At 34.2% G+C, this 143297-nt stretch overlaps 14 protein-coding genes across 28 annotated transcripts in view; 8 read left to right on the plus strand and 6 right to left on the minus strand.

Moving 5' to 3' along the window:
- Positions 1 to 914, plus strand: part of LOC147397553 (7-dehydrocholesterol reductase-like protein) — a 2902-nt gene extending 1988 nt beyond the window's left edge. For both annotated transcript variants that reach the window (XM_086449309.1, XM_086449310.1), the window contains one exon: positions 408 to 914. In XM_086449309.1, coding sequence (XP_086305435.1) covers positions 408 to 658 — 251 coding nt within the window. In that variant the 3' untranslated portion in view covers positions 659 to 914. The remainder of the gene's footprint in view (positions 1 to 407) is intronic.
- Positions 915 to 23391: 22477 nt separating this feature from the next.
- On the plus strand, positions 23392 to 31132 carry LOC147397554 (oxysterol-binding protein-related protein 4C-like). 4 transcript variants are annotated; one of them, XM_086449322.1, is made up of 7 exons: positions 23392 to 23536; positions 25169 to 25328; positions 26188 to 26433; positions 28617 to 28713; positions 29354 to 29645; positions 29838 to 29943; positions 30796 to 31132. In XM_086449322.1, the coding sequence occupies exons 2-7, from the start codon at positions 25290 to 25292 to the stop codon at positions 31048 to 31050; spliced, it is 1035 nt and encodes a 344-aa protein (XP_086305448.1). In that variant the 5' UTR covers positions 23392 to 23536; positions 25169 to 25289; the 3' UTR covers positions 31051 to 31132. The 4 variants fall into 4 exon arrangements, with proteins under 4 accessions (XP_086305448.1, XP_086305447.1, XP_086305450.1 ...); XM_086449321.1 differs by having other exon boundaries at positions 25169 to 25324; XM_086449324.1 differs by lacking the exon at positions 25169 to 25328 and having other exon boundaries at positions 23413 to 23536.
- A 1486-nt stretch (positions 31133 to 32618) lies between these two features.
- On the plus strand, positions 32619 to 38989 carry LOC147397555 (Pentatricopeptide repeat (PPR) superfamily protein). Of its 6 annotated transcripts, none has more exons than XM_086449312.1 (4): positions 32619 to 36023; positions 36384 to 36935; positions 37841 to 38356; positions 38463 to 38989. In XM_086449312.1, exon 1 carries the CDS (start codon positions 32738 to 32740, stop codon positions 35936 to 35938), a length of 3201 nt encoding a protein of 1066 aa, XP_086305438.1. In that variant the 5' UTR covers positions 32619 to 32737; the 3' UTR covers positions 35939 to 36023; positions 36384 to 36935; positions 37841 to 38356; positions 38463 to 38989. The 6 variants fall into 6 exon arrangements, with proteins under 6 accessions (XP_086305438.1, XP_086305437.1, XP_086305440.1 ...); XM_086449311.1 differs by having other exon boundaries at positions 37841 to 38348; XM_086449314.1 differs by having other exon boundaries at positions 37841 to 37992.
- Positions 38990 to 39058: 69 nt separating this feature from the next.
- LOC147397556 (glycosyltransferase BC10-like) lies at positions 39059 to 49099 on the minus strand. 2 transcript variants are annotated; one of them, XM_086449318.1, is made up of 11 exons: positions 48815 to 49097; positions 47228 to 47763; positions 45010 to 45108; positions 44367 to 44467; positions 44196 to 44267; positions 43802 to 43892; positions 41744 to 41824; positions 40181 to 40240; positions 39956 to 40078; positions 39816 to 39854; positions 39059 to 39626 (listed from the first exon to the last, which is right to left on the minus strand). In XM_086449318.1, the coding sequence occupies exons 2-11, from the start codon at positions 47609 to 47611 to the stop codon at positions 39498 to 39500; spliced, it is 1179 nt and encodes a 392-aa protein (XP_086305444.1). In that variant the 5' UTR covers positions 47612 to 47763; positions 48815 to 49097; the 3' UTR covers positions 39059 to 39497. The 2 variants fall into 2 exon arrangements, with proteins under 2 accessions (XP_086305444.1, XP_086305445.1); XM_086449319.1 differs by lacking the exon at positions 45010 to 45108 and having other exon boundaries at positions 48815 to 49099.
- An 8062-nt stretch (positions 49100 to 57161) lies between these two features.
- LOC147397557 (V-type proton ATPase catalytic subunit A-like) lies at positions 57162 to 66438 on the minus strand. Of its 3 annotated transcripts, none has more exons than XM_086449326.1 (14): positions 66355 to 66438; positions 65028 to 65084; positions 64840 to 64911; positions 64620 to 64721; positions 64420 to 64482; positions 63834 to 63967; positions 62696 to 62801; positions 61289 to 61483; positions 60235 to 60321; positions 59990 to 60094; positions 59353 to 59450; positions 59160 to 59238; positions 57686 to 57774; positions 57162 to 57318 (listed from the first exon to the last, which is right to left on the minus strand). In XM_086449326.1, exons 2-14 carry the CDS (start codon positions 65034 to 65036, stop codon positions 57204 to 57206), a joined length of 1254 nt encoding a protein of 417 aa, XP_086305452.1. In that variant the 5' UTR covers positions 65037 to 65084; positions 66355 to 66438; the 3' UTR covers positions 57162 to 57203. The 3 variants fall into 3 exon arrangements, 2 of the variants coding, with proteins under 2 accessions (XP_086305452.1, XP_086305453.1); XR_015180269.1 differs by lacking the exon at positions 66355 to 66438 and adding an exon at positions 57983 to 58105 and having other exon boundaries at positions 57296 to 57318; XM_086449327.1 differs by lacking the exon at positions 66355 to 66438 and having other exon boundaries at positions 63834 to 64043; positions 65028 to 65083.
- LOC147397558 (V-type proton ATPase catalytic subunit A-like) lies at positions 66358 to 72554 on the minus strand. Its single transcript, XM_086449328.1, has 7 exons — positions 72154 to 72554; positions 67353 to 67479; positions 67098 to 67153; positions 66963 to 67011; positions 66728 to 66839; positions 66585 to 66622; positions 66358 to 66456 (listed from the first exon to the last, which is right to left on the minus strand). The coding sequence occupies exons 1-5, from the start codon at positions 72241 to 72243 to the stop codon at positions 66736 to 66738; spliced, it is 426 nt and encodes a 141-aa protein (XP_086305454.1). The 5' UTR covers positions 72244 to 72554; the 3' UTR covers positions 66358 to 66456; positions 66585 to 66622; positions 66728 to 66735.
- A 3063-nt stretch (positions 72555 to 75617) lies between these two features.
- On the minus strand, positions 75618 to 83840 carry LOC147397559 (uncharacterized). Of its 2 annotated transcripts, none has more exons than XM_086449330.1 (15): positions 83600 to 83840; positions 82827 to 82954; positions 82107 to 82175; positions 81919 to 82032; positions 80599 to 80667; positions 80463 to 80519; positions 79399 to 79452; positions 79260 to 79322; positions 79096 to 79158; positions 78521 to 78685; positions 78285 to 78440; positions 77119 to 77199; positions 76953 to 77014; positions 76656 to 76785; positions 75618 to 76070 (listed from the first exon to the last, which is right to left on the minus strand). In XM_086449330.1, exons 1-14 carry the CDS (start codon positions 83760 to 83762, stop codon positions 76704 to 76706), a joined length of 1326 nt encoding a protein of 441 aa, XP_086305456.1. In that variant the 5' UTR covers positions 83763 to 83840; the 3' UTR covers positions 75618 to 76070; positions 76656 to 76703. The 2 variants fall into 2 exon arrangements, with proteins under 2 accessions (XP_086305456.1, XP_086305455.1); XM_086449329.1 differs by having other exon boundaries at positions 82107 to 82178.
- A 1854-nt stretch (positions 83841 to 85694) lies between these two features.
- On the minus strand, positions 85695 to 95041 carry LOC147397560 (putative inactive cadmium/zinc-transporting ATPase HMA3). The gene is made up of 9 exons (XM_086449332.1): positions 94885 to 95041; positions 94095 to 94306; positions 93026 to 93310; positions 90888 to 90985; positions 89490 to 89883; positions 88711 to 89038; positions 88073 to 88275; positions 87536 to 87738; positions 85695 to 87201 (listed from the first exon to the last, which is right to left on the minus strand). The coding sequence occupies exons 2-9, from the start codon at positions 94297 to 94299 to the stop codon at positions 85921 to 85923; spliced, it is 2997 nt and encodes a 998-aa protein (XP_086305458.1). The 5' UTR covers positions 94300 to 94306; positions 94885 to 95041; the 3' UTR covers positions 85695 to 85920.
- A 7120-nt stretch (positions 95042 to 102161) lies between these two features.
- Positions 102162 to 103188, plus strand: LOC147397561 (ABC transporter C family member 10-like; the record flags this gene model as incomplete). Its single annotated transcript, XM_086450208.1, has 4 exons — positions 102162 to 102359; positions 102693 to 102756; positions 102827 to 103065; positions 103159 to 103188. Coding segments are annotated over 4 exons (531 nt in total), but the record flags the coding sequence as incomplete, so codon positions are not given.
- Positions 103189 to 120038: 16850 nt separating this feature from the next.
- LOC147397562 (uncharacterized) lies at positions 120039 to 126315 on the plus strand. The gene is made up of 5 exons (XM_086449335.1): positions 120039 to 120096; positions 121183 to 121437; positions 122723 to 122874; positions 124090 to 124226; positions 125976 to 126315. The coding sequence occupies exons 2-5, from the start codon at positions 121190 to 121192 to the stop codon at positions 126141 to 126143; spliced, it is 705 nt and encodes a 234-aa protein (XP_086305461.1). The 5' UTR covers positions 120039 to 120096; positions 121183 to 121189; the 3' UTR covers positions 126144 to 126315.
- Positions 120090 to 121137, plus strand: LOC147397563 (golgin family A protein). Its single transcript, XM_086449334.1, has one exon. It carries the CDS (start codon positions 120122 to 120124, stop codon positions 121016 to 121018), a length of 897 nt encoding a protein of 298 aa, XP_086305460.1. The 5' UTR covers positions 120090 to 120121; the 3' UTR covers positions 121019 to 121137.
- An 802-nt stretch (positions 126316 to 127117) lies between the features above and the next one.
- Positions 127118 to 131692, plus strand: LOC147397564 (uncharacterized). Its single transcript, XM_086449333.1, has 5 exons — positions 127118 to 127604; positions 127818 to 128563; positions 129906 to 130313; positions 130454 to 130650; positions 130879 to 131692. Exons 2-5 carry the CDS (start codon positions 128146 to 128148, stop codon positions 131122 to 131124), a joined length of 1269 nt encoding a protein of 422 aa, XP_086305459.1. The 5' UTR covers positions 127118 to 127604; positions 127818 to 128145; the 3' UTR covers positions 131125 to 131692.
- Positions 131693 to 134441: 2749 nt separating this feature from the next.
- LOC147397565 (uncharacterized) lies at positions 134442 to 139409 on the plus strand. 2 transcript variants are annotated; one of them, XM_086449338.1, is made up of 5 exons: positions 134442 to 134596; positions 136762 to 137824; positions 138052 to 138116; positions 138256 to 138467; positions 138557 to 139409. In XM_086449338.1, exons 2-5 carry the CDS (start codon positions 136816 to 136818, stop codon positions 139188 to 139190), a joined length of 1920 nt encoding a protein of 639 aa, XP_086305464.1. In that variant the 5' UTR covers positions 134442 to 134596; positions 136762 to 136815; the 3' UTR covers positions 139191 to 139409. The 2 variants fall into 2 exon arrangements, with proteins under 2 accessions (XP_086305464.1, XP_086305465.1); XM_086449339.1 differs by having other exon boundaries at positions 134515 to 134596; positions 136768 to 137824.
- Positions 139410 to 141587: 2178 nt separating this feature from the next.
- Positions 141588 to 143297, minus strand: part of LOC147397566 (ABC1 family protein) — an 18205-nt gene continuing 16495 nt past the window's right edge. The window contains exons 18-19 of the mRNA XM_086449336.1: positions 142783 to 142876; positions 141588 to 142674 (exon numbers count right to left, since the gene is read on the minus strand). Coding sequence (XP_086305462.1) covers positions 141803 to 142674; positions 142783 to 142876 — 966 coding nt within the window. The 3' untranslated portion in view covers positions 141588 to 141802. The remainder of the gene's footprint in view (positions 142675 to 142782; positions 142877 to 143297) is intronic.

Genomic DNA, 143297 nt, shown 5'->3' on the forward strand with positions numbered 1-143297 from the left:
TGGGGCCTTTATTCTAATCCTCTCATTATTATGTGTGTTGCATTGATACGGATATAAATCTTAGAATTTGACACTGGCGGGTTGGATTTGGTGAACCCTAGAGGATATTATTTGATGATTTGACTCTGCGTTTTAACATTGTTGAAGAAATAAATATTTTCAACCAATAACGAGGATTATATACTAGGATGTATTTGAGTTGGTATCAAAAACCTATTGATAAGAGTGTGCATGAATGCAATAACATTGTAATTGTTCGGTAGAAAGTTTTTATTTGCAAAAACATGATTGCTTGTAATCTATGTCATTCAAGGAAGGTAAAAAACCAAAAGGAATCATGAACTGAGTTTTGGGTGTTCTTTTCTCGTTCTGTTTTTTCCCATTATTTAATTTTGGTGGAATTACAGGAATACAAACCAGTTCAACTGAGGAGGATATAAATGATTCCAACAAATTGGATGGGGAAGAACGTGCTGCTTCTTACCATGATCATCTCACACCAGCTGAGAAGCGTTATATTGAGCAGAGGGAGAAGATTGATCACAGAAGGCTGGCAAAGACTTCCAACAAATCACACCGTGACCGGATTCAGGATTTCAATCAGTATCTAGCGAATATGAGTGAACACTACGACATTCCTAAAGTGGGCCCAGGCTGACTCGGGAAACTTACGAGGGTAAGAGTGAAAACTGTACCTGATTTTGAAAAATTCAGTGGACTTGCTGTACTTGTGTTATTTTCAATTTGGTCGGTGTTGGCAACAATTGCTTCTGTTAGTAGCTGTAAGTCTGTGTATGGTGTACCTTCCTGCATTTGTTTGTTAGGATTAGGAATGAATCCAATACTGTTGGTCTTTAACTTCCAGAACTTCGTATGTTGCATGACAAATTATTATGAGTATTTGATCTTGTTCATCCTTTCTCTTTCCTCCCTAGTTGTCATGTGGGTTTCACAAGACCTAGGTCAAGTATTTGATGATTTCAGATCTTATCTCGCCATGGAGGATGATTTTTTATGGTAATAGTTATCAGGTCACCCTTTTGAAGATTAGATTTGCTTTCAATTGTTGTCGAAAATTGGATTTTGGTTTGGGTTTGTGAAAAGTAGTAGGGGTGGCAATGGGTCGGGTCATGTTGAGGTATGGGTATTATGAAAATTTTCCAAACCCAAACCCAAACCCGTTCTGTCCAAGCAATACAAACCCAAATGACATCTCAACCCCTCTTAGTAGCTAAACTCCAAAATTTAAAATTAGATGAGCAATTGTGGAAAAAAAAAATAAATTCAACTATCATTTAAAATTCGTACAACTTTGTGTTTTATATTTACATGGCACCATATGATGTCATGTGCGACAACCTCGTGTTCTTTCTCTTCAATACTTGTATATGAGAGTCAGGCGATCTCATTGATTTCTCATGACATCTTTTCTCTCCCACTTCACACCTCGGAAGGCACCATTCTCATAGAGAAATGCACTTTAACATCTTCTTAACCCAAAATGGAAATGTTCGATGAGAGGAAAAATTCCTTTGTAAGGGTACTTTCTCCAAGCAAATTCGTCACCAAATGATAACGAACTGTATTTCAAATATAAAATGCCAAGAGCAACAACTGGGATTTCCATCAACAAGTGCAAATACATTGAACCAAACATGCCATCTTTAGAAAAAATTATATCAAAAAAATTTTCCTTAGAATTTTAAGGAAATAAATATAATATATTAATTACAAAAGATATGACAACTTATTTATTTTTATTCATATCATACATTGCTAGGTTTCCTTTTATAATTTTTTTCCTTTTCTATTATTTCTTTTCAATACCAAGGTACAACACACACATTACACTTGGGTGGTGTCAATGGGCTCAGGCCGGGCTGGATTATCGCCAATCCCCAATAGCCATTACCCAATCCTATATTGGCGGCCTGTAGCTTAGATTATCCTTATTTTGCATCAGGCCAGGGTCGATTAAGCCCTAACCCAACCTTAACAAGCTCGAATTCTATAAAAATTAAAGTGAATATGGATACATTGTCAGATTACAGTAGGAACATATAAGAAAAACCCTTTTTAACCTTACGGATAAGACAACTCTGAAAACCATACTAGGGGTGCACATTGGATCGGGCCAAACTGAGAATTGAATTGAACTGAACCAAGGCATTTAGGGTTGGATTATATGTATCTTTTAGTTTTTATACAAATATATGCATCTAATTATATGTATTTTAGTTATATAAAACATAATGGCGGGTTGGGTTGGGCACTGTTATGTCTCAATCTGTTTGAATGAACCTGGCCCTATCTGTGCGGGTTCAATATCAAGGTTTAACCCTTCTTTTTTGATGAGGTTGTGCTATATTAGTGGGACTATGGGCCCAATTGATACCCAACATACATTTAACTTTCAGTATGTTTCTTTAAGGAATATCAAGAGCTCCATCAATCCGATTTTCATCAATAAACGAAGCTCTCTCTTTTTCATCTCCTGCCAGATGGTGTTAGATTAAACTCAATTTTACAACATTGAATCTATGATTATATTAATGCAGAAAAAAAAAAAAAACACAAACTCAATTTCTCTAAGGATCGTTGAATCCAATCAAAATAAAAAAAAAATTACACTATTATCAATTTATTAACAATCAAGTTTAGAGCATACCTTTTGATATTGCCTATCGATGAATAATCAAGAGTGCTAGAGATAAAATCATATTAAACCAATTAAGCAAACTCCCTTGAATGTGCAGTTCTTTATCTAGACACACCAAAATCTCAATCACCCTATACCTTAGTTCTTGTGTGGAACAAGGATGCTTGAGAGTCAAAAATCGTCTATTGATGTTTTCAACATTATTGGTGCTATTGATAAGGGAGTATCGTTCTTCTTTTATAAATGAGAGCAAGAGGACCTAAAGTTTCTCTATTATAAGATTTTCTACCCATCAAGGTTACCTTCTAATTCCTTTTAAGAGAATCTTCCCCTTTAAGAAACCTAATAAGATCATGATTCCTTATATCATTGGCCATACATTTTATTTGATGGTTTCCAACTTTCTAAAATAATGAAAAATGTGAGATTCATTGGGCCACGCCAACCATAGGTTTAACATATGCAACAAAAGATGAGACCTTTTTCCTTCTCGCGAACCATCCGAGCGCATATCGCCCAGAGGAGCAAAGCTCATTTTCCTTCCAAGGTAAAGTGACGCATAAAAAAGAGTTGGCCCATGAAAAGTCTGGATTAGATTTTCGGAACTCAACTGAAAGTGGCTCGTAGACATTCCTAGACCTCGTTGTTCTTTCGCCTTTAGAATCTGAATAATATTCGTTACTTGCAACGTCTCTTTGTTGATCCCAGGACCTAAACTCGAAACTCGTTAACTTCAACTTGACCATTAACCACTTTGCTTGCCTAAGAGAAAATAATGCAAAGCGTAGGCATTACTAATTAGAAGTTTAATTAGGGTTTCTCTTTGGTTGAACCCATGGTTTCATTAACTAAGGCCTCTAGTTAACTAGAGGATTGGTAAGGTAAATCTTGAAAGTGGCCGACTAGCCTTACTAAGTTAGTAAGGATTTCACACATGGATGGTTACCGAACACCCAAATTTAAAATTAAAATTCGGTGATGAAAAATAATTTTTTTTAATTTTAAATTCATAAAATTTCATCCTTTACACCCTATGGCATCGAATCATATTTTGGAATTAAAAAAGGTGATGCAATATAGAAATTCCCTTTTTTTATTTATTGTGAGCAAGAGGGAGAGTCTTTTTTATTTTATTTTTTTTAGACACATGTCAACTGGTTGTGGTGCTATGTGAAAAAAAATCACTCCTATTATAAGATGTGGACCCAAAGAACACATATTAAAGTTCATTTAATGAATTTTCAAAAGAGTAATGCTGAGGTGACATTGGGATTTATTGTGATTCTCACATTTCTGACGTGGAAGTGTGCACATAACCATAGATGCTTTTTACTCATATCTTAAGAAAATACACTGAAGGCTATGTATGTATATCCACATCAGAAATGTGAGAATCACAATAAATCCTAATGTCACCCGAAGATTTTCCTTTGCAAAATCCTTTTTAGCATAGAATTATTTTGAGCCGTTCTAAACCTACTCAATTCCAAACGTTGGTACAATGTCAAACTTAGTGTTGGGCGCAGTTCAACACTTTCCAATTATTTTTTCTTGAAATATATTTTGGAGGTGTATTACATGCATCTTAACATGGCCCTACAAAACCCTTATAAATAGAATTTCTTAACAATAGTCATGTCGTGCCGTATCATAAAACAGTTGTACTAGTCATGTCATGTCATATCATAAAAGAGTTGTATTGGAGTGACATCAACGAGAGACACCTTGATGTGGTGGCGCGTGCATATCCATAAAAATCTATAGACATGCGCACCACCACGTCGATGTCTCTTGAGTTCTCCATTGAGGTCACTCCAGCATTAATCATTATAAAAACATGAGAACTATTCAAATGACAATCATGACTTGGGTAAAAACAAAATTATCTTTTGAAATATCAAGTTCATCAATTTGTGAACACATTCTAGTTTCTTAGCGGATATTTTTTTCTTATAGAAAAAGTCAATCCCAATATTTCATAAAATCTTGAATGACCAATCACACAAAGCTTAAGGAGGGTAGTTTTGTAAGAATCCGACTTTTAAGTGGGTCGGCCGCTTCAAATTTTGAAGTAACCCTCCTCGTTACAAGACATGTGATGTTTTGATTTTATTTCACACCCCTACGTTGCCACCAAAATTTGATATACCTCCTTGGAAATGCCACTTGTAATCCAATGAAGTGAGTTTCTTCAAAATTTTGAAGTGGGCTGTCCGTTCCAAAGTTTTTTTTATTTACATTTTGTGATATGGGGACGAACTCAATACACATGAGTTGCTATGATTGGTTTATCCAGATTTTGTATAATCTTGGATTGATTTTTTTATAAGAAATAAGTTTTCGACAATGACAACAAAGGCCTATTTTTTAAAAATATGTATAGAATAGTTCCTACATAAAAAGTGGTGTTGAACGCAATTCAACATTTTCCAATTATTTTTTCTTGAAATCTATTTTGGAGGTGTATTAAATGCTTCTGAACATGATCCTTATAAAACCTTTATACATCAACCATAAATTACATATAAATAGAATTTCTTAACAAGAAGCATGTCATGTCATATCATAAAGGAGTGTTGGAGTGACTTCAGCGGGAGAGACCTTGACGTAATGACGCACGCATATCCGTAGATGCATTTACGGACATGCGCACGCCAACACGTCAAGGTATCTCCTATGTGTCACCTCAAACATTAATCATCATAAAAACATGGGAAATATCCCAATGACAATCAAGATCATCAATTTGTGAACACAAACTAATTTCTCAGCAGATATTTTTTTCTTATAGAAAAAGTCAATCCCAATATTTCACAAAAACTTGAATGATCAATCACATAAAGCCTAATGAGGGTAGTTTTGTAAGAATCCAACCTTGAAGTGGGTAAGCCGTTTCAAATTTTGAAGGAACCAGCTCGGTACAAGACACGTGGTGTTTTGATTTTATTTCACACCCCTACGTTGCTGCCAAATTTTGAAATACCTCCTTGAAAATGTCACTTGTAATCCAATGGAGAGGATTTCTTCAAAATTTTGAAGTGGGCTGCACGCTTCAAAGTTTTTTTTATTTTCGTTTTATAATATGGGGACGAACTCAATACACGCGAGTTGTTATGATTGGTTTGTCCAGGATTTTGTAAAATCTTGGATAGACTTTTTTTTTTTTTTTTTTTTTGAAGAAATTTTTTTTGGACAATGACAATAAAGACCTATTTTTTTTTACAATATGCATTGAAAAGTTCCTACATAAAAAAAAAAAATATATATATATATATATATATATATATATATATATATATATATATATATATATATATATATATATATAGGGTCAGGTTCAAGGCCATATGAGAAATATGTAAAAACTTTCGTTTTTAATAAAATTTTAAAATATGGGTTAGAAATTTTGGATTGAGCTGATTTTTTGTGAGGATGATCTCTATGATGGGAAGATCATCCAAAAAAAAAAAAAAATCAGCCCAATCTGAAACTTCTAACCCCATTAAAAGTGATTTAGAATGTGGATCGTCGATTTTTTACCTATTTTTATCACTAATTTGTAAATCACTTTTGATGGATTTAGAAGTTTCTGATTGAGTTGATTTTTTGTGAGGATGATCTTTTCATCATAGTGACCATCCTTGCAAAAAATCAGCTCAATCCAAAACCTCTAACTCTTATTTTGAAAAACGAAAGTTTTTTCATATGTTTTCTCATATGGCCCTTGAACCGCCCCCATATATATATATATTATATATATATATATATATAGATATATATATATATATAATATATATATATATATATATATATGATTTCTTTATGACATATTTTTTAGAATATTAGTATAAAAGCGATATTTGAGAGCCTTTATTTAAAAAAAAGAAAGAAAAGAGATGGGGTTATATGGAATGAAACACCACCATCCCTACCACCTACATGTCAATGTGGCGCTCAAATACACCATCGGATGTCACATATATGTAGAGAATAGAATTTCATGAACTCCCCCATCCCCAAAAAAAACGAAAAACAGAAAATTCTTAGAGTTCAGTGGCCATCTATTTTGAAACTCAATATCTGATTTCAATAAAAGGTTTTTTATTTTTTATATTAAAGATGAATGAAAAACCATCTAATTAACCATTATCTTTACAAAATTGTCGTCTTACTCTCTGAGACGAAAACAATGATGATGATGATGATCATCAAGTTCATTTTTGAGGTGTAGGTAGCCCAATCTAAATTCTAGAATACTTAGACCCCTTTAAATATATAATATAATATGAATTTGTTAGAATATTTAAATATAGTTTTAAAATTCGAGTCAAATGTTCATCAAATTGAACTAACTCAAACACTTGTAAGTCGACTCAAATGAATCAACTATAAATATATATTAATTATAAGAATATTTAAAACATAATTTTAATATTTAAAATAAATAAAAATAATTATTTTGTTCTCTGAAAAAAATATTATATATAAACAAATAACTCGGCCAAGTTTTTAACTTGACTTGGTGCATATCAAGTTGACTCGAAAAGTTAGTTTCATTGAGTTTGGGATAAAGTCATTGCGAAATCCAATCATTTTGGTGGAGATGTATATAACTCTTTTTATCAACGCTCTATTGGATTTCACAATTACTTTCGGTGGGACCAATTTTCCAAGTCAACTCGAAAACTTAGTAAAAAAAAAAAAACTTGACCCAAATTTACTAGTATTCAAATCATGTCATTAAACTTTACTTTAAGTCGGTAGGTTTTTTACAAGGGTTCATGGATTGGATAGGTCATGTTGATATGAAACTTATAGATCTTCTGAGGTACGTAGACTAGTAGGATCATTCTGTAATACCATAAGTGAATTCCTTTCCTTACTGACATAGAAAGATTTTGAGCTTTACTAAGGGTCGTTTTTCTCTAATGGATTACCACATCAGAAATCCAACACCACAGCTCACTAAGTTTCATCGAAAAACTCACATAAAAAAATAAAATAAAAAAACTTTCAAAAAATAATTTCTTTTTAATTAAATCCAAGGTTTTGAAAATTGATAGCTACCAAACTTCCACATTACTCCCAAACTTAAAAAATGAAATTCAACAGTGAAAAATAAAATTTTTTTTTCATTCAAAATTCATAGAATTTCGTCCTTTACAACTTTGAAGCCTCAGGTCATGTTTTTGGATCCAAGAGGTGAAATCCTTAGTAAGGACCCTTAGTAAGGGTGAAATCCTTACTAACATAGTAAGGTTAGGGGGACTCATAACATAATATGGAAATTACCTGTACTACCCAATAACCTCTTCATTGAAGATATCCTACTCCCATTAGGACACATTTTGAGGTCAACAGACTCATGAATGTCTCGTACAAATACATTTAAAGAAAGAGTCGTGTGGGAGTGACCTCAAGATTGGATCTTATATCGTACGTCTTGACGTGAAAGTGGGTAGGAATCATAGATGTTTTTCCTTATACACTTTCACGTTAGGGTGTGCGATGTGATGAGGTCCAATCTTGAAGTCACTTCAACATTATTCTTAAAGAAAAAAAAAAAATCAGTTTGTTTGGTGATACATCATGAGCTTGTAGCCCATCCCACAGCCTCTTCATAGTGTCAATGCCCAAATCCAACATTATAAATCTCCAGTCAAATTTCATAAGACAGTAATAATAGCTATATATTTAATATAGTTGAACGTTAGACAATCAAAAAGCACCACATATGTTAATAAAGTAAATGTATTAGAGATGAGGGAGGTTGAGATAGATGAGTAATTAAAGACCTAGAAAGATTACTTTAGAAACAAATTCATATAGGATAAGTTTTGATAAGTGATACATTAAGAAAAATTTCATTGAGATAGTTTGGACATGTTCAACAAAAGTCAATTTTAATCTTAGAAGAAATATTCAATCTCAATGTTCTAAATGAGTAAGAATAAAACTCAAAGTACTTGGATAAAGGCTGTGTGGGCAAAAATTAAGATTTATATATGGATCGAATTATTTTAAATTATTCTTCTTTTTTAGATTTTGTAAATTATCTTTAATTAAAAATACTCTAATGATCAAGTCAGAATATAGAGAGATAGAATAAATTTTGGAATAAGACTCTCTAGTTTTTAATTGGATTTTTATGAGGTTTTATACAAAACTTTTATTACTGATGAAAATTTTTATTGGACTTAAATCTTTGGAATAAGGCTCTCTAGTTCATATGGAGAGAGAGAGAGAGAGAGACTAAAAAGATCTTGAATGGAGGTTTAGAATCTAATCATTTTCTATAGTTGATTGGACTCATCAAAGATCACATCATGTGTAATTCAACTGAATATAGAGACAAATAGGTAAATGTGACTTGCTTGTAAGGACATATGGTGAAAATATATTCAACTAATACTTAATGGATCGATCTCGAATTCGATCACTCTTTATTGGATGAGTACCAAATCAACTCCGATCCATTGAGAGCCCTAAATAATGTATCCCTTAGCGAGGTTATAACCAACCATGCTGATGATCCAACCTAATGGGCTGGGCCATCGACAGCCGAATTAAAAGGGTTCGCATCTGATTAGGTATGTGGTGAGGTTATTAATTACCAAGGTGACCATCAGTACTAAGTTCGGTCCCCCTTGAATTTATGGAGGAGCTTATACAAAACTTTACTCAATAAAGACATTGACGTGGCAGTGTGCACAAAATCTTGTAGGTGGTACGATCAATGAGGAGTCCAATTAGATTGACTAGTTAGCGAGGTATATTAATTATCAAACTAATGATATATCCGTTTACTTTAATCTTCACTTAGAGACTAATAAAAATGTTTCAAATGCCCTTGTATTCATTTTTCTTTCGAAAAACTTGTCATCTTCAACCTTTAAGCTGAAATTTGTTATCCCAATTAATCTTCAACCCTAATATTTTATCTCTTTCAAACGTCATGAACATCATAATATTTTTCAGGATGTAGAATATGATGGATTTTGGGTAAAAACATCAAGGTTTATATATATATAAATAAGAGTTTGAAAATGATGCATAGATAAGGTTGGATAGAGAAACATTTTCCTAACTAACTTAGTAATCGAACACTACAACAAAAGAAATGTATATTGTGAGGGATATTTTTGACGTGGATGTGTGCTAGAATAATGTCTTTATTGAGTAAAGTTTTGTATAAGCTCCTCCATCACAGTCATACAATTCAAATTCAAGGGAGAACTTAGTACTGATGGTCACCTTGGTAATTAATAACCTCTCCAACTACCTAATCAGATGCGAACCCTTTAGATTTGGCTGTCAATGGCCCATCCCATTAGGTTGGGGAGCTATATTGATCATCAACATGGTTAGTTATAACCTCACTAAGGGGATATATTAGTTAGGGCTCTCAATGGATCGGAGTTGATTTGGTACTGATCTAATAAAGATCGATCGGATTCAAGATTGATCCAGTAATTATTAGTTGGATCATTTTCAGATTGGATTTTCATTGGATCTCAATATATATTAGAACCAAATCCGATAACAATTAGACCAAATCTGGATTAGGCCAAATCCAATTTTATATATAAAATCTAAATAAACTTCATACATCACAACAAATATATAATATGATTTTATATACTTTCTAACATATTATCGCATGGGATCCTTATCGGATCAGGACATGATTGATCTAGATCCTATCCAATAAGATGTCAGATCAAAACATTATCGAAATCCAAACCCAAAGTTCTTCGATTCGAGTCTGACGTGGATGTGTGCCAGAACCATTGAAATGTATATTGTGAGAGATATTTCTGACATGAATGCATGCGAGAATCATGAATAGAACCCCAATGTATCAACCTCAAATATCCTATTTATAGACTTCCTCAACAATAGGCATGTCATGTCATATCATAAAAACAAGGAAAATACACAAATGACAACCAAGTCAAATTTATCTTTTCAAAATTTCTCACAAATTATTTTAGGAGATGATCTATCGAAGGTGAAGGTTGAAAAATATTAAAAAAGATGATGAAAAATCAAATGGTTCATAATTGGACCACCTTGTCACATCACCCGTCAAACATTTTGATTTACATACCTTCAATCGTTGCTTTTCAGTCATAGCTTATCAGTAACTTTTATCAACTTTTTTATCCAATTAAAGATGAATGAAAAAAGGAAAAATATCAGTACCATACTAAGAATAGAATAAAGTAAAATACTAATAATTATTTGGGGGATTTTCCTAAAAATAAAATTTTCTTAGGATATCTCATATAAATTTGCACATGCCACCTAGTAGTATTATTAAGAATAGTGATAATGTGACTACCCCACATGACAAACTCAATCGACTACCATAACATGACAAGTTCAAGAATCGTAGATTTGCATTTCTTAGGATACATAGTTGCACGTCCCCATCAAAAAGTGTATCTCAAGGGAATCGTGTTTCTCAAGGAGCATAGATCTACGGTTCCAAAACTTATCATGTCAGGTAGTCAGATTATCATGACTCTATTATTAAACCCTTATCCGCTTATTGAAACTGTCTTGGGTGGGGTGGGGTGGGGTGGGAACACAAAAATGTTCCAACCTCCAGGATAAGTAGATTATCCCCTATGCAACTAGCACCCCAAATTGTATTTTAATATAGAATAATAAAGTCGAACAAATAGAACCACTAATAGTCGGATGATATCCATCTAACCAACTCATTCAACCTAAATAAATTGGATGAGGCAAGGCTTTTCTACCCGATTAAGAATTCAGATAATATTATCCGATACCGGTTTACCCAAAAAATTTGTAGGGTTGGATATGAATATACATCATATCTTCTTACCCGTTTATCCGAAGGTAAAACTATAATTTCACATGCTATGCAAAAATGTACGTAAACATTTAACATTTTTATTAAATAATTTTTTTTATTAAAATAAAAATATTTCAAAGGAGAGGATAAATTTTGGGTGACCCAAGAATCGGGTAAGAAATCGGTTATGGTTATCCATCAAAAACTTGGGTAAAAAATTAGTTTTAAGTATTACTCTAAAATTCAGGTAAGGAATCTGGTATGGGTATGGGGGTTTCTATTTGGGTATGGAGTTGGTAGAAGGCTTACTCAACCCATTGCTAGCCCTACCAACAAATACGATTTGAAGATAACATGTTCTTACGTTACCTATTTATCATACGCTGCTGTGTTGCATCCACAGTTTTAGTGTGACTCGTGGTTGTTCCAACACTAGCAAACTCAAGTCGAGGGTTGGGATTATATCTCTAGTTTTGTTAGATTAAAAGTCAGATGATCTTAACCATCATCAATTTTATATATATGGAAAATGTTGAAGTAACATTGAAATTGACATCGGGGGATATTGGTGTGCACAAAACCATAGATGCTTCTCACTCATACCTCAATGGCAAGCATCTATGATTTTGGCACACATCCACATCAGCAATGTCCCGCAATGTTACTCAAAAATGACTCATATATATATATATATATATATATATATGGGTCCCTTTCAGCAACAAACATTTTGGCAAAACATTTTTCAAAACATGGGTTAGAGGTTTTGGAATGGGCTGATTTTTGGTGAGGATGATCTCTACGGTGAGGAGATCATCCTCATAAAAATCAGCCCATTCCAAAACTTCTAGCCCCATGTTAACAGGTTGAAAAATCGTGGACCGTCCATTTTTTGTAAACCATTTTTGATGGGTTAGAAGTGTTGGAATGGGCTGATTTTTGGTGATGATGATCTATTCCCTGTAGAGATCATCCTTACCAAAAATCAGCCCATTCCAAAACCTGTAACCCATATTTTCAAAAATGTTTTGCCAAAATGTTTGTTGCTGAACATTTCCCTATATATATATATATATTATATATATATATATATATATATATGGGAAATGTTCAGCACCCTAAGTTTTACCACACACTTTAACAAACGTTTTTTGTCCTACATAGGTTAGAAGTTTTGGAATGAGCTGATTTTTGGTGAGGATGATCTCTATGATTAGAAGATCATCCTCCCCAAAAATCAGCCCATTCCGAAATATTTAGCCTCATGTTTACACGTTGAAAAATCGTGGACCGTCCATTTTTTGTAAATCAATTTTGATGGGGTTAGAAGTTTTGGAATGAGCTGATTTTTGGTGAGGATGATCTCCTCACCATAGAGATCATCCTCACCAAAAATCAGCTCATTCCGAACTTCTAACCCATGTAAGACAAAACGCGTTTGTTAAAGTGTGTGGTAAAACTAAGGGTGGCGAACGGGACCCTATATATATATATAGGGAAATGTTCAGCACCCTAAGTTTTACCACACTTTAACAAACATTTTTTTGTCCTACATGGGTTAGAAGTTTTGGAATGGGCTGATTTTTGGTGAGGATGATCTCTATGATTAGAAGATCATCCTCCCCAAAAATCAGCCCATTCCGAAATGTTTAGCCCCATGTTTACACGTTGAAAAATCGTGGACCGTCCATTTTTTATAAACCATTTTTGATGGGGTTAGAAATTTTGGAATGAGCTGATTTTTGGTGAGGATGATCTCTATGATTTTTGATGGGGTTAGAAATTTTGGAATGAGCTGATTTTTGGTGAGGATGATTTCTATGATTTTTGATGGGGTTAGAAATTTTGGAATGAGCTGATTTTTGGTGAGGATGATCTCCTCACCATAGAGATCATCCTCACCAAAAATCAACCATTCCAAAACTTCTAACCCATGTAGGATAAAACACGTTTGTTAAAGTGTGTGGTAAAGCTTAGGGTGGTGAACGGGCCCATATATATATATATATATATATTTTATATTGTTGGTTAAAATCATCTTATCAAGCCTACTTTCAAGTCAATGTGTCTTTTACATGGGGTTTGCATGGATTGGAGAGAGCAGTTTGACAAGAAACGTAAAGAGTTTCTGATGTAGACTGGTTGGATCACCATAGTATGGTAATATCTGGACTACCCAATAACCTCTTCAATACAGATCTTGTACTCCTAGAAGTTAATTAGCTACCCAACTCCTATCAAATGGTGGGACACATTTTCAGGGCCACGATTTGTCAATGTCTATTCCACCCGTTTGGGCATCATGAGCTTGTAGCCCATCTTCTACTATGTAAATGCCCAAACCCAATGTTAAAAGTAGGATCATTCTCAAGCGATCGAAGCTTTTAGATCCAATGTTTCTGATATTTAGGAAATTCAATATTACAAACAATGACGTGGAGTGACTCGCAAATATCAAGAACATCATAGGATTTTTGAGTCTTGAGAAGATAATGGACTTCGGGTAAAAAAATCAAGGCTTTTTCAACAATAATTTGAAAATAATAAAAAGACAAGGTTAAACAGGTTAAAAGAAAAGAATCAAGATCCACAAAAATAATGTCTACGTACGTGGTAATATTTTGTTAGTGTTTCAGGACATCAAGGTTCTAAACATGTTGTGAACTTAATCCTATGTGTTCTAAATTCAAACAAAACGTGCCAAATAGACATTGCTTGTTACTATAGAAACGAGATATCGTTCTGAATTGTGAAACAAAAAAAAATTATGCTAAAAGTTAAAGAGCATGGGATTTTACTTAGTAATCGAAAATGAAAGTATTTAGATTTTTTATGAATCAATATATTGGGTTTAATGGCCCGTGTCTCTCTCTAAAAAAGAAGAGATCTTGAATTCAAATCCTTTCATTCATCACTTATTAAGATATATCTAATATGAATTTAATAGAGATATGAGTTGTTTGGATGAAATTTAGAGTGCTGTGGGCGCTAGATTGCTAACGTAGTACTTCATTCGAGGAAAAAAACCCTTGCTAAGCTCAAAATCTCACTGTTAGTAAAGAAAATGTGTCTCATAAACTTCTTCTTAAGAGTCGTCATTTAACATACGGTGCATACGTGGTACGTTTTGGTTGGAAATTAAATGCGTTGGACTACGTGTTGTCATTGTAGAAAAGAGCTTTAATTCTAATAAAAAACGTGCCACGTAAACAATGTTTCTACCTTATACGAAACCTTTCCTATTTTCGAGGTGCATTAAATGCATCTTGCATTGATTTTCTTATATGCAACCTCAGATGGCAGATGAGGTATGTCATGCATGTCGGTTTGTTAACATTGTCCTTAAGGTGTATTAAATACGATTAAATACATCAGGCGTATTTAATCCACACGTTAGGATGCATTAAATACACCTAATTTTATACCCAAAAAGAATTATTTTTCTACGAAAACTACCCTCAAATGCTTATTACCAAGATGTATTTAATGCATCTTAATATATGCCCTTAGGGCACCCGTTAACAGAACCCAAAATTTGAATATAAGATCCCACAAATACAACACAAAATGACCTTATTCTACCTATTAATCAAACGCTAATCTGTTGCATTGAAAGAGTCCCACTTCGAAGTAGTCGCCCTCCTTCAAAATTTTGAAGAAACCCTTCTCATTAGAAGACATGTGACATTTTTTATTTATTTTACACCCTTACATTTTTGCCAATGTTTAGATTACCTCCTTAAAAATGCCACGTGCAATCCAAAGGGGAGGGTTCCTTCAAAATTTTGAAGCGGGATGGCCATTTCAAATATTTTTCCGTATCCAAACAAAGTCAACTTGACATAACAAGTGGATGATCATTTTGGAATCCATCTAGAAGATTTTCTATTTAGAGCAAATGCTAATATTGATTGGCAAGGGCGGAACCAGGATTTTCTTATAGTGGGGGCAAACTATGGTTAGTTGTATAGTGAAGATGAATGTTTTTTGGGAGAAATTAAGAGATTTTTAGTTAGAAGTTGAAGAAAATAATATTTAGGTCATTTCCAATTAATATTTGAGAAGTCCCGGTCAAGAGGCATTGTCATCAACAAAAAATTGAAGAAGTGAGGGAGTGAGGACAAATGGGACATGTAATTAGTTGAAAATATAAGGGTGTCTCAAAATTCTGTGGGGGCAAAAATTGGAGGGAGGTGAGGGTGTAAGGGCAAATGGGGAGAGAGGTGAGGGAATGGGGACAAATGGGACATGTAATTAGTTGAAAATATAGGGGTGTCTCAAAATTCTATGGGGGCAAAAATTGGAGGGTGTGGGGGCAAATGAGGAGAGAGGTGAGGGAGTGGGGACAAATGGGGCATGTAATTAGCTAAAAATATAGGGGTGTCTCAAAGTTCTTTGGGGGCAATTGTCCCCACCAGCTCCTTACTAGCTCCGCTCCTGTTGATTGGGATGTCACTTGCACACCTCACTCCACCTCACTCTGATAATATCTTTCAAGACGTTTGGATGTTTCTTCAAATCAAAATTTGCATTAAAAAAAATTAAATCAAAACAAAGGACCTCTATTCATTGAATTTATCTTGTTTCTCTCTTGTTGTATCACATCACACTTTTCATTTTAAATATTTTCTCGATTTTTAGAGGATGCAATTTCACGTTCAAAGATTACACTATCTGATAAGGGTGTGATTTGATCATATATCATGGGTGCAAGTTGGTCTAGTTCAAACCGAGAACCGAACCAAACTGAGAGCTTTGGATTGGTTTGGTTTGATTTATAATGAATTTCGGCGTAACAAAATAGAGAACCGACCAATTTGGTTCGGTTCTTGGTTTATGCCTTGTAAGAATCGAACCAAATCGAGAATCGAATCCTTATGTTAATAAAACTATAAGTAAATATTATTAATTTATTTAATAAACTATATCCATTTTTTTATGGATAAATTGATTTTTTTTTTTTATAGATAAATTAATGACATTTTTTTTATGGATGAGATTAATGACTTTCTTTAATTGATGAAAAAACTATTGACTTTTGTTTTTTGAATGGATACATCAATGATTTTTTTTATTGATGGATAAATTAATGACTCATTATATGAGATTTAATATTCAAATCTAGTTATTTTTATTTAAAATATATTGATTTAATTAGGTTTTGAAGATATTGAAAATCCATAGAACCGGACTGAACTAAACTGACCTTATCTCGGTTTGGGTTACTTTGGTTCGATGGCAATTTGATTCGGTTCCAGTTCTCATTTAATTGAATCGACCTAGGTCAGTTTGGTTTCGATATTGCCTTAAACCGAACCAAGTTCCACCGCTAATAAATAAATATATATATATATATATATTATATATATATATATATATATATATATATATATATATATATATATATTTTGCTTTCCAAGTCGTAAGATCATTAAAGCGTTAGTTCATATTTCATAATCTTGTCATATTCTTAATTCTAATCCTTATGAATATTATCCATCAATTATATTTTTTTTATATTTTGTGGCAGTCTTAAGCCAATTAATTGGTGTTTGAAATGATCTTATGGCGCTTAGTTAATTTATCAGTAGTAATATGTAATTTCTTCAATGCAGAGCCTGTACTCCAAATAGTTAGTTAGTTATCCTGCTCCTCATCTTCTCGGTTCAACATAAAATGAGGCATATTTTCTGGTCCACCCTCCACAGACTCATGAATGTCTGGGCCACCCTATGTTAGAAATACAAGGGGAAAAAAAAAAAGGAAAATTACTAAAATTAGGACATCTATGCATTTTGGGTATTTCGAGAATATCTATCTAGTGTCGAATCTTGTTTACAGTATTGAGTTCAACACTTTTTATTGTTGGGTTCAACATTTTTATTGTCGAGCCCAATAATTTTAGAATTTACTTAAAAATTAGGATTTATTTAAAAAAATAAAAGAGGATATACCTTTATTTGGACATTTGAATTGATTAAATAGATAAGTCACGGGTAGAGAAATCATTTGTTTTTCAATAACTTAATTGCTAGCTTGAGAGTCGGTGCTATAAATATTTCAAGTAAAATAAAAATGTAGATGAAATAAGATAAAGATCTAATATTATTATTTTTAATTACAACCCGATATGTGTATCTCAAGAAAAGTAGATAGTTCATAATTCAACCATTTTTGTCACATTACCAATCAAGCATTTCGATTATTACAAAACTACAATTTCTTTTCCATGACACGTGAGTAATTTTTATTAATTTTAAGAACATTTTTTTTTTCATTAGTAATGAAATAGGGAGGATAAATACCATATTAAGATTAGAATAAAGTAAGATATAAATAATTATTCTGAAAATTTTCGTAAAAACTAATGATAAAATGAATCGTTAAGACATATGTAGTTGTCATAGTAAGTGCAAAGAACCTTAGATCTTTTTCCTTGTGTATCCCAAAGAAAAAGATCTACTATTTTGTGCGCTTGCCACGTCAACCTCATACGGATTGAATATGTTTTTTTAAAGTCAAATTATCCTAACTCTTTCGATATAGAGTCGTGATAATCTAACTCCCCCCTCTGACATACGTCCCTATCACAGAAGTAGATCATTTGCCTCGGGAAACACAAGAAAAAGATTTATAACTCTACATATCCCAAGGCAAATGATCACGATTTTATGATGAGGGCCGTATGTCAAAGGGGGGCATAAAAAACCATTAGTACTACATTACATGTGCGTTTGCACATGCCACCCACTATAATAGGCTTATTGAAATTGTCTTTAATTGGGTGAAGGCAAATTTGTCTCATTTAGCATACACAAACTCCATGTTCCAACTTCAGACCTTGGAGATGGGAAGATTATCTCCTACGCAACTAAAACACCAATTGTATTTTATTATAAAAAGTCCAACAAATACAATATAAAGATAACATGACCTTACGTCACCTATTTATGCTGCTCGGTTGCATCCACAATCAGGAATTTTCTTATAGTTGGGGCAAACTATGACTAGTTGTATGGTTGAAGAATTTGAAGATAAATGATTTTAGGGAGAAATTGAGGTCTTTAGTTAGAAGTTGAACAAAAGGCATCATTTTCAATTAGTATATGAAAAGGCCTGACCAAGAGGCAATGTCATCAACAACAACAACAAATTGAGAAGGACGGGGTGGGGGGTGGGGGCAATTGCCCCCCACCAACTCCTTACTAGCTCCGCCATTACCCACAGTTTTAGTGTGACAAGTGGGGGTTGGATTCTATCTAGTTTTGTTAGATCAAAAGTCAGATTATCTTAATAATCATCAATTATATATGGGTAGTGTTCAAGGGCAAACTTTTTGGCAAAACATTTTTCAAAACATGGGTTAGAGGTTTTGGAATGGGCTGATTTTTGGTGAGGATGATCTCTACGGTGAGGAGATCATCCTCACCAAAAATCAGCCCATTCCAAAACTTCTAACCCATGTTTACAAGCTGAAAAATCGTGGACCGTCCATTTTTTGTAAACTGTTTTTAATGGGGTTAGAAGTTTTGGAATGGGCTGATTTTTTGTGAGGATGATCTCCTCAAGGTAGAGATCATCCTCACAAAAAATCAGCCCATTCCAAAACCTCTAACTCATATTTTGAAAAATGTTTTGCCAAAAAGTTGGCCATTGAACGCCCCTATATATATATATATGAGAAAACATATGAAAAAACTTTCGTTTTTCAAAATAAGAGTTAGAGGTTTTGGATTGAGCTGATTTTTTGCAAGGATGGTCACTATGATGAAAAGATCATCCTCACAAAAAATCAGCTCAATCAGAAACTTCTAAATCCATCAAAAGTGATTTACAAATTAATGATAAAAATTGGAAAAAAATCGACGGTCCACATTCTAAATCACTTTTAATGGGGTTAGAAGTTTCAGATTGGGCTGATTTTTTTTTGGATGATCTTCCCATCATAAAGATCATCCTCACAAAAAATCAGCTCAATCCAAAATTTCTAACCCATATTTTAAAATTTTATTAAAAACGAAAGTTTTTACATATGTTTTCTCATATGGCCCTTGAACCTGACCCTATATATATATATATACTTCTAAAAAATTGTCTTCAAAACAGATGTTTTATAAACATTGGATTTAACGGGTTTAATGGTTTGGATTAGAGGAGACCGAGAGTGCAATACAACTGTATGTTATAAAAGATTAGAGGTATTTATTTTTACCTCCCTCTCTATTTAATTTTATTTTAAAGGAAATAAATACCTCACTGTACTCACAGTCTCTTCTCTCACAGTCTCACTATCACTTCTCTCTCTCTCTCGGTCAACTCAAACGATTCGAGCTCTCTCGATCTGCACCTTACCAATTCAATTTTGTAGGAAAACTCTCTATTACCAAGTACTAATTCAATGGAACCTTGGAAATTTGGTAAGAAACCTATACTTAAAGATGAGAAATTTGAAAATTCCCCCTCATTTTAGAATACATACAGTACATTAGTGAGGTTGTTTAAAGAATGTTGGAGCAAGAATTCATAATACAACACCCTAGTTTCCTTTCAATAGCATCATCTTATTTTATAACCCCTTCTTTGTTTGTCATGGTTTTCACCACCTTAATTTACCATTAGTTTTTCTAATTACGTGAGTCGATTTGAACATGACTTCGGTTTTATCGAACAAATATTTACAGTAGAATAATACCACCTTTAGCATAAGCTTGCCTCTAATGGTAATATTTCTTCATGTAGTGCAATAAGAACAGGTGATATTATTCCATTTATATACAATAGGAGGATGAGGGGAGAAGAGCTCCAAGGATCAAATATAGAAGAGTTTCAACAACTAGAGAAATCCTTCAAAGCAGGATTGAGCCATGTTCTATAACAGGAGGATAAGGGGCGGTTCTTTGAAGCCAGAGAGAGAGAGAGAGAGAGAGGGGGGGGCTGTTGTCTGTAATTTCAGACCGAGAGAGAGAGAGAGAAGAGACAGTGAGACTGAGAAAAAAGAGACAGTGAGTACAGTGAGATATTTATTTACTTTAAAAAAAATAAAATAAAGAGGGAGGTAAAAATAAATACCTCTAATCTTTTATAACATACAGTTGTATTGCACTCTCGGTCTCCTTTAATCCAAACCATTAAACCCGTTAAATCCAATGTTTATAAAACATCTGTTTTGAAGACGGTTTTTTAGAAGTCCCTCGAACCGCCCCCTATATATATTTCTTTTTTAAATTTTTTTTTAGATTGTTGGTTAAAATTATCTTGTGAAGCTTAGTTCACGTCAATGGGTCTTTTACATGGGTGGTGCGTGGATTGGAGAGAGCAGATTGATAAGAAACGTATTGATTTTCCGATGTAGACAGGTAGGATCACCATAATATGTTATTACCTGGACTACCTAATACCCTCTTCAATACAGATCTTGCACTCCCGTAAGTTACTTAGCTACCCAACTCCCATTCAAACGGTGGAACACATTTTCAGGGTCACCAAATTGTGAATGTCTAGCCCAACCTGTGATTGATAAGATTAAAAATCAGTCTGATTGGTGATCTTTAACTGCTTGGACATCATGAGCTTGTAGCCCATCCAGTGGCCCATCTTAAGATCTATGCTGTAAATGCTCAAATATAATGTATATAAATCATCAACAAAATTTTATAAGACAATAGAAAGATCAATTATATATTTTATAGATTTAAATGTTAGACAATAAAAGATTATCATATTAGTAAATTGATTATAATACGAGGGTAGTTGAGAAAGATACATTTAGGAGTGAAGGGAATAAGCGGTGAGAGTTTATAGGTTGTGCGCCAATACCCAATTTGAGCAGTGGCTCCTCGAGGCCAATCGTGAGGGCGTACCCTCACTTACTTCGTGCATATAATGTTCAAGCATTGCACATGCTCGGGAGAGGGACTCATATGCCTTGGTCCAAGACTTGACTCACCCAATCCCACTGGTTGGATCTGAGCGATAAATTAAGATAAAGATGACTAGGATAATTATAAAATGTACCAATAAATCAATTATAATCCTAATTAGAAGAAATATTTAGGTTGAAGATCTTAAAAGAATAAGCACAAGACATAAAAAAAACTCAAAACTCAAATGAAGATGTTTGTAGGTATGCCAATGAGCCAATCTTTGGCCTAATTTGGTCTAGGTTGGATCGAGTTTGAGTAGTGTAACTAAGCCTGTTTAATTATCAGGACATGTTGGTTAGGCCCGATTCATGTTTAGAGCATGGTTCGGATTTAAGAGCTAAACAGTCCGATCAGATTACTTATATATAAAAGGGAAATTTATTAAAAATAATAATATATTAATATATAATTAGTAAAATATAATAAATTTTATGAATTTATCAAAAAAGTAATAAATCGGCGATTGGACCATCGATTTTCAAGTTGACAAAAATACCCCTATAAAAATAGACGGTCCAACCGTCGATTTTACACGAATTATATACCTCGCCAATCTCATGTTGCCTATATTGGTCATTTAAGAAAAGAAGCTATGAGTCTTTTGTTGGTGAGTTTCCTTTTTTCTTACTTTAGTAAAATCTTGAATTTTAGCTCCACTTTCTTCCTTTTAAAGAATGAAAATTTCAATTGCATCAATAATTTATGGTTTTACTTGCACACTCTTCTTTATTTTAGATAAGTTTATATTTTTATTTTTTCCTCCAAGTTTAAGCATGGATGGAAAAAAAACTTACATATGTTAGTCTTGCAAAGAACCTTATCATTTTGCACCAGACTGTCTGAAGAGAATTTTCATGCCCTAAATATTATGTAAAGACAATCGTTTCATTTGTAATCAAGTTAGATACACTGAATAAAGGTCGCCCATACTATAAATATTTAAAAGAATGTGAGTATTTTATATTTACTAACCAAATTGAGAAGGGGGAGACATCATCAAGTGAATCAATTGATCAATTAAAACTATTCAATATTAACGAGTTTTCTCATCTTTTTGGAGGAACAACGAGAGTGCATCTTTTGAATATGCGGACATGAAGGTGAAAATGGGTTTGATTACACCGTTCAAGAGGTCTTGTGAATAAATAATATAATTTGTAATTTAGGAATTGGTGGTTAGGAAATGGGGAGGAGGGTCCACTTTGTATAGAATGAAAATCAACGTTTCAACAATCAATTTTCATTAAAATTTGGTGTTTAGTAAATGGGGAGTTGGTTGGTATGAAAATTGATAATCAAACAGTCAGTTTTTGTGGTAAAAAGAGTATTTTGATCCATTTAAGTATGTATCACTGAAAACCAATGGTCTGGTCGTTGGTTTCGATCCAACTAACGATTTTGAAAACTAGTGATCGGGCTGGCGTGTTATTACTTTATCGATAATTTTGTGATAATTTTTTTAAATAATTATTAAGTAATTTATTATTATTTTCAAATAAACTTTCTAGTATAAAACAATCAATCAGTCATGCTATGTAGTGGTTTGCAAATTGATTTGAAGTGTGGTTCGTCCTGAATTCAAATATCGTAGTGACTTTAGATAGTTAGAAATTGGTGAGAGAGACTTGAGAGAGAGAGAGAGAGAATTTCTATAATTTCCTCATCTCTTGAGGCATCTTATGACACTAATCTATTTACTCAAGAGTAAAATTTGCTGTGCCAATAGAATTTCTTTAAATTATTTTTTAATTTTAAATGTCGCATTTCGATGGCCGTTCATTTTCAAGACCTTGAATCTATCTATCCCCAAAAAGCCTCTTTTTTTTTATTGGCCCATGTGGACTTCACTATTTTGAAAACTGAGCCTAAGAATATGCCATGTGGCGCGTATGGAAACAGGAGTAGGTTAGTTAAATTATCTCCAGCTGTACAATTACCTTATCTAAATTTATTACATTTCCTATATATATAGAAACCCGATCAATCCTCCCCCATCTGTATCTTTAGAAACTCTCTCTTTCTCTCTCTCTCTCTCCCCGCCATAGTTCACATATATAAAACTAACCAAAACCATCTTTTGATCTCTCCCGAAACACCTTCAGTGGATCTTCATCGTCACTTCAAATGGTACGTTTTCCATCTCCCTCTCTCTCAGCGTTTCATACACAAATCTACTTTTAGAAACCTAATCCTCCAAATCAAACACAGTGGTTTTACTTTCTAGCGAATGGGTTTCTCGATCCATTTTTTTTATTATTTATAAAACCACCTTTTTTATGTTCTGATGTATGAGATCTAAAAAGTATTTCAAAGTGAAAAAAAAAAAGCAGTTTTTCGGTGAAATTTGTTAAGTTGTTAACGTGCGCGGGTTACGCCGTCTCTAACATGTGCTGAGGCGCAAAATTAGGACTCAAGAGCATCTTTCAAGTTTAGTCCCACCGGCCTTAGGCGTATTTTTTTAATTCTCTCTTTCCAAACAGACCCTAACAGGCTCACCACACTATTTTATTATTATAGTTTTATTTACTTTATATATAAAATTATTCTTGTTTGAATACTAAGTTTTCTAATCTCAAACTACGTTTGAGAGTCACCATCAAACGACGGTTAAGATGAGAATAAAAGACAAAGTTTGTTTGGAGAGCTAATTCTGATTTCCTGGGATCAATTGGTATCTTCTAGAGATTCCATTGTGGGGAATCCCAAGGATTATTTTTTCCTTTTCAGCCGTTCGTTTGATGAAGATCCTCAAATATCGTTTCTGGCTAGTCTTTTCTATTCAATGATGAAAGCAATACGCCAAAGATAAGAAAGTGTGTACTTTACTTTTATTGGTTGATTTATACGGCTTTGATATTATCTAAGAGCCGTGCTACACTGACTTTCTACACTGTTTTACTTTACATACAACAATGAATTTTCTCGACTGTATAACGTCATATCTCGAGGAAACATCAGATAGCGTTGTAACTTACTTGTTGGAAGTTACCTTGGCATTTTTTTATTGTTTAGGTTATGTTTGGTATATCTTTTTCAAAGTACTTCTACGACTTTTAAGAAAAAAGAAAAGAAAAAGTTGTAAATCGTGTTTGTAAAAATATTAAAAAAGTAATTTATTAAAAAAAAAAACTCTTAAAAGTAGAAGTTACAATTGAGTGACTTCTACTTTTTAACTTATATGGGGGAAGTAATTTTTCCCACTCCAACGTGTGATCGAAACCCATGGACTGAAAGAAAAAAAAAAAATGCAATTTATAAGATTCTGACTAGCCTTACTAACTTAGTAAGATTCCAATTCTTACTAAGGGTTGTTGAGCTCACCTTTTAGCATCCAAACATGATCAGAGGGACAAAGTTGTAGAGTAGACAATTATATGAATTTTGGAAGAAAAAAATTATTATTTTTTATTGTGTTTTGTGGAGGTTCGATAGCCATCTATTTTCAAAACCTTGAATCAAGACCAAAAGTTGTAAATCATGTTTATTTGAGGTTATATATTGTTACATTAATTGAATCCTTATTATTATATTATAAAAAAGTAGGTGGGGGTGGGGCAATGTAATCTAATAATACATTCTAATTTTAAGGTCTCGGAAAAAAAAAGTTGGTGGGGGTGGGGGTGGGGTAATGTAATCCAATTATACATTCTAATTTAAAGGTCTCGGAAACATTCAATAAATTAGAACAACTCATAGACAATTTGGATTTTAATTCTTGATGATGAAATATATTTTATTTAATGGGTATGAATGGGACAGGGTTTAGAAGAGAATGTGGAGGTGAATGCTGTTCTTACGCCACCATTAATGTTAGATTACGAGTCAGACATCCAATACAGAGCACCAAATATCCTACAACGCATCTTTAGTCTCTTCAAGAATGTGCGGCCAGGATCCGATCTCACATCTTTTCAAGCAAGTACATTACTGTTTCTTTATCTTTCTCATTATTTTTAGAATCAATTTTGTGATGGTTTCATCTTATTTTTTTCCTTCTCCAAGACTTTAATTAATATGGTAGAACTACATGCTTATATGTTGAGTAAGGCTGACATGACTAACTTTGAAAGGTTTTGAAAATGGACAGCCACCAATCCCCTAAATTATTAAAATTAAAATTTCACTATGGAAAGTAAGTTTTTTTTTTTTTTTTTTTATAAATTATTTTTGAAAGTTGTTAAATTTTTGTGATCAACATGCCACATGGCAATGTGGTTCCTTAATATGGAAAGTGTTTGTTTTGAATTTCCTTAGTAAGGAAAATCTTTACTATTATAACGAGAGAAGGTGAATTAGGTATTTCATTACACCAAAATTTGGAAGACTAAAAATGCCCCTACTTTAATATTTAATATCACTATTATCAAGGTCATTTTCGTCAAAAGAAATAGAATTTCAATTCAAGACCTCCTCTAACCTGGTTTTTAGCTTTCTAAAACACAAAATATCCTTTTTAATCTTTTAAATTACCCAAAAATAAAAAAAATACTTTATAATATATTAGATAATAAAATAGAGAGATTCTATTGCCACACTAATTTTAGTAATAACTCCCCAATTTGTGTGCTAATTCTTCATTAATATCATATGTATCAGTCTTACTAAAAGTTGGTGCAACAATAGAATCTCTCAGAAAATATGAATTAGATTGTCTATTAAAAATTTACAAAATATTTTTTTAAAATTAATTATAAAATTTTAAGTCATCTACATGCACGTTTGTGCATTCGACATACTAATGGACAATAATAATGTTTGTATTCTTTGTGGGAATGCAGCTTCCACCTCTGTTCAATTTTCCAAAGTCACAACTTCAGTGTATTGGAGAATCGGTGTATTGCATTGGTGATGATGTTCTGCACAGATGCACCAATGCTAATAATCCGCTAGACAGATTTACGGCTGTTGTTGCATGGAGCATCTCTACAATGCGACCTGTGGTATTCGGTCTCGCTCCATTTAATCCTGTTCTTGGTGAGACCCACCATGTCTCCAGGGGTACCCTCAATGTTCTACTTGAACAGGTAATTTTTACTCTATTTTGCATTTTAAGTGATCATAAATTTAATACAGATCAATGGTCAAGATTTATCTTGCCGATGGCAACTGATTGTCTTTCATGGGACCTACCTTGGATGATAGGATGGTAGTTTTATTTAATGATTCGATCATTCAATAAACGTTGTAGTGTGGAGTCTGACTTGACCCACCATCATGATCAAACTTGGTGTTGTATGCTAAGTCCTGTAGGTTGTTGCGAGCTGACCCTAGGTTGAACCAGGGTATGCCCATGGATGGCTTATGATGCCACGTGGAGGGATTGGGCAAGTGCCCCTCCTTAAAGAGTATGCTAAGTCTTTTACCGGACTCCAGAAGGAAACATCAAAACATGAGGTGCATCATACTGGACTCTTTGGAGGCCCAAGCCTGGCCCAACTTGGCCATGACACTATGGCACGAGTATCCTCTTTGGGTTAAGGGGGTAGGAGAGAAAAGGCAATACATTTGGAGAGGTATTATTGGAAAAAAGGGTAGTAGAAGAAAGGCAATCAAGTTGGAGGGTATTTCTGTTAATAGGATTAGAAGAGGAAAGGCAATAAAATTAGACAACTAAGTTAAAAGTGTGCTCGTGATTAACTCCCAACCTCTCTTTATAAGGGATAAAGAGAGTGAGGTCAACAATCGTGTTTTATTATATAGATATACCTATTTTGACAACCTATATTCAACTCAAGAGCATAAAGGTAAATTAATCAAATGTTCATTTTTGTAAAATGTAATAACATTGGATATATGATTGTTTTCATAAATATTAATAGTACATAGCTGGTTCAGCAATTGTAACAAAATACATAATTGTTTTGTTAGTATACTAGAGTTTGCTTTCAACACAGGCATCCTCTTTAGGGTCAAGGGTGTAAAAGAGGAAAGACAATAATGTTGAAGGGGTTTTTTCTTGGAAAGAGATACAAGAGGAAGAAGGATAACAAAGTTGGGTTGTATTCTTAAAAAGGGAAAGTAAAGAAAAGGCCAGAGTCAGGCTACTCTGACTAATTTACTAAGATTTCAAATCTTATTAAGAGTTGTTGGGCCTACATGGATTATCATATTGGCAATCCAACACCACATCCTTCTAGATTTCATGATAAAACTCAGTTTCAATAAAATAAAATTTGTTTTCAACTTTGATCCAAGGGGTTGAAAATGGATGGCCACTGAACTCCCAAATTTAAAATTTAAATTCAATAGTGAAAACTAATGTTTATTTATTTATTTATTTTTATTTTTTTAATTTTATGCTCGACATCCATTTGGCATTCAATCATGCTTTTGGATGTCACAAGTTGGTTTGGTCAGAAACTCTCCCTTCTAACTTTGTAAGGAAAGTGTTTTTCAAAAGGCATTATAAAGTTGTCTTGATATATGTTTTTTATGGGAGGATAAAGAATGAGACAATGGGAAGACAATCGTCCTGTTTTTTTTTTTTGAACTGAGGTACTCGGGCATCGTAGAGCGTGCGGTCATGTATCTTTCCTTAGTAAGGACAGTGTTTTTCAAAAGGCATTATAAAGTTGTCCTTGAGATATATTTTTTTATGGGAGGATAAAGATTGAGACAAAATGGGGAGACAATCATCCTTGTTATTTTTTGTTTTGAACCAAGGTATTTGGGTGTCTTAGAGTGCCCGACTAATCCTCAGGGCACGTGCAATCCTCTCCCCACACATGCACTAGGTAATTTGTGGGATAAATCCCTCACTGGGTAGCCTCTAAGGGGGGATTCTAACTCGATACCTCTTCTTCCTAAGGCGTAGTCTTGGCCATCTTACCAACCCTTAAATATTTAATTGTTTTCTTTTATTATATATATAGATAGGTGGCAAGTTCTAGCTAGCTTAGTTGGTAAAGTCATTGGATGATGATACCATATACATGGGTTCAATCCCTGTCTACATCAAGTTACTCTTCTCATTAAAAGAAGAAGAAGAGATAGGTGATTTTCATTTGATCCGGCCCAACCATTACGTTTAGAGTTTTGAATTCAAAGATCTAATTAGCACTGGACCGTTCAACCCAATCCATTGTGAGCCTTATTCCCTAGCCGTCTACGTCTGTAGTGGTTCTTTCTTCCTACCAGTTTTGGACTGTTTTTAGTCTCATTATTTTGAAGTGTTGAGCTAGAATTTTAACTAGCCATTTTCATACAGGTATCACATCACCCACCTGTAACGGCCCTTCATGCAACAGATGAGAAGGAGAATGTGGAAATGATTTGGAGTCATCACGTCGTCCCCAAATTCTATGGTATTCCAACATTTTCTTACCTTGAACTAATAACTAAATAAGATGAAACATCTCTGATTAATTATTCAATGTGTCCCTTCTAAAAGATCTTATCAAACCAATGTGTCCCGTCAATTAATGATCTCACATATTAAAAATCAGCCATATCAGATGATCTTAACCTTTTGATATTGGACTTTTTTTCCCTACGTTATTGTACTTGCCTTCAAACATTTGGTTTGGATTGTTAGATCTTCAATTTGGATTATTAAAATCAGAATATAGTCCCCTAATCCGGAATCTCATTTGACTACAACCTTTCTAGAATTGAATTTTTCTTGAATTTTTTTATTTTATATCTCAGTCGATCCTGAGTGATTATGGGAGAATTGTTTTATAATCCAAACCAAACATAACATTGCATTTTTGAATCATATTATGGGCAATAATTGGATTTTAGAATCTGAACCAAACACCCCTATCTGACTTCATTCATGTTTGATCTGGGACATTAATCATGAGGTGGCCCATCAATTGGTAAAAAATAATAGGTTAAATTTAGTTTAAAACAAAGAGAAATTTAGAACAATTATAAAACCATTAATCCAATTCTTATGTGGGAAAATGTTCTCTCTTTTCTTTTCTTTTTTTGTAATTGTAGGGACTTCAATTGAAGCTGTGGTGAATGGGAAGAGGTGGTTGAAGCTCTTGAATCATGGTGAAACTTATGTGATGAACTCTCCAAATCTTTCGATCAGATTATTTCCAAGAACTGTTACCGAATGGGTTGGTAACGTTACAATCCGGTGTGAACAGTCTGGCCTTGAAGCAGAGTTGTGTTATAGAGGTCAGTCTCTTCTTAGGTTCGGAGGATATTCCAGATCCGTGAAGGGAAAGATTTTCAACTCTTCAACATCAGAGACACTTTATGAAATTGACGGGCACTGGGACAGGTATCAATATTCCACAATTTTTACATGCATGCATGTGCACGCACTTTTGTCATGTCTATATATTTTGTAGTAGGTTAATATAATACCACTGTGACTTAAGCTGTACAAAATAGAAATAACAATGCCATACACTTCCATGATTTTGTTACTCTACAAATCAGAATCATTTGGCCAATTTTGTTTCAAATGCAGAACTGTAACACTGAAGGATGTCAAGAAAGGGAAAATTACTACAGTTCTATACAATGCAAAGGATTCCATATCAAGATTGAAAACTCCTGCCATTAAGGATCAAAAGGTACACAACTGCTATTTGAATCCTGTTGTATACTTGTAACCTTTACTGTATGTGGTGATGCACCATAACATACTAAGATTTGTCTAGGTTTAGTTTAATGGGCATAAGACTTGATAGCACATTGGTGGAAAAACTGCATTTGCCCAAGTGCACAAAATTTGGATGAGCACCATCCAAATGTTCATTGAAGTAGAAAAATGCCATGTCTTGAGTATAAATCCAAATAGCTCCTTATATGCGTGTGTTGAAAGAAATTTCTTCTGTAATGCCTCAAGATATGAGGCATGAATGGTCTCTTTTGTTAGTTTGTTGTGGTATTCTGTTAGCTCCAATAATTCTACTCTGATGCTCAAGTCATTTTGTAATCCCATAGTGCATGAGCCTAGATTAGAGACGATTGCATATCTTCACCATCATTTCCCCTCCCTCCCTCCCTTTATAACTAGTTAGAGTTGGTTGGTAGGCACATAGTTGGGCTGCCTTGGTTTGGGCATATCCCATAGTTGTCTTATCTCCCATCCACTAGGGGTCACAACATGTCGGTGTCTGGGCTTGACCGGCCGTCAGGTTGGGTTGGTATGTTGTGTCTGCTATCTCTGAATGCTTGGGATCTGCCAAGGAGTCTTTCTCCATATGTCTAACTTGTAAGTTTCTTAGGCAAATCTCCTCCACCAAGAGTCTTGTCTACAATGCACGTGTTTGTCCATCTTCCCTACCCTTACTTTATTCCACAAAGGGAGCGCTTCTGGGGATGAACACATGCGCGGTTGGATTTGGATTTATTTTTCTACCTTTGCAGTATGTATGCACTTATGAATGGATATGCTTCTTAGCTAAAATTCTGTACATCAGGGACTTTGGACTAGTGAATCAGCTGTGATTTGGAGTGAAGTGATCCAAGGCATATTGAGCAAGGATTGGGACAAAGCAAGAGGAGCAAAGAGAACAATTGAGGAGAAGGAGAGAGAGCTTCGAAGAGAAAGAAAGTTAATTGGGGAGACTTTTGATCCCAAACATTTTACTGTATCTTACACCAAGGAAAGAGGGTGGGAATGCTCTCCCAACCACAAATGGGTTCCACCAGCCCCCATTGTTGCTCCTCACTGATTTAGTGTCAGTATTCCATGTCAATCACACATTGAAAATCAACTGTAGACTGAAGTAAAAATCAATACAATTATTAATCAAATGCATCGAATGGTCCACATTTTGACGGGAGTGTTAAGATTGTTTCATATCAGGAATGTTCTTTATGTACATTCCATATGATATACCTACCCATGGAAATATAAATCATGTCATATCTATAAGCACACCCTAAAAATTAGGAAAAATTAGTTAAAGGACCCAGGCAGAGGGATTTCTTTGATATACTTGGGTTTTCCAACGGCGATTCCAATCATTTCAGACGATTTTTTTTTATCGTGAATGATGTGGAAATGATATATTTTTAGTTTAGAACATTTAGATGTATTTTTATTCATTTTTTTATTTTGAAGATTTATAACAAAAAATGAAGAACAAGACTGAGAATCAAAATTTCCTTACAGTGTCAAGCTCACCAATTTTCATTGTTGAGTTTTACAATTTTAAAAAAAATGTCTAACTCGACAACAAAAATGTTGAACTCAAAAAAAAAAAAAAAAAAAAAATTGATGATCTCAACTCTGGTAAAACCCATCGATTTTCATTTCTTTTATGAGTTTTTCCAACTAATATACATAGAAAGATCGACTAAAAACTTACATAACGACTTGTGTAAATGATTTCAAGCTAAAGGAATTATCCTTGTTCGATTTTCATCCAAAAAAGAAGCAAAAGATTTGAAAGAACTCTAATTTTTTTTAGGTACACCTTCACTTCCTATCCCCACTCACCCCTCGCCTTTTCTTTGCGACGAACCAAGAGAATAACCTAAATGTGTTGATCTCCAGTGGTGTTTATCGGAGATTGAACGGCCAAAAAAAAAATGGTGGAAATACTGGTTCTCATCTCATTCGTTGATTTCTTTGGAGAAGGGAAAGAGGGAAAAAAATTGGTAACAACGTGTGGGCTGCCCTAAACCAATGTAAAGACTTAAATTTTTTTACAAGTTTCAAAACAAATGTAAAGACTTAAATTTTTTTACAAGTTTCAAAAGTTGGGAGAGATTGGTGGGGTGCTTTTAACACAAGCCTAACAATAATTTGGTCAAAAGTTCGGGAGAACGGATTTTTTTTCAAGTTTCAAAAGTTGGGAGAGATTGGTGAGGGTGCTTTTAACACAAGCCTAATAATAATTTAGTCAAAAGATCGGGGAACTGAAAATTCACGGAATACCTTTGACACAAGCCTAGTAATAAGAGTCGTGATAATTAGACTACCCCACATGGCATACTCAATCAACTATTTGATAAGATAAGTTCAAGAATCGTAGTTCTGCGCTCCTCAGGATACATGATTTTCTTGAGATACATTTTTTTATGGGGAAGTGCATCCGTGCATCTGTGTATCCGAGGAGCGCAGATCTATGACTCCCAAACCTGTCATGTCAGGGTAATCGATTGAGTTGCCACGCAGGTAGTCAGATTATCACGATTCTAATAATAATTTGGTGCACGTTGGTCGGGTTATGATTAAAAGTTGGTGTGGCAATAAAAAGCTCTTTTTTTAATTGGTGTGTTAGGAAAAGAAGTCGGTCTGGCAATATAAACTCTCTTCATCAAAGATCAAAGTCGAATGATCCTGTTGGGAACACAACCCAGTAAGCAGCACTGAGAAGACGAATTGCAGAACTACTTCCACTGCCTCTGCCAATGATCTCCGCATTAAAAAACCCAAAGATGATTCTCTCAACCATCTTCACTAAATCTTTCTCTTCTTCATCTTGTTCGTCTCAGTACCTCTCCAAAACCCAATCACTTCAAAACCTTCTCAAGAGTGGTTTCAGCCCAACCCTGAAAACCTTCAACAGATTCCTCTCCTTTCTCTGTAAAACCCACCGATTTGACTCAGTTCTCCACTTCTTTTCTCAAATGAACTCAAACAAAATCACTGGAAACTCTCGCACGCGTACAATCGTTGCACAGGCTCTCATCAAAGCGAATAAATTCGAAGAAGCAGAGAGTTTCATTTCGAAAATGGTGAAAGATGGATTTTTTCCTCAAAAGGGTATCTGGGATTCTCTAATTCAAGGCCTCTGCACTGTAGGAAAGAATCCAGAAAAGGCTCTATATTTATTGCAAGATTGCTTGAGGAATCACGGTATTTTCCCCTCTCATTTTACGTTTTATTTGCTGGTTCACAGCTTTAGCTCTCATGGTGAAATGGGTAGAGCAATTGAAGTCTTGGAAGTGATGACAAGTGAAAATTTTAGATACCCAATTTGTAATTTTGTTTGTAGCTCTGTAATTTCTGGCTTTTGTAAGATCGGAAAACCAGAACTCGCTTTAGGGTTTTATGAGAATGCCAAAAAAATAGGAGCTTTACATCAACCCAATGTTGTAACTTATACAGCTCTTGTATGTGCACTTTGTAAAGAGGGTAGAATTAAGGAAGTTTGTGATTTGGTTTGTAGAATGGAGAAGGAAGGAGTAATACTGGACGCCATTTTTTACAGTAGTTGGATTTGTGGGTATTTTATGGAAGGAATTTTACAGGAAGCATTTCGGAAACATAGATCAATGGTGGAAAGCGGAATAAAGGCAGATTCAGTTAGCTATACAATTCTCATTGATGGATTTTCGAAGGAAGGAAATGTGGAGAAGGCAATTGGGTTTTTAAATGAGATGAGAAAGGATGGATTGGAGCCTAATTTGATTACTTATACTGCGATTATGCGTGGGTTTTGCAAGAAAGAAAAATTGGACGAGGCATTTATTGTGTTTAAGAGGGTGGAAGAGTTGGGGATAAGGGTTGATGAGGTAACATACTCGACCTTAATTGATGGGTTGTGTAGAAAAGGAGATTTTGATCGAGTTTTTTTCTTGCTCAAGGAAATGGATCGAAAGGGGATTAGTGTAGGAACCATTACATACAATACCGTGATTAATGGTTTGTGCAAAGTTGGGAGGATGACCGATGCAGACGAAGTCTCTAATGGTATAGTTGGCGATAATTTTACATATAGTACATTGTTACATGGTTATATCCAAGAACATAATGTTGTTGGGATCTTAGAAACAAAGAGGAGATTGGAAGAATCTGGGGTTCTTATGGATGTTGTTATGTGTAATGTACTTATTAAAGCACTATTGATGGTGGGGGCTTTGGAAGATGCTTACATGATCTTTAATGGGATGCCTGAGATGGGTTTGCTTGCTAATTCTGTTACATTTTGTACAATGATAGATGGTTACTGTAGAGTGGGTTGGATCGATGAGGCGCTCGAGATATTTGATTCATATAGGAAATCTTCTTTCATTTCTAGTGTTGCGTGTTATAACTGTATTATTTGTGGGCTTTGTAGAAATGACATGGCAGATATGGGGATTGATGTATTTATTGAACTCATTGAGAAAGCTCTGGTACCTGATAGAGTTACGTATATGACGTTGATTAAGTTGATTTTTGAGGCAAAGAATGGTGGAGTTTTGGAGTTTCTTCAAAGGATTGAGAAATTAGAGCCTGAGATCTTCGGTGTTATGTGCAATGACACAATTCATTTCTTGTGCAAAAAGGGTTGTTTTGAGGATGCATTCGATGTGTACATGTTGATGAGGAGGAAAGGCTTGGGTGTAAGAAGCAAGTGCTACTATTCAATTCTTAAAGGGCTTATTTCTATTGAAAATATGTTGGTGATCCCAGTTATGTTGAATGCCTATCTCAAAGAGTACGGAATTTTGGAATCTAGGATAACCAAGATACTAGTTCTTTACTTGTGTAAGAAAGATGTGAAAGAAGCCCTTTATTTTCTCGACAAGATGAAGGAAACATGTTTACATGTCACCATTCCGGTTGCAGTTCTTGAAGCGCTTATAAAACAAGGTAGAGTTTTAGATGCACATAAACTCATTGTGGAAGCCGAGGGTAATCAAACTGGTTTTGATGTAGTTGCTTACTCAATTGTGGTTGATGGGCTTTGCAACGAGGGACATTTTAACAAGGCGGTAGAGCTATGTGCTACCATGAGAAAGAAGGGGATTGTTCCAAATATTGTCACTTATAATTCAGTGATAAATGGGTTGTGCCGTGAGGGGTGCCTTATTGAAGCACTTAGGCTTTTCGATTCATTGGAAAAGATCAGTTTGGTTCCCACTGAGATCACGTATGGTGCACTTGTATGTGCTCTTTCTAAAGAAGGATACCTACAAGATTCCAAGCAGTTGTTCGAGAAGATGATTACCAAGGGTCTTACTCCAAATACTCACATTTACAACTCATTAATTGATGGTTATTGCAAGTTTGGGTTACTTGAGGAAGCCTTGAAGATGCTTCTTGTTTTGGAGAAAAGTTGTTTTAAACCAGATGGATTTACTGTCAGCGCTGTAATTAAGGGCTTTTGTCGGAAAGGAGACATGGAAGGGGCACTTGGGTTCTATTTTGAGTACAAAAGAGAAGGGATCGTACCTGATTTCTTTGGTTTCGTTTATTTGATAAACGGACTTTGTGTTAAGGGAAGGATGGAAGAAGCACGGAGCGTTTTGGGAGAGATGCTTCAGATTGAATCTATGACCGAGCTGATAAATAGAGCTGGAAGAAAAATTGAAACAGAATCACTAGCAGGTTTTCTAGTCTTCTTATGCGACCAAGGAAGTATCAAAGAAGCCACCTCTGTCCTTAGTGAAGTTGGATCCATGGCTTTCCCTTCTAAGGGGAGGTCTATTGGATCAACAAAGCTAAAGAAGCTAAATGTTGATGGTGGGTTCGAAAACGTTGATAATTTAACAAGACAATCTCTGTTGGATGACTTCAATGGTTTCTATTCTATAGTTGCATCACTTTGTTCAGAAGGGAAGATAGAAAAGGCGAATGAAGTAACAAAAGAAATGCTCTTGAATGTGCAAAGGGGTCATTAAATAAACTACTACATGAAGGGGTATTGACTCCATCAGGTGCTCCCATGTGCTTCTTGTCTCAAAGTAAAGCTGATTCCACCCGAGGGTATGTACAGTTTACCTTGAACATCTCTGTGATATTTGTCCCCTTCTGGTTCTTGTTCTTTATAAATCTTTTCAATCACCTTGTGGAGTTGAAGGGGTGATGCATTTATTCTAATGTATCCAAAAAGTTTCAACCAAAAATGGTTGAAAACTTGTATAAACTGACCGTAGCTCAACCTTTGTTAAATTTGAATGACTTGATGGACTACTTAGTCAGGACTTGAGCTGATTTAGACCCATGATAGATTTGTTCTTCTTAGTCACAACCACTATTTTGTTGATTTTGAAGCTTTATAAATTTGTTTGTGCCTTGTGAAAGTTGTTTTAGTGTGGCTTTAATCATCCCTTCTTGATTTGACAGATGGGTTTTTTTATGGAGTTGATTGTAGGATGGTCAGAACGCATCATGTTAATAAATTGACGGTAGTAAAGATGAGGATGTTGAGATGGATGTGGAATGACTAGGAAAGATAAAATTAGAAATTGAATGCATTTGGAAAAAATGTAGGAATAGTTCCAATAGGTGATAAACTAAGAGAGAGTCGATTGAGATGGTTTTTGCTTGTTCAGAAGAAATATTGAAGTTGAATTTCCTAAAAGAGCAAGAGGAAGACCCAAAATAATGGGGATGGTGATGGTAAAAGCTTATATGAACTCTCTTACAATTGCAAAGATTTGGCTCTGGACAGAGTGGAATGGAGGAAAATGATTCGTTTAGCCAACCCTAAATCTTTCGATAAGGCTCTGGTGTTGTGTTAATGTTTGGTCCTCAGAGTCACAATCAAGCACTAGGACTTGCAAAGGATAAAGCTACACCCTTGGAGATCTGCCTAACCGTCCCTGCCTTGCAATGTCTGGGGAGAGCCCTGTCCGAGCTTGTCGTTCAGGCCATTGTTGTAGTCAACCTGCAAGGGTAAAGTTCAATCATCTTGCCACATAAAGTTTCTTCACCCCTCTATGAAATTTGAATCTTATAGTTGTTTGAATGGATTTATTATATCCCCTTCTATTTGTGTCGCTTTGAATTTAAATTTTCATGATAAATGACTGATTGCAGGCCTTACATTAGAATCCCTAGGCCAAAATCTGTTGGTTGGAGGACCCAGACCCTCCATTTTAATGATCTTTTATTGGATGATTAGAAATATCTAACCAGGTTGTGAGTCTCTCCATTGGAGCCATTGTTAGCCATTCGGCATACAGCAAAAGTACCATACAGAAAAAGTTTTCACTCTCAAATGAGTGGTAAAAAAATTCTGCCAAGAGAATGGAAATACCAAAAGCTGGCAAAGGATACATTTATCATGTATTTGCTTTCAAAAGATGGCACATTTAAACAGAAGTTAGCATGTGTTTTAGGGGTAGTTTGATCATGTCAAAGTAGGGTACTTCTTGGTTTGGGAGAGCAAAAGTACAGTATGAATGCATGATCAAAGTTAAAAGCGTATATTATGTGATTTATATATTTTAACTGAAGAATAAGAATTTCACCATGTTGTTGAAAGGTTTGTCCATATTAAAATCTTTTCCAAAATATCCTAAATTTTTGTGTGATATGCCGTATAATATGCAAAAAGCTAATCTAATTATGGCTGGGGCCATTGGTAGGTTAAGTCTGAACCCTTACATCAATCACCTGTACACTGCCGATCCCATAGAAACACAATCCACTTGGTTCAATTATGCATTCATTCCATTTCAGCTGGGATCATGTAATTGAATGCATGAACTTGTGTCCAATCGCACACAGAATTCATTATGGATGATAATCTGAGGAAATTATTTAATAAAATATTTGCCCATTTCCTATATTTGCAGGTTGAATTCAAAGTAAAAGAAGGGAGAGGAGCTATCAACATCAATTTATACTCCCACGCCATGCCTTCAGTTTCTCCACCTCATACTCTTGATGTCTTTGGCCTAGTCCTCCAGGATGTTGAAATCAACTGTTTAATGGATTTACTCGGGAGGTATTCCCCTGGATGAGATAACCTTCCTGTCATCATTTCTGTTTAGTTAGATGATCACTATGGGTAGAACACATTGTGTCATTGTTGCTACATTGAGTGCTTTCCACTTGAACCATGTAGCCCCTGAATTCAAACAAGAAGGAATCCTAGGTTGCTTAAATTTGTACACATTTGTTTTTCCGAGCATTCAAACGAGTAAGATATGTGGATGCGTTATTAGTGCCGCCCAATTTAGTAAATTCTTGGAGATTAAGGATTCCTCTTCATTTTGTGTGTGCTCATGAAGTAAAAAGCTGTTGGGTGTCTAATATTTCCTCGTAAAGCGAAGCTAATGACACATTTACCCTCTCCACATGGTTAGAAAGTTTAGTATTATTCAACTTTTGTTGTTGTGGGATTGAGCATCTTAGATTTATCCCTTTAAGTAGAAGCATTCCGCTAAAGACCTTTTGTTTACTTCCCATTTGCAGCAATACAAGGAAAGCCTGAATGTTGTCTTGCTTGAGGAAATCGAAGCAGTTCCCTTACTTACATTCAGCCAGCTTTCTCTCGCCAATATATTGGACATGACTACCTCCTTGAGGCTTGTGCAAGCAGCAAGAAAGGCACGGCAAGGTTTGTCAATTGATATCTATTAGTGAAGGAGCAGTCATTCAGTCAAGATGGCAGTTTGGTGCAGAACTGTTATCCTTATCAAATGGTTTAAAAACATTACTACTTCTCTTTCTTATAGCTTTCTGTGGGTTGATCTGGATTCCCCACAGTAGATTGAGATTACACCTCTGTTTGGTATTTGGATGGTCTAGAGTAGTACAACGTTGGTCCCATTTGAACGGAATTCCATGGCTGCCAAGCTTGCTAATGGAATTGTGAGGGACTCATTTGATAATTTAGGATCATATATGCGCATTGTAATTCCCCCTTTAAGGAGGGACCCATTTGTAGCATTCTTTCATTGTATACTTATTATTGTACATTATGTCTATTTTCATACTGAGCTGGTTTGAGCCCCAACTTAGGGTTTTTCCATCCAGGCAGATATGATCAATTAAATATTAAATAGAAATACAGGAAAAGAAAAATTAATGAGAGAATATGTTTGCAACTTCATGTCTCCTGATTTACAAAATCAATAACCTTAAAATGCATTTAAATAAATGCTCAAAATTTTCTGTTTCAGAAAGTAAAATCACATTAATAGCCCCCTCAAAAAATAAAAAGGACAGAATGAGAGAGAATTGCACCAAGAGGAAGCATCACTGACTAGGCGAACTACGAACAATGTGCTAACCTTCCTCAAAGACTTGGAATCAAGAAACCTCGGTATCAAAGAAACCCTAGCTGCTCTGTCAATCACCCTTCCACCTAAGAACTTGGTTGGGGCATTCGAGCCACATATTAAGTGGCTCTTTTACAGCATTCTAATATATACGAAAAACCGAGGTTGGTGAGAGGGGGGATCGAAAGCTGTAAGTTTGACAAAAGAATGAGTCACAGTAGCCAGCTCAAATCGATGTGTAATTAGAGAAATGCTGCATCAAATTATCCAGAGTTTCAGGGTAGAATTTTCTTGCAAACAAATAACATGGCCGCTTCATCCCATTCCACAGGCAAGACTTCTGCATAACTTCCTTCTGCAGGGTCAAATAAGAATCAAAATTTGAATATTATATTTTTTTATGATTCCCAAGAGTAAAATATAATTTACAAAATACATTAAACAAATGAAATATTAAGAGTATGAACTTTGGATTGGTGAAAATAAATACTTGGCTATATAAAAATAAAGTGAAATCTGAATCAGTGAGATATGATGGAGATACCTTTTCATCACTTGTTACATGCAGACTCTCATCAATAGACTGCAAAAGGAAAAAATAAAAATAAAAAAAAATCAGATCTCATGTACTAATTTATATAGCACACGAAATATGATATGAATTGAAGATAATGGAAAACATACGGTAATGTTCTTGAGGAGCTCATAGGTAACATCTTGAGCCCGATAGGCTTTTGGATGCCACTTCCCTTCAGACCAATCAACATGTGTTACTGACCAATTTGCAATTCCACCAGGGTCAATCATCTGAACATACACAAAATAAAAAAAATTATAGTCGGAAATTGGTGTATGAAAGATGATTTTATGAAGATAACAGTAGGAATAGTTATAGTCTTTTGGGCTGACATAGAAAAGGGTTGGCAAGTAATGTTCATCAGCGTAGCAATTGCGCCCATCCATACCTGGCTGTGAAAAATCAAACAAATTAACATCAGTAATGTTGTTCACATAACTAGGTTCGTAAATCCATACCTTCTAACATCAGATATATTTCCACAACATATTTTATAGAAGTAACTTCTATTTCTTTTAAGTGATACTTAAACAGCAATTTCTTGAGATCAACTTCACACTTTTGGTTCGAGCTGAATCACTTGAATACTTAACCACTAAAACTAAAATGCCCTCTTTATGATGGAAAGGGCTTCATGAGAACATAATTCTGAAAGGGTAATGGTTCATGAATCGTAGATTGGTGAAGATGTTTTCTAATTTTTTTTCCACTTACCAAAAATTATTATATAAAGCGAGTGCATAATATTCTTAACAGTAATCTAAAAATTGACAAAAAAGGAAAAATAGTCTGCACAATATTTTTCCAGCTAGGTGAATTGGCAGCACAATTTGGTCTTTTGATCATACCAAAGAAACTTCCTAAAACACTAGCATGGAATTAATCAATGACCCTACAGATTAAAGATTTATTAAGGTGTACATGGAAAAGTACAAAGAACAGCTAAAAGAGCGGCCGAGGTTTAGTTTGTTTACATCCAGCTTGTTTAAGCTATTTTTTCTTAATGTTTTTGAAACACAAATCAACGTAACCATAAAAATCCCAAGGAAAAAACAATGAACATGTTATCATACCATAAAGAGCCAGGGAAGTAAGTAGTAGTTCATACGTGGTTTTTGCCCAATCTTGTAAGGCAAATAGAAATAAAAACTGAATAAAAAAGAAAACAAGTAAATCTTGTTGAATCTATTTTCTCTTTTTTTCACAAACCAACATCAGCATAAAATTCCAAAAGAACTAAAATGACCATATACGTCATCATCCCATGAAAAGCGATGGGAAAGGAAAAGTTCATGTGTGATTTTACAAACTTTGCAAATCTTAATTGCGCTTTAGGGATAGAACACTGAAATGGTCCATTAGAAGGGAGTCCCAACCAGAGAGATGATACAATCAACTGAAGATAGGGGTAGCAAACGACAAAAACAAAAGCTCATACTCCAAGACTACAGACACAACTACATAACATAGACATGGACATTTGGCAAGGTGTTAAACTCTTCTGTCAAAATGGTTTTCTACATGAATCTGTACACCCAGATCAAGATGAATTGAAGACTTGTTTTTGGTATTTCTTTAATCATTCCATGGAGAAACTTCTAAGCATGTGAATGGAGATAGTTTTCACCAAAAATTAGCCATCAAACCATTTCCTTCTTGTACCAATAGACCCATGTAAGAATATGCCACTTCTATACATAGGTTACAAAAAGGGGTTGACAAAATCCTTGAATTACAATGTGTTTGGTGAAGTGTGTCAGCCAACATGTAATACGGGGAAAAAAACAGAAAATGGAGTCTCCAGTAAATATAACAGAACAGAGAAAGTCAAAGCAAGAAATAACAAAAATGTGCGAGTAAAACTATCATAACCCAAGCCATGAGCACAAATCTACCTTGCAATAAAACTTGAATTTTGTGTAGTAAAGATTGTCAGCCAAAACTATCATAGCATGCTGACGCTTCATTGAGAACCACTGCAACACATATGTGAATTAGAAATGCCACAAAAAATGACTACGGGAGAAACCTTGTAAATGAGCATTCTGCATTTTAATGCCTATAATAAAAAATCATGGATTAAAAAGCTCGTAGCAGCCAAGTGCCAAGTCTCTTTCAATTGGTTAGACCATGGACAAGACAAACTTACACTAAAATTACATAAAAGGACATAATATAAGTGCAAGCACGGAAAAAAAACACGAGTGTCTTATATCACTATCAACAGGAGCAAGGAAATTTTGTAACTCATTTATCTACTTAAACTATGAAAACATGGTATAAAATTTAGCAATAATGGTCAAACTACCAACTTTTATCAACTAAAACATCATGACCATTTAGACTACTGTTAGTGTGTCTAGCTAGATGCCCTGTTCTGAATTACCTAACATACTGTGCTCTCAGCGATACAGCATATATTTTAAAAGGCATGTTTTAAATTTGTTTTACAAAGATCATCACCTCATGTTATGAAGTGCAGGACCACGCACAGGATTTTCTTCAGAAACAATCCCATTCAGATTTTTGGCCATGTAAATTTGATCAATGTAGCACATGCACCACAACCATTCAAAACATCTTTCCTGGGCAAATCTAGTATTTTAGTCTCCATTTTGTGTTTCACATGGATCCATGCATTTAGTCTTATGACGTGATGGAGGCACTCCACGCACATGTCTAATAAACATGTAACTGAAGGGTTATCTAGTTCGTATGAGTACCATGAATCAGACCCCTTCACAACATACAAATTACCCCACAAAAATGCATTGAAAAGGGTTGAAACTAAGGTAGATTGAGGAACCCAGGGTTGAAGTAAAAGCATACATATCTTTGACATGCACGTGTACCCACAGCACCCCTCTCCAGTGGGTGTGGGTATGGGTGAGTCAGGATGCCAAGGTTGTTTACAGCACTGGGTGGGGCCTGGGCAGTAGACCCCCCTGGGGCAACGGTGGAGCTTAAGAGGCAAAATAAATTATTGTTTTAATTTTTTATATCCAGTAAAGGTCATGTAGAAAAAAAACAATAAATAATAATAAATATGGATTTACCAAGATAATACCAACTACCAAACAAGCCAAGAAGTCAATTAACAACTAATACGTAAGCAAGATAAAAACCATCTAACCAACAATATTCAAATGGTTTAATGCCCCCCTCTCAAATATGGCTTTTAATTTGAGATACCCTCCAAGTTAGGTGAATGTCTGAGAGTCCTCCCTAGGTTTTAAAATTGATTAAATACCCCTTAGACCAAGATCTTCTATAATTATTATATAAAAATGCCATTTTAACCCCTTTTAAAACCTTTCTTAAAGCAGGTGGCACCTAGGTGCCTAGACGGTCTAGGTGGCTGATTCTAGGCGTAGGCGCCACCTTTGACAACCCATACTGCTTCATGCCCAAACAGGCACACACACAAAGACATACGTTTGCTCTAAATTATTTTCCTTTGTGCCAACATTTCTGACCATATTTATTTTAATTCAAACTAACATCAAAGAAATGGCTTTTGAGTCTAGCAACCCGCGTGCTCAACATCATTACTCTTACCCGCATCAATGCTTAGTGGGTTTGTGTACTACATTACTCCAAGGAAGTTGATGTCATGGAATGAACCAAACCTAAAATCATGCAAGTGGCTGGCTGATAAAAGACTAGAGACTTGTAGATTTCTAATGTGCTCAAAAGCATGTACATGATTTGGATCAAAGAACAGTGATTATTATCATATGCAATAACAATCCTACAAATGGAAAATGACTAATACCCATCAAGTTTTGTGTATGATTGGTTAGGGAAATGAGAACAAGATTGTGCCCAGAATTTTTTAGGAGAAGAGCATCAGACTTCGTTTAATCTATATTATTTGAAAAAAAAAAAAAAAAAAGGTAGTAAATATGCATAGTAAACTTCTCTTGATTTTCCCTGCTCTCTATGTCAAATACCTGTGCACCCTTCCTGAAATCTTTCTTCTCAACTTCAGGTAACATATGCTCTGAATACCTGCCAGATCCATGTGGACCAGGATCCTCAAAGCTGTGAAAAGAAAAAAGAAAGGAGCTTGCATCAATAAGGAGAAGAAAAGAACTTTCCTATCCAAATGGTCATGTATCAATTATGCAGAAGAAGGAATCCATTATGTATAGGCCATTATCACAAAGAGAGAAAAATAAATAGCAAATCGGAAATAGATGTGCCACTATTTAAATTTGCCTAACCAACTTCGCAATATACTAACAATCATTTTCTTTTCAGTGGGTAATCAAACAGCAAATGCTGGAAGCTGCCAACTAAATTAAACCAAAACATATCCCCTTTCCATATTTAGAGCTTACTTACCAGTCAATAAAACTGATATTTGTATCCATCAGATAGTTGTACACATAATCAAAATCATGTAGTGGTACACAACTGCAATGTGAGAAAAGAATTTAATTACAAACTGATAATAGCACCACCATGAAAGGCAATTCATCAAGGGGAACCAAAAGCATATTATGAGCCAATCACCTGTCAGAAAGCAGGATAAAATGGTGGTTATCTGGATCTTGGAGGGCATTTGCCAGAAGTCTCCTCTCTGCATCAACCATAGAAATTTTCCCCCAGACCACCTGCATGTATTTGTTACATCATTAATGTGTGAATCTGGTAACAATTCGTAAATATGCATAGATTGCCAACTAGCTCGCCACTCCCAAACTGAAGAAGTTCGATTCATGGATGAAATCTATAACTACAGTTGTAGCACAGGTCCTTGATATTACAAAAGCTTGACCTCATTATGCATCTCCATCCTCGGAAATGTTAATGCAGGCAGAAGTGAAACTAAAACCATTAATAAAGATCTTACACATAGAGACAAAATAAATAAATAAACTTAAAACAAAACAAAAAAACGAGTTCTCTTGCTTGGTAGACACATTTTCACAAATTGCTACTGGTGAGTCACTGATTTAAAATATGTTTCTGTTTGCAATAGAATACCAACTGGAAAAGCCTGGCATTTAAGCATGGAAAGATCATATAGGCTTCAGCCTATCTCATGAAGGATGAAGTTTAAGCACCTAATCCACAGTGTAACTCAAACAATTACTTAATGCATCAAAACTTATAGAAAATGTTGATGCAAATTTTAGCAGAAAATTTCATGTACCTTCTCACTGCGAATGTCTCGACCATCAAAATAATGACTCACATGTACTGGTTTTTCCCTAGATGCATGCACATAAACAGAAAATCTGTCATCATGGCCCTGCCAGAACAGATGAAACATGCATATAAAGTTAAATTTTAGAATGGAATGGATCAGCAAAGCAACAACTTTTATCCAAACTGAAAACAGTCAAATTCTGTGTCTTGTAAGTCAGAGCTTTAAAGTTCAAAGGAACATCTACATTTCTATCACAAAGTACATTTAACATCATCTTCCAATCTCCTGCATGCAATATGCTGGCTGGTTTTTAAATGATAAGTAACAATGCAAGTTATTAGTAAGAACTCTGTGATGAGTTCTGAAGTTGTAATATAATTATGCAGCACAGACAGATCCATATGAAGAAATACCGCATAACCTAACTTGTATCTTTCCAAGCCAGACCGTAGCTAAATATCAATACTGCAAATCATGTTTTCCTCCTAAGTCTTGAAAATTTTAATTCATCAGGCCCACCGCATGAAATGGCTCACACTTTCAGTTAACTGCCTAAGCTCCACAAATACGAGGGCATAGATATCCATTAGATTTCATGTATGCCTCTCCCCCATGTACACAAAGCTATGTTGCGATGATACGTGTACAGGTATTTGAATCCAACATGGGTAATAAAATTCAAATTGCTAAAATCAACCAGACCAAACCACGTGTGAGCTGTTCAACAAATACAAACCCCCTTTTTAGACTGTAGAAACAGCACCAGAAAACCTGCAATGGGATGTACTATCAGACTAAAAGAACCTTTTAATGGGCCAAACTATGGGCCTTTGCTGAAGTTTCGAGCGGTTCGATGTCTTGGGAATTGGGATTATGGGTTTAGGCAAGCATTTAATGATAGGGATATGCAGGAGTAGGATAAATTGATTGAGGTCATGACTATTGTTTATTTACGCCCAGAGTAGAGTGATAGTTGGATATGAGAGGGGTCCAAGAAGGGGATGTTTTTTGTGCATTCTCTCTATTGGCCTTTGCATCTCCTGGATATTGCTATTTGGGGCCGAAAGTGCCTTCGAAGATTGCATTATTAAAGAGGATTGCAGTGTTAGATAAACTCCAAACGACGGATTTGTCAATTAAAGGTTTCTGTGTGGAAAATTGTGTTATATGTGTAAAAGGGATGGGGAGTCCATTACACATCTTCTTCTGCATTATCTGTTTGCTTGTGAGGTGTGAGGGCATTTCTTGGAGTTGTTTTGTATCTTATGTTGTTTCCCTAAGTTTGTGAGGCCCCTGTTTGAATCTTGGGCATTTTTGGGTTTGGATTTTGTTTGGTCCAAGAAGATCCCTTGGTATATTCTCCTGTTTCCAGCGTGTTGGGGGCATTTGGAAAGAGAGAAATCGACAGATCTTTGAGGAGAACACAGTTCATGCGGTTTTGTTGTCTATAATGGGCTTTTTATTCTTTTGGTGTAAGATTTTTAAGGAGTGCAGGGGAGTTTTCTTTGAGGATTTTATGGGTAGGTGGGGTTGGATTTGTACATTGGACCCCCTATAAGTCTTGATCTCGTTCATTGTATCTCCTTTGTTGGTCATCTCGACCACCATAATAGAATTTGCATTTAACTATCAAAAAAACTATGGGCCAGATGGATGCCATATCAGGCGTTAGAATCTTTCGAAAGTGAGCTGGACCATGTGCTACAAAAAAAAACCAGGATTTTGTATGAATCATTGACCTGGAAAGAAGGTATGTCCTCAATGAAGGCTGGAATTCGCATTCATTTTTCAGTGTACAGCTCCTGCATCACTTTGTGATCAGTTCAACTATGTGCACTAGCCCGCACAAGGTGCTTGCAGTTTCTTATCTAGGATGGAAAATGACCAACTTCTGTTTGAATGCAATATAATACTTATAATGGAGGGGATTCTCAAAGCTTGTATTGTGGCCTGAAGATAATTAGTAAAGACCAAAATCTCTCTGTTTTTAAGTTTGATATAACATATTCTAGGGTGTTCAATATAGGAATTCCAATTCAATATATCAGAAAACACAGAGTTTACAGAACCAAAATATGAAAGAGTACAACTATGTAGAAAAAGGTTACAAAAATACAAGAACTGAAAAGAAAGAATAAAAATAATACAAAAAAGAAGGTTATCAACATTTTGTGCAAAAGTAACGAACAAAAGCATTAATAATCAAGAAAGAAAATCTTACATGGAAGAATTTAGCCCACAATTTTTCAAAAGGTAATGTGCCCGGAGTCAAGAACATGAAAGCAATTTTGGGGTTCTTTGATGGAAGAAGAGGTGTCTGTAAAATGTCCCTAATGACAACACGAGCTATGATCTCATCATCAGTAAATTCTCTCTCAGGAGCAGGTGGAAGCCACTCAGAAAAAGATTTACAACCACCCGAAGAAAAGATATAACAGGCCGCATAGTGTCGGGGTGGATACACATAAGCGGCAATCAGAAACACGCTCACCAAAGAAACCAAGACAATTATCCACATCGGTCTCTTTAAGGGAGGGCGGTGGCGAGGTGCCGCCATGATCGGCAAATCCCCAATGCCTAGCCGCCACGCCTGAGATGTTTTCATTTAGAATAACCACATCACAATTCACAACAGTAACTTAACACATCTTCCTTCTTTTTTGAGGTCTCAGTTCCTAGGGAAATTATATAGGACGGATAGCTTGTTAGCAGCTACAACTTCTACCACAAATATTCAATCGGCTGACACCCCTGAAACTGTAAAACCGAAAACAAATCAAATCAATTAGCTGTGTCAAGCTGTTAAATTTTCCCTTTCAAAGGCATAAAACAGTCAAATTACTGAAAAGGGTTTCATCAAATTACACATCCAAAAGCAAAATCACATTAGTGTTGGCTTGAAGATGAAGAACAGTAGAGAAACCAGGAAAACCAACACATTTTCAACACTCAATTGTCAACCTTCAAGAAAATCCTTGAAAAATTTACAAAAAATTGCAAAGAGTTGGGGCCTCTGTGGATTTGCCTTTGTTACAAAGAAAAGAAAAGAAAGAGATGTAGTTTTTGCCCAAAAGATTTTAAAATATCTTTTGGCAGGTAAAATGGCGATGCTAACAGGCCCTTACTCTTATTTTGAGACAACTGAGCACTAAAATACTTGATTTCCTATCATATTGTAAATCCAACAAAATACATCAACAACAAGCAAGATAAACCATTGCAGCAGAAAACAAAAGCAACTCCAATTAATAAAAAATGGCAAACCAAAAGGCCAAAACAAATTAAATACCTAAACTTCAGATTCTTCAGCAACCAGATTCACATAATGTGAAACAAATCCCAACAAAATAAAAGCTACCCGCAAATCAAATGTTCAAAACGAAAAAGAAAATCAAATCAAATCCACCGTCAATTGTTTAAGCTACCAAACCAAGCCCGTCAAATCCAATTCTCCAGCAAAATTTCGAACGCTTCACACAATTCCATTGTTAACCAAACCTTTTTTTAACGCTTCTTTTTTAAAAGACATTTCCAGATCAGAAACTGAAAATTCCGAGTCCAACATATTAAAATCAAACCTAACAGCATTGAAATCCAATTAAAACCTGACAAATCAAGCATTTCCATCACTTATCCAGCTCAGATTCATCATAAAACCAATCCAAACTCCAAAAGATTCGATTTCTAACACATAGCTAATCGATCGAAGAACAAAATTGATAGAAAACCAAAATAATTCACAGTTTCAACGGATCAAGTCTTCAAATTCATTCAGAAAACGAGAATAGATGAGAATGAGAAGCAATACCTTTGAAACGGAGCTGAATGAGTTAGAAGAGATCTCTGTCTCTCGAACTCGAATCTCGCATTTGAAGATCGAGAGAGAGAGACTTCGATTGCTGGTTTTTGAGATCTAGGGCACAAAAAAAGACGAGAGACAGAGGGAGAGGGAGAGGGAGAGGGAGAGAGAGAATAAAATAAATATTTTAGAGAAAATTTCAGGCTAAAAACGGAGTTTTTCTTTCGTTGGTCGATTGGCTCTCTCTCTCTCTCTCTCTCTCTCACTGTCGAAGCAGTCTTCGCTTACTTCCAAACAAGTGCATTTCTGCCGGCGAAATATTTCTAAATTTTTTCCACGTAAACAATTCTAAATTGTTTACGTTTTGAGACAAAATTTTGCCTACGCTAGCACTTCACAATTCGTACCCTGTTAAGACGGGCTTCGATTATCCAAGTGGATTGCCACGTCACATCTATACTCTACCATGGAGAACAGTTGAACTAACACTAATTTCAAAACGCCACGTGGCACACCTTTGTGACTCAGTTTGGTGGACACACGCCTAAAAGGTAACCTAATTTTTTATTTGTGATTATTTGATTGAGCAATTTTCATTATGTGATTGGAACCCGATCATGAAGTTATGATGTTGATGATTGAATTCGATGGTTGAAAATCACTAATCATGCTGATTTTAGTGTGTCAGTCCACCACTTTAAAACAATTTGATTGTTGATTTCTAACCATTGATGGAGCCATTATTCGTCAGAATTTGGAACCCGAACCCCAATACATAGACCCATCCACAAAAAAGGGTGGATAGGGTGTTATAAAAGGACTAAAGGGATGGTCCCATTTCATCGGGTGTTATAAAAGTTAAAAAAGTTGGTCCCATTCTACACTCCAGCTCAAGTTTCCATTAGAGAAATCCTTGTCTTTGCAGGGATTGTAGTTTGTTGTGTCTCTCTAGAGTCTAGAATGTGGTTTGTAAAATATTAATAATCGTTCTATTTACGGAAAGGTCTCATTTTTACTTGTGGCCTTTTCATTTTCTTTTAGCCCCCGCTCAGGCAAATTTAGATTAAATTAGGAGGGTAGGTTGAAATTCCCGGAATACCCTTCAATTCAAAAAATAAAATAAAAAACAAATGTGAGTCAATTATGGAGCTAATAAATAAATACAAGAGAGGATGATTCCAACTGAAATACGGATGTTTGGTTACAAGTTTCAATTTGTGCGGCATACTAGCATTGTTATAAACAAAATTGTAGATTGGCACCATCGCGGTGTATCAATAGGAACTAAGATTCATCGTCTCATGTCTAAATTTCAAAGTGGGTAATCAATATTACCAAAACCATGAACATTCATTCTTTAACAAAACTTTTGATTCTTATTGGTTCCAATTTTTGACCCTAAGTTCGATCTAAGGTTTTGCTATGTATTTTTTTAAATGGGTGTCCATCCATAGACACCATTAATCACAATTTAAAATTATCTAAGAATTAGTGAAATCCTAGACGTCATCCCTATCATTATGTCAAAGATTAGACCATTGATGGTCCTCGAGATTCATACTACACAAATCTCAAAGACCCTTTATTCTTACATTACATGGCTCATGTAAATAAAGATCAAATGATCGATGGATTCAACAGATGAGATAGCATAGACAGATATTACTCTAAACACCTCTTACATACAATCAAATTCTGTTATTGATAGATTTTGTCTATGAGGGCTCATCCAACAAATTAGGTCAATTTTTAGCTTGAAAAGCTTTCCTATGTCAGACCCAGACTCCATCACATGTGGCTTGTATTACGAGCAAAACGAGCTGAAAGAGAACAATATTATTATAATCAGAGGGTATTTTCGTCATTTTAATTGATCTTAGTGAAGTGATATTACGAAGATAACCTTTATACCTTAATCTGAAACGAAGACCCGTCCGAAGTTTCGGGGAAAACGTAAATGTCTGGGGCACGACGTGTAGCAGAAAAGTCCAGACAAATTTTTTAATGAAAACCCATAAATGCCCCTTTACTACTTTAAAATTTCTCAAAAGGTAAATATCATGTGGTGATAAGCTCACTTAGATTGGTGGTGCTCCCTACTTCGGGTTCAAGTACCCTGATCTTAGCCGTTGAATATAACCCTACATATTATCAGAACCGTTCACATCCTGTCAAGTTTGGCTGCTCTCTGTAAAATGAATGAAACACACGTTTACATCAGATAGCGACCCTCTTATACAAACACAACCATTGACCACTAAAAAAGTCAACAAATTTATCTTAGAGAGAATTACCGGGCAGGCCTATCTATTGTAAATTTATTACAAAAACTCCTTACTTCATCACGTTTGTTAACGAACAAGCCTTACTTTATGAATCAAACTAGCATGACTAACTTAAGAAGATTTTAAATCTTACTAAGGGATGTTGGGCCCACATGGATTATCAAATTGGCAATCCAACAACACATCCTATTAGATTTCATTTTTACGAAAAAAACCTAGATTCAATAGAAAAAAAAAAAAAAAAAAAACCTTTTTGAGCTTGATTGAATGAAGGTATTCAAAATGAATGGCTACGAACTCTCAAATTTAAAATTAAAATTCAAAAGTAAAAATTAATTAATTCTTTTTTTTTTTCAAATTTCTTAGAATTTTATACTTTTCTAACTATGTGGTAGGAATGTACAAATTACCCAGTACTCGAAACCAAATAAAAAATTGGAATTGAACCGGGCCGAATCCAAATTATACAAAACTTAGAATCAAGGCTCGAACCAAGAATTGGAATTGAAACCGAACCGATTAAAACCCAAAAAATTCAAAAACATCTAAAATATTTTTCCCCCACCCCATCTTCTATCATTATAGTTATACAATTGGCAACAAAGTATCTATTTTGTAGTAATAAATAGTTGTCGATCAAAATAAATTTTCTTTTGTTCAATAGAGAACAAAGTAACTATATATTGCAGTTACCAAATAGAAAAAAAAAATCTTCATATTTTATATTACGTATAATAGGCAACAAAATAATTATTTTATAATAATAAATAACTACCAATCAAATAATTTGTTTCTATCTTTATGTTCTATATTATCCAATAGGCAACAACACAATAACCGTTTTTCTTTCTATATATATGATTTGTACAATTAAAAAAAAATAACTATTTATTGTAATAAATAGTTACCAAATGGAGAAAAAAAATATTCTATCTTTATATTTTATAAAATTGCCACCAAACAAAATAACTATTTTATGGTAATAATATATTTTAAAATATAAATTATTGTAAATCATGTATATAATGTTTTATTAAAAAAAATCAAAATTTTAAAAATAAAATAAAATAATAGGTTTATTACCCGCACCTAACCCGGAACCAAGGTTGAACCCGAAAAATCGGTTAAGTTTGGTTTTGAGCCCTACCTTTGGAAACAAAACCCAAAACCAAAATTGTGGGTTCAATTTCGGTTTCAACTGTACTCGGTCCAAACACGAAAATTCAGTCTGGTTCTACCCAAATGTACATCCCTACTCCGTGGATTTAGATCATGTTTTTTAATGCCAAAAATTGATGTGATTATAGGATTCAGTCCAAGGTATGTTAAGTAACAAATTAACCGTGTCAATTTAAATTTTATGTTGTATATCCCCACTCCAAGGTTTGCTGGGTAACAAACTTGGTAAAGTAAGGTTTGGTAGGTAACAAATTTGATCAAGTAAGATTATCTTAGAGTTGTCAGGACTTCAAGGGAGTTTTGTAATAAAAAGGAAACAATTAGGGGTTTCTTTCTTAAAGGACCCTAATGGAGGGATTTCTTTCCAATTAGTCATTGCGTTTTGGGTGATCGCTTGATAGTCCATTTAGTAAACCTTTTGTTTCTCAATGGTCCATCAACCTCATCTCAGATTATAATGTTTTTGAAATATTCAAACTATCCCTTTTTTTTCTTCACATACTTAGATTTTTCAACAATGATTCCAATCATTTTCGACGATTTGTTTTTATCAGGATTGACGAATGAAAATGATATGTTTCTAATTTTGAACATTCATATGCATGTTTTAATTTATTTCAACGATTTATAATAATAAAAAAAATGAAGAACAAAATTGAGATTCAAAAAAATAATAATAATAAAACATCAAGTTCATTACTTTGTATTTATTATCGAGTTCAACATTTTTATTGTTGAGCTTAACAATTTTACTTAGTGTTTGGCTCGTCAATTTTTATTTATTGTGAATCTCACCAGTTTTATTTATTGTTGATCTCAATTGTTTTATTTACTGTCAAGCTCACTACTTTTTATTGGCAAGCTCAACAGTTCTTATTGTTGAGTTCCACAATTTTTTTAAAAATATCAAACTTAACAATAAAAAGTGGTGAGGTAAAAGCCACATTTTTTAGTTTTTCGAGTTTTTCCAACTAAAATATATGGAATGATCTACTAAAAACTTGACATAACGAAGTGTGTAGTTGATTTCAAACCAAAAGAACCATCCTTGATAGATTTTCATCCAAAAAACAAAGTAAACTTTAAAAGATAAAAATAAAAAATAAACCTCTAACTTCTTACATACATCTAAAAAAATACTTGCAAAAACCCATAAAAATGACTTCTTCTTCCTCTGCAAATTCTTACTATCAGAATGGAGTCTATGAAACTCGATTAAGATGTCAAAAATCCAATTTCTTTGGACAAAAATGGTGAGCTCAGATGGTTAAAGTAGTTTCAACATTTTAATTGTGAGAAATGTGTGGAATGGGGTTTAGGAACTAATTAGAAATAAAAGTTTTACTAAATGGACAATTAAGAGAAGTCCTAAAACCTAGGGACTAATTAGAAAGAAATCCCTACGCTAAGGTCCTTTAAGTAATTTTCTCATTTATTTAGTACATTACTCTATGAAATCATTAATACTATTACATCATATATTTATATATTTGTATAACGTTCACGATATAAATGAAATGGGTTACCTATATTATTCTCGATATGTAAGTTCTAACTTGAACCTGTGATGGTGAAGTTGCATTGTGATTCATCGATTTGAGCTATGGGTTTGAACTCAGGTTCCATTACCCCGAAGAGTGGCGATGGATTGGTTGAATCAAGTTAAGGGCATTTTGAAAATTTACCCAACTCAAATTTGACCTATTCAATAATCATGTTAAAATCTTAGGTAGGAATTGAACTGTTTATTACTAAATAAAAATAGGCAATATGACTTGATCCGACCCATGTGACCTGTCTAATTAACAAGTTGGGTTCTATGATGTTTAGTTTGACACCCATAATCCATGAACACGACACAATTACAATCCGAAAACAAATATGATTGTGACCTGAACACGAACACAAATTCAATTATGACCTGAACATGTTTTACACACAATTCAAAGTACATGATCACATGTCTTAAGCTATATGTATTATTTATTTATTATAAAGCAATCATGTTGTTAAGTTAATACTATATATTAGTTGGCTAAGTTGAGGACATCTGCCCCTCCCTGCAAATTAATGCAACTCCACACGGCTCCTCCTTTTGTTCAATTATTCCAAATCACCATTACTTCTTGGTTCTCCGTCAAGCTGACTATTGAGATGTTAGGGATTCCTAAGAAAAATGTATCTCTAAGAAAATCATACTAATCTCTAGAAAAAATAATTATTGATCCTTAAGAACAAAAAAAATTTCTTAGTAAAGAAAAATTTACATAAGACATTCAAATCGTACATAAATCACCTCGAGATTGTCTCATGAGTTAAAAAATTTACTAAGGATTGATTATCGAAATGCTTGAATCCGATGGTTAAAAATAATCAATCAAGCTATTTTGTCAGGCAAATGAGACAAACCAAACTCTTGGGATTATCATAACTACAATCTAGAATAAGATAATATATGTCATTATGTAAATAAAATCAGAATAAATTTCTACAAAAATAAACTTATAATAGGTATTATTATTAATAAATAGAACTTTATTGTGGTGGTAGATGAGAAATGAAGACAAACTTGAACGAGTCCACACAATCAACTCGGAGTTTAGACCTAGATACATCATATAAACTCATTCAAACCTAATTTGTGTCCTCTTGTTTGTTTTAGAGACTTGACTTTAGAACCTCGGTTTGACTTTTCGAAGATATAACTTCCCCATATATAGACTGGATCCGGAGACAAGGATTTGACAAATCAAATAGACTGAAAAGCTTTACATTTTTGAACCGCAACCGTATGGTCACATGACGCGTGGCCATTTGATTGGTTGTATTTAGTAGCAATTTAATATTATATAACTTCGGTCAAAAGTTAACAGGGATGACTTGTAAACTGATTTATCTTTTATTTTGGGTTTTAGACGTTTATTAGATTTATTTTAAAACTACTAATATATTACGACCTTGAGAAGAATTTACAAATCAAGCTCATGACCTCTTATTTTGTGGATATTCATGTGGGGTGGTTGTGTTTGAAATTAGTGATTCTCTATATGCACACAAAATTATGAGGAAACACTATTATTTTACTTCAGAGATTTTGGACTTTAACATCATTTTTCATTATCATACACCAATCCTGTAATTAAAATAAATGGGTAAATATATATATATATTATATATATATATAGAATTGGATTCATAACCTAAGTCCTAAACCTAGTTTTGTCTTATATGATTTAAAAATTTCGGAATGAACTGATATTTTGTGAGGATGATGAAAAGTTGATTACAAATTATTGGTCTACAATTTTTCAACTTGTAAATTAGGGTTAGAAATTTCATAATTTTTTGTGAGAATAATCGCCTCACCATAGAGACCATCTTCACAAAAAAATCAGCTCATTCCAAAACTTTTACCCATATAAGACAAAACACTTGGTCTTGAACTTTGACAACGAAACGCTACCCATATATATATTCAAGGGACATGTGTAAAAACAATCGTTTTTCAAAATATGGGTTAGAAGTTTCAAATTGAACTAATTTTTTGTAAGGATGATCTCTACGATGAGAAGATCATTTTCACAAAAAATCAGCCTAATTTGAAACTTCTAAATCCATCAGAAGTAATTTACAAATTATTGATAAAAAATCAATAGTCCACATTTTAAATTACTTTTGATGGAGTTAGAAGGTTCAGATTGGACTGATTTTTTGTGAGGATTTTTTCATCATAGAGATCATCATCACAAAAATCAACTCAATCTGAAACTTCTAACTCATATTTTGAAAAATGTTTATTCTTTACTTATGTCCCTTGAATGCTTCCCTGTATTATATTATATTATAAATATATTATATAATATATATATATAATATATATATATATATATATAGGGTGGCATTTAAAGACCCTAAAAAGAGCCAAACATTTTTTTTCAATGTATGGGTTAGAAATTTCGGGATGGACTAATTTTTTGTCCGGATGATCTCCTTGATGTAGAAATCGTACTTACAAAAAATCAACTCATTCCAAAACTTCTAACCCCATCAAAAGTGGACAGTCAACGATTTTTCAATTTGTAAACTAGGGCTAGAAATTTTGAAATTAACTGATTTTTGGTGAGGATGATCTCTTCATCAGAGATTATCCTTACAAAAAATCAACCCATTTTGAAACTTCTAACCCCTATTTTGAAAAATGTTTGGCTCTCTTTAAGACATCCGCACACTTCCCCTATATACATATAATTTTAACTCTCTTTTTCAAACCCTAAAACAAGGGGGAGAGCAAGAGAGACCATGGGCTATAGGTAGGTGTAGAGTAAAAGAGAGGGAGAGGTGGATGGAAGATTTGGAAGAAGAAAGTAAGTCGTGAAGAAAAATCCCTAAAGAAGACTTTAAGAGAGAGGGAGCACATAAAAATGACTATTTCTTTCAAGAAAAAAGGGACTCTATCGGTATTAATTAAGAAGAAGAAAGGGTAACATATTTCAAGAGATTTTGAATAATCTTTATCAGACTTGAAGAAAACGAGATCCAAGATCTTATTGTTATTCTAAATTCCAATAAATAACCCATAACACCCCCCCCCCCCCCCCCCCCCGGTTCAGTCTCTTATTAATTGATAAGAAGAAAAAGTAATCCATTTCCAAAATAACAATACCCCCCCCCCCCCCCCCCCCCGGTTTCAGTCTCTTATTAATTGATAAAGAAGAAAAAGTAATCCCCGGTTCAGCCTCTTAACAGATGTAGAACTGAAAGATGAGAGAACCCTTACCCACCTACCAAAGAACAACCCAACTTACACAAATGGCTAAACCATCACACCAAAAAAGTTAAATTGAAGCGGGCATGCCAGTATGATGTGGTTCCCCAGCCAATAGAGAAACTCAGATTTGAAGCCTCATCTAGAACAGGCAAAGTTCAGATCTTGATCATCGAGATTCATCTTCTAGGTTTCGGAATCCAGTAGTGAGATCTTCATGGAGCTTAGCAAACTTTGCCACCAGAGTGGCCTCTCCTTCTGCTGGATCCTCGAATTTCTGAGACCTGTAATGTAATATAATCACAGGAATTTGCAATTAAAATACGCTTTCGTACCCAAGACAAAGATAACTAGGGCAACTCGTCCCAGTCTTAGAGACAACTTGGTAAGAGAGTGGATCTGAATCATCAATCACATCAACTCATCCCCGATCTTAGGTGACTCGTCCAATATTATGAAAATATCAGCCAGAGTACATAAAAACTCAGCCAAGTCAACCTGGTTGGATGTTTTCATATATACAATAATCAATTTTTAATTATTTAAATGTTTGTAATTATTATAAAGATAAGAATTTTTCACTGAGCATCTACTAATCCACTTTATAATAGAGAAAAATAATAATTATATGCATTATACACTGTTACTTACACTAAGCGGTAGAAGTGATCTCCCAGCCGGTGCTTGATGTGGCTGTAAGTTATCTTCTGTCCATCCATATTGGCTCCCCGCTCCACCGCCTGCGAGTTCAATCTCGTTAGAAGTGTGAAAGAATTACTTACAGATTTGAACTTTAGTATGACATATTTTATCAGTAAATAAATTTTATTAGAGATAACTATTTTTTAACACAATCATGAGTGAGCATCTCACGAGGTATTCGATAATGAATAAGGAGGTGATACACATTCCCGTACTACAAAGAATACACCTATTTGGAATGGCTACCTCCTTTGCTTTTAAGTGGTCAATTGTCGATACCGTGTCAAGCATGGCCCTCCACATGAAGAAAGCAACTTTTGGTGGACACTGCTAATTGGGGTTTCAGGATGCACTTCACCATTGTTTGTCCTGCCCAAATGATGGTGAAGTGTGCTTAATTACCCCCAAATTCTTACGAGTATAGATTCAAAGCAACTTTTAACAAAAATAACTATCTACATGTCCACATTGTAGCAAATATATAGAGAGAGCAATGCTTTCAAACGTGAAGGCATGGGGAGAGGTGCGCTTCAGCGGCTGGCCTATAGTGTGAAGCATCAACCTCCTGAGCACTTGTTTTCAAATGAAAACTAAAAAATAATAAGTACTGGAATAAGTTACGTAAATGTAGAATTTTAGAAAACAATTATGGCAAAGAAATAAACGAAAAGTTTTATCCTATGGGTTAATCGAGATTCGATTATCATTTTACTAATGGTGAAAAAGGATTCATGTTGGACAAACCAATACTTGGGAAAGGTGCAGTTGGCAAAAATAATGATGTAAGAGCTACGAAGACCATAAAAGGAACAGACGCGATAAACTGACTTGAAATTCACTCGCTTGACATGGCATGTGCATAGAACCATAGATATTTTTCTTCGGGATACACAACGAATAAGATATATGTTTTTGTGCACATGCCACGTCAAGTGAGTGAATTTCGAGTCAGTTTATCATTAGTCAAAAAAGAAAAGAAAATTAACCTTTTAAGCTACTACAAAATGTCACCACTAGCATATGCAAGCAAAGTGCCCAACTATGACATGAAATATTAAAAAGGTGTAAAAAGCATTGGGCATCTGTCCTCTGAAAGCCGCAGTGGATGAGCCACATACCTCGAGAGCTTTTATGCCCCTTTAAATACAACATAGGGCTTTTATGAGGATGGTCCAGCCTCCTAAAATACTGATATAGAGTATATAGGTTTGTCAAAATCCAATTTCACCGCATGGAGTATTTAAAACTCTAATCTACTATATGGTTCAGGATATACAGCTTGGGGCTTATATTTGGACCCTTTTCTCTCTCAAAACAAGATTTATTTAGGATTAAAAGAAAATATAATATCGTGGTTAATAGAAAAGATTACAAATGAAATGTTAAAAGAACTATAGAAAGTAGAAGATATAAAAGGCACCACCTGATTTGCCAAATTATAGAAATGGATAATGTTGCGCATCATCCAGACAGACTTGTAGAATGGGCAAAATTTATCATATCTGACATGATCAAGCAACATAAATTCATAAGAAAAACACACTCTATGGCTATAAACCAAAAAAGATGTGAAATTCACCAGAAATGTCATATAACAATAAAAATGATAAACTTACGGAGTAAATGCATTCTGAGCCAGATAGTCTTCCCTCAGAAGCTTTGCAGTCTCTAGTGTGATCTTATCTGTTTCTGCTAAAGCATCTTTTCCTACAAGCTGCAATATTAAAAACAGACGTGTGCCCATCAATGGTGAGGGTATTTTAAAGAACCGAACCAAATAATATTATATTATTTGGTAGATTAAAAGAAAAAGACTATGATGAAAAATCCTCCCCAGCCAGCGAGTTACACTTGACACAAAGGCAGGGGGATCGTGATTCGTGAGTTGTCCATCCACTGAGCAGCAATCACATATGATAGCTTGCCAGTTAAGACTTACCATTAATAGGGATAATCCTAACAATCTAACCTTATAACATTTTTTCCTGCTTGTCGGTCATTTTTTCTTAATATATGTAATTGGATGATTTAGAATGTTTGATCCAAAGGATCTCCTAAGTGAGACCCATCATAAATGGGTAACAAACCTGCAATGTCACACATCGGCACAAGTAGGGAGGATGGCCCTTCTTCCTATATCCTCAAATACTGACCCAAGTATCCCTCGAACAAAAGTTGGATAATGGGCAGTAGGCAAAGAATAACAAAATTTATGACAGAAAATTTAAAGCAAAAAAAAAAAAAAAAACATACTTGGACGATTTCATTCAGGTCATCTTCTCTCTGCAGTACTTCACGAGCTTTCGTCCTAATGTTAATAAAATCTGGATCAAATCGTTCATAGAAAGCCTCTAAGGCCTGGAAATGCAAGAAGTTATGTGAGGAACAAACTTACAAACCAATCAACAACAAAGAAATTTCTTATTAAATGTGAAAAGTTGAGGGAAAAATGAATCTAGAGTGTGCAATATATGGGAAAACATTTCAAGAAAGCACACCGTTGAGTACTTCGAATAAGAAATGAGCCAGTTTACAGATGGGAAATGTTTTCTCTGAGCAAGTTTTTTGTCCAGACCCCAGAAGACCTGCAAGAAATGATTAAATAAGGTAAGCTGAAGTCCAACTTCCAGAAAAGAACATCTAGAACTTGCACATGAACAATTTTGTCACTGCAGAAGAAGATGAATCAAGGAACATAATAACCTATCCTCTTATTCTAAACATCACACATGAATACACCTAGTGGGTTGAACCAGGACATGAAGGGAAAGTTCAGATTTGGTAGTGGGTATGGATCCTCAAAAGACCTTCAGAATGGTTCAGGTACATTGAGTTTGTCTCCTATATTTGTTGGCTGGATCTAGATTACTGATTGGATGTGGATCTTGGGCCATTCTACCAGTTTCCTAACAGACCTGTTGAAAGACGTGTAAGATTAAACATGGAGTCAACCTGCAATCAATAAATGGTTGGTCCGACCAAGAATTTTTCTAGGTTGAAAATTTACCAATCAATTGAAACCTAACCATTGAACATGCAGCCTTCATCTAAAATGTTCAAAAGCTATTCTTAGCATTCAAAAGAATGCAACAGGTCAAATGACTAGGGACTAGAGTATCTGATTGAATCAATTTCTGGACTAAACGACCATTTTTACCAATACCAACCAATTGGTGGTTCTGATTTAGTGTGTCGAGCAGTCAGGTTTAATCTGGAACCATTATATCAAGAACTGATCAGATACTAACAATGTGTAAAAGATGGATCCAGATCAGACCAAATTCATAAGGTTTGCAGGTGATGGTCCTGGATAAAGAATGAATACCATGTGTAGCAAGGTAAATGGATCCAATCCAATGATTTTATCCATCCCAACGGGACCCACACACGAACAATCACCCAATTCTCAATCATCGAGGACATGTGCTACCTTTTCAGAACAGGAGATGGGATGACTTCTTCCTATCCCCCATCCCGACTTGAGTAGCGTTGCAAATGAGAGAGATACATAGGGAGTAGGGACTATGATGAAAAATGGGAGGTTATTGTTACCTGGACAATACTGAGGGTTGCAGACGTTACAGGATCAGAGAAATCTCCTCCCGGAGGAGAAACTGCACCAACAATTGTGACACTACCGGTACGTTCAGGGCTACCAAGGCATTTAACTTTACCAGCACGCTCATAGAAAGAGGCCAACCGTGCTGCCAGGTATGCAGGATAACCACTATCTGCTGGCATTTCAGCCTGAATAAGAAATTATGTGCAACCACGAGAGAGAATAAAACCACCAAATACATTTGATAATATGATGAACTCAGAAATTATGCAGTTGATCATAAAAGAAAAGTATATGCAAAACCGCATCTCTATAAACCAAGTTAAGCTGTGAGAAAGAGTTTTTAGAAAGAAAAGAAAAAGAAAAACAAGAATAGATAACTCTTTACAATCCAGTCTATCATCCGGTTAGAAGTGAGCCTGTTCCATTTTATTCTGTTAATTTATTCCACCTAACTGTTCCTGTACACTCTTTTGAACTAGTCTGTCCCCAATCCCATCTCCTAGTTAACTATTAATGTTTATATTGCACTTCATCCTTCATATTTCATTCGTTTATCAAAGAGGCAGTTCAAAAATAATTCTCTTTTGATCACTGCTTAAGAAACCAGCCGTCTAATTTTAAATGACATGCCCTTTTTCTTTGTTTAGTTGAAACAGAATTCCAATAGTTTATGATAAAAACAAAATGAAAGGACTAGAGGAGATATAAACACAAGGAAAAAAGAATTATAAAATCCAAAATAAAAAGTAAAAAAATCTACACCAACCACGCTTCTCTGCCAAACAATTGGCTACATCAACTTTTCCAGTAAGAGAGAATGATTATCCATCCTCTAATTTATCAGGGGGAAAAAGCTATCCTCTAGATAGCACCTGATGTGCTCCAAAAAATTACTCAAACATCATGGTAGACAACTCAATTTTCCCCCCTGATAAGTTGTGAAGACACCATTAGATGCCCAAGAAAAGATTTTAAAATAAATGATCTACCAGGAAGAATGTTTCATCCCTTAGAAGGGTGTTAAACCATTGCAACATTTTGGTGATTGCTTGCTATCATTCCTCTATTGTTGGAACAAGTTAGCACAAATAAATCACGAGAGTTCAATGAACAACAATGTGCAACTAATGTAGCACCTTCAACATACTATATTCCTGCATTGTCACGAGGAGCATGAAAGATGTATATATCTACATAAAGAGATACAAATTAACAAAAATCAAAATGATAAGTTGACAAAGAGTAGTCGTAGCGATGAAGATAGAAATAGAAAAACAATTTGCACTGATACTATAGAATAAAGAAGTATGCCATATCACACATAAGGGGCTGTATATTTTCCAAAAACAAAAAATTGCCATGCTGCACCATATAGAAAAGCAAAGAGAGGTAATTACCAGACGCCCTGATATTTCTCGCAATGCTTCTGCCCAACGAGATGTTGAATCAGCCATCATACTGACATTGTAACCCATGTCTCGGAAATATTCAGCTATTGTGATGCCTGGAAACGCAATACTCGCATCAGTAGCTGGCAGTATAATTAGCTATGCGTAATAGAACTGAATGTTAGGCAGTCAAGAAACATCATGCTCACCGATTGATATCAGCAGTGATAATGATGTTGAGATAATTAGCGAAAGAAGATTTGATAACTCTTGAATTAACATGATATGGCTTTGAATGGAACTAAATGGAGGAACAATATTGGTTTAGCCAACCCCATATTTTTGGGAGAAAACACTTGATGATGATAAGTTAATATATGCCTATATATTAAGCATAGATGTGGATCCCCCCAAGATGAAAAACAATGGGTTGAGGAATTAAGTTCATGAGCTTCTTTTTAGGATCTAGGCCAGGATCGTTTTTGCAAAATTCTGCCACTTAGATGAACCCTTTTGTATCCTGAGAATTAACTTAATAATTCAAGCCCTAAATGGATTTTATGAAGTTTGCATCTTTCGAATTTTGAAAAATACTTATCCAAAAAATTCAAATAAAAACAATAATACAAAGGTCCAGGAAAGATGCAGATGGAACAATCTTAAGATTTCCATGAGTTCGATACTCTTACATAACTTGACAAGTCTTTCCTGGTCAAGTTAGTCATTGATCAAGTCAGAAGACAAAGTTACCAAGTCTCTTAAAACAAACCACAGTCATGTCACTCAATCATAAATTCTAAACTATCAAAATGCCTTCGGATGAGATTTTATTTTATTTATTTATTTATTTATTTTAATCTTCCATATGAAATAACAATACAAGTACCATGGGCATGACCTTTTAAAGGACAAAATATCTAAACTAATCTTCATTATCAAAGCCGTATTCCAAAAATTTAGGTTTGGCAGTACAAATCGTATTTCCTCCATTCAACAACGTTTAAAGCGATGTCTTTAGTTAATTCAAATATGACAAAATGATAAATAACAGAAGCAAATCCAATCAATAAAAAATGAAGTGCATCGCATGGCTATACTTCATCAGACGATTTGATAAGCCACATGGTGAGAAGGAACAAGATAGCTCCCTGTATAAATGGAGGCCTCCCGAGCAGCCACTGGCATGTTCGAAGTATTAGCGACAAGTGTAGTACGCTTCATGACCGATTCTTCACGACCATCAGGCAATGTCATTGTCAATTGAGGAAAATCCATAAGAACCTGAATAATTAAGTGATCAATAGTCACCATCTCCAATATTAAAATACCTTGCCCATGTAATAAGGACATGGGATGTCTGCATCATTGTCCAACACAAGTAAATGGTGTCTCAGAATTTTTTCTTCAAATAAAAATAAGGAAAGACATGTATAAAAAGCTAAAGAAAACGTTATATTCACCATAACTTAATAAGGGCAGGTTTTTATCAAACCACTGTTGCTTTTAAGAAACTAATAAATTGACATATGGAGGACAGATTACACCAACCCTCTTTTAGAAATCATTTTTTAGATAAAAAATTAAAGTACAGGATGACACTGCTGTAAGTTGTAGATGTATGTTAGGGTATATCCATAAGTCAATACATGACCAACATGGCAGAAATCCTGAAAGTGTTGTGTCCTTGTTATATAATTTCTAACAGATGAATAAAAGCACAAATTAACACAGACCTCTGCCATTTCGTTTCCTCTTTCTCCACAACCAACATAAACCACGGTATCAGAATTAGAGTACTGCATACAAACACAAAAATTATTCATGATAACTCCAACAGAAATAAAGTTCCAAGATATTAAGTCTCTATAGGAAACCCTATGTAAACTACTTATCAGAAATAAAAAATTCCAAGGTAAACTAGCAACAAATTTACCTTAGAAAGAGCTTGACTAATAACTGTTTTTCCACAACCAAACGCTCCAGGTATAGCACAAGTCCCTCCAAGAACTGAAGGGAAAAGGGCATCAAGAACACGCTACAGAAATCACAGAACAAAACCATCAGGAAAGAACAATTCTTAATGAAGCATACATGAAATTCATAAAAAACAAAAAAAAATTTTAATAAGGCAATGCATTGAGTATGTATGCCACCTGCCCAGTTAGGAGAGGTGTATCAGCGGCAAGCTTTGATGCAACAGGCCTAGGTGTACGGACAGGCCAAGTCTGCAAAAGGATTAAGTGCAAACTAATTTCAGAGATATTTTGCAGTATCTAAAAACAAGCATGTGATGCAAGACAAAAATTCCAAATGACAACCAGAATGTAACAAAGCTAATAACCTGAAGCATGGAAAATTGTTTCTTGACACCTTGGAACTCAAGTTCGAGCACAGTGTCCTGCATACACGCAAAACAGGTCAACCATAGTTGATGATAAAGAACCTTCATATGTTGTAGTGGTCAAATATTACAAGGGTTCATTAAAACTTTCAGAAGGGACTGGGAGACATGCGGAGATAAGAATATAGGAAATGCAAAGGAAAAAAAAAATCAGACAAATTGGCACTAATTATAAATAACGTACCAATTTTAGTATCAGAAATATGCCCCCACATCAATGCACAAGTAATATGGGATGTAAAAGTAATAAAGCAAAGTCTAATAAGCAAATGCCGTAAACTACTACTAAATGTAAATCTATAAACATTCTCTTCAACAATCTCAAAACATATAAAAGACTGCCATCACAACTCACAAATATTTATACTGAGATTGTGTGGCTTCGATGCTAGTTACAAGCCCAAGGGACAAAGCCAAAAAAAGGTTTTTAGACACTTGATCTTAATGATGCTCTCAAAGGCTTCGAAACTTATTAAACATTTACTATTATAGTGAGAGAAGGCAGGGGTTGATGACACCAAAATTTTCTTCCAAAAATGCCCCATTAATACATTTATAACTTTCTAATTGTTAGGATCTTTTTTATTAAAACAACGAATAAAAATGCAAATGCATGACTCATATATCACATTAGTTATTTCGGCGGGTCAGTATAGCATTGAAACATTGTATGGTAGCTGCTTCTTCACCGTTCAAGCAACAGTTTTGTATCAATCGTCTTTCTTGTTGGTGTCTTATCTACTTAGGAGCTGTCTTACTAGCAGCTATCCTTGCTTCAAACTGACTTAATAGGGCTGGCTAGAGGAGCTTACAAAAACATCCTTTTAATCTTCAATTATATAATGAGCTAAGGCTTTGATACAAAGTTAATTTGTTGAAATCTTTACTATTATAGGAAGAGAAGGTGGGGTAAAGGTTGTTGAAACCGAAATTTTCTACCAAAGTTGCCCCCACAATACATTTAAACCTGCTAAGTGCTATCTATTAGGGTCGTTTTGGTAAAAACAAATAAAATTGCAAAAGCATGACTCTCATGACCACGATAGTTAATTTTAAAAATTACAAAAATATCAATTTTAATAATCAATATTATATTGAGATAAGGTATGATAACAGAGTTAATTGTTGAAATTATAAAAATACCCCTGCAATATATTAATTATAAACTATGATATAAAAGTAGATTATCTAACAAAAAAATTTCATACAAGTACATTTACACATGCTACCCAATAGTGTATACATATGGATGAGGAGAGAGAGAGACCTTCAATGACTATTGACCAGCTGGGGCAACGTATGTGATCTTTCCCATAGAACCGGGAGGAAGCGCAACATGGTGTTGCATCAAACTGTTCTCAAAGACAGTCTGCATCACAAAGTAATTCAAGAATGAACATGGATGCAACTTAGAAATATGCAGTTTAATGCCACCATATGTTTTCATAAGCAACCTCCAAAATTTCTGCACAATAAGTTTAATGTTATCAAACTTACAGCATACAAGTCTCCACCAGTTAGAAGATCTCCCTCTCCTGTAACCAGAAAGAAAGTTCAATGAAACAGTAACAAACTACCATCACACTAAAAGTTACCAAAAATTGTAAACAACAATAACTGATTGTATGTCTAAAGACTACCTAATTTTTTAGGTTGGAACTCCCACAGGATATCTTTGTCGAGGGCAGGGACAGAAACACCACGAGGGATATAGACATCGCCGGAGAATTTTGCAATTGTTTTCAGAGGCCTCTGCATTAAACCAGGAAAAAAGCCAATCATACTTAATAATAGAAGCGCCCAAATCACAACCAAATTGAACAATATTGATTCAATAAATTTACTAGCATTGGAATTCTGAACAAACCTGGATACCATCAAAACTGTTTCCCAAAATTCCAGGCCCCAACTCCACCGAAAGAGGCTGCAATGATAATGGGAAAATTGTAAAATGAATCAAATAAAATGCTCAATCAGTAACAAAGGCAAAAGAGAAACATTCATAAATACCTTGTGTGTGCGTAGAACAGGGTCGTTCACTGTCAACCCAGCCGTTTCTTCGTAAACTGAGATATAAAAAAAGAAGCAATTTTTGTTCGTTAAATTTCAGTTTCCTTTGATTCCAACTCAAAGATTATATAAATGTTATACAAATTCAAGAGAACACAAATTAAGGGAACACAAGGTTTACAAAAGACTTCACAAAAACAAAGGGAAAGCACTAAACAGTAGGGAAAGGTCATTGGAAAGATCTTAATTAAATACCTTGGATGGTAGCAGAATCTCCTTCCAATCGAATAATTTCCCCAATAAGGTTGTCATGACCAACACGTACAAGTTCATACATAGCAGCCCCTGCCATTCCATCTGCAACAACAACTGGGCCCGATACCTGTCAAATGATATGGAAAATGAGGGAGAGAAGAAGAATCTGCCCAACTCAGCAATTTTAGGAACACATTATCTTTTGGATTACAACCAATATTTTAAATCTCAGCTTTGCATTCAATTTAAGTCCCAGATGATATTGAAATTCAGTTTCTGAATTTCAAAATCTCCATGTACAATACGGGACATTCTGCATAGCCATGGTTTGTTAGTCAAAATTTTCAAGAAAATGTAGGTGTAGCTCCAATATGCGATAAACTAAGAAAAAGTCGGCTGAGATGGTTTGGGCATGTTCAATGAAAGTTGATTTTACATCCCCGGTTAGAAGAAATATTCAAGGTGAAGGTCCTAAAAATGGGAGAGAAAGAGCAAAGGAACGTGGATGGAGACAATGGAAGTAGATATGAACTCTCTCTCAATAACAAAGGACTTGTCTTTGGACAAAGTGGAACGGAGGAACATGACTCGTTTAGACGACCTCAAATCTTTGGGATAAGGCTCTGTTGCTGTTGTTGTACATATTTCTTGTGGCATTCAGTGTACATGTTCTAAAATGGAATTTCCTTGAACAAGAGGTAGAAAACCTTAACCACATATGTTTTCATGTCGTTCTTCTGAGATAAATCCAATCAAGTATTAAGTCTATCAAGTATCTAGAGTTAGAAAATTTTTGTTTGTTGGATTTCTATGAAAGCATTCCATTGCTTCTTTCTATACATTTTCGATAAAACCATATGAGAAAATTCTGTTTTTCTTCATTATGAAGAGAAACCAGGATAGAAGTTCCACAAAAAAAAAGGTGGAATAAGAGATGAAAAATGAATAATGATTCTCTGGCGCCCCTATGATATACGCCCCATCACAGAACTGTAGATCATTTGCCTCATGATACGCAGAATTATAAATCTTTTCTTGTGGAAAAGAAAAAGATCAAAGAGAGGAAATGATATATTACTCGGAGAGAGGGGAACATTGGGTAGAGCTTTTTATCACTTTTTATGAGCTTTAATGGAGTTCATATAGCTTTGCCATTTTTTCAAAGCTCCAATGGGATTTAGAGACTTAAAATTTTGGGCAATGATACCACAACACCATTATATTATGAATAAACACCGAAAGTGATTTTATTCCATGGTGTGATTTTACAATAAATCCCTCATTATGTTTATTCACAACATAGTCAAAAAAAATTTATGCCATTTTTTTAGGAGCTCCAATAGGATTTAGAATTTTTAGCCATTTTTTACAAGTTCAGTGAGATATGGTGTAATGTTTAAAATAAATATATAAAAAAAAAAAAAAAATTGTTGACCAAGTCAACTACGGTTGACTGGGTCAACCATTATTGACTCAAGTCAAGTCAACTATTGTTGACTCAAATCAAGTCAATTATTGTTGACTAGTCAAATAACTTTGACTAAGATCTTTTTAAGAAATTCTAAAAGAAGAATTAGAATTTTTGTAATATCTAGATATTTTTTTTGAAAATATCAAATAAGATATTAGCTGATTTTTTGTGTGTTGTTTCATTTTCTTTACACAAAGAAAGAAGAGAAAAGTAAGAAGAAAAAAACAAAGAAGAGAAAAGAAAGAAGGAAGAGAAAGAAAAGAAGGAAAGGAAAAGAAAGAAGGTAGGCTCTTACAACTCTTTATAATAGTTTTAGTAATTTAACAAAATATATATATATTGCTGATTTTATAGTTGTAAAAAAAAAGAATTTGTTTTATTTTTAAAACAATTCTGATTTAATAATTTTAAAGCTAAAGTTGTTTTGTAAATTTTTTTAACAATATGCATATACATTATACATGTTTTATACGTAATTATATATGCTAAAAACAAAATACAGCAACTATGAAAGTTGCTGTTTTTGTATTAAATTGACAACATATATGCTAGATAGGATATAAAAAAAATGGTTGCTTTATACATACGTTATACGTGTTTTATACGTATTTATACGTGTTAAATATAAAATACAGCAACTATGAAAGTTGTTGTTTTTATCTAATATTTTACTATGTATACTTTAATTGAATGCTCAAAATATTTGTTACTTTATATGTATTTTATACGTACTTTATACGTATTTTTGTACTTGTCAAGAAGAAAATACAACAACTATATAAGTTGCTGTTTTTACATACAATACATATATTTTGTTCACAATTTTTTATAAACATACATGATTTTTGAATAAGTTAAACTGGTGGACAGTTTACTTTAATCATTTTATTGATGGATTTCCAATATATGTTTCTAATTAAAAAGTTGGGTAGAAAAGTAATTTATTAAAATAAATATGAGAACAAGTTCTCAATTGAATGTCATGCTTTTAAAATACCCAGTTAGTAAGATGCTTCGGCGTATGCCGTATAAGACATGAAAATCAGAGAAAAGATGAAGTAATACTTCATAAACTGTGTAAGACACGAAAGAAAGAAAAAGAAAAGAAAAATGAAACTGTACATTTAAGAGTGGACTGGGTATTTAAAACACGTGTATGTTTTACTTTTATTACGTTTTGAAAAGAAAATAAATACTTATACGTAGTATTTTAGTGATTTATTAAAGAGATTGTGAAAACCTATAAAGAATAACATGTGGTGACATTTTCGGAATAATGTGTTATTCTAGGATAACAGTTGCGTTGTTTGAGTTCTTATGTATTATGGGATGCATAAGAACACAACATCACAACAGGAATCTGGGAATTTCTTTTCTATCTTTAATAGAGAACAAGATGTAGATAGTTGTATGATTGATAGAGAATATCGAGGATCACACGCACGCCAGATTGGCATAGATGAAGATGGCTAGTTAATGATCATTAATAATCTAGAATAGTCAAGAAAGAATGACCTACTTGATTTGGCTCGTTTCTTAAGGTCTTGGTCAACGGCCAACCTGAGCCGGAAAACAGTTACCCAAATTATGGCAAAGGCTGACCATAGAATCAGGAACTAACGGTGGGGTTCCACACTGGTGAAGTAATGGAATAATCGTATTTTGACTGAGATGTTCACATCAGTCGTGACCCTCAACTCTCTATTATAGCACTCTATTATTTGATGTTATATTATGAACAATTGTTTCGTCAAATTTTAAGTGTTTCAATTTCCTACTAGACTTTATGATATCAGTGTTCAATTATTTTCACTTATGTGTTGAATATCAAATATGCATGATTTATGAATTCTTAGAATGTTTAAACTGCATATAGGATGCTGTTATTTAGAATTGTAAGATTCCCCTATTGGGTAACTCCCCTGTTACTCACCCCTACGACATCACAAATTTCAGGCGCACCTGGTTTAGGTGATCCTTCCGAGGAGGCTCAGTGTCAGGGCCTTATAGATGATCAGTCCAAGCTTCCAGAAGTGGAGCATGGGTATTACTAGTAATGGGACTTAAATTAGAGTTAGGTTTAAGTCTTTAGCTGTCGTTTTTGTTATGTAATTATGAACATCATATTATGTCATTACTGTTTTATGTATATATGTTAAGTGTTCTGATGTTTGAAGATACGTATCTGTTCTGTTGAGTAATGATCAGATATGACATATAGTTATATTATTTGTCGTTTACGTTTATGTATTGATTATCGTGATATGGGTTTTATATCATGCCTCGGGATTCAACTTGGGAATCATGGGGATATGGGTTGAGTTTTTGGGGCGTGACATATGGGAACAAGGAATCTCAAGTAAGAGAGATGCAGTTGGGTAGAGTTTTGAAAGGCATTTGAGAATATTGAGTTTGAGTAGGATTTCGATTTCCCTTCCCATACTTATAACTCATTGGGACCCACCTTTTCCATTTGTAGTCCAAAAACATGTGAGACAAACATGTCTGAGCTGAATTACATTGTTGACTCTAACGTTGGATAATCAAACATGACCCTTTGAGTAGAGGTGCAAAGAGATTATACACAAGCACATGCATGCTCAAGCCACCCCAAGCCTGGTCTAACTCGAATGAGAACATGGGCGTGGACCGCTAGTTCTATTGGAATGTGGGTTGTGCTCTAATGACCCATCTTTTTTGCCAAAAATACATTTTTCTTTACAAAATATTTTTTTTATATCCCTTTTAAGTGGTGGACCACATTGTTAATGGTATACACACTAAAGCCATTAAGGGTTCTGTAGCAACCTATCCCAAACCTGACATTCTAGGAAAGGTACCTTTTGGAATTCTTTGTTATGTACTCTTGTTCTGATTTCTCTTTACAGATTCACAGCTACAAAATCTATAAACAATGTTACAGACTTATAGGGAACTAACTTCTCTTGTTTTCTCCTCCTTTAATTGCCACCATTTTAAAATACAATCACACTAGAGCTTATAACTTATTTGGGGCTTATTATGTTATGATCAGAACCTTACTCGATTCTTTTGCAACATAGTTCCGTAGTAATTTTGTTCAATCCGAATTACTATAAATTATCAGGGCAAGGATGATCAATCTGACAAAAACTCAGATTTTTATAAAACAAAATAATCCAAATCTTTCCAAGAACATCAAAATCATTGTAAACTCAATTTCAGTAACAAAATAACAGTGGCAAGTAGAAATTGGAACTACGATAACATCAAAAGAATCAAATACACAGAAAATAAGCATCCAATTTTCGAACACTAATCTTTTAAAAAAAATGATTAAAAATAGATTACCTTGCGAACGTAACCGTACTCGCTTTCCTTCTCCGAATCCTCAAATGTCGTCATTCGAACTCCATTAATTGACGGCATTTTCGTGGACATATCCAATCCGATTCAGAGATAGCGATGGAGAAGATCCGAAACCTGAATTCGAAGATCTTAAGAGATGAATCGAACGGGATATAGTGGAAACCTTAGGGCTTCAAACAATCTCCAGAGAGAGAGAGTTGGCGCTTCGACAGCAGCTAAAAACAAGGATCCAAAGCCGGGCTGACCAGAATAAAAATGTCGAAGATGTGTACAGTTTCCAGCCATTTTTAGTACTTCTTTTACTGAATTGCCCCTATATTTGTTGAAAATTATTTAACAATACCACCACCACATTGGTTCAATTTTGTGAAGAAAATGAGAAAATTTTGGCTCTCGTGCAAACATCTTAAGCTAAATAACAAATATGAGATTTTTTTTTCTTCAGATTTAATCTTTTACGGTTAAACATTATTCAAAAAGATAAATCACTTATCAATTTTCTTTCAAAAAAATTACCTCATTTTGCACGAAACACTTTCATTCGTGAACTAAACTCAATGACTAATGATAATTTGATGCTATTTTTTTCGACGCCCCCATGCTCTTCCTAACCTGGCAATTTCAGAATCATAAGTCTTTTTATTGTGTATCCTGAAGTGAAGGATCTACAATTTTATAATGGGGGCGTACCAAGAGCGTCTGAAAAGGGAGTGTCAGAATATCATGACTCAAACTCAATTGCAAACTAACCAATGCATTGAGTGCAGTGGTCAAGGCATCTCTCTAAAAATGGAGAGAGGGTCTTGAGTTCAAGTCCACTCATTGACCACTCACATGGTTTTATCCTTGTTCACCTGATATGTATGGTTTGTGGGGATTTAAACGAGATATGGTGCACTAAGAGGTCAATTGCCTTGTCCTGCTAGTCAGATCTACGAGTCTGGAAATCTTGTAAAAAAAAAATCAATTGCATACTAACAACAATTTCATTACTTGATAACCCCAACGGCAAATTAATTTGTTTTAAGTGGAATGGATTTAAGATTTTATAATCTATTTTTTTAATCATAACGTAGTGAATCGTTCCATGAACTGGTTTAGTTCAAACCAGTTTGTAGTTCGATTCCTTTCAAATGAACTGGGTATCCTTGATTCGACCCCAAAATTGGGATCTTATAAATGCCCCCACCTTTCCATTTTAACTTAAAATAATTAAAAACCATTTTGATTAAAAATCAAGAAAATTGCAATTGATTGAAAGTGTGTTAATTATAAAAATATTATTTTTACTATGTAATATTCAAAAAATCTTCCATCAATAATTTAAATTATAAATAAATCATTTTAATACATGTGTATTTGCACATGCCACCTTTTAGTTTACTATAATAAGAAAAGGCAAAGTCGGAGTTTGTCTCACAATAATAAGATTTAAAATGCCAAAGCCTAATCATCATCAAGTTTTTTTTTTTTGGTTTTTTTGGTTTTTCAAAACAAATAAATGCTTTAGTTTAATTTTTTATATATAAATTATGCTATCTTTTCAAAACTAATTAGGAATGTAGATATGGATACTTTGGTCACTCTAGGAAACAATTAATCAATAATAAACGTTAAGGATACTATGGTAAAATTACAACGATAGTGAAGTATAATATAAATGTTTTACGTGGCACAATCTCAGTGCCCTTCAAAATTATATACATTTCATAATAATTAATTCTTTGGTATTGGTAGAAACGTGAAAGCCTTTAAAGCCCTTCAAGTCGTCACCAATCACTCAATGGCTCCCCACGTAACCCCTGCTCGTGTTTGGATTTAAAAAGAATCGTCGTCGGAACGGTACACTTTCAGAAGGGGTGGGTCAATTTGCACACATCAAATTGACTTATTTCATTTATTTGCTTGTTATACTCATTTTAACTTTAAAATATCTCTTTGCACATATCTAATAATTTTTTTTTGACCTCCACTCTCCAATAATTATTATACACATTTAAAGGTATCGAATAATTTTTTTTACTTTTTTTTTTTTTTACATTTTGAAAGATTTAAATGAGAATTTTAAACTTTGATCTTACTTTGTAATGTTTGATATAAATTTTTGTTTGATAAATACCTATTGAATCTATTTAATAATATTCTATAGGTAGTTACTAAATTTATTAAAACAAATTCGATTTGAATTTATCGAATAGAACTGTAAAAATATCTTTGAATTCTTCAATTTGAAATCATTATTTTAAGGTTTTAATAATAATTTTCCATCCGTCCTGACTATTAAATATTAATATAAAAAAATAAAAAATAAAAAAGATAACTTGAAAAAAAAACCTAAAACTTAATCTCTATTAGTTCAACCTCTCACCAAACTTAGAAAGAGAAGAATATAAAAAAGAAAGTTGATTTTTGTTCAATGGATGGCCATGTAAGCTAAAACAAATGGATAAAATGATAATTTACTTTGTTTTTTATAACAGAAATCACTTAAGTGAGTGCATTGAACCATTTTGACGTGTGCAAATAGACCCACCCTTTACAAAACCATCTGATTTTATGTCTTATTCAATTCAATCGGTCGGATTTAAATTTATTTAGAGATTAAGATTTATCACAAGTACCTTCTTTTATTTTTTTATTTTGTTACAAAATCTGGTAAACCTACTGGAGCCACTAGCTCGGCCGAGTCTTTAAAATTATATACATAATAAAACGCTCATGGATCAAATCCAGTCAGATCTGATATAATAATAGCTGGTTGGGGTCTGAAATTGATTCCAAAATTCCTTGGATCAGATCTTCATAAAGCAATCCAGAAGAACAAAGGAATATCGAGAATAAAATAAACCCTAGCTTTCAAAAGCAGCACTTCACTAACGAGTGCTGAGAATAATAAATAAAAATAAAATAGAAAGATTCTATTACCACACCAACTGTGGCTAATGCCACCCCAAAGAATTAGAACACATCAAGGGTGGCGTTTGCAAAAGTTGGGATGGCAATAGAAGCTCTCTATAATATATTACTCATCTTGACAGGTTATGAGGTATCCAAACAAACAATCTCAATCGAGATGGGTGTGGTATCCCAGCAAAACATTCCAAATTGGAGACTATTTGTTTCCAGTTGTTGGACCACCGGACCAATCTGCAACTAATCATAACTATTGGGATTGACAACATGAATCTTCTTTTGATATCCTACAGCCATGTATCTGTAATATCTACAAACCATTATTCGGCAATCCTGCACAAAAGGGTCCCTCATCGTGCCATCACTGATCTTTCCTGTACCCACTTGTTGACAAATCCCTTTTCTCCCCAAAACTCTATTATAGTATGCAATAGAGCTAAAAATAATTTGCCAATCCAAACATATCCAGCTAAAATGGGGACCCAAAGAGCAGTAGCACCAGTGCAATACTGCAACAGCTCTTTGTGGGAAAATTATCTTTAGAAATCTTAAATTCCAATATTTTATTAAACATAATCCATGGAATCTTAAATGAGCCAAGCAACAGAACATAACCAGGATTCTAAATGGAGACACTAACATATATCTTAAGAAGGCAGGAGAGCCTTGGAAAAACTACACATCAAACTCAAAAACTGAAGTCTAGTGAACAAAGAGAAACTAGGCATGTCATCTCAATAGTAACATGGGAAGGACAAAAAGGAAGAGAGAAGATAAAAACACCACCAAAAACACAACCTAAATAATACCTGAAATTTTTATACTACTGGGTATAGTTTTTTTTTTTTTTTTTTCTTACTAAGGGTTCGAAGCATTTTTCACAAAAAGGGGAGTTGACTTCAAACGCATCTGAGTTTGTTGAGCAAGAAGGGATGTTGTGGCTCCATAACTTACACAGCTTTCAACGTGAGCAGCGACAATCTCCTCTGCCAAAACAGGATGGAAAACTGGTTTTGAGTATTTAAGTTCTGCTAAATCATTTGAGAATCAGAGAATGCAATGGACAAAGTATGAAATAGCAGATTTGAAATTTTGAGATTCTAAAATATCGGGAATTAGTTTCAGCAATACAAGGTCAGTGGAATTTTTTATGATCCTGTAAATTATAAGACCATTCACTTGTCCTTTCCAACAGTCTTCAACCTTCCCTGAGGGGATAGGGAAAGAGTAAAGACCTTGGGTTGTCACATCATAAAGCTGTTCCCAAAACATGATTCAAGAATCCATTCAACTGTTCAAGGAACTTTTTGATGACTACATCTTTAAATGGATTCCTTATTTTGTGATCTTGGGATATTAGTTGGCCTTGTGAGGGTTTGTAACTGGCTTACGATGTGTTTGTTATGTCTGCTTTAAGGGTTGGTGTTCATTTGGATGGTCTTCTTGACTGTCTGGCAGCCTCCCTTCATGTTTGTAGTTGTTTTCATTTCTTCTTAAGGAAATATTTTAATCTATCCCAACAAAGTGAAAAAAAATAGAAAGGAAAAAAAAAAAAAGACCATAAGGCATACCTTGAATTTAACATGCCAAAACATTGAATCCAAGTACCTCGTGGTACTCTATTTGTCAGAATGGCCCCGCTTAGTCCTTCGGCGTGAGGGATTTGTATGGGCATTTCGTGTAGGTTTCTTTGCCTTTTTACTGCAAAGGACATAGAAAAGGAAAATATTTTAACTTCTGCAAAGGTGGCATAATCCAAAGTGGAACAACAAAAATTTAAATTGAAACATTGAACCACTTATAAAGAAAAGTGAAATTTGGACTCTTCTAAGTACTAAGTAAGAAATGCTTATTGAAGCAAAACTAACCAGAAAATCGCTGACCACAGTCTGGGCAAAAAGAGTATGGGTAAAGCTAACAAAGCAGAGGCCTACAACAATTGAAATACGAATAAAGTCAGATATTGAAGGTCAAACTAAATAGATGGATTAACTATGGTAAAAAGTTCCCCATTTAATACTCATAGATACATACCGCAAACCACACCAACTCTTTAGTTGCAAGAGTTCTTGTTAACTCATGCTTGTTCAGAGTTTCCTGGACTGTTGCTTGGACCTAAACAATGTAAAAAAGAAATAAAATAAAATACTTTGAGATATAGCAAGGCCAGATGCGTATTAACACAATCTGGGAAGAAAGAAGGAAACAACAAAAAATCCCACAACCCATGAATCAAAAACTCTCAATATTAACTGATAAAAAAGATGACGAGAATTTCTATAGAAAATTCCTGTAACAGTAGCGGTTTAAATGCTTCCTCAAACCCTACAATGAAAACTTGAACAATGCTCTTCAAATCTCTGTACGTATTATGAATTTTCTGGAGTTATTACAAACGTTTAGATAAGAGGATTGGATGATAGGAATTCCATTTACAAACTGAAATAAGATTTGTAAGAGTGGAATTAGACATGGTATATCCTGAATTTTAAGGCCACTTGAAAACAAAGTTTGGTGCTAAATGATTGATGCAATAGGTAGGATAAAAGTGTTGCGTAAATGTCTTGTATTCTGATGGGGAGTTTTACATGTTTTTTTGGTAACTCTTGGATACATAAATAGAGATCTCTAGGGCTGTATAACGTATGAGAAAATAGTGATTGTTCTTGTTTTGTTCCGTGGACATAGGCACACTGTCGAACACGTGAATCCTTGTGTTTTGTGCGATTGAGTTATCTTTGCTATTTCGATTTTTCCACCAAAAGGTTAAATGAATCCCTTTTTTGGGAAGTATATGTAACTTTATTTTGAGGAACTGTTGATTAGCCTAGATGCTGTTTCCATTGAAAGTGATAGGTTAGATAAGAGACTCCAGCTGAAGGACTATTTCCCTAGTGTTCCTTAAGGTTCTTTGAGGGATACTCAAGACCACTAATTGGGTCATAATCCCAAGATTATTGGAAGCAACAACCCACCTCTTGTGCAAGCTCTCCATTGGAAACTTTGACTAAAATGTTAAAAAAAATTGTAAGTTGCATACATTTAACAATTTTTTTCATCATTAGAATGCATGTTCCCAAATATTTGTAAAATGTACAGAAAGGAGGAAGCTATCACCAATGCCTCCATACATGGTTGTTTATTTTTAGAGAGAAAAAGAAGAAAATGCAAATAATAGTCACAAGAAAACCAAGTTATACCTGATGATGGTACTGTGTTGCAGTTTTAAGAAACTTTCTGTAAGCATGAACTCCTTTTTTTGTATAGGGCTTCAATGCAACTCGTGTTTTATTGACATGAGGTTTTGCAATGGTTGCAACATGATCAATGTATGGTTTGGTGAACTTCTTGGCTTCCTGTCACAACATGAACCAGCCGCATTAGAGGTTTGATGTGCAGCACAATGAATAAACAAGGGCAAGCATGATGAAAATACCTGAAAGTAAGGATCTGCCAATTCTTGGGCTTTGATGAAGTGTGGTTTTATGGTGCTCTTGGATGACTCGTAAACCTCAACAGTTTTAGTTGTAATTGATTGCATATGTGGTTCAACATAGGTTGTAAACGACAACCATTTTTCCTTTATCGCAGGGATCCATTTCTTTACATAGAAGAATGGAGTATCAGAAGATAGTTCATCCAATTCAAACATGAACTATACAAATCAAGTTCCCAACAGATGACATGAACAGTTGAAACACAAAAAATAGTATGTGGAAGAAATTTAATCATAGGAACTGTGTCACTAATATAATAATTCATATTATTATTATATATAAAAAAAAGCGAGAAAGTCAAATAGCCATAGAAGAGGAGGAAAAGGTTTAGCAACTAAGACTACAACTCTCTCTCAAATCCCTCTCTATTAAATATGCTAGCAATAAAGAGAACCAAAATGTTATATTGGTATCTAACATCACCCAATAATCAGAGATTATGCATACAAAGTTATTTAAAGAAAATGTACCACAAAGGCTGTCAACACAGTATAGGAGAATTGGCAAAACTCACAGATTTAACTGTTTCCACATGGGGTTCAGCCCACTTCTGAGCTTGGGCTTTTTTCTCTGAGGCCTGACACAAATTTAAAATGTGAAAGTCAGTTTATATGGAAAACTAGATTAATCTGACCACGTAATTATTTATTGAAGTACTCTCATATTAAACTAGAGTACCTTTTGAATTGTGACATCCAACACAGGTTTCCCATGTTCATTCCAGTGTGTTGCTATAAAGGACTGCATATTGAAAACATAAACAATTACAAAGAAGAGGTCTTGTCAAATACTGCCATCTAAGGCAAAGATATTTTACCTGACAATGAACTAAATGTGTAGCAAACCAAGGTGGAAGCCATGCTCCATGGACCTAATCAGAGGTAACAAATACCATATTATTATTATTATTATTATTATTTTGATAAGTAACAAATACCATGTTATTATTAGTCTTGCATCCAATACTTATTATGAGAAATGTCACTCAATGTATAAATTACACTGAATGCACAGAAAAAAAGAAGTATACACATTATAGGCTAAATGAGCACATGTAAACATTATCTGAAAATACGAATCAGAATTCTAAAATGTAAGCAGTTGAAAACATAAGAGCACATTATAGGGCAACAAACCACTAGACATGAAATGAAGGATCAACCAACAAATTCTCCTTAGACGCTGCAGTACTAGAGCACTTGTAATCACACGGCACTCCACACATAATATTTAACAAAAAACAGAATAACTGGCAACACTATTTTCTCTAGCACTTAAACTGGCTCAGAACTTGTTACTCTGGCCTAAACTTTCCCCAGTAACATACAAATCTGGAAGCAAGTTACAACCTAAGGAAGTGGCTGGTATCGTGCACTCATTCAGAAGAGCCAATAAACATTATTTCATACAAAAAAATATTGCCTGGAAAAGGTAAAACCAAGATTCGCAGTAATCTTCAAATTTTAAAATATGGTCACATGTGCTCAAACAGCAACAAGTAGGTGTTAAATTTCAATTTCACTATATATTTCGGTTAGCTTGAATATTAAAATGATGAAGTATTATAGAACTAATAGAAACAAAATTAAATATGCTTTAAAATTCAAGGAACTTCAGCAGAGTGTTATTGACAAATATTTCTAATAGACAAACTATCACAAGACTTGAGAAATCAACAATGATAAACTGATTAGTCTTATCCATAACAAATGCTTCCCCTAGAATCTGTCCAATCATGTGCTTTTTCACTTTCTATAGGAACAAGGAATTATAAATTCTATAGATAACAAATTAGAACCATCAAAATAATCCACACTGCAATATTGTAGTCAAAAGAAAACCATCTTTGCAAACTAAAGTAGTGTCATCTCATGTTTTTACCTTGGTCAACTCTGTAATCTTTGAAGTGGCTTCTAATTTTGCCTTCACCATCTCTTCCTAAAAGAGAATAAATAAATAAAAAGTTACTACATATTGCAACCTAATAGCTCTATTAGACATCAAATCACTAACATACCTCTGCAACTTGAAGAGCACGTTCTGTTTTACGAATTCTGGTTTTTTGTTCATCATTAATCTTTTGAAGCTGTAAAAGGAACCAAAAGGGATAAATAGAAAGTGGAGCAACATCTCTCTAACAATGTAAACATGTTCCCAAGATAACATCACTCAACCTAGTGTTTGAAAAAAAAAACAAGTGAAACCATCTCGTACATGGACATATAAGTGAGCGTACCAGTCCTAAGATGCTACATTCCATTTTTATATAGAAGATATTGGAGTATGTAACATAGACGGGGACACGTGTATTAGTGTCAAACATTGATAAAAAGTACTAGAGGCCCACAAACTCGACTCCAATGAAAGTAACAAAGAAGAGAATGTTAGAATACATGAGTGGTTAGAATGACAAAGACAACCACAAATGAGACCGTTCAAGAAAATTTAGGAATACCCCCCCCCCCCCCCCCCGCCTTAACTAGGAGATAAAATTAAGTCAAGTCATTTGAGATGGTTGGCACGTGTCTAAATAAGATTGATTACGACACAAGTAAGAAGGACTTTAGTGCAAGTCAAAAAATCTAAAATGGCAAAAGTAAGGCCTAAAATGAGATGGATAGAAGTAAAATATAAGATGATGCATAGTTGCATACCCTACCTAAAGATATTCCCCAAAATCGAATGGAATGGTGAAACGGCCCAAGATCCAGAACCTATTAACCAATGACGACTACTAAAGGTGTAACCAATAAAGCAGAAGATGCATGAATTTGCAAGTCCTTCAAGTTCTTGATTGTGTCTCCAAGGACCCAAGCTATATACAACAACAACAAAGCTTCATCCTAGGATTTGGAGTCGACTAAATAAATCACATTCCTCAATTCCACTCGATCCAGAACCAAGTCTCCTGTTACTGTGAGTTTATATTTGCTTTCATTATCTCCCTCTACGTTCTTCTGGGTCTTCTTCTCACTTTTTTGAACCTTGAACTTGAGTATCTATTCTAACTAGGCCTGTATTTGACCTTTGTTTTACATGTTCACACCATTTTAGTTGATTGTCTCAGTTTATTGCCTATTAGAGCTACTCCTACTTTTTCCTGAGTGCATTTATTTCTAATTATATCTTTCCTAGTCTTTCGACTCTTCCATCTCATGATAGCACGATGCTCATAATGCAGGTCTATGGGTCTGTAACTGCTTCATTGAGGATGATTAGCAACAAAGTTAAGTCCAAAATGTAGTTTCCCTCGTGATAGAAAGGTCTCAAGCATGAAATGATGATAGAAAATATTCAATATCTCTTAGTTGACGATCAAGTGATACAAAGTACTTACATTTTGTAGCTTCAAATTCAATTCCTGCATTTTCTTCTCAGCTTCACTTGCACGGGCCTCCAGGGCATCTTTCTTCTTATTTTGTGCTTCTATTTCTTTTCTAAGTTTCTCAACCTGTCAGAAGATTACATCAAGATAATGCACTGATTTTCTGAAAGTATTTAAAGTCCTCTCCCCTTATAACTGACCTGTTTTTCAAGTTCACGTGCTCGTGCATGTGCTTTCCCCACCTGCTCCTCAGCATCTACTGTCCCTTTCTTCTAAAAGTGGAGCAACCAATTTTTTCAACAGAAAAAAAAAACCTTTTTCAATGACTAGTCAAGAGATCATAAGCTAAAAAAAAGGCGAAGAAAATTTTAGGTCTACTTGACAATGATCAAGATATTTGAAGTAAACTGATGAAAAACTCTATTTCCTTTTTGAAAAAAATTCAATTTTGGTCACTGAATCCATATCATAGTATCATGTGTTGTTCATGCTTACTAAACAAATAGAACTATGAGCACATTCTTTGGGCCGAGCGACCCTAAGAATGTCTGACCCACCCTCGGTGAACACCCAAAGCAAATCAACCTACTATATCATTCCCTGCCTTTGGATTAAAGCATTTTTTCCATCATGGATTTAGAACCCAAGCTTTTACACGTAGAACCCATTGCTTATTGTGGTCTCACCAAGATGTAGACCAGACATTCATGGTTTCATCATACCAAAAGGTATGCCCCATGTCAACATTGTGCGACCCACAACCAGAACATATACTCATAAACATTTTTTTAGTAAGAATTCATGACAAACATCAACATTTACTACTCCTGTTAATCTGTAAGCATAAACAATATTTCTTAAGGAGGATAAGTAACAATGGAAGTTATAAATCACTGTTCCATTCAATTATAGAACCTTACCTGGATCGTTTCTATCTCATTCTTTAATGATGTGATGCTATTAGACTTCTCTTCCATGGCATTTTTCATCCATGCTATGCTCTCATCCTTGCTTTTCAATTCTTGGGTCTTCTCCTCAATGCTTGATTCTTAAACAGAGAGTTGGAAAAATAGAACCCGTCATTCTAACCAATCAACCAAAAAACCAAAAGGGCCATTGGGTAAATAAACTAAACTCTGTACATTGTAAAACACATAAAAGCCAGAATCCAAACAGTTCCTTGGTTTGTAGCAGGAAGGATCTGTTTGGATTGCCAATCTGCAAAAATAAATAACTACATAGAGCTATTTAGAACAAAAGACCAATTCAAAGCAATGATCTTGATTTCTCTGTTAATCAGTTTCTATTGAAACAGTCTCTAAAATCACAAGATACCATCACAACGAGCGTCAAAACAATTTCTTTAGATTGACATTGTTGAGCTAGGAAAAACTTCTATGCAGAAAAAAAATCTTAAAGTAATCCAAAAAGTCCTGATTTTGGCGATTTTAATGAAGAAAAACATACGAAACCTACCTAAAACAAGCAAAATTTAACTGAAAATTAACAAAACTTCAATCAAAACTATCTTTGTTATCAAAAGCCTAATAGTTTCAACTTCAGAAATCTCCGCGGAGGTCGAGACCAACTACAGCAAACCAATCAACAAAAACAAACGACAAAGATCTCCAAAAAAAAAATAATAATCACCAAAATCAATAAATCGAAGACATGTAGAGAATTTGAACAAAACCTAGAACAGATAGCTTCGACTTGAGTTGCTCAAATTCGATCTTCAATGAAGAATCAGAACCACCCGGTGCAATAATTTCATCTTCAATCGCCGAATCTGCCCTAATTCCCTTAAAAATTAGGGCTAGAAAGATCGATAAGATCAATAACTTCGCAGTCGCCATGAGGGAGAGAGCGATAGGGATCTTAGATTTCTCTTCAGTTCTTCGTCGAAGTAGTTGGGGCGAACAAAACGAAGAAAATAAAATAGGAAATTTTTTCGGTTTTTATTTACAGATTTTAGAGGTGGAGCTTGAATTTGTTGACACGTGTCAGTTTCCAGGTTGAATACTCGTACAAAGGCGAGTCCGTGACCGATAATTGGCGGTTTCCAGACGAAAGCGCGAGTCAAAATATTTACAACTTTTCTGTCTATTCTTCGGCACGTGTGGTACGCATACCAAGACAGGGCAAGTCGTTGTACTCCCGGATATAGATTAGCAAACCAACTCCTGATCTTCATTCCTGAGGATTTTCTCATTGGGTGCTTAGAATTTTCCACGTGGGCAGTCCAAAAAGCTCAGTAAATGGGCCTAACATTCATGGTAGGTGGGACCCAAAGTGAATGATATACTAATGGCGTGCAATGGAGACATGGAGTTGGTTTACAACTCAACTACAGAGAGTAAGGGATCTCATTCAACAAAAAGGTCGATTAGTCCACGTCATGTAGAAGATATAATCTTGACCCTACGATCTGTTGACTTCTTCCATAGACTTTATACAATCTGAACTGTAGAATTGGTGGGCCCATATATCAAAATCTAACAAAAGATCAGCTCGATCAGAATATTCTAGCCGTCAAAACATTAGGTACCTTATATTATAGATTGGAGTTGAGCGGTCTATCAAATTTGATGGGTTGGGTCCATAAATTATAAACTTTCGATTACAATTATTTATGATTGAAGGCCCCGTACTGCACCAGACCTACCACATTTATTTCTATTATTATCAATGAAAGGTGGGTGGGATTTTTTTCAAAAAATTCAAACAAGGCCCACAAAAAGAAAATGTAATCTTACACATCGAAATTGATATAATGTTCCAATCATCACCATTCATTATTGATCAAATACCTTTGTGTTGTTCATCACGTGGCAAACCCCAAGTCTTTGATGATCTATTTAAGTATATTTTCATGAAGACGACTTGGTTTTTGATCCATTTGTTATGTGATGAACATCATACGTTGATTCCTTCAAGTATACTTATTATGTTCTTCTTAGCCATTATCTTATCTTTTCTTTTTTTAATACAAATTTTCCTTAGCTCCTATAGGCGAGAAATTAAGAGAAAGTTGGCTAAGATGATTTGGACACGTTCAATGACAATTACAACCCTAATTATAAGGAATATTTAACTTGAAAATCTTAAAAAGATCAAGAGGATGCCACAAAAGAATATGAATTTAGTTAGTGAAAATGTATATGAACTCTTACTCTCAATGACAGAAGATTTGACTTTGGACAAATAATGAAATGGAGGAATAAGATTCATTTAGTAGACCCCAACTCTAGGATGAGACCATGTTTTCATCGTCGTCGTCGTTGTTATTGTCGTTGCCATTATAGACAAGGCAAAGCCATTTCTTTAATTATAAGTAACATTGTCAGTGGTTGGACTGAGATAGACTATATCCAGAAATCTCTACTCAAGAAATTTATATTTGTTTATGTTTATAATTCTTGAGACTGCTTCATCAACTGTATTGCACACAAAAAAAATGGCATTTAAATTCAACAAAGTTGCTCCCCTTGGCTTCCATTTTCAATGATTTTAGATTCACAAACACTAAGTTTATGACAATCCCAATGTTTTGTGTCTCTTACATAAAATGTTTCATACTTGGTCTGTGACATATATAGGGTGCACTCACCCATGGTGAGTTGAGTGGAATTAGAGCATTTTATGATGCTCTTTTGTGTCGTTGACAACATTGGCAAAAGTTCACTTTTTTTCCTCCCTAATCCTTTACTATTCGCTGTCCAAGGGTTTCCACTATCCTTGATTTTTTTTGGCCTAGAAATGGGATTTTGACATATTAAAGAAAATTAAGCTAAAAGTTTATATGTGTTTTATTGGTATAATTTTCATTTCAGTCGGCAATACTCTCTTTGAAACATTGCGATTACACTTGCAAACAAAATTTCCTAATTTACTAAAGGAAAAATACACACGCACATTCCCTCAAAGTACAAAGCTTAAACCACGCGAAAGGTCTTGAAGGTGGTGTTAAGGTTTGCAAGGCTTGACTGCACCATAATTTTGCCTCCAAATCTGTCAAACCGACATCTGCTCAGTGATGATTTCTGATAAGCCACCAACACCACCCCCGAGGCATCCGTGCAATCCTCCACATTCCTTCCTAAAACTCTCGCAACACCCACCAATCTCTCTCGTCTCTAAACTTCCACATACATGAATAGATTTTGATTCCTTGTCGCTTCTGCCCGTCATGCAATTAGTCCTTTCGTGACATGTGTCATCGAAACCCATAGGTTGCCCCTTGCACCCAACATGGGCATCTCCATTTTGCAAGCAACCGGTTGTAGGCTTGATCTGGACATGATGGTGGTGGTGATCGTGATCATGTTCGTGGTGGTGGTGTGTCTTGCTTAACTCGTCTTGCTTGCTTGATTCCAATCGTTCACTGGCATGGTTTGTGCCGCGGGTAACAGATAATGAGTGGTCACATGTAGCATGGGTAGCGTGTCGGTCTGATTTTTCTGAACAATTGAGATGATTGCTCATCCCACACCGCACTCCATCTCCATCTGCAATCTTACTTATCTGTATCACATGTGAGTCCATATTGTGGGCAATCGAAGTGTGATCATTGTGGTTATGATGTGTGAACTCTTTTATTCCTAAGCAATCATTGTGCATACTAATCGAATTCCCACAGCCATCTTTCTCACATGAACTAGAATGAACAGATTGACATTTGTTTCTTGAATCACACATTTGTTCTTCCTCATGTTGATATGTGTTTCGTGTGTCACCATGTGCACAACATTTTTGTTGAACTGTATCTTTCAATCGACAATCATCGTTCTCGTGTGGGACATGCTTGCAACCACCACACGAACTATGTCCGCTGTGTGGCGCACAGTTAGTTTTCTGACGTCTTCTATGTTCATTGGTGCCACGTAGAAGGAGCATACTATTAAATATCACTAGCAAACATGTACCGACATCAGCCAAAATTGCTGCCCACACCAACGGGTGACCCCAAAAGGCTAATGTAAGGATAGCAGTCTTAGTAAGAATCGATAACCCCACATTTTGCACTATTTTCCAGTGTGTCTCCCTAGCAAGACGGATAGCTTGGGGTATCTTTCTAATGTCGTTCGACATGAGTGTTATGTGCCCTGTCTCAGTTGCCAATGCAGAACCTGAGATTCCCATAGAGATACCAATGTCAGCAGTAGCTAATGCTGGTGCATCGTTCACACCATCGCCAATCATTGCCGTCGGTCCATTTTTCTTAAGGTCGTTGATGATTCTCACCTTCTCTTCAGGTAGGAGTTCTGCATGGACTACCTCTATAGCATGCGCTAGCTGTAGATGTAAAGCAAAATATTAGTATCTTTTTATATTTCTTAACAAAAATCCTTCTATTTTATAAAATTTAGTCAATGTTTCTAGATTCTGATTTTGAATTGTCGGAATCAGGTTATGGAATTTGATTTCTAGAATCCAAAATTTTGTTCTCGAAATTTGAGACTATTGTGATACAATGTATAGTATACCCAAGTGGAAAAAAAAAAGTCATTCTAGTGAAAAACACTAGAATTGAAAATTGGGTTTTGACTTATTTATGCTACTAGCTGATTTTTGTTTCTGATTAATTGAAAATTGATTTTGTTGAGAAATGGGGGGTTAGTTGTTGCACCTGATCTTGTGCCCGCATTGCGGCCACATTGCTATCTCCAGTAAGCATAATGGTTTTAATTCCCAAATGTTTCAATTCATTGATGGCCTCAGCGACCCCAGATCGACAAGTATCGGCGAGGCTGAATATTCCGATTGGAGTTGCTCCTGAGAATATATATCCAATTGTCGATCCTCCCTCAGTTTCTCCTTCAAGTGTGGGAACTGAAATTTTCAAGACTACTTATTAGAATTCAAAAAAGAGCTTAAATTCCATCAAAATCACAAAAAATAATGCAAATTAAGCTAGCTATGTTCTAGACTATATTAATGGCAGGATGTTTTCTTAAAAAATTATTTTCTTGAGAAAATGTATTTAGTTGGGCAAAGTTAAACAAATGTTATTTAGTTTTGTGAATCAGAAATTATTTCCCATTTTCTCTAGAAAATGATTTTTCTGTGAAAACACATATAATGATGGACATACAAGTCACATTTTCCTGGTAAAACCATTTTCCCATAAACAACAAAAATTAAAGGAGTTGAGAACCATTTTTACCTGTTTCACAACCAGCTCTCATCGCGATTTTCTTATTTCCAATGAAAATGTTTTTTCCATCAATTTCTCCATAAATACCTTCTCCTGGAAAATCTTTAAATTCCTTGACATTTTCTGGCTTTGGTTCAATGAAATTTAGATGTCCATAGTCAATAAGTGCAGCAGCCATTGGGTGACTCGATTTACTCTCGATGCTCGAAATCCTTCAATATTTTTAACTTTTTAATATCAATAAAAATAAATATAAAAAATTATATATTTAATAACAAAATTTAATTGACTAAAATGCTCAATTACTTTGAAGTAGCCTTGCAATATTTATACTAAAAACTCCTAATTATCAAATGTTCTAAGCCAAAGGTTAGTAATCACCAATAAGACTGATTTTTTTCTTTTTTCTAATTCGCTGGTCTACTAAAAGAGTGGGTCAGACATTTTGTCGACATGCCCTCGAAAAATATTCTTAATTTTAAAAATGCCACGATTTTAACTCGACTTTATAGTGCCATTTAACGTATTTATACGATTTCTCCAAACCCATGGAATTTTGGCCCACTCTTTTATAGATCTAGCTTGATTGGTGATGTGAAATTATAGCATTTGGAATAAAATTAAAATAATAATAATAATTGATTTACCAATAGAGCAATGTGTCCAGACTAATATCGCAACGGAGTGATCGAAAATCCATCACCAAGAATTCTCCTCTGGTTATCGTCCCCGTCTTGTCGAAAGCCATGATCTTAATTTTAGCTAGAATTTCAAGGAAATCTCCACCCTTGATCAAGATCCCAGTTGTCGCTGCCTTGGTAAACGCGCAGAAAACTGCAATGGGCGTGGAGAGGACAAGTGCACATGGACATGCACTTACCAGTATAACCAAAGCTAAGTGACCCCAACGCTTTATGTCATGGGTTCCTATTGCAGCAGGAACGGCCACAAATGCGGCGGATGTTATAACCACGGCTGCAAAATTATCTAAGAGTATTAGTTATGAAAGATTGTAATAAAGTGTATTGTGATACATCAAATCATATCTAAAATACGACCAATCACTCTGAAATTAAAATTAGATCAAATATTGGTTATCATGTTTTTTTTTTTCCTTATATAAATCCTCTTAATGAAAATTCATGAAATCAAATTATTTTCATCATCAAATCCCCTATTTTTTACATTTATGAATCACCAAATTTTATTATATATCAAATCCCACATTGAAAAATAAGAAAGTGTTTAATTTTTTTATTTTTTCGTGTGAAAAAAAGGATAATAAAACGACGTTTTTTGTTATAAATGACAAAATCGTGTTTTTTAATCATCAGAAATGCAAGTCGCTTTTTAAACGCGTTAAAAAAAAGCGTTGTTTTTTGTTACTATGGGACTAGATTATAAATTAATTTTGAAGATAACTAACCTGGTGTATAATACTTGGCACACCTGTCTATGAACCTTTGTGTTTTGGATTTGTTGTTTTGGGCCTCTTCAACAAGCTTTGCCATTTTAGCTACCACACAGTCTTCAGCTAGAGCTGTGGTTTTTACACTAATGTAACCATTAACGTTTATGGTCCCAGCCCACACATTAGATTGATTCTGTTTAGTGACTGGGAAGGATTCTCCAGTTAAAGTCTTCTCATCGATTTCACACTTTCCTTCGACGACAATTCCATCGATTGGGATTACTTCTCCTGCCTTAACTGCAAGGATTGTGCTCACATTAACGTCTTTGGCATCGATGACTTGTCCAGTTTCGGCTAAGACTGCCTTTTGAGGGACCACGCTCATCAATGATGACATGACCGCATTTGCCTATAAAATGATAGTTTCGATCATGATGATTATTAGAATAAATGACGAAGAAAATTCGGAGAAGGTTTTGATTATTAAAAATAAGAATCACAATTTCAAAATTGATCATTTGGTGACAATGTAAAGGCATCTTGTGCATAAAAAGAGCCATGAGTGGGGATTTAAGCAACTTCTGCTTTTGGTCCATTTTTTTAATTTTGTATTTTATGTATAAAAAAAAGTCGTGATGGTAAATCGTACATGGTTGACGTGGCAAGGGCGCAAAATCATAGATCTTTTTCTTTGGGATACACAAGAAAAAAGATTTGCAGTCCTGTGTGCTTGCCACATCAGCTACGTACAGACCACGTATGAGTTACCGTGTGCATTCATCATTATTAAAAAAAAAAAAAAATAGCTTGACCAATAGTTTATGGGGAGCATTTTGCAAACAACCTTAGGGGGATGATCTCTATCTAAAACTTCTAATTAACCCCATCAAAAGTGATTTACAAAGTTGAAGAATTGTGGATTTTATCGTTAACTTGTAAATCACTTTTGGTGGGGTTAGAAGTTTCATATCAGGATGATCTCCTCACCATAGAGATATTCCTCACAAAAAAATAGTCCAATCCGAAACTTTTAAGCCATATAGAACAAATTTTAGCTCCCAACATTGTCCCCCTAAGATTGTTTGCCAAACGCCACCCATAGTTTGGGGCCATTATATTTGAATGGTTTCAACAATGATTTCTAGCCGTTTGGATTTAAGCAATCTTTGTACTTGGATTTACTGGTTATTAATCACCAATCAAGCTGATTTTTTTCATTTTAGGACTAGCAAAAGGGATGGCATCATGGTGTGTTTGAATTGGATGGTTATGGGGACTGATCCAAAGGTATTGGATTGGGTTCTTATTCGGGTCAGGACGCAATCGAATGATTGTTGAATCTAGTCATTGGGTTATGAAATCGAATCATCATTGGATCAAAACTGATCGGATTTTGAGAGAGAGAGAGAGAACCTTGTGACTTGCTCTTGATTCAAGCCATTCAGCAATGGTGAATAAGAAGACTATTACCCCAGCCTCAGTATAATCTTTTAAAGCTATTGTTCCTCCAACTGCAAAGCAAATATCATCAAATACAATTAACACTCAAAGATAAAGACAGCCACTTCCATGATCTTTAGTTTATAGAAAATGAATTTTAAAAATGGAGTAGTTGGATTATGGGACCCATCTATTGGTGGGTTCCACATAATAGATAAGCTATTTTAGAAATAAAAAATAAAAAAATAAACTCTATAAGATTAATATTCACCATCTAACCTGCCTTTTTTTTTTTTTTGTCAATCATTATCTAACCATCCAATTTAATTTGACTATTTTTCATCAAAATCACTAATCAAACTGATTTAAGTGTTTGGATCCATCAAATAAAGAGAAGTTAAGAGTAGCTATCAAAGAAATTCATTCATATCAAGTGGCTATATATGTTCATGCTACATTAATGAACCCCACAATCCACGTTGAATTTTGAATCATGTTAACTTAAGCAATCCAAAGGCGTGTTGCTTACGATTCCGCAAAATATGTCTTCATCATCTCACATCCATTGTTAGTGTACGAAAAAAATAAAAAAATCGCATCAGTTGGTATCAGAGCTTGTAAAATAAATGAAAGGAATTAGAAGGGATGCTCATCTTGGAGAGAAATTTTCTTCGAAGTGATTTACCAAAGTGGGTGAATTTTTTGACCAAAAAAATAAGGTGAAGTCAGTACAATGATCATATAAGGGTTCTACCCATTTTGACAAAAATAAATAAATACCAAAATGGACATATAATTTTTTTGATAAATATTTTAAAAGCATGTCTAGTCTAGTAATTTCAAAATCATATGTGCACCATCTTTGTACTTTCCTCCTTTCTTTTATATTTCTCTCCCCTTTTCTCTGGTTGATGATGATTAGGAGGTTTAGTTGAAAGAGTTGTGCTGTGGTTATTTTATTATTTTGCTCCAAATGATTTCGATTTATTATAACTCGAAAATTAAACTAAGCAAGAAAAGTAGTATTTTTTATTCTTATTTTTGACAAAGTTGAAGAAAATGAAAAAGGCAGGGAAACGATTACGTTCGACAAATGAAATAATGGAGTGTTGGAGTCTACAATGACTCCAAACATAATCTGGACATCCATCTTATTATACTGTTTTCGTTTAATAAACATCAGTTTCACATAAATTGATGTAACATTAACCTAATGGCATGTTAATAGTGTTCTATCTAATAAGATTAGATAGCTTTTTTTGCTTTACTAATTATAAAAGAAGTGTTGGAAATTCTCTATGTTAAGCTAAATGAAATTAAACATTTCTACCATGAAATGCTATTGAAATTTGTACTGAACAAACATGCTTTGTGGTGGATATAATTTTCTTCCTTCTTAAAATAATTTCAGTTATTTTGATGGATTTATTTAAATTTTAGATATTTCATTACAAATTAAGCAAACTGTGAAGTTATCAAAACTTAATTCAGATTACAACCCAAAAGAACTCAGATCAATGGAATGGAGGAACACTACGTGAAAAAGGGGTAAATCCAACGTCAAGGTTCGTCAAATTTGACTAAATTTGACAGACCTTGGCATCGAATTTACCCATTTTTTCACGTAATGGAACATGATTCATTTAGTCCACCTTGAATCGTATTATATAGAAATTTAAATGTAACTAAGAAAATTGTTGAATGGTCTAAACTTAATCGTAATTAAGATCCAAAGTAAAAGTAAATTAGATTGAGACAGTGAAAGCACATATGAAATGGTAAAGTCTTATCTCAACTTTTTATCGAGATCCTTTTTTCAAAGCAAACTCACCATGGGTTCAAACCCCACTTACCCTAATTGCCTATATTATACAAAACAATGCTCAATGTATCCCTGTGATGGAATTATGAAATCACTCTAAAACAGAATACTTGACTTTGGACAAAGACTAAATAAACATAATTTATTTAACCGGCCTCAAATCTTTGAGATAAAACATTGTTATTTTGTTGTTGTAGAAATTTAAATATAATTTTGTAAATTGTGAATTAATGGTCAAATTTTTTAAAGTACTGAAATTGTACAAGATGATAATGCGAAGTACACTTACTTGCTATCAAAACAAGAATGTTGATGTCGAGTGTGAAGTTTTGAATTGCAGCTTTGCTTCTAAATAAGATCGGAGGAAGACCAACCATGACTGCGGCTAAAGCGAACCATTTTGTGATTTCGGCCAGAAGTAACAATTTTACGGCGTGGAAAAGATATTTTAAAAATGATATTGAAAGTAATAAACCACAAGCCATTGTATATGGACTTGGCCATTTTTTCCCATATTTTTCTTCCCCATATACTCGAACATTCGCTTCCAGCCTTGCTTGATTAAGCGCCTTAACTGTAAATGATGCCAATAAAAATGGAAATTAAGTACTTCAAAATAATTTTAAACAAAAATAAAATTAAAAATGGCCATAAATCATGATGCAAATAAATAAATAATAAGATTATGTTAGAAAAGGGTGTCAAATTGTTAATATGTATGTAATTATGGTTAATTCCGGGTATATGAAAAATGGTATGTTATGGTAAATAAATAAATAAAAACCATTGTGAGTATTTATGTAAATCTGAAAAGGTATTATGGTAATTTCCTTCTCAAACCCTTTTCAGGGTATGATGGTAAATAAAATGTTAAAAAAAAAAAAAACAATTTATTGAAAAAATCATTTTGAGAAAATGGATTTTCTTGAAGATTGCACCTGGGAAAATGTCAAAAGAGAGATATAGAGAGAGATTTTTTTTTTTTTTTTGGTGCTGGGGTAATCTTAGTAGTTTAACATAAGGATTTTCCCCCGATGAGAAAATAATTTTCTTGGAGATCAGCTTAGGAAATATTTTGTTAAGATGGAAAATTAATTTCCTCAAAAAATATTTTTCCCACAAAATTCCTCAATCATACACAAGTGGCATTTTCGAGAAAAAATATATTTTCCACCTTATCATGCATACAGACTGGAAAAGTATGATTTCTAGGCTAGATTATGGGTCTAAAGTGGGCAACGTTCTCAATGCTCTAGCAAACAGAACAGTATCTATTCTACAATGAAGGGTCTTTTATAAAAATCTAAGGGTGGCTTCTCAAATTTCTTACAACTATGATATCATGGAACACGTTTTACCAATTTGAATCTGTGAGATGAGGAGATCATCATGGATGACGATGACCGTTCTTGATGGGACGATGACGTTGACGTCTTGGATTCCATCAAGTGGCTTCAGTATCCTCTCAATCAGTGGGACCTCAGATGAACAGCAAATACCCAATACATCAAAGTAGCTTTTTTTGAACTTTTTTGCTTCCTTGCTTTTTTCTATACCAGCCATTTTCAACCTGTAACCATATAAAAATCAACAAAATTTGAAATATGGTAAGCAAATTATAGTATTATACAAATTCGCCTTAGAATTAAATTTCTACAATTAGTCTAAATGTCCAATAATCTAATAACTCTTTGCAGCCCTTCGATGGTCCTCACGATTACGTCATGAGAAGTAAGATGATCAGCCAATAAATATGTGTTAGAGAGAGAGAGAGAGAGAGATGAATGTTTTAACAAGAATGAGAGATTATTGATTTATAATTTAAAAAAATACAAAACAAATTGAAGAAATAGAGATTACTGAATTAATTGTAACTCGGAGAAGAAGAAGAAAAGAGACAGAGAGATGATTTATTCATCTTTTGCTCTATTTGAACAAAACCCATTAAAGGAAACATAACTCGAAATTAATCTTGTAATTATCATAAAGAAGAGAAGAGTAGAGGAGAGAGAGAGAGAAAAATTGTTCATCTTTTGCTCTATTTGAACAAAACACATTAAAAAAAAAAACACAACGCAACATTAATCTTGTAATTCTCATATAAAGAAGTAGAAGAAGAAGAAGAAGAAGAAGTTGAGGAAGGTTTACTCTAATAATTAATTAAGAGTGACCTTCCTTGGATGCAGGAAGGTTTTGAGCTTCAAATATGATCCCGATCTAGCGAAGCAGTTGTGAAAGCTCAACGATGGAGGCCTTAAGAGGAGTTTAAGAAGGCAATGCAAGTGGGATTGAGAGAAGATATAAGAAGAAGAATGGTATAAAATAGAAGAATTACTTTGTAAGATATTTTTTTTCTCTATCGTGGGAATAATCGATCACCTTTTGTCTCTTGGATGGATGTATAAAGAATGAGTCATGCTGGGGTGACACAAACCGAGGCAAGAAAGTGGTAAAATGATGTGGTGTCGTGTATATTACCATAGATGCTTTTTTATGAGATACGAGAAAAAAGCATCTACGGTTATGTACGTGCCAGCACATCATTTTTTTTTTCACCTTTGTGTCATTCCAGCATTTTTCATAAAGAATTAGTATGAAAGAGAAATAATAGGAGACAGAATGGAATCCAACCAAACAAAAATAAAAGCAATTTATCATTTATGTCGATCCAACGGTAAAAAAAATGCAATTTTGATTATCTTGCTTGAAGGTATTTTGGAATTTTGGTTTTTTCATCAAGGAATCAATAACTTTGTTGATGTGGTTGACAGATTTTACAAAAGTAAATTAATTGACCAGTAATCAAAGGTTGTCTCAGTAATTTTATAAAGTACATTGAATTTAACTGTAATTCACCTTATTTCCAAGGGGTAGCATTAAAACATATATATATATATATTTCATGGAAAGAATATGCATTAAGCTGCGTATCGTATCAGCTAATGCACCCCCAGCCATCACACTTTAATAGTGTGACGATGGTTTTTTGGGTTTCGGGGACTACCTAACTCCTAAATTACCAATCAAAATAAATAAATAATAAATAGTAATTTTGATATGGCCCTCTACATTTTGATTAATATAAGAGATATCCCACTGATTTCAAATTGATGATATGCCCCATTTGACTTTGGTTTTGTCCGATAAATTAAATAAAATGACCCAAATATCCTCATGTTTAACTTTAAATACTTGAGAAAATTTGTCATCTTCAAAATTAATATTCAAAATCTCTAGATTTTTCTTTCAAAAATCCATCATTTTCAATTTTTTATTGAGAGTTATTCTTAACTATCCTTCTTTCTCTTCAATCCATCATTTTTAATCTGGTTCTAACATTTTGCACAAACCTTTTTTTTATATATATAACAAAAATCAGTTATTATCTTCTTTTACCCTAATGATCTCATCTCATTCTTTAGGTATGTATGTTGAAATGGGAACAATTTCAAGGTGAGGATAAGAGATTTCGTTTTCTACTTCCCCAAAATTTCATCTCCGTTCATGAGTTATGTAGGTTGAAGTAGGTAGAATTTTTAGGTTGAAGATGATGGTAAAAAGTTTTGTTTTCTATTTCACTGAAAATTCATGTCGTTCTTGAGATCTATATATTGAAGTAGGTAGTAATTTCAGGTTGAAGACAATTGGTTGGGGGGATAAAATAAAGGGATTTTCTATTGTAGGTTGAAGATGAGGGCAAATAAATCATTTACTTTACTATTTGATAAAGAGTTGTGCTGGGGTGACACAGGATTTAATATGATTCTCACAATTCTGGCGTGGAGTTGCATACATAATCGTAGATGATTTTTACTCATATCACGAGGAAACACATCTATGATTATGTGCACATCCCACGTCAGACTTGTGAGAATTGCAGTAAATACCCGGTGTCATTACAGCATTTTCCTTTGATAAAAGACCTAGGTCAAGAGGGGGTATGTCGAAGTCATCAGTTTGAAAACACAGGGGGCATCCCTAATATTGATCAAAACGTAGGGTGCATGTCTAAACATGTCAATGATGTGTAAGTGAAACCATTTCATACAAGAGGTGTGAACGTTAGCTCCAGATAAATATTTTAACGGCTGAGCGTCTAATCGTTTCTCACGTGAGTCGACTCCTCTGTAACGGCCGTAGTTGCAACGGTTAGTTGTCGTCTTCTGGGTCCCACTTATATACTGCCGTTTCGTCACGCGTTCTCTCTCTCTCTCTCTTAGGCCCAAGCCCACGTCTTCTCCTTAGTTTTCTTCAATAAAAGCTTCTTATAAGTTTTCTTAAGAAAATACACTCCTTTACGTAGATATTTATGGATGACTTTTTTCTTAAAAAAAATTTCATTGAAAAACTTTTATAGAAAAAAGTATGGTGTTAGTATACATTAGGGGTGCAAATTAATTCGGTTCAAACCGAGAACCGAACCAAACCGTAGAATTTGGATTGGTTTGGTTCGGTTTAATATTATTTCGGTTCGGTTTCGGATCTGAAAAATGAAGAACCGACGAATTCGGTTCGGTTCTCGATTTAAACAATATAAAAAACCGACCCAACCCGAAAACCGAATAAATATTTATTTAAAATAAAAAATTAAATATATAATTAGTTTTTAAATTTAAAAAAAAAACTTAAAAACCTACCTGTGCGGCTGCTCCCTTCCCTTCCTTCTGCTCTCTCTCTCTCTCGGCTATTCAGTTGCAGCGTTTGTGCTGCCGACGGTCGCACCTCCCTCCGTCATTTTCAGTTTAACTCCGGTGGTCATCCCTCCCTTCCTCCCCTTGTCTCTCTCTGTCTCTCTCTTGGCATTGTGTGCGACACAGCGACAGTGCACATAGCTGTGAGCTGCATCTCAACTCCGGCAGCCGGCGGTGGATCGCTCTTTCTCTCTCTCGTCCTGAGGTACGTTTATCTCTCTCTCTCTCTCCATAAATTTTAGCCCACAATCTCATGAAGATTAGTTACATTTTGGATTTGATTTTGGTTTTAAATCACAAGATCTCTTAGTCTTAGATTGTTATTTCAAGATATAAACCAGACCCTCTCATAGATCTTGGTTTTAACCATCAGAGATTTTGATTTTAAAACATCGAGTATTTTACCCATTTCCAATTTCACGCTCAAAACACCTTATTTTGTTCGAAATTTCAAATGTAACAAGAAATAACGAAAATTGTCAAATTTCCAAATAGGAAAAATGAATCCAATATTTGAGTAACTTTTGGAACGAAAACTAATGAAATTAATAAGAAGAGACCTGAAAATCGGAAGAATATGGAGTCGATCCTTACTTGGTTTGCACCTCGACTTCCGAATGTTCCATCAAAACTAGATCAGAAATTTAAAAAAAAAATTATATATATATAGGGTCAGGTTCAAGGGCCAAATGAGAAAACATATGTAAAAACTTTCGTTTTTAATACAATTTTAAAATATGGTTTAGAAATTTTGGATTGAGCTGATTTTTTGTGACGATGATCTCTATGATGGGAAGATCATCAAAAAAAAATAAATCAGCCCAATCTGAAACTTCTAACCCCATTAAAAGTGATATAGAATGTGGACCGTCGATTTTTTACCAATTTTTATCACTAATTTGTAAATCACTTTTGATGGATTTAGAAGATTCTAATTGAGCAGATTTTTTGTGAGGATGATCTTTTCATCATAGTGACCATCCTTGCAAAAAATCAGCTCAATCCAAAACCTCTAACTCTTATTTTGAAAAACGAAAGTTTTTTCATATGTTTTCTCATATGGCCCTTGAACCGGCCCCCACATATATATATATATATATATATATATATATAAAAGGTCCCATTCAGCAACAAACATTTTGACAAACATTTTGGCAAAACATTTTTCAAAACATGGGTTAGAGGTTTTAGAATGGGCTGATTTTTGGTGAGGATGATCTCTATGGTGAGGAGATCATCCTCACAAAAAATCAGCCCATTCCAAAACTATAGCAAACAATACGCTCAAAATTGTATCTTGAGAGCATTTAATTGGAACATTAATTCATGTTGAATGTTTTTTTACTTAATTATTTTAAATATTTTGATGTATATTGAGACTTAATTGATTTTTTTTTTTGTCAGATGTCAAATATGGGAGACAAAGACACTATCAATGCCAATATTGAACCAGTTATTGATTCTACTCCTTCTGCTCCTTCTGTTCCTTCTGCTACTACCGGCACTGTTGTTTCAAAACCTAAGGTAAGCTCAACTCGCAAGCCTTATAAACCAAAATCTGATGTTTGGGATCATTTTACTAAAATGAAAAATGATAATGGGGGGAAGTCAGAAAGAGCCAAATGTAATTATTGTGGTTCAGATTACGGGTGTTCAAGTGTTAATGGGACTAGTACATTAAGGAAACATTTAACTAAATGTCCCAAGTATCCTTATCGTGATGAGAAGAGGCAAAAAATCCTATCATTCCAAACAATAGGACACGAAGGAGATAGTAGCCTTACTTCTTGAAAATTTGACCAAGAGTTATGTAGGGATGCCCTTACAAGAATGATAATCACTGATGAGTTGCCTTTTAAGTTTGTGGAACGCGAAGGTTTTCAATATTTTTTAAGCGTATTGCAACCTAAATTCCATTTAGTGTCTCGCACCACTATAGCAAAAGATTGCTTACAATTGTATGCAAATGAAAAGAAGAAGTTGAAGAATTTTTTGAATACTTCTGTCCATAGAGTCTCTCTTACTACGGATTTGTGGACTTCTTTACAAAACATTTCATACATGTGTCTCACTGCACATTTCATTGATAAAAATTGGAAACTACATAAAAGGATACTTAATTTTTGTGTAGTTACTAGTCATAGAGGTGAGGCAATTGGTAAAGCAGTTGAGTTATGTTTACTTCAATGGGGCATAGAGAATGTGTGTACTATCACGGTTGATAACGCAAGTTCTAACGACGTTGCAATTGGTTATTTGAAAAAAAAGTTGAACAAAAGGGGTGGTTGCATTCTACAAGGTGAATTTTTGCATATGAGGTGTTGTGCACATATTTTGAATTTGATAGTAAAAGAAGGGATTAGTGATGTGCATGATTCTATTAGTAGAATTCGCGGGGCTGTGAAATATGTGAGGAGTTCTCCGTCAAGAGCTCAACAATTTAAGAAATGTGTTGACCAAGAGAGAATTACATGTAAGTGTTCTTTAGTCCTTGATGTTCCAACTAGGTGGAATTCAACATATCTTATGTTGGATACCGCTATAAAATTTCAAAAAGCATTTGAACGGTTGGAAGAACAAGAACCACAATTTGAGAAAGAAGTTAGAGGAGGGCTTCCCACTGAAGGTGATTGGAATTATGCTCGAGTCTTGGCTAAGTTTTTACAAACTTTTTATGATGCATCTAAACGAATGTCGGGTTCTCTTTATGTCACTGCTAATTCTTATTTTCATGAAGTTTGTGCCATTGAAAATACTATTTCTGATTGGTCTAAGAGTCTTGATCCTTTCTTGAGTTCTATGGCAGTGAAGATGAAGGATAAATTTGATAGGTATTGGGGGAGTCTTGACAAGGTAAACAAGATGTTGTTGGTTGCTGTGGTATTAGATCCTCGTTATAAGTTGAGATATGTAAAATTTTGTTACTCAAAAGTTTATCCACTTATAAAGGTTGAGGAGTTGATTAGAACAATAAGGGGAACAATAACCAAATTTTTCAGCATTATCAGTTTCTTGACTCAACTTCAGCTGTTTCTTTAAATGATTTTACTCAAACTTTAAATGAGATGGAAGTTGATCAACTAACTGGTGAAGGTACTGTTCAAGTCAAGTCACTTCAATCTGAGTTTCTGAAGCACTTGGAAGAAGAAGAAAGTGTGGATTGCAAATCAGAAGTAGACAGATACTTAGAAGAAAGTGTTGAGAAGCAAGACATAAATTTTAATATTTTGGATTGGTGGAAAATTAATTGTTCTAAGTATCGCATACTCTCCATGGTGGCACGAGATTTGTTAGCTATTCCGGTTTCCACTGTTGCTTCCGAAAGTGCTTTTAGCACTGGGGGTCGTGTATTAGATCAATTTCGTAGTTCTCTAACCCCGAAATTGGTGGAATGTTTAATTTGTGGGCAAGATTGGTTACGTGCTTCACCAATTTCAATTGATGTTGAAGAAAGGTTAGAAGAACTTGAAGAAATTGAGTCAGGTAACTTTTAATTTTTATATGATTTTATTTTATTTGTGAAGTTCTTTAATTTCTATTTTCTATTTGATAACAATTTATTTTATTTTCTACTTTTACAGCTATTACAGATGATTCTGAGCTTCTTGATTGAATTACAAATGCCTCTTCATTCGTATTTTTAGGTAAATTGTTATTCCATAAATTATTACAATAGAATAATTTTTTTAAATATTCGACTTTATATATATAACAATAGTGTTTTTTTTTTTGTTAGACTTATTGATTGGAGCATGGAGGAAGATGGAGAATGGTTAATTTTTTTTGTGCTTTACTTTTTTGATTATGTATGGTTTCTAATAGAACTAGGGTGTTATTGTAAGGAAAGATTGATTTATTTAAGACAAATTGTATGAATGTGTTGGTGACTTGGTGTGATATTTGGATTTTAGACATTTTAATATTTAGATTTGGATTTTGGACATTTTAATAGTTGATATACAAATTGTATGCCTTTCCTTGACTTGCAATATGAAAAATCTGACTTTCATTTAAAGACATCCCCGAAGGTGAGGAGAACATAGGATGTAAGACTCTTTGGTTCTGAATCTCTATTTGCTGACAATCTTACTCATGGGCTAGCCAACCTATTGGGTTCATGGTAATTACTTTTCATATCACAATTTAAGAATGTTTCTACAAATATATTGGGTTCGTGGTAATTCCTTTCATAAATTCTGAATGTATGTAGATGGTTGATACACATAAACATGCTGACATGGTGCCTCGGTGTTTCCCATTGTCTATGTAAAGTGGTGCTGCCCATGGAGGGAAGACCCTTTTCATGGCATCGCGGTTGAGTAGCCAAGGTGAGATTTTAATAGAAATTTTGTATTTGTTTATCTAAGAAGTTGTTGCATTTGGTATTTTAAGATGTGGGAGAATCAGATTTATGAATGAATGTATGAATGGTGTATACTCCTTTCACTTAAACATGAGCATCAGATTTTATGTTTTATTCCTCTCTTTAAATCTGAGCAGATTTTATGCTTAATTACATCATATTTTAAATCTTTTTATTTGTATTATTAATATGTGAACTAATGCACAATTATACAATGGCTGTAAACATTGACTTGAATTTATTTCCTTCTGCATCAGGAAGAACAAACCTATATAGATATGGTTATGGTTTTGATCTTTGTTATGTTGCTAAGATTGCTTGAGATAGTGAAAGTTTATAAGAACTCATTTTAAATGACATAAGACGTGGATTTAGACAAAATTTTGTTTCGCCTTGTAGAGCCTGCAGGGGGAAAAATTATTATAGATGACCTTGACATCTCAACAATCGGACTTCATGATCTGAGGTCTCGTTTTGGAATCATACCTCAAGATCCTACTCTTTTCAATGGAACTGTGAGATACAATCTGGATCCGTTATCCCAACATACTGACCACGAAATATGGGAGGTATTATTCAGTTTTATGCTTTGTGCTTAATATTAGGAAGTTATAATTGCTCATAAACCGCCAATGTTAATGGTCTTGCGAGTTCTTGTCCCGTGATCCAGCATCGTAATAGTTGAACTTTTGCTTAGATTATTGACCTATCCATGGTCTTGAATCCTGCTTGACCAACAGTCTGAGTTAAATGAGATGTGATTCCAACAGTTTGATTCATGAGATGTGTTCACTTGCACATTTGAACATGGACATCTTTGCATTTTATTTATTAAAATATAAATTGCCATGAACGCCAGTTGTAGTAGATAACTAATACAGTTTCTTATGCTTGTTTGGTAGGTTCTTGGGAAATGTCAGCTTCAAGAAGCTGTACAAGAGAAAGAAGAGGGTTTGGATGCTTTGGGTAAGACTTTAAGTTTGTGGTGTTGCTTTTGTTTTGAGTAGTAGTCCCAAAAAACAACTTGATATTGCAGTTGTAGAAGATGGATCCAATTGGAGCATGGGACAGCGACAATTATTTTGTTTGGGCCGTGCTCTTTTGAGGAGAAGCAGAATATTGGTGCTGGATGAAGCGACGGCATCCATCGACAATGCAACAGATTCGATTCTCCAAAAAACCATAAGGACAGAATTCGCAGATTGCACTGTGATCACAGTGGCCCACAAAATACCAACAGTGATGGACTGCACAATGGTGCTTCCACCAGTGATGGTGAGTTTCATTGCATATGGTTGTGGACCAAACTGGCTGAATGTCTGGGCAGAAGTTTGAAAGTCTCGAATATATGTTTCATTTGTTTTTCAGGAAAATTGGTGGAGTACAATGAGCCGATGAAGTTGATAAGAGAGAAGGAAACATCAAAATTTTGTTTTATTCTTGGTTATCCCATGGTTTGAAAAATTGGGATTCATACTACCCACAGTCCAGTTGGGTTAAATGTTTCAGCCATGTACATGTACTGGTTCAACTTTTGAGAATGTTCCTGTATTTCATTTCACTCAACTTGAGAGAAATGTTGCCACGTAAATGATACATATATGCACTTCATTATGATTTGAGTGCTCAAGCAATGTACCATGTCTTTTGGCTTACATATTATGAATTTTTTTATGTGATTAAATCTTGATGTATCAATTCAGGCTACCTAGAAAAAATGTATTCAATTCAGCATCATTTTGTTTGAATAATATGATAGTTTTTTAAAGGGAAAGTTTCCTTTTTGAACTTGATATTCTTACTCTTGAAAGTGAAAATCTCAGGGAAACATCAAATTGGAAAAAAAAAAAATTTAATTAACAACCCGTGGAACCGAACCGAATTAAGGTCGGTTCGGTTCGGTTCGGTTCTATGTCAATTCGGTTCGATTCTGGGTTCAATATTATGGAACCGACCTTGGTCGGTTCGGTTCTAATTTTGCTCAAAACCGAACCAACCCGAACCGAGTTGCACCCCTAGTATACATTTTATGCTTTATTTTGAGCAAATCTTGAAATGGATGATTACCTAGCACTAATAAGGAGACTTACAGAAAGAAATGCATGGGGCTTAGGCCTATAGCTCAATTGGTTTGACACATTGCAAATCAACATTCAAGTCATAGGTTCAAGTCTCGCTTACTCATAAAAAGAAGAAAAAAAGAGTAATTTATGTATGAAATATTAAATATGATGTTTGAGATATAACATCTATTAAAAAGATAATGTTTTGATTGGTGGGATGTCAGTTTGAACGATTATTTCATGTCTCTCTCTTAACTCCCGACACCCCCAAACTCTTAGATTCCAACGGGGGCAATGAATCTTATGGTGGGAAATTAGTTAGATTTTTCCATATAAAGATTTAAAGTTTCTAATATGACTCTTGAGGTTATTAAATTCGACTCAAATCTTTTGTTTTATATCGAGATCGAATCAAATCTTTTTACAATCAGCCACAACAAGTATATGAAGAATACAACTTAAAAGATTTAGCATTAGTTGTACAACAATTTTCAACCTATCAACCCTTCTTGTTCATCCCTATTTGGTATCAACAATGGAAATCTACTTCTACTCAAACACACTTTAAAAGCCTTAAACATGTGTTAGAAAAACAAGAAGAAAACTTGAGTTATTGCCTAAAATTAGATTGCCGAATTGGCAAAAAAATAAAATATATATAAAAACTTCTGTTTTTTTAAATTATAAAATGAGTAAAATATCCTTCATATCTCATTTTAATTCACATATCTATTTTTCTTTCTCATTTCCTTCCTCTCTTTCATCAGAGTGTGTGCAATTTTGGAGACCCACCGACACCACACATCCCCCATTGGTCCACATGTATTGAAAGGCATCATAAAATTAGGAAAATACTCATATTATGCATGTTAAGATGTCTTTTAATACACGTGAACTAATGAGCATATGTGGTCTTCGTGTCTTGGACACTCTTGGTACAATCTCCAAAATGTCGATATCCAAAATTCCACTCCATCTACTTTAGCAAATAAACCTTCATCCGAGTCCCCATTATAGCAATAAATCTTTATTAAATTCACTAATGTGACAATAAAGTATTGGGTGACTTAGACATGCCCCCCCTACATTTTGCTGAATATTAGAGATAATCCTCTTATATTTTGAAATTGATGACATGCATCCTTTGACCTTAGTCTTCTAAATATACTAAGGGAAAAAGACTCAAATGCCCTTATCTTCAACTTCTAGTCAAAAACCTAAATTTTTCTTCTTAAAATCAATCTTCAATTTCTCCAACCTCTATGGTGTATCTACTCAAACTTAATCTTCAATTCATCATTTCCACCTTGAACTAATCATTTACATAAAACCCTAGATTTTTCAATTCAAAATCTCATCATTTTCAATTTTTCCAAAAAAAAAAATTTCTTCCCAAATCAAGTCATCTTCAACTTCTAGGTAATTTTAATCTATTTAACCTTATTTTTATCTATCATTTTCTACCTTGCCTTATTTTTAGAAAATCTTAGATTTTTCAATCCAAAATTTCATCATTTTATACTTCCTAAAAAGTTCTATCTTTGAGATTTGAAGTAGATAAAACCTTAAGATAGTTGATGAGATTTTAAATAACCCTAAAGTATTTCAGAACTTTTAAACCTTTTGAAAACTTTTGCTCTTTATATAGAAATTTTGATCAAGCCTTGCATTGAAATCCAAAACCTACTTTGTTTTCTAATTCGGTGTTCTATCCTATATTCATTTTTAGAAAATTAATACAAAAACAAAAGACTAAAAATGGTTGAATTCAACTTGAAAGCTTTCTAAAGTTCACTAATTGAATGGTACGAATTGAAATATAATATTTCACAAACTACCATGCAAACAGAGGAGGGTCTCTCTATGACTTTATAGCCAAAAGCAAAAGTTCATGAATCAAACAACAACTAATGCAACAAAACCACCATTTTAAACTCCACCACCACTAACCAACCAAGATACTTCAAGGCCCACCACTATTGATAAAACAAAGAGTCTTAAAGAGTACTCCCCACTAACTTTACCTTACATGACTCTACATGAATGCAATAGCCTACACTATTAAAGAATCAATGGGACATGTTGAGATATTATTACATAGGTTGCTATTGTAAATTCTACCTACAACCGTTTGATGTGATGATATATTTGTCAATCATTTGATCGATAGCTTACATTTGATGGGCCATTTTAAAAATAAATAAATATCTATGATTGCATGGGAAAATCGACAAAAAAAAAATTGATTTTCAAGTTTTTCATGATCAAGTGGGGAAATATTCTCCAATCAAATTCCCCTCTGAAAATGATTTTCTCATCAAGGTGGGACAATCCTAATGTTATTCTCTCACGATTAGTCCTACCAACTCCAAAACTAACATGGGCACCTATTTTATGAGAAAATTCATTTTCTAAATAACTATATTTTAATATATATTAAAATCATACACACACTATATATGCAGGTTGGGTTAAACTTAATTAACTTTTATATTTAGTAGTCCAATTGTAGATATATTTTCTCCAATCATTAGAAATGGTGTCACTCTCTCTTAACAATTAATTATTAATCAAACTTCTTAAACTAATCACAAGCAACAAAACATCTGAATCAAGAAAAAATTCATTGGTGCTTCTTTTACTTATCGAATACTTTAACATTAACAGCCACTTTGGGTACTTTCTTAGGTTTGAATTTTTTTTTATTTTTTTTTTCATTTAGTGGGAAAGTAGGGATAAGAGGTGGACCTATGGAAGATTTCTTTAAAGAAAAATAATAATTACAATCAAGAATATTTACACCCATCAACATCTCGTCAATGATTTTCTTCAGATTATTAGGGCAACGAGAAAATAAGAGCAGTTACTAAAGATATAAGGGTAATTTTGGCATAACCCTCGAGGGTTTGATTAATAACATTTAATTATTGCCCTTTGACCATGATCTTTTACAAGAGACTAATAAAATACTTGCCTTTTTTACTGTTGCCAAAATCCATTGATTTTTGTTCCAAAAGGACTTCATCTACCTTGGATTTTGGTAATAAGATTGTGGGTTGTTCTTAATCTTAACTACTTAATTTCCCTATTATTTACGTCCTTAAAATCAAGAGTCGTGATAATCTAACTTACCCATGTGGCATACTCAATCGACACCCCTGACGTGATAGGTTTGGGAACCTTAGATCTACTCTCCTTGGGATACAAAACTTCCCGTCAGGGGTGTCAATTGACTATGTCACGGGGGTAAGTCAAATTATCACAATTCTAAAATCAATAAGGAAATTTTTCTTTTTACCTCGATGAACTTTCCTAGTAAATCAAGTGACGAAGATGATAATTTCAGGAAAAAAAATCAAGAATTTGGTATATGTTTGACATGGACATTTGGCTAAAGGTTGAAGATAAGGATATTTTGATCATTTTCAATTAATCTCTCATATAATATTGCACATTGAGGGGTGTACTATCAATTTGAAAACATTGGGTATTTCAAATATTCAACAAATTACGAGGAGTACTATGTTAAAATTTCCCTTAGCATAAAGATGCCTTCTCAGAGGATTTTCAATATTACTTGAACTATACCATTTGGATCATAGAAATCCAAAACTCAGACAACTCAATTAAAATATTTTAATTTATTAAATATTCTTTTAAAAAATAATATTTTAAAATTTTGGAGTTATCTTGAATTGAATTAGTTCAAAATTCAACATCTTCAACCCAAATTCAATAAAGATAATCTAAGGTTTTGAAGTAATATTCTTTTATTTATTTATTTATTTATTTATGGGTATGCAAGACTTGAACCTACAACCTCAATGTTGTTTTGCAATGTGTCAAACCAATTGAACTATGGGTCTAAGCGTTGAAGTAATATTCTTAAACGACTGTAAACTTAAAAAAACCTCACAATAATAACAACAACAAAACCTTTTCTCTAAGATTTGAGAATGGATAAATGAATCTTGTTATGTCCAAAGTCAATTGTAATTGAGAGTAAATTCATATATCCTTTCATTATCTCCATCCAAGTTCTATGAAAGAAGTTAGTAATCAGTTTCTCCTCTGTCAACTTCTCCAACCCTAAAATCCTAATTTCCTTTATTAATTTCACTATCTCAATAGAACTGATTATTAGATACAAATGTACAAAATCCAAAATAAAAAAATACAAAAATAATAACTCATTATTACTTGAAATTACTCATATATCATTTGAAATTGGGTATAGGTATACTTTATATACCTATCAATCTTTGCTCTAGCATGATTTCCCAACACCAAAATATACTACCAAAAAGTGGTTTGTGGTGCAAAAGATCCTCTCTTTTTTTTTCTTTCCCTTTTGACTCTCTAAAGCACTAAATGTTCCAATATCACCACCATAAAAATAAAAAAAGCCAACCACATTGCATGAGATCTCTTACCAATATCATGTTGGAGAGAACAAATTAAGGGATTCTACTACACACTCCACTAACCCAACTTACATACTAGTAGTCAAAACAACAATAAAGCCTGGTTACAACTGACTCATCTTTAATGCGTACGTGGGACCCATCCTTCTTTAATGAAAGTAGTCTAAAACTAATGGTAGGACCCACATTTATATTACCTTTAAGGGGGGAAAATTAATGGTTTCGGTGGGACCCAATGCTTTGATTAGTGAATTATATGTATTCGTACGTCAAATATGCAAATATTAAAGTGGGGATACGTACGGGACAGAATTAACATGAGCCATGCAACGAGATAAGAGTACACTCAGCTGCATTTTAGCTATGGGCATCAGTGCCATGTGTCCTGTCATAAGACACCACCAACTCTGCCTTGAAAAGTCGATACTGAATTAGTGGACACTTGTCATCATAAGATAATGACACGTGTTATTCAAAAATGAAGAGTTTAGGTGCCCCTATCCCCTACTTGGACACTAAAAACCCCCCAAACCACCCCTCCCCCCCCCCCCCCCCCCTTCGAAAGCATTTTAGGATTTTACATCGACGAGGAGAATCATAAAATTCTTAAGGGATTGATATAAATTTTTTATGATCGATTACTGGTCAAAATCTTTAAAGTTTAAAGAATATCCTTCCATCTCAACCATTTGTTCGTGAAGAGCATCAGGTGAAATTTGGGGCTAACACCAGGGGGTGTTGGCTTAGTGGCAAGCCTAGTCTTGATAAATTTTCCAAGAAGGGTAAGTCAAGGGTTCGAAATCCCATGAAGCTATGAATTCCTTGAGACCATCTTCTAAGGTTCGGTTGGCCCTCAATTAAATTAATTAAGCGTAAAAATTTCCAAGGGGGCGGTGCATGTGATCATGGGATTAGTCCTACCCGAAGGGTGGGGATAACTACGATAAGCAAAAAATGAAAAAAAGATAAAGTTTGGGATTAGTATTTACCTTTAAATCTGGCTAAGTAAAATTTGATTTTTTTGTTTTTTAACTTTCCATCAAAAGTAGGAGTCCAAGTCGATTTCTTGCTTTTAAAATTTATTTAAATACGGAGAAATTCAAGCTATTACTTTTTTAAATATAAAAAAAATATATATGAATATGCTTATTTGTTTTTAATTAGTGATTAAAATAAAATTTTGAGTATATGATTTTAATGACTAAAAGGTCCCTTAAAACACTTTGAAAGAATTATAAAATGTTATAAAATTTTAGTTTTCAAAGCTTGGAGATCGTAAACTCATGGAAAAGGAACTCATATGTTCACATATAATTTCGAAATATGTAAATAAGTAATCCACTTGTCAGAATAAAAGACTTGTCCTCAAAATATATTGTATGTCCATAAGATGAAATTCCAATTGCAACCATCTAAGGGTTGGTTAGATGGCCAAGACTACACCTTGGGAAGTAGAGATTTTTAGTTCAAATCTACTGGTAGGGGTCACCGTAAATAATAAGTGCGGTGGAGATTGCATGTGCTTTGAGCATTAATCAGGTGTTTTAAGAGGTTTGGATACCTCGATTTTCAAAAAAAAAAAAAAAAAAAACCGTTGTTGGATTTTGCATTCATACCGTTCAGACTATGTGAGAAAGTACAAGTTCATTTCCAAGAGTCCATCGATTTCAACCCATTTTACAAAAGAACACATGTCCTATCATTGGACTATTATTTAGACAATATCTCTCGTAGACATAATTTGTTGTATTCTTTAACATAAAATGTATGATGTCTAATGTCTTCAATGATAGATTTTGACTCCAACTCATTATAGGAAGTGCTTCTGGTGGATCTATAAACAAAGAGTTGTGATGAATGCACGCTATTTTTAGTGCATGATTGATACACAGCCACATAATCATAGATATTTTTCTGGGATACATAGGAAAAAGATATGTGGTTCTATGCCCTTGACACGCAAGCACCAAAAATCGTGTGCATTCATCATTATTCATAAACAAATACTTAACTTGATTGGTGGCTAATTATAGAAAGTGATTATAAAAAATAAAATAAAAAAATTCTTAGGGTATAAAAACAACAAATTCAAATTTTTTCGACGACGTGTCGACCTCAGCGCGCTTTTCATAGTTTTTCTCATCCGTTGGGCTCGCATCATAACGTGTTTCCGTCAAACGGAAACGGGGCAGAAAGTGAGATGGAAAGTTAACCTTATGATGTGACGGTGGGAGTGGGCTTATGGGTTTGATCCACGTGTCTCGCAATTCAAGACATTATTGGTGGGTTCCTGAATCGATTCGCAATTGGTGATAGTTGTATCCAATTAGGGTAAGTGAGGTGACCCTATGACACCATTTATGTTGCCAATTACTTTACAATACAAATTGGTGGAGAGGGACGTGGAGATTTTATTGCATGTGCTAGGGGCACAGAGTATCGTCCACCACAGTTGACATTAAATGCCACGTGGCACACAATTGTCCAGATACATGAACTACCCAACAAAAAAAAATATCTGTTTGATTGATCATTTACATAATGGGTCAAATATTTATCATCTTAAGTTTCGATTTTATCAAATAGGGATCCGAAGGATTTAAGTTATCAATCAAACATTTAGTTGATCATAGAGCTAGGTTTTTCTTATTGGATCTCAATGTTGGGATCCAAATTCTATTCAATCGGATCCAAAAAGGATGAAATCGGATTCGATAAATAAATTTTATATTTTAAAATAAAGTATATAACACAATTTCTCGCATTATATTGAGTCTAGACCTATAATCAATCACATACATTATTAAATCGAATCTTGATTGGTACCCAAATACAAAGTTAATGGATCGACAAATCAGATATTGGATTCGATCTGTTCTATAGACAGCCCTAGCGCGCATGGTGCTGAAAGTAAATCAGGATATGTGTACTCAAGTACAGGACCGATACTCCTGACAATAATTTTAAGATTACATTGTCTGCTTAATGGTATCCACCAATTTTTATTTTTATTTTTAGATGTATTAATTCCATGTATTTTCAATTAATTTTCTTGATTATTAACTTTCTCTTTTCGATTGAAGATAATTTCTGAGTTACCTTGTTTAAAAATGTGCGATTGGATATTAAATACAGGTTTTCCTAAATAAGGATTGATTTAAACTCGATTGGACTAAAGCTTTTTTTTTTTTTTTCATATCAAATGAGACTTTTATATTTGAAAATTTGAACGCTAAGTGGAGGATATCCACAATAATATTATCCCAAAGATTGAGATGGAAACTTCCTCTGAAGGATTTTCAAGAAAAATATATTTCTAAAATGGTTGGCGGAAGTTATAAAGTATAACTCCCGCCAACTAAATGTTGTGCCCTAATTTTCTTTAAAGATTAAAAAAGAAAAAAGATGCTTCAAGAAGTTATATTATGCAAATAAGGGAGTCAATGAAATCTAATGCTTATCCTTATTCTCCTAATTGAGACATCACTTACGAAAATGTTCTTCTCATTGAGAATATGGATTGATTCCAAGGACAATTCTATGGATTTGAATCAAATGTTCTTAATTTGACTTGAATTGGGGCTGTGATCTTTGATCCAATCCAATTCTTAATTCCTATGATAGTTTATGTTAAAGGTAAGGATTAATTTGATCATATTTATAGGCATCTAAATCATATATTATTTCACAAGCGTGAGTAGGGTGAACTCTACATGCCTTACCAACTTAATTAAGTTGACACGTTTGGGGATGATGAGATATGAATCAAATTAGATGGGTTTAACTTAAATTCAAATTCAAATTCAAAAGAGATGAGATACTATTTCAAGAATCGTCCTACTTCTTGTCGAACATTCACAATTTTATTGATCTCTTTTTATTTTTAAAACAATTATCATGCGAGATATATATATATATTATGAAGATAATTAAGAACAATAATACATGGAATAAGCCAAGAAGATCAAGCATATTTGACTCATAAAGACATTGGGAGCTTTTATTTTATTCTCTAAGCTAATATGTAACTTTTTTATTGTGTGACTATTTAAATAGTATAATTTGTTTTTTTTTAAGGATAAGCTTTATGGTTTAGTACTGTTTTTTTTTCCTTTATTCTTTTAGTAGGCCAAGTTGATGTATACCTCTTTGGATTTTTCTATGGTCTAATTTGGACATCAACAACCAATGTGATGGTACCATGTGGGCTGAGACATAGAGGCTACTATGGTAACTTCAATTCCTTCTTCAAAAATATTAATCATCTGAGTTTTCTGTTCATATAGCATATTATAAAAGAATGAGATTCCATTGATTTGAAAAATAACAAATGATCTTGATCATATAAACACAAAATCAAATTATTGAAAATTATCCTTGAGATACATATCATCTAGATAAGTACCTGGTTGGGATCGTGTGTAACTTCCTGTCTCAACAGACCCCAACCCTTCATAAAATGGGTAAAAAAGAATCTTTGACTCTTGAAAGAGAGATTCTATTGCCACACTAATTTTTATTAAGTGCCAATCCAATATAATCAACAAAGAATTACCACACATCTTGGGGTGGCGTTAGTGATAGTTCATGTGTAAAAATAAGCTCTCTTTTTAAGTTACTGCTGTGATCGATGAACATCTTTGAATCTTTTGGGTCATTAGGGACATATTAAAGACAGAAAATGAGGTTCACTTACCCCCCCGCCCCCACGGAATATTCTTGGACTATAATCTCTTTCTCAAAAATAGTGAATCGTCCATGCATGTAGTTACTGCTGAACTACGTTAAATTTTGTTGTGTTATGTTTCTATTCTTTCTTTTATCGCCGCCTTGGATATAAAAAATTCAAATTTTAAAAAATTAAAAAATTATCTAGAATAATAATTTCATATATATATTGATAGTACAAGGACTTTCTTAAAAGAAGAGGTCAAAATGATTAATGTTCAAATTATTGTTGATATAACACAAAAATACATATTATTTTGAGATTTATACATATAAAGGGAAAATATTTTAAATAATTATTGGTATTAATATCATAAATACTGAACATGTTGTAAGTGTTGACAGAACTATCACATGTGTCAAAGTTCTGTCAACACTCAGAGAATTAATGATTTGTCAATACCATGTAATAGTTAGGTTAACATTTGTTATACTTTCAATATTTAAGATAATACTCACCTGGGGTTAGTTGAGATGGTTGTGTCTTCGAGTCTCTATATGCCCTTCCACATAAAGTGACTACTTACATGCTGTAACACGCGACATGGTGGGATGGTGTGTGTGGCCCTAGGTAGACTAGTCTCATCTAAGGTGGGGATATTCCATGGGCTACCAAAAAAATATATTTAAGATGATATCAATAATTATTTGAGAAATTTTCCTATTTATAATTTATTTAATTGATTAGAAAGAATCACTCATCCACATCACTGATGGGACTATAAACCAATTTTTAGTTTTGTTCCATAGAAGAGAACCAGCTTAATTACTTAAGTCTAGCATTCCATCCATGGTTTAAAAACATGAATCCATGTATTATTGATAATTAGTCTATATAACTTATAAATGGTACATAATATCATGTTTATCTAAATCTTTGGATCTTATGTAAAAAGGTCCCCATCAATAGACCTTGCCTGTTGACATATCAGTAGGCTCGTTTTTTCTTTAATTATCAAGGTTCATTTTATTTAAAATTTTAGTCATTTAATTCGTTTCTGATGTTCTTGTTTAGTCGATTTAAAACACTTTTTTTCTAATCTTTTACTTAAGAAATTTCGACTATCAGTATACTTCTATTCTTCTTGTGAGAGCACACAACATCGTCGAGTTCGAAGTTACGTTTCAATTATAGTATTTTCTTGGAAACGTGAGTTATTTTATTATGAAGAAAGAATGTCTATAGATTGTGGTATCGTAAAAAAGGCGAATTTCGTTTTAGGACAATGCTTTGTACATGCCTTAATCATTAATTTTAGGTAATATTTTCCTATTACATTTAATTTGAAAATCAAGAATTATTTCAAACTTCTCTCTCTCTCTTTCCATAATAAATCAGTACTCAAGAGAATAACAGGGCCACATGTGTAGAATAACAGGGCCACATGTGTAGTTTGGAGATGGAGAGAGAGACCTTAGGGTGGAGATGAATCAGAGTGACAATTCTCAATAGAAGATGAGAGAACAGGTTTGAGGCCTTGAGTTTTGCTGGTCGGAGAATTTTTATGGAAATTGATTTTCCCACAAATCACTCAATCATATAATTTCAATCTTATGATAAAATCATTTTTCCATTAATTTTCCCATGCAATTATTCGCACCCACAAAAATTTACACAGTCCAAATATTGGCTTTTCCTAGCTTGAACACCATGGGCTATCATTAGTAAGGGTGCTGGATCCAAGCCCATATCTCTAGGCCAGGATAGGTCAGCCTACTTCTAGCCACTAAGCCAGAAATTTTTTTCCAGGCCCACTGTAGGAAATTTTCGAAGGGCGACTATCTGTACGCCCATTAATTAATGAATGTTTGGCCTATTATCAAGTACACCTATAAACAGAAAATAGACCCAGAGAGAAAAAAAACAAATAAGGGTGGGGTTACCAAAATGGTCAAGATGAGGCCCAAGTTATGGCCCAGCTATGTTTTCAGATATTTATCCAAAGAGTTACTATCCATTTTTGTATTTATTTATTTTTACCAAAATAGTACCTCACATGTGCAATTTTACCTTTTCATCCTTTTTTGTGAGCCTAAAATAAAAACCATGTATTTTTACAAAATTATGGACATGTCATATTATGAAGGTAAATTCAGTTGGTTTCTAGTAAAAATAAATAAACACCAAAATGGATATTTGACATTTTTGATGAATATTAAAATAAAAAATAAAAAATCAGCAGTTATGTAAACCACCCAGAGAAATTAAAAAAAAAAAAAAAAAGGTTCAGGTATGAGTTGGGTTGGGTTGCTAAACCCCTCAGCCTGAGCCCAACAAAAGTTTGGTGTTAGTTGAAATCCTATACTAAGCCCAACCGAGTTTAGATTTAATGGACCGATTGGCCTAAAGTGAGGTAATGAAACTCATGGACCCTTCAAGTTTATGCTAATCTGATTGATAAGATGAGATCTTGGCCATCAGATCAAAGCTAAAAATTTGGATGTCTAGAAATAGTTGTTGACATGTTTGATTAACCAAATCAAACAAACACGTTTCACGAAATCTAACATTACAGTTCGGAATCATGCGTAGTTTGGTTGGATCAACACTAGATACGTACTCGCATTAAAGAGTGATTTTTTGCTCACAGCACTGTGATAAATTTGTTCACCAAACCACAGCCGTTTGACATGTGGCTTAAAAAGACAAAATAATAATGAGAGAAAAATTTTCTCTCTTACCTACAATGAAAAAAAGAAAATTTCCTGATTACATTTAAAAAACATGATCTGGTGCCATGAGGTCGATATTGTAATTCACGTGGACTCAATTACCATTTTTTTAAAATTGAAATCTTTAAGAATTTTTTTTTTGGCAAATGATGTATAGGCATAGGGCTGGCAATGGGTCGGATAATACCCGTCTACTAGACTCATCCTATCCGAATAAATCGGATATGGGCAAGGTTTTTCTACCCGATTGAGAATTTGGGTAATATTACTCGAAATCCATTTACTCAAAAGTTTTGTAGGGTTAGATATGAATATACATCATATCCTACCCGATTACCTGACAACAAAAGTATAATTTCAAATTTTATATAGAAATATATGTAAATAATTAATTTTTTATTATATAATTTTTATATTAAAATAAAATTTAAAAAAATCAGATAAAATGGTAAAAATTTGAGTGACCCAAAAATCGATTAAGAAATTTGGTATGGTTATCCACCTAAAACTTGAATAAAATTTTGGATTTGAGTATTATCTTAAAATTCAGGTTAAAAATCGGGTATGGATGTGTATATTTCAATCCGGGTATCATATCGGTAGAAGTCTTACCCGACCTGGTGCTAGCTCTAATGGGTAAGAGAGAGAAATTTTTTATTTATAGATTTTGACTTTGTCATGTCTTAGGACTGTGGTGCTGTGACTTGTGAGCAAAAAGATCACTCATATTAGTGTTATGATTCTTAAATTGGAATTGAGATTTGTTGTTTTCAAAGTTATGTGTTGAGCTGATGAATCAATGGCATGATGTCATATGTATTAAATGAGCAAAAGTGATTGGTCACAAAGATAAAAATCCGAGAGAAAATTTGGGAGTAATTTTAATGCTTTATTTTTTTAGGGATAATTATCAAAAAAATACAAAAAAATAAAGTATTTATGAAAACAAATCGAATTTTTAAAATATTTTTAAAAAGATACAAAACCGGTCTTTTAAAGACCGGTTTTTCTCTCTCCTCAAAATTTCTCAATACACTCTCTCTCCTCTAATATTAAAAAAAAAAAAATGAAAAAACCGGTCTTTAAAAGACCGGTTTTTCTCTCTCCTCAAAATTTCTCAATACACTCTCTCTCCTCTAATATTTAAAAAAAAAAATGAAAAAACCGGTCTTTAAAAGACCGATTTTTCTCTCTCCTCATTAATCTCTCACCATTTCTCTCTCTTCAATTTTTTTAAAACAACAAACTAATTTTTTTTTTTAAGTTTTTCTCTCTCTTCATTTATTTCTCACTCTTTTCTCTCTCCTTAAAATAAAAAACAAATTTATTTTTAAAATTTTTTCTCTCTCTTCATTCATTTATTTCACCCATTCTCTCTCCTATTATTAAAAAAAAAAACAATTTTTTTTTTTAATTTTCTCTCTATTCATTCATTTCTCTCACCCTTCCTCTCTCCTATTATTTAAAAAAAAAATGAAAAAACCGGTCTTTAAAAGACCGATTTTTCTCTCTCCTCATTAATCTCTCACCATTTCTCTCTCTTCAATTATTTTAAAACAACAAACTAATTTTTTTTTTTAAGTTTTTCTCTCTCTTCATTTATTTCTCACTCTTTTCTCTCTCCTTAAAATAAAAAACAAATTTATTTTTTAAAATTTTTTCTCTCTCTTCATTCATTTATTTCACCCATTTCTCTCTCCTATTATTTAAAAAAAAACAATTTTTTTTTTAATTTTCTCTCTATTCATTCATTTCTCTCACCCTTCCTCTCTCCTATTATTTAAAAAAAAATCGAATTTTTTTAAAAAAATTTTCTCTCTCTTCATTCATTTCTCTCACCCCTTTCTCTTTCCTATTATTTAAAAAAAAAACAAATTTTTTTTAAATTTTTTTTCTCTCTCTTCATTCATTTCTCTCACCTATGTTATTTAAAAAAAAACAATTTTTTTTAATATTTTAAAAAAGAGATAAGTAAAGAGAGAGAAAATAATTTAAAAAAAAATCGTTTTTTTAAAATAATAGGAGAGAGAAATGGGTGAAATAAATGAATGAAGAGAGAAAAAATTTTAAAAATAAATTCGTTTTTTATTTAAGGAGAGAGAAAAGAGTGAGAAATAAATGAAGAGAGAGAAAAACTTAAAAAAAAAAAAATTAGTTTGTTTTTTTTTAAATAATTGAAGAGAGAGAAATGGTGAGAGATTAATGAGGAGAGAGAAAAATCGGTCTTTTAAAGACCGGTTTTTTCATTTTTTTTTTTTAAATATTAGAGGAGAGAGAGTGTATTGAGAAATTTTGAGGAGAGAGAAAAACCGGTCTTTTAAAGACCGGTTTTGTATCTTTTTAAAAATTTCTTAAAAATTCGATTTGTTTTCATAAATACTTTTTTTTTTTGTATTTTTTTGATAATTATCCCATTTTTTTAAGTACATATGTGGTTGTGAAATTGATTCACCAGCTTAGCAAATAACTTTCAAAAAGCCAATCTTTGTTGTCCTAATTGGACAAGTAGATCTCATGGAACATGTTAATAATCCAAGTTTTAAGCTTGAGTGTTGACATTCTACCTAGAAAGTCTTCACTCGGCTAACGTGTTATGGACATGGAACCATAGATTTGTTTCCTCGACTTTGTGTATCCCGAGGAAATATGTGTCCGTAACACGTCAACTGAGTATTAATCGCGTGAAGACTTTCTAATTAGAAAATCATTATTCTTTAAACTTTGATGGGACGACCAAGATCATATTGTCTCAATCAGATTGGCATGCGTTTGAAGGTTCAATGATTTACGCTATAGCTTTTTGAGAAAAAAAAAAAAAAACCACTCTACATTAAATCCTCTTGAAAAATAGAATGGTTTTACGTACGGGAGTTTAATTTGTGTGCTCTAGGAATGGGATGGCTAAACACTATAGCTGTTATCAACACCATGTGGCACACTCAATCGTATTCATTGACATATTTAGGGCTTAAAATTGTATGGGTTTGTTTTGAAATTCGAATCCGAAGTTAACGGGTTTGATTTCATCAAGTATATTTTAATTAAAATATGATTCAGATATGGGATGATGTCCCTTGACCCAAGTTGAATCCAGGTGAGATTTGGTTCCATCCCTATATCCGTCAAGATCCGAACAATATATTACTTTGCAAGATATATTATTATATATAAATATATATATTATGATATATTTTAAAATAAGTGAGTATTTGAGGATTCAGATATCGTTTTAGCTAGTACAAGGATTAAGATCCAGATAAAAAATTCGGATATGGATATGGACACACTCATATCCGACTCGTATTCGATTAAAAAATTCGTTCAGATTGATGAGGAGCATACACCCCATGTTTAGGTGAGTATCTGAGATACCCCTAGTGTTTACAAGCTGACAACATGCTTTACCAAGACCTAAGTCTACTTAAATATATTAATGAAAAATAACTTAAATGCCCTCATTTTCAACATGCATGCAAAAAGTCGTTGAGTTTTCTTTTCAAAAACCACTTATCTTTAATCTCTTCTATAAAATATTTTACCTTCATATACTATCTCGAAATTCTATCTACTTCACAATCTTTGAAACTCAAGAGCATGATGGTATTTTTGTAAATATGAAAGACAATAGAATCTCCGATAGGAAAATCAAGGATTCCCCAAAGGTGGTTAAGGCAAGGTTAAAAATGAAGTTGAATAAATTAAAATTAATTAATCATATTGGTCGTAAAGCTTGACAAAGCTTGCAATTATATTTAGCTCTAGACAAGCTGAAGCTCTGTGATATGCAAGGAAAGTGATTAACAAGATTAAAGAGATCTCAAATCTATTTGATGAAATTAGAATCTCCTTTGATTTCAGGGAGACAAATAGAGCAACGAATCTCTTAACTTCTTAATTTTCATTTATTCGTAACTCTATTTTGTTTTCCCACGAATTCTTTAACCAGTTGTGTGATATTATTGATGAGCATGCCTTGGGCAAGTCTTATGTAAGAATGTTACTTGGTCGTGTTTTCCTGTGTAGTTGGGGGTCTGCTAAATACCCTGATTACCTTTAATATAAAAAAAAAAAAAAGACTTTTGAGAGAAAATTTAATGAATTTTTATTAGAGGGCAAAGATGAGATCATCTAGGTCATTTGAGAGAAGACTGAGGTCAGTTTGAAAACATAAGTCATTTCAGATATTCAACCAGACGTGGATGTCTGTCTAAAAGTCATCCGAAAACATTAAAAAAAAAAAAAAAAATACTACGTGGCATCCAAAGAGATCAGAAGTTGGGAAACTAATCAACTACCTGAGGTACATGAGCTAGATTCTAAAGTATTTATTTCGTTTATCGAAAACGCTTCTCCCCCCATACCACAAGTTGGCTGCCCTCTTTTGCAAACTCTTCAGGAAGCCTTTCGTCTTTTCTCAGGTACTCTCTTTCTCTCTCTCTCTCGATGACTTTGTTTCTCGGATTCCCTTTAAATTCATCTATTCTTTCCTCTCAATCTCCATCTCAATCTCCAACCCTTCTCTCCTTCTTCAATCCAATTTCATCTCGATCATCCATTCGAATAAAACCCATCTCTGCAACATCAATCCCTGCAAGAGATCGAATCATAGATTTTGGGAAACACAGAGGAAATATGCTCGGAACTCTCCCTTCGAAGTACCTCAAATGGGTATCGAAAAATCTCAGAGCTCGTGATTTCGAGGACTGGGCAATACTTGCAGATGAAGTTCTTCGAGACCCAGTTTACAGAGACCGATTGGAGTGGGAATTTGCTGAGAAAATCTTGAATGGAGATGGTTCTTCAGGAAATACAGAGAACCCTGTTTCGGATCTTCTCGAGATCAGCGAGAGGTTTGGTTGGGATAACGAAGACAAGCTCGCTTGGAGCAGAATTGATTTCTCTCTTATTGGGACTACCAAGGGTGGTCGTATACCGAGAAGAGTTTCTTCTAGGGTTTCTCAGATCGAAAACAGGGATTCTTTGAGTACAGATTCCAGGAGTTTTACATCAAATTACAGTCGAGAGAGAAAATTAGGGTTTTTGAGTGGAGGGTCTTCTGGGGTTTCTGTTGAAGCAGAAGAAATGACTAGCATTAGAGGGAGAAGGGAAGGGAGGAGAGAGAGACAGAGATTGAAGAGAGGTTTTCAAGTGCAGAAGGTGAGGTTGGAAGTTGGAGGGAACAAGAAGAAAGATAGAGATTACGATAACGTTGACAATGATGATGATGATAATCTTCATGATCAATATCAAAATTTGACGACGATGAAGAAACCTTCCAATCCATTTCCTGGACGTGAAGCCTTCTTTAAAAAAGTGCTTAATAACAGAAGAGTTTTGTAGTTTTTGTAGAATTCTAAATTGATGTTCATGGACTCCCAATTAGCTCAAAATCAAATATTGACCCTTTAATGTTTAAAGGGGAAAAAATAATAATAATCTGATTTTTGTGTTTGTGGGCATTGTAATGTGTATGAATTTTCTGATGTTGGACTCTTGGTTTGTAGAAATCTAATGTCGAAGGATACCGATACAATAGCTTTTGTTGATCAAGCATTTGGGAAGCTCCCGGATCATCTCTTGATAGAGATCTTCATCCGGGTTCCTATCTCGGATTGGGCTCATATATGCTGCGTTAAGAAGCAATGGGCCCATCTATTTCGAGGAGAGTGCTTGTGGCAGAGTGCACTTATCAGGACATGGCCTTCGGCTGACAAGGGAAAACGATGGCCGGGCCCTATTCCACGAGGCTTGAGTAGGAGGTGAAGATTTAAACCTCTTTTATTTATGAATTTATTGTATCTTTCGTGATTGTAGCTTAAGCTTGAAATATTCACCATTATGAGTGGTACTTTGTTGCAGAGTCTTGTGCTGCTTGATGGCGGTTGATCATATTTGTTTTTTCATTGAAATAAATAAAATTATCAATGGGCACAAAACTAATGGACTTTAGTGTTCTTTTCTGTAGTTTTGGTGCCTTAAATTATTGTAATTTTATCTAATCTACCAATATAAGTTAATGCCATTATTTCTAAAGGGAGAAGATAAACAATGTTGTGATGGGGTATGTTGGCATCAAATTAAATCAGGAGATGAGTTTAGGGCCCGATGTTTTGACTTTGAAGGGAATGAGTTTCTTGATCAATGGGCTTAGACCTAGAGCTCAGATGGCTGACAGGTTGCAATGCAAGTTTGAGGTAAAAAGAAAAAAAAAAGTGTTTCTTGATTGATCAGATTGTTGACAAGAAGAGGTAACATTAAGCCTCAGTTTTCTTAAGGCCACTGTACTCTTTACACCCAACTAAATCATGAAGATTATTTCTAACACCACATCTATAGGTCTTTAAAAGTGTTAAAGGAGGCATCAAAAATAAATTGAAGCTCAAAATGCTAAAAAATATTTAGTCACAGTTAAATGAAAAGGGACTACTCCAATCCCAAAATGTTGATGATGATCCCGTGCTAAAGGTCCACTTTGGTCATCTTTAGCTAGAAAATTAGATCCTAGAGATTATCGTGAACTGGCAACCATGTTATTTTATTCTCAAGGCTCTTGGTTTAGAAATGTGATTAGTCAAAATGATACATATTGTTTGATTTACCTTGAATTATGTTCAATGAAAAAAGTTCTCTTCGGTAGAAAACAAGTGAGACACACAATATGAAGAAGTTCTACCTTGGGAAAGGGTGTGTTGACTTTTGAAGGAGTGTGGATGTTCTCAACTAATAGTAGTATCTTTATCACGGCTATTATCTTTGTTAAATTATTTGATATAATATTCAGAAGTTATGATAATTATCCACGTACTGTGCATTTTAAAAATGCTAGCAAATAATCGATTTGAAGTTAGTGTTATAGTACACATTATTACATAGTAACTACATACATAGAGCCATACTCTTCTTGGGAGAAAAAACACGATTGGATGTATTTTCGGGAAATCTGTTATGTGCAGTTTTCTTTCTTGCGTATTCATTTATTGGTTCTGTTGATGGGGCAAATTTGTCTGTAATTACTTCGTCTTATGGTTTCATGTTATATTTCAGGAGATATGCAGCTTTTTATGTCAGTAAACATATCTTTGCATTTGATGGAGAGATAGACGAGATTGTAGGCCATACTTATTTGTTTCTAAAGGAGCAGCTTGAGCTTTCAACCATGCCACCTCCTTCTGGGATACTTCATGGAACCATAATTGGTGTGGTCTCAATCTTTGCCTCATTTCTTTTGCTTGCATAACATGCCTTATGTTGCTCAGATCCTTGCACCTATAAAGGACACCTTGTCTCAACTTTTTATTTGGTTCACTTGGGAAAAATGAAGAAAAAGGAGATAAATTAACCAAACGTGCCTCCTTGATTGCCTAAGCAGCTTTTGGCATGAAGCACAGTTACATATTCTAATTTTGGGTCCTGTTTTAATAGCTGTTTTTGCACCAAAAGAGTTTGTGTTATACCAGAGTCATTTTTCTAACCAAAAAGGACTTCTTTCCACATTGAAAGTCAGACAGACTAAATAAGCAACAATTCTCTATTCCCATCCCTTCCCACCTATGTCTCTCATCAATAAGGGTGGGGACTAATTAAGGGAAGGAAAAAAAGCATTTTGCATTAATAACAATTCAAATATTTTCAAAGAAGTTTTATAGTAACAATTCTTTTCTTTTTCACCATAATGAAGTTTTTCATAAAATTTGCTATCCAACAGGTTCTTAGTGTTGAGTCATATTCACCTCTCCTAGTTTTAGCCTTTGATCTTCTAACCTAAAATTGTCCAAAGCACTTTAGATGTATTTGCATTTTTTCATTCTTCATTTTATTTAAGTATTTATTATACTTTTCAATACAGTGGTAATAAATTTGGGTCTAGTGGTAAAAGAACATAAACAACACAGTGTCACCCTTAACAAGGGTAGAGTCATGCTCCTGATGGGCTGCTTACACCTACTTAACCAAAATGTTGCCTGGGTTACCGCCTCCCTACGTAAAACCATGAACGAGATATGCCACCCATTTAAAATTGCAAATCCATGTTCTCTGCAGATAATATAATGATCTTCTAGATAAGGTCGCTCATTGTTAGCTTATCGGAACATGTTTTCGAGGTGCCCACTTCTCTCTGTAACGTTTGCTAAAATTTCTGTATCTTGGTTTAATGTTAAAGAAACACAAGATTCATGTTGGGATTGCGCTCCTAAATTTTTGTGAGCATCCAGGTGGGATTAAATTTGGATTGGGTCCTATTAATATGTGAGTTTAAGCAACATTGGCGGTGTACATTGGAATGTTTGCTTAAAAAAATGATTTTTCAAAAAATAATGGCATCATGTAATAATTATTATTTCTTGATCTAAAGCTAGAATATCTTCATTTTCTCTGAGTAGCTAAGAGCACCTTTTGGTTCTATTGAGCAGATCAGTTCATTGCTTGTGGCAAATCTAGGGATAAAGCCCATGAACTCGCGTCACAGATCTGGGTAGCTGTTATTGACAATTTGGAGGAAAACGAACACACATTTCTTCTACTTAAACGTCTAGTGCAGGAAGGAGACGTAAGTAGCAATTCAGGAGTCCCATGTTATATATATATATATATAGGATTAGGATCCGTATACACGTAAAGCTACTCATATATATATATATATAAATGGGTCACGTTCAATGGCAAACTTTTTGGCAAAACATTTTTCAAAACATGAGTTAGAAGTTTTGGAATGGGCTGATTTTTGGTGAGGATGATCTCTATGGTGAGGAGATCATCATCACCAAAAATCAGCCCATTCCAAAACTTCTAACCCCATCAAAAACAGTTTACAAAAAATGGACGGTCCACAATTTTTCAACTTGTAAACATGGGTTAGAAGTTTTGGAATGGGCTGATTTTTGGTGATGATGATCTCCTCACCGTAGAGATCATCCTCACCAAAAATCAGCCCATTCCAAAACTTCTAACTCATGTTTTGAAAAATGTTTTGCCAAAAAGTTTGCCATTGAACGTGACCCTATATATATAGGGAAATGTTCAACACCCTAAGCTTTACCCTACACTTTAACAAACGTGTTTTGTCCTACATGAGTTAGAAGTTTTGGAATGGGTTGATTTTTGGTGAGGATGATCTCTATGATTAAAAGATCATCCTCACCAAAAATCAGCCCATTATGAAATTTTTAGCCCCATGTTTACAAGTTGAAAAATCGTGGACCATCCATTTTTTGTAAATCATTTTTGATGGGGTTAGAAGTTTTGGAATGAGCTGATTTTTGGTGAGGATGATCTCCTCACCATAGAGATCATCCTCACCAAAAATCAGCCCATTCCAAAATTTCTAACCCATGTAAGACAAAACACGTTTGTTAAAGTGTAGGGTAAAGCTTAGGGTGGGGAACGGGACCCATATATATATATATATGGGAAATGTTCAGCAACAAACATTTTGGCAAAACATGGGTTAGAGGTTTTTGGAATGGGCTGATTTTTGGTGAGGAGGATCTCTACGGTGAGGAGATCATCATCACCAAAAATCAGCCCATTCCAAAACTTCTAACCCCATCAAAAATGATTTACAAAAAATGGACGGTCCACGATTTTTCGACTTGTAAACTGGGGCAAGAAGTTTTGGAATGGGCTGATTTTTGGTGAGGATGATCTCCTCACCGTAGAGATCATCCTCACCAAAAATTAGCCCATTCCAAAACCTCTGACCCGTGTTTTGAAAAATGTTTTGCCAAAATGTTTGTTGCTGAACGGGACCCTATATATATAGGGAAATATTCGGCACCAAACATTTTGGCAAAACATTTTTCAAAACATGGGCTAGAAGTTTTGGAATGGGCTGATTTTTGGTGAGGATGATCACCTCATTATAGAGATCATCCTCACAAAAAATCAGCTCATTCCAAAGCTTGTAACCCATGTTCTGAAAAGTGTGTGGCACCATATAGGGGCTGCTGAACCGCTCCCTATATATATATATATATATATATATATATATTTTTTTTTTTTTCTTTTCAAATTCCAGAATAATGGAAATACTATCTTAAACACAAACTTTGATTTCAGATGTTTCATGTTGTGTCAAACACACTGACAAGCAAATATGATTAAAAAAAAGAAAAAGAAACAAAGCCAAAGCGTATTATAGACCAACTATACATTTGACGAGCTTGTGAGGGCTCAACTCATCAACCACCTGTTTCAGGAGTTTTGTTATCACCAAATAAAAGAAAAAGAAAGGAAAAAAGAAGACGACACAACCGTATTACTCAATTACAGGAACAATGCTCCATCTTTATATGTGCAGGTTTTCCTTCCATACCCATACTCAAGATCATACAAAGTCCAATGGAGAGTGTTTGAGAAGCTCTTCACTGACTTCCGTGACTGTTTCAATAGGGTGGACTACTATGATGTATTGATGTGTGCCAAGAACAAGTTTCAGCATATACCATCTTCTTGGTTAGGTTATTAGTAAACACATAATTGACCATCCTAGATGTAAATTTGTTGTTTGTCTAGACAGAACTGCCATTCCTCTCAATGGCGGTTCATCATGGTTTCAAGAACTCTGTAGCTAAATAACTGTAAACTTGTGATTTCTCAATATTTACAAGCTTCAGTAGCAGATCTGGACCATTGGATTACATGTGTAGATCATTGATATAATGTGTTGGCCCATTCTTATAATCGTCGTAATGTCCCCATAATGTAATATCAAATATATGTATATATAATATTTTTATCCTTATTGTTTTTCAATTACACAATCGTAATTCTGAAAGTTTTTCAAAATTCTAATAGAATTTGGATCACCACTACCCGGAATGAGGCTTGCCACCATTTCTTTTAACAATAAACTATTTCTCTTTTAAAAATGTATTAGTTTTAAAGAAGATAAATTTTTATTTTAAAAAAAAATTCATTAATTGTAACAAATTATATCTAAGTTAATAATTTTGTATGCAATATGTTTATTTTTGAAAGAAAAAAGGTTTTATAATGATTTGAAATACTTTTTTTTTTCTCATTCAAGAATCCGATCCGAATTGGGATCGGAATAGGAATAAAAAAAAAGAAAATATGATGGTTATGATTCTAAGGGCTTAAGAACTGAATTGGAATCGACCCATTGACAGGGGATTAAAAAAAGAGACCTACTAATGCCACCCCAATTCCTATATAAATCAGAATTGACATTAGTTGGTGTGACAATATCAACTCTCGTAAAAAGACATGTGAACGAGCTACAATTATTTACGTTGCAAGATAACGCTCGCGTAAATGGTTGCAAATGATTGCGTAATGTAATTGTTTACGGCCTAACACAGAAGGTCGAAAAAATATTCAAAGTTTTGTCGCCATGGTTTCCTGTTTCAGTTCAGTCGTACCGATACTTCTGAGTTCTGACAATATTCTCTGTACGTCCCGCTAATTTTCCAGGGTTTCTCGCGCTTGGAATAGAGAGAAACACTAAATTAAAATTAAAAAAAATATTTCAAAAAGATTAAAAATCTCGCTTTTCTGAAAAAATGAAAAGTAATCAAGCATTAATCATCTTTCCTATTTCTAGCATTTCGAGTTTATTGTCTTTCACTTTGTTATTTTTTTCTAGAAATCCCTCTTTTAGGGTTTTCAAAAGTTATTTTACTGTTCATGAGATTTTTAGGGTTCCTGTAAAATTCACATTTTCTTCGTGTACCGAAGATCTGCTCGATTTCATGCAGTTAAAGGTTGCTGAAAATTTTAGAAATTTAATATTTCTTTCGAAGGACTTGGTGATCTTTGAAGAAGGAGAAACGTAGCGAAAGATTGTATTTTGCTGAGAAAACGCTTCGAGCAATCACGAAATGGTGACTCTGAGAAGGATCGAAGCGATCTGCCAAACTTTCTGAAAGTTTAGATTTTTTTTAGTGTATCTCAGGATACAGCGAAGGTTTCTTTGATTTCTTGCAGTTTCAGTTAAATTTAGATTTCTGACGGTGGAAATGATGATTGCAAGGGAAAATAGATTTTCTGAATTTTAGATATTTTTTCTACATTGTCCAGAAAATGTGTTGTTTGATTTTTCTAGAGTTTTGAAGTAAAATCGTTTTGCAGATAGTTTGAGCTTCTTAGAGTTACTGAAATCGGTATTTCTTCCGTACAGAAGGTTTATCTTCATGGATGGTGGATTTGAAGTTGTTTTGAGCTTTCTAAAGTTTCAGGAATCTCAGATCGCTACTGAAAAGCCAGATTTCTAGGTTTTTTTTTTTTGTGCTTTCTTATAGTTGCGAAGTCTTTTAGATTTCGAGGAAAGGTTGTATTATTCCTCGTATAAGAAAGTTATTCAATTTCTATTAAGAGAAGAAACCTTTTTTCTACTGTAGATTGGAGTAGAATCTCTGAACAAACTCATTTAACGAACGTTTGAACAAAAAAAATCTGATTTTGTTTTTGTGCGCAAGGAAAAGCTTGTTTGGACATAATTAACAAAGATGGATTTACTCAGAGCAAAAAGATTCAGAAAAGCTCGTAAACCAAACCCGGAGAATGAATTGGAGGATAAGCCGGTTCCACCACCAGAGGAATTGAATATTGAGAATGGGGAAGATTTGACTAAATCAACCAAGGTCAATCCTCCTGGAGAAATTGAGGAGGATGACGATGATTTTATAATGAATGAGGTGAAAAGGCGTTTGAAAGAGTTGAGAAGGAACACTTTTATGGTTTTGATACCCGAAGAGTCATGCCCAGAGGGGGAAGAAGAAGAGGAAACAAGTTCAAGTGAATGGAGAGGTGGGGAGGTGGAAGATCATCATCGCCCTTGGTGTGGGTTCTATGAGATGTACGACAAGTATTGTGAGCGGATGCTGTTCTTTGATCGGATGAGTGCTCAGCAGTTGCAAGAAGAAGGTAAAACTTCAATAAATATATTTTACATCATTTGATTTACGTCAATTATACAGTCGAGGCTCCCAATTTTTCATCAATGTTAAATTCAATTCCTTTGTAATGTAACATAGTTGGCGACAACTTGTCAGTATCCAACTTTTTTAGCTGCCAGATTTGTTGACATTGATGTGTGATGTTCTTGTATTTCTATTATGATCTTGAGCACATGGTTAGGTTCAAATCCTATAGAACCCTTGTTGAGAAGCAGGTAAAACTTCAATTAATATATTTTACATCGTTTTATTTATGTCAATTATGTAGTCGAGACTCCCAATTTTTCATCAATGTTAAATTCCATTCCTTCGTAATGTAACATGGTTGCCGACACCTTGTCAGTTTCCAACTTTTTTAGCTGCCAAATTTGTTGACATTGATGTGTTATGTTCTTATATTTCTATTATGATCTCGAGAACATGGTTAGGTTCAAATCTTATTCAACCCACTTTCATTTTGACAACTAACCACCTTAATTGCCTAGTAAAAAGAAAGGTAGGTATTTGGTAACTTGATGTGTTTAGTCACATACATTGAGAGTTGCATTCACGGAGGTGAATCAATCTTAGAACACCGACGATTTATCGGAGTTCATGGAAAACTGATGCAGTTATCTTGTACTGTTTGGGCTTTAATGAGTCAATGTAACCGAAATTTCTGGAATCAACTGTGAGTGTGTAAGCAAAACGTTAAAACTGAGACTTTGAGTGTGCAATTCAAGAGCCCATTGAGTATGTGTGAAGTCAGCCATAAGAGATTGAGCTCGACAATGCTCGATACTAGAATGACAAGCTTGGTACTAGATGTGTTGTGAGTTCACTCAGCTCACGTCAGAGTCTGATTCAATCAATTTGACTTTTGGGTTTAAAATCTTGGTTTCTATATTGCTTCTTGAATTCACTTGTTTCGGTTTCATTATGTTATTGAATACATGCAGACTTGTGAAATTTGATCAACTGTGTATTTGAATCACTTGGTTCTCAGATTTGCTCCATTTGTGTTGTGTTGTTCAAATTTATCTATCTCATTACTCCAGTCATTTATGTATGTGCTTTTGAATCTAAACATGTGCTACCTATTTAATTTGGAGGGCACAGACTTTTGTGATGCATAACTCTCTCTTTTGAACTTCGATTCCAGAATATTTGGCAGTTTCTCTTGCAGTTTTTGAGGTCGAGAATGGTCTATTAACAACCCATCTTTAATTGTTATGGTTGCCATAATTTGCACTATTTCCCATTTAACGTTTTTTCCATGTTAAAGTACATTTGGAGTCCCCATACCTACTCAAAATTTTGTTACATCACAGGCTCCCGAATCCCATCAAACCCATCACCACGATCTGCATCTAAGAAGCTTGCATCCACCCTTCGCAGCCTCTCTCTGAAGAAGCGAGAGGAACCTCAAGATGAGGGTGAGCTCCTGCAGCAGCATCAGCAGGATGACCCATACCAAGATCTTGAAACTTCATATGTAGCACATATTTGCTTAACGTGGGAAGCACTTCACTGCCAATACGTGCAACTAAGCCAGGAAATATCATTCCACCCTGAGAATCCTACCTGTTACAGCCATGCTGCTCAACAGTATCAACAATTCCAGGTTTTGTTACAGAGGTTCATTGAAAATGAGCCCTTTGAACAGGGTCTCAGAGTGGAAATTTATGCTCGAACAAGAAGATCTTTTCCCAATTTGCTTCAGGTTCCAAATATTAAAGGTAAACTTCATTACAGGTAGAATCATATAGATGAATGATTCTTTTCTAGAGATCTGGAAAATTTTTCTTAGTGATAAAAAGATAAATTGAGTATTTGTATATTGTAAAGTGATCTGTTTTGTACACTTTTCCATGTTCAGACAAGAAAGAAATGGAAGAAGAGTCGGATTCACCTGTCCTTGCCTCTGACCTTAGTAAAATTATTGAGGGCTCAATCTTGAGTTTCCATCTTTTCTTGAAGATGGACAAGAAAAAATCAGGTAGTGTTCTTAATATATTTGGAGGACAAAATCATATTTCAAGCCCTCTTCATCAAATTCAATCTTCTCTTGAAAAGGTATGCCCTAATTATTACTAAACTCTATCAAGTTATCTCAAGAATTTAGTTTCATGTGTATATAGCTCATCATTCATGGATTAACTGCTTGAGCTAATTGATTACTCAATTCTCGCGTCATGTCCAAGGCTTCTGTTGTAGGTTTTTGTTTGCTCAATATGGTTTTTGTATCAGTTTCCATCAACTAAGTCATATTTTATGGCTTCTGTTGTAATCTTTGAACCTCAGAAAGAGACGAAATTGAAGGAGCTGTTTAAAAAGAAGAAGGGATCGAAAAAGAAGTCCTGGCCTTCGACGATGGAGGAAGTTGAAATGTTGTTTGGACTCATCGACATCAAAGTTGTGTCAAGAGCTCTGAGGATGGTGAGGATCAGTAAGGAGCAGTTACTTTGGTGTGAAAACAAGCTTAGCAAACTGGATTTATCAGAAAACAAGCTTATTAGAGATGGATCACCAATCCTATTCCCTTCTTAATGGTAGGATCCGAATTATCTTCCGGGCATGGGGAGTTTGTCATCTTGGATGATATAAATGCAGATATATGCTTTTAGCTACAAACATAAATATGTAGTAGATTTATCATCGATCGTGGTTCTTGCTAGTGGAACAGTGGTCACTGCAGAACAAACTGGTCATTCTAATTAGGAGATTTTGTAGTGGAGCAGTAGTCACTGCAGAACAAACTGGTCATCCTAATTAGGAGATTTTGTGGCATGTTTTTTTTAAAGCCATTAAACGAACCCTTTGTGGCATGTTTTTTTTAAAGCCATTAAACGAACCCTTTTGTAGACTATGTGATTGCTTATCTACATTTTGTTTCTCAAAAACATCCCACGGCCTCCTTATCATTGATGCTACAACATGGAAACAACTTCAAATAATCTGATTTCTGAGTATTGGTTCCAAGATTCACATTGGCTACAAGGATTCCATTTTTTGGGGTTCAAGGCGACTTGATGCTTGTTTCATGTGTGATTTTCAGTAACAAGTTGCGTATCATGCTTCAATCGGGGAGACGAGAGGGTGGCACGAGTTGTGCCAACGGTGGCAAATGACACTTAAAGGCTGATTTAAGTTACTTGTATTCGCAGACAAGGTTTGGTATCACTAGGGGTGTCAATGGATAGTCGAAAATCCGAATCCGATTTGAATTTGAAAAATTGGATATTATTCAAAAATTTCGAATATTGGATTCGAATTCAGATGGTTTTATATATTCAAATTCTTATCGGATTTGGATATTAACATTTTGAATTTGATAATATCCGATTTGAAATAATATATAATATATATTATTTTATTTGATTAATTTTTTATATAAATAATCTAATATATGATAACTTTTTTTTTTTTTTAATAATGAAAAATCAACAGGTTAAGGAAAAATTATGATTTTTTTTTATATACAAATTATTCGAATTCTAATAGGATATTATCCAATATCCTATAAGATAATCGGATTTGCATTCGAATTTAGATATCAGATAAAAATTTTAGATTCGAATTCGAATATTATTGTGTCCAAACCAATAAGCTTCGGTTGACAGCCCTAGGTATTAGTGTCATAGTTGCAACTTGCAAGTGTTGAGAAAAAGATCATTGTCTTTCCTTAAGAGAAAACTTTGAATCCGCACGGCAAAATAAGATAAGAAATTCTAAGGAGTTTAAAAAGAAAAAAAAATTATAATAAATCTTACCCAATATTGTGAATTTATTTAAAATAGTTTTTATTTTTTTGGACAATTGTAAAGGAAGTTAGAAACTAATGCAAACAAATGGGTAACCTGAAAATGTTAAAACATTGGATGAATTTAGCCCTCTGACCCTAAAACAGCACAAAAAGTAGCCAGAGAAGAATAACCAGAAATGGTGAAAAATTTAAATTCAAATTGAAATTTGACAAACCCTACCCTCTCTCTTCCACCGACACACAAATAGCTAGATAGGAATAACTAGAAATAGTAAAATTGATATTGAAATTTGACAACCCCAAACCCACCAACTTTTTTTTCTACAACATGTCTATTGAGAAAATTATACATCACACCCCCAAGTAAGAATAAAGGGGCATCAACTTTCTCCAACTCTTCTAATATTTCTGTGAGAGTTTCTAAGAAAATCTAATAGCTTGACAACACTACTAGAAAGAAAGAGAGAAGAAGTGGGTCCAATTTTTTGCTGATGATCCTAGTCAATTAGTTCTATCACTGTTAAGCCATGGGACCCATGAATTCACCCCAAATGCAAGGCTTCCAACAATTTCTGGTGAATACCACTTGCATGCCAAATGCACTCGACATCGTTGCGATCGAAAATCAAAATACCCTACTAACCTCATATGATAATTTCTCGTTCTTGTAGTTTGTTATCGACGCAAACCCCAACAAAAGTGTAATAAAGAAAGATGAAGAGGTGGGGGTGTTTCTTATTATTGAGTGTAGTTTTGAATATAATTGGTACCATAATTAAAGAGAATAAGAAGAAAAAGGTTAGAGAGAATAAAAAGAAAAGAAAGGTAAAACATGATGGGAATCTATTCTCATTTTGAAGTTTATAGGCAATCCAATAACATCAACACCTATTCTCCCATCTCCTTTTTCTTTTATGTCCTCTCCTTTTATCTAATAAGGTACTTGGAAAAGAAATGAGACTGGCATCCTAAAAAGAACAAGGAATGACTATCTGGATTATTAGATTTGAAAAAAAAAATCGGTGTGTCAATGTAAGCAACAAACAACAATATGGAGACTAATTTTTGATTAATCCATTAATTGTGGATTTAATTTGTTGGTCCTTCATTCTACATTTGAAAAAAAAAAAATTCAAATAATCAATTATGGGTCGAGATCATGGTTTTAAATCTCGTTATTTTGACTTGTCTCGTTCATTAACGGGACCCAGTTGTCTTGAACGAGTCATCTCATCTCAGTCAAGGACAAGTTATTCATCCTCAAAATTTAAAACCTTCAGATTTTCATCTCAGATCAGCCATCTTCAATATCTTTGAAATAAAAAAATTTAAACCTTCATTGTAATCTAAAGATTCTATCTACTAAAAATCCTTAATCTTCAAATCTAAGATTTTTAAAGAAGAATTAAACAATGGAACTTTGAATAGAAAAATCTAGGATTTTCTTCAAAGGGTTAAAGGGGAGGTAGAAATCGTTGGACTGGAGATTGCATATATTAAATTAATTTTCTATTTGAGGTAAGGTTGAAGAGCTTGAAGTTGATTGGTTTGGAAAAAAAATAATCAGGGATTTTCGGTTATTGAAGATGATGGTATATCGATCTTCTTCATTAGACTGAAGTCAAGGGAGGCATTACATCAATTTCAAAATACACGGGTATCTCTAATAGCATTTTTTCATATGTACGTGCTTATCTCGTCGGAGATATATTGGTCATCTTGTGAGATTCTGGATTGTTGGAAGGAGATACCTAACCCAAGCCTGAGTGCGTTGGAGTTGCTCTTAGTTACTATAGCTATATCCCAAACAGGTAATTAGATTTAGAAGATGAGTAGTGTTGGAGTAACATTAAATTGAACATCAATTTTGACATTCTTACGTGGTGGTGCACACATAACCATAGATGATTTCATTTATGGTTATGTGTGCACCACCACGTCAGAATATACAATCAATGTACATGTTAATGTTACTTCAGCATTATCGTTAAAAGATTGGTGTGATATATATAAAAATTGGTGTGGTGTTAGAAGTAACAGATAGCAAAATAGTGACTGGGTGGCATTTGTGAAATTTATTAAATGACAGGGACTCTTTCTTGAGTTATTATGGTCGTCGTTTTCATCATATTCAAAACTTTTTATTTTTTTCCTTTCAATTAAGAATTTGACCGTTGCTTTTCTCAACGTCCCTCTCTTTCTCTATATCCCTCTCTGATAATCACTTCAATCTTCGCTCGCGTTTTTGATAATCAGGTTAGTTTCTCCACTCTAATTCGACCCAAATTCAATTTTCAAAATCTGAAGCTCATTATTTCTTCAATTTCTACAGGTTTTAGTGGTTGTTTCATAATTCAAAAAGTACTCTAAAAATGGGTTTAGTTTCGATGCTTATTGATCCAAACATTCTGTAATTTTAGATTTTCTTTACTTGTTAGAGGTAATAGAAGCGGATATCAACCTAAAATTGTAATTTTCAAATTGGGTTTTTTGTCTAAGCATGATTATAATCTTCAATTTTTTTAATTTAATCTTTTGGATGTTTTAGAACTACATTTCATCATGAAATTTAATTTTGTTCAAAGTGGATTTTAAGTTTTTTTCTTTTTTTTGCTTATTTGAATACGAATCTTCATTTTTCTTTAATTATTAGCCGGTTTTGAAGAAGACACCATCGTAAAAATATAATTTTTAAGTTTTTTTTAAGTAGCTCACAAGCACTGATTTTTATTTAATCCTTCGATACCATAAAGATAAATTTCATCTTGAATTTTTAATTTTGAAGATGGGTATTATTTTTATATTAATCTTATTTAACTGTTACGCATTTATTTATTTTTTCTTGTCTGATATTGAATTTTTCATCTTTAGATGTTTTAGAGGTACATTCTTCACAATAAAAAATTTTCTCAATGGTTTTAGTTTTTTTTTTTTTTTTCTGAAGTTTGAATCTTTCTATAGCCTTTTCACTTGCTGGAGATTTTACAAATAGATTCATCATAAATACTTAATTTTCGTTTGGTTTTGATTATTCAAATTATCTAGGTTGAGTCTTGCTTTTTTTCTTTATTTTTTTAGATGTAAATTCTATCATAAAAATAATTTGAAATTGGGTTTCAGTATCCCCATTTTTCTGAGCTTTAATTTTTTTAATTTTTTTAAAACTTTTTGTTATGGATTTTAGAATATCTGTTTCTTTGAATTAATTTCTTCTGCTCTAATTTTATATGTTTCAGCAGAAAATTTCACCATTAAAAGGCTTTTTTCTGCAAATGGGTGTTAGTTTTTTTTTTTATCTAATTAACTAAATTTGAAGTTCCAACCTCTCATCTTTCTCCAGTTCTAAGAACTTAATGTGGCAGATTTCCCCTTTTGAGTGTTTTGTGTTCAAATGGGCATTTTTTAATCTTGATCTTCTTTTGCTTTTCTACAAATTTTCTATCTTTTGCTTTATAAGAATTTTTCCTGAAACTAAACACTCCTCCTTAAATATCCTTGTAATTTCCGTTTTTCCAAACAAACCCTTGTTTCTTTTGATATTTTCATTCCACAAACTGCTTTTAACACTCCCTATTAATTCCTATTTTAGAAAATTGTACCAAGTTTATTCACCTTTTAGTCAGATTTTAAGTTTTTTTTACTCTTCTAATTATTATTATTATTATTTGTAGCCTGTTATATATGTTTGTGCCTCGTATTCTGTTGGTGGTATATTATGAGTAGAATGAACTACACCAAGAGTGACTCCATGCCCAATTTTGTTTATGCGTGGATTATACATTTATATTAACTTGTTCTAGGAATTCCTCGGGGGGCGGGAGGGGGGGTTTGATTTTCAATTTTACTAAGAGGAAGTGAAATTGAGAGATTGTAAGCCTATTTTTCACAGAAATAGTGAAATGATCTCATCATCACCTAGTGGGCATAGACAATCTTCGCAAACCATATAATTTTTTTATTGTGTCTACTCTTAATTTCTGTTTCGAATATCTCCGATTGTGACTGTTGTTTCTCATGCCCAATTTCCTATATGGCCTTTTATTGTATTTTCATCCTCTCTGTTCATTGTTTTTTGTATGAATTATGTTGCTTCTTGAGCTGGATTTGAAATTAAGTCATTGGAATTTTGAGGAAATTAAGAGGAGGCTCAAAAGAAGCTCCATTAGTTTCTTCTTTTTGCAAATTTGATTTCTTCCCATCTTTTCCAAAAATATTTCTCTATAGTTTATTCTTCAAAAGATTATAGCTATGTACTTCATTGGAATAACTTCTTTGTGATTCTCTCTCTCTTCACATGTATTGAATTTTTTTTTCATGACTTGAATGCTTTCATACTTCCCCTTTTTTCTGTTATCAGTTTCCACAAAATACTCATGAATTTGATGAGAAGTACATGCTTTTCTTTTGTGATTTCTGTTTAGATTCAGACCCAAAGAATTCTTAGAGAGAGTCGATAGAGAAACAAAAAAAATAAAATGGGATGTTCTCCTTCGAAGCTAGATAATGAAAAGGTCGTCCAGCTTTGTAAAGATAGAAAGAGATTCATTGAACAAGCCATCGAGCAAAGAATGCGATTTTCTTCAGGGCACATGGCCTACATACAGTCTTTAAGACGAGTCGCTGCTGCACTTCGTGATTATGTCGACGAATATGAACCCCATGAGTTTCACTTGGATTCATACACAACAACAACTACCCCGCCGTTAACACCGGAAAAGAAAACAGGCCTAGATGATCCAATTCAATCCCAAACCATCTCTACTATTAATGTGAATTACTTGAGATCGGGTGGAAGTCCGGCAGTTTCAGTTGAGGAGAGACCCATATCACCGGTGACCATGAGAATTGAATCTTACTCTCCGATTCACCATTTCGGGATTGGTGGGTTCTTTGCTATGCAATCCTCGCCCTTGAACTCATCATCCTTCGCTTCAACTCCAAATAACAGGCCTGGTTTTCCTTCCCCATCACCTCAGACTTCTTCACAATGGGATTTCTTTTGGAACCCATTTACGTCATTGGAGACATATGGGTATGGCAGTCTCGATCACACAATCATGGATGCCGAGATTGCAGGGCAGAGACGGGTTCGTCAAGAAGGGACACCCAATTTAGAAGAAAAAAAGGTGGAATTGATGGATGAAAGATCTAAAACTGACTTGAATTGTGTTAGCCAAACAGTTACAATTATAGACCATGTTGAAACAATCACTGAAACCAACACTGAGAGTATCGAAGTATCAAAAGCACAGAATTTAGTAAAACATGAAGTTAGTAATCAAGAAACAATAGTGTGTGATCCAGAAAATAAGGAAGAAACGCCTGGTTTTACAGTTTATTTAAATCGAAGACCCGTTAGTATGTCAGAGGTCATCAAGGATATTGAGACCCAATTCATTAAAGTTAGTGATTCGGCTAATGAGGTCTCGACGATGTTGGAGGCTAGTAGAGCTCCATATTCTTCAATCTCTGATGAACTTAAAGGTATTCTAGTCCTACAAAATTAGCTTTGAATTTTCTCGATTCCTTTTTGTTTAATGCCTCTATCTTTGTTTATGTCAAAAATTAGTTTTTTTTCGTGGGGTTCATCGAAATTGTGGATCCAAACCCCATAGTTGAAGATTAATCATTATTAAATTATCGAATTACATGTATCAAATTTATCTGGTTTTTTGTGTAAACCTTCACTAAAAATCCTTCATATATTTCAGGGTGTCATCAATCTACATTAGATAGACTATATACTTGGGAAAAGAAGCTCTATGGAGAAGTTAAAGTACTCTCAATTCTTCTTACTTGACTAATTGTAACATAATTCCAAGTCCAACAGATTTCATTTTATTTTGTTTTTCAGATTGAAAGAGTAGATAGATCAATTTGTTTTTTTTTGTTTTTTGTTTTTTGTTTTCTGATAGTCGGGAGAACGTATTCGAATAGCTTATGAGAAGAAATGTCTGCAACTTAGGAGCCAAGAAGACCCTTCTATGGTGGACAAAACAGAAGCGGCGATAAGAGATCTTCATACCCAAATCAAGGTTTCGATACAATCCATGGAAGCTATTTCAAAGCGGATTGAAGCTTTAAGGGATGAAGAATTGCATCCACAGCTTTTAGAATTGATCCAAGGGTATGTTAATTGTCATAATTCAATAACTTATATTGCCACACTAATTTCTTTTTATAACACCCCAATCATGAAATTTATCTGATTAATAGGTTAGCAAGGATGTGGAAAGTGATGGCAGAGTCTCACAAGTTACAGAAACTCACAATAGATGAAGCCAAACTCTTGTTAGCAACAACAGCCTACAAACTTGCTGGACGGAACCTCAAATCGACTATAAAACTCGAGTCAGAGCTTCGTAATTGGCGAGTGTGCTTTGAGTCATGGATCACTGCTCAACGATCCTACGTGCATGCACTGACTGGATGGCTTCTTAAGTGTCTTCAATGTGATTCCAATACATCAAAGCTACCATTCTCTCCTCCACCAATATTTGGAATCTGCATTCAATGGTCTAGATATCTTGACACCATAAATGAGATTCCTGTGATCAATGGACTTGATTTCTTTTCAACGGGGATTGGGTCACTATACACACAGAAACTAAGGGAAGATTCTCGTCGTGTTGGATTCTCCCCCGAGAAGAAGGTGGAGGTTGTGGGAATGGGGAAGGTAGAAGAGGTGACAACCACGACAATAGAGGTTGCCATGAAGGTTTTGTGTGCTGGGATGTCGGTCGCTATTAGCTCTCTAACAGAGTTCACTATCAGCTCGGCCGATGGGTACGCCGAGTTGGTTAAGCAGTGTGAGAGTGCCACGTGGATGGATACCACGGGGACGGCTTGACCGTAATTGGTGTGGCATACATAATTTTAATTAATTGGTGTGCCTATAGTAGCTCACTAAATTAGAAGTTTGAACTCTTTTTATTTTTTATTTTTTTGTAATTCTTTCCAATTGTCATTTGTTAATTGTAGAACTTGAGATTCTATAAGGTTATATATTTGGGAAATTCTACCATATATTATATCCCTACCAAATTAAGTTTTAAAAAGCCTCCTGGTTTATTCCTCTCATAAAGCCATATCTTCTCCTATAATGCTTGAAATGAAATTATATTTGCAATCATCTAGAGGCCCCTTGACCGAAGTCATCTGTGAGAAACTAACGAAATGAAATGGATGCAGTTTATGGAGGTTCAAAAATTACCTCATTGTACTTTGAGAATACTACTTACCACACTTGCTTTTCATGTTTTTCACTACGTTTGGATTAAGAGAAGTGGGGAGAAGAGAATCCCATTATGAGAAGACAAGAGAAACTCTGTTTGGATTGACAAGAGAGAAATTGGGATGGTTTTGAAATTTTAAATTCTCTTAAAAGAGATCTAAGGGCATAATTGGAATTATAAAATATTTTAAATTATCTCCAAACCTCTCTACTTTTGGAGAGAGAAAACTCACATTTTTGCTTTTCTTTTCTCCTCTCCCCCAACTTAACAATCCAAACAGAAGAAATGGAGAGAAACTAAATTAAAATGTCACACCATTTGCATAGCTGCTTTGCTAATTTATTTTCTAAATAACTTATAGGAAATTGAAGGTGGTTTGGAATTGGGGTGACTCTTATTTTGATAAATGGGAACTGTCCAAGAGAAAAAAAAAAATAAAAATAAATGTACCATTAACTTTTGACAATTATTTAGAGCTAAAGGATGATCTAGAAGAACAAAAATGGAGATAGTGAAAGGAGACATGAACACCCTTTTCATAAGAGATAATCTCTATGGACAGAGTGGAATGGAGGAACATAATTCATTTAACCGACCCTAAATCTATTGGACAAGGTTTGATGATGATGAACTTTTGACTATTGTTTCTATTAGTCACTGATGGAATTTTGTAATGAATGAGGTTACTACTGATTTTTCATCTGATGGTGTCCATGTGTTAAATAGTATCAATTTTTGTCGGTAACTACAATTTTTTTTTTTGGTTTTATTTTAAGAGGAGCACAATATTAAAAATAGACTGTAAATTGAGATTCACCACACATATTTGTATTTTAATTAATTACTATCTGTTCTTCCTTCTGACCAGCAGAAATTCATGCTTCGGAAGTATGATGCTTGAGCATTGGAGGGTCTCCCACCTTCCTATGCCTGTAGTTAAAGTTCCATTAGGGTACATAGGAAATATGATGCTTGAGCTAAGTGTAAAGACAGCGTTGGATTCTCCAAACTGTTAAGTGTGTTTAACTGGTGATGCCCAAACTGATGGTTGTGATCACATGTTGAAACATGGATTCCTCGGGTCTGTTCTACTTATAAAGGTATTCTCCATAAATTACAAATTTAAGTAAAGCTAAGTTCCTAATAGAAAGCACCAAGTGAATAACACTCAAAGGAGGTTTCCATTTGTCCTTCATGATATTGATAGCTAACAAGGAATCAGATTGAATCTAAATGATGGAGCAATCTTTCGAATTGGCCAAACTCACCCCATGAAAGATTCCCCGCATCTCACAGAGGATGCACAAGTCAAACTCGATAGTGATGGCGTGTCTCGACCCAAGCAATCCAAGAAAAGGGACCGCAAGAGCAGTCATTCGAGATTCATTTGGAAGTTTTGTTTTCAGGTGGCAACAGGAGTGTACATAGGCTGGTTAACTTGTGTTGGAAGAATGGAACCTGTTAGGGTTTTCGAACTGAGAATTGCTGTTTCAAAAGTTGTGTGCTAAGCTGATGAATCAATCGCATGATGCCATGCGTGTTAGATGAGCAGAAGTGACTGGTCACTACAAAATTCCATGAGAAAATTCGGAGCAGTTTAAGTGCTTTATTTTTAGTAATTTTTCAGTACACATGGCATCGTACCATTGTTCGTCAGCTTAACGTAATTTTCAAAAAAGTAAATTTCTGTTCCCGTTTTTCACTAATTAAAGACCTAAATTTAACACACACACACACAGCAGAAAAAAAAAGAAAAAAAGGAAAAAAAGAAAAAAAGAAAAAAAGGAAAAAAAAGAGGAATATTTCAAAGTAAAGGGCATATAATTACCAGATACGTTTAAACTGAACTGACAAGCAATATATCTAATCAACATGGCTCAAAACTCCTACAACATCATTTTTCATGCAAAATATTCTTAATTATATACTTCAAGATAACAAAAATATTTATGATCAACAAACTTGCATATTCTACTCAATTTTTTTAGAAATAAATCTCAATCAACTAATCGTAAAAGGTAACAAGTTCCCCGTGAAGGTTTATATTTCTTACTATGATTCCGATCTAACATACATTTCAAAATGTAATTCATTTTTATATCGATCGTCCTACCACAAACATTTGTGGTTCTCACCGGTATGAAATATATCTCTTATGCATATACATATACATATACATACTATAAAAACCAATAAAAAGGATGAAGAATGGGAGAATATCTATTCTCTAATTAATCAATGGTTTCCCTAAATTCAGCTGCATATCTGGTCCTTTCTCACCAAATAACGAGAACTCATCAGGCACCGGCACATTTAGCTCCGAGCAAACAAAATGTATTATTTTCCCAGTCACAGCCCCTAGTGACATCTTGTTCAAGGTCACAGAAATTGCAAAATTGTGTTTTATGTCACAAAAGCCCGTTGATCCACCCATACCAGAGTGCCCAAAACTGGTTGGGGGTCCATCTTCGACGACAAACCTCCTAAACCCTAGCCCGAACTTGCCACTTGGGAAAATCATACTCCCATAATCACCCACACCCAAGAATGCATCATGGATCTTAGGGTTATTAAAAATCCTATCAACTCTAGTATTTTTATAGCTGAGGTCAGTGTCATTACTGCTACCTATGTTATTACTACTACTAGTAATACCATCATTATTAGCAAGCTTCGTGTAAGTGCTATCGCTATCCTTTCTACTACCTATGCTCTTAGTTTTGTTCTTTGGAACATCTACCTCCTTGTTCTTGCTGCCTTTCTTCTTCGAGTTCTGCAATGAGGGGAATTTGGGGATGTGGGGATGGCTGCCAAGTGGCGGCTTGAAAGAAGGTTTATGAGGTGGTGGGATCACGCCACCTGTAGCAAGGGTGGCATAGTAACGTGCAAGTGCACGGGCTGAGCAATGTCCATTGGCGGCAGGAACAATGGCTCGCCGCATGTTGAGTGTGTTGAATAGGACGGGAAGAGTGGTCACAAGCTGGGCTATGTCGCTTGGCTGAAAGGTGGAGGGCAAGTCAGCTCGACTGAGGCTGCTGCTGGAGAGAATGCTGAGGTCTTCCATGTCTACTGTGAGTGTTGCTAATCGAGATTCCACACCTGAGAGAACCATTAAAGGTGGTCATTATGCAAAGATGGCAAGTCAAATGGCCATAAAAACCGGTAAATTCAAAATCCAGTAAATCTTGAGAGAGTTTTAGATCGTACCAGGAGGAATACCAATATATAGTTCGCCTTCAATGTTGAGTGGATGAATGAACGCTTCTTCCAGAACTTCCTGAAATTTCTTCCCAGATGCATGCTGTTCCATCCAGATATATTATTAGAACATTAGAACAGGTTGCAAACAAGCTGAAAATACAGGAAAGAACAGAGGACCAAACATAATAATAATAACAGGCAAAATCAGGAAAGTAGGAGACCACCCAATCTATTTTTTAAATAGACAATTTTAGGTGTACTACGTGTGGGTTATAGATTACTTCTCACATATGTCTCTTTCATAGTTGAACTTCCCATTGTCAAACAATGGGACAAACCAGCCCCACCACCCACCCATATGAGATCGTCACACTGGAATCATATCCTTTTGATCTATTGCTGTGATGATATCCCAACTAAGGCCATCTTTTGGATGGTTACAACCAATGAATGGAGGTGGCAACTCATTTTGAGATGGTTCTGAAAGGAGTCTTGTATGATTTAATTGAGCCGGAAATGAG

Source organism: Akebia trifoliata, chromosome 8 (assembly GCF_017979445.1).
Source record: "Akebia trifoliata isolate Shusen 1 chromosome 8, ASM1797944v1, whole genome shotgun sequence".
Classification (NCBI taxonomy): domain Eukaryota; kingdom Viridiplantae; phylum Streptophyta; class Magnoliopsida; order Ranunculales; family Lardizabalaceae; genus Akebia; species Akebia trifoliata.

Bases quoted from the DNA above. Each gene is read 5' to 3' on its own strand.
- LOC147397554 (XM_086449320.1), top strand. From the start codon at position 25,160: ATGGGACAGGGTTTAGAAGAGAATGTGGAGGTGAATGCTGTTCTTACG. The intron at 26,434-28,616 runs GTAATTTTTACT...ATTTTCATACAG, and splicing joins TCAATGTTCTACTTGAACAG to GTATCACATCACCCACCTGT. The intron at 28,714-29,353 runs GTATTCCAACAT...TTGTAATTGTAG, and splicing joins CGTCGTCCCCAAATTCTATG to GGACTTCAATTGAAGCTGTG.
- LOC147397562 (XM_086449335.1), top strand. From the start codon at position 121,190: ATGTCGAAGGATACCGATACAATAGCTTTTGTTGATCAAGCATTTGGG. The intron at 122,875-124,089 runs GTGTGGTCTCAA...TCTATTGAGCAG, and splicing joins ACTTCATGGAACCATAATTG to ATCAGTTCATTGCTTGTGGC. The intron at 124,227-125,975 runs GTAAGTAGCAAT...TTATATGTGCAG, and splicing joins GTCTAGTGCAGGAAGGAGAC to GTTTTCCTTCCATACCCATA.
- LOC147397559 (XM_086449329.1), bottom strand. From the start codon at position 83,762: ATGGCGACTGCGAAGTTATTGATCTTATCGATCTTTCTAGCCCTAATT. The intron at 80,668-81,918 runs GTAAGTACTTTG...TTCCTTTTACAG, and splicing joins TGAATTTGAAGCTACAAAAT to CTTCAAAAGATTAATGATGA. The intron at 80,520-80,598 runs GTATGTTAGTGA...ATTCTCTTTTAG, and splicing joins GTGCTCTTCAAGTTGCAGAG to GAAGAGATGGTGAAGGCAAA.
- LOC147397564 (XM_086449333.1), top strand. From the start codon at position 128,146: ATGGATTTACTCAGAGCAAAAAGATTCAGAAAAGCTCGTAAACCAAAC. The intron at 128,564-129,905 runs GTAAAACTTCAA...GTTACATCACAG, and splicing joins TCAGCAGTTGCAAGAAGAAG to GCTCCCGAATCCCATCAAAC. The intron at 130,314-130,453 runs GTAAACTTCATT...TTCCATGTTCAG, and splicing joins TCAGGTTCCAAATATTAAAG to ACAAGAAAGAAATGGAAGAA.
- LOC147397558 (XM_086449328.1), bottom strand. From the start codon at position 72,243: ATGTCCACGAAAATGCCGTCAATTAATGGAGTTCGAATGACGACATTT. The intron at 67,154-67,352 runs GTATTTAATTAA...TTTATATCTCAG, and splicing joins AGATTCTGCTACCATCCAAG to TTTACGAAGAAACGGCTGGG. The intron at 66,840-66,962 runs GTATCCAGGTTT...GGTTTAATGCAG, and splicing joins TTTGGGAAACAGTTTTGATG to AGGCCTCTGAAAACAATTGC.
- LOC147397555 (XM_086449312.1), top strand. From the start codon at position 32,738: ATGATCTCCGCATTAAAAAACCCAAAGATGATTCTCTCAACCATCTTC.
- LOC147397563 (XM_086449334.1), top strand. From the start codon at position 120,122: ATGACTTTGTTTCTCGGATTCCCTTTAAATTCATCTATTCTTTCCTCT.
- LOC147397556 (XM_086449318.1), bottom strand. From the start codon at position 47,611: ATGAAAACATCTCAGGCGTGGCGGCTAGGCATTGGGGATTTGCCGATC. The intron at 43,893-44,195 runs GTAAGTAAGCTC...TTCTTTTCACAG, and splicing joins AATATCAGTTTTATTGACTG to CTTTGAGGATCCTGGTCCAC. The intron at 40,079-40,180 runs GTCAGCCCAAAA...GTGTATGTTCAG, and splicing joins ACTTGCCAACCCTTTTCTAT to ATGATTGACCCTGGTGGAAT.
- LOC147397557 (XM_086449326.1), bottom strand. The intron at 60,322-61,288 runs GTAACAATAACC...CATTTCTTGCAG, and splicing joins CAACCCTCAGTATTGTCCAG to GTCTTCTGGGGTCTGGACAA. The intron at 57,319-57,685 runs GTAAGTAACAGT...ATTACATTACAG, and splicing joins GATCACTTCTACCGCTTAGT to GTCTCAGAAATTCGAGGATC.
- LOC147397565 (XM_086449338.1), top strand. From the start codon at position 136,816: ATGGGATGTTCTCCTTCGAAGCTAGATAATGAAAAGGTCGTCCAGCTT. The intron at 137,825-138,051 runs GTATTCTAGTCC...CATATATTTCAG, and splicing joins AATCTCTGATGAACTTAAAG to GGTGTCATCAATCTACATTA. The intron at 138,468-138,556 runs GTATGTTAATTG...TCTGATTAATAG, and splicing joins CTTTTAGAATTGATCCAAGG to GTTAGCAAGGATGTGGAAAG.
- LOC147397560 (XM_086449332.1), bottom strand. From the start codon at position 94,299: ATGGCTGGTATAGAAAAAAGCAAGGAAGCAAAAAAGTTCAAAAAAAGC. The intron at 93,311-94,094 runs GTAAAACGTGTT...CATCATTTACAG, and splicing joins CATCTCACAGATTCAAATTG to TTAAGGCGCTTAATCAAGCA. The intron at 88,276-88,710 runs GTAAATCAATTA...AAAATATTGAAG, and splicing joins CTGGACACATTGCTCTATTG to GATTTCGAGCATCGAGAGTA.